Raw genomic sequence first — 125,587 nt, forward strand, 5'->3', positions numbered from 1 at the left:
AAGTTGGAAATGAAGACCAATGTTACATCGTAATATGCCAATTACAAATAGTACTTCAAATAGCAAATACTACAGTTTGTCCCAAACTTTAAAAACTATTCATGAACTCAACACTGAACTATTGATGGCTATGAGAATTGTTTCCTAGCCTTTTTGAAAATTTCAACCCATTTACGTTTAAGGTAATTATTGATAAGTACGATCCCGTAGCCATTTTCTTTATTGCTTTGGGTTCAAGTTTATACACTCTTTCTGTGTTTCCTGTCTAGAGAAGATCCTTTAGCATTTGTTGGAGAGCTGGTTTGGTGATGCTGAATTCCCTCAGCTTTTGCTTGTCTGTAAAGCTTTTGATTTCTCCTTCATATTTGAATGAGATCCTTGCTGGGTATAGTAATCTGGGCTGTAGGGTATTTTCTTTCATCACTTTAAGTATGTCTTGCCACTCCCTTCTGGCCTGAAGAGTTTCTGTTGAAAGATCAGCTGTTATCCTTATGGGAATCCCCTTGAGTGTTATTTGCTGCTTTTCCCTTGCTGCTTTTAAAATTTGTTCTTTGTGTTTGATCTTTGTTAATTTGATTAATATGTGTCTTGGAGTATTTCGCCTTGGGTTTATCCTGTTGGGGACTCTCTGGGTTTCTTGGACTTGGGTGATTATTTCTTTCCCCATTTTAGGGAAGTTTTCAACTATTATCTCCTCAAGTATTCTCTCATGGTCTTTCTTTTTGTCTTCTTCTTCTGGGATTCCTATGATTCAAATGTTGGAGCGTTTAACATTGTCCCAGAGGTCTCTAATATTGTCCTCATTTCTTTTAATTCGTTTTTCTTTTTTCCTCTCTGTTTCATTTATTTCTACAATTTTATCTTCTAGTTCGCTAATCCTGTCTTCTGCCTCTGTTATTCTATTGTTTGTTCCCTCCAGAGTGTTTCTGATCTCATCTATTGCATTATTCATTGTATATTGACTCTTTTTTATTTCTTCTAAGTCCTTATTAAATCTTTCTTCCATCTTCTCAATCCTTTTCTCCAGGTTATTTATCTGTAACTCCATTTTGCTTTCAAGATTTTGAATCATTTTCACCATCAAAATTTGAAATTCTTTATCAAGTAGATTCCCTATATCTTCTTCTTTTTTTTGTGTTGGTGGGCAATTATCTTGTTCCTTTACTTGCTGGGTATTTCTCTGCCTCTTCATCTTGCTTATATTGCTTTGCTTGGGGTGGCCTTTCCCTCTTCTTGCAGTTTGTGGAGTTCTCTTTATTATGTAGTTTCTTCGCTGTGTGTGGGGTTGGATGGGTGACTTGTCCGGGTTCCCTGGTTAGGGAGGCATGTGTCAGTGTTCTGGTGGGTGGAGCTTGATTTCTTCTCTTTCCTTTAGAAGACAATGGCTGCTTTTCTGGGAGCCTGATGTCCTCTGCCAGTATTCAGAAGTTGTTTTGTGGACTTTACTCCGCATTCAAATGTTCTTTTGATGAATTTGTGGGGAAGAAAGTGGTCTCGTCATCTTATCCCTCCGCCATCTTGTTCCTTCCTCCCCAGAACACTGGATTCTTATATTCCACTTGATCGTGGAGTACCTCTTCCCAGCTGCTCCAGCAAGGCGCAGCCGCTGTACCTTACCTTGGACGAGGGGTATCTCCTCAAGGCCGCCCCTCCTGCTTTGAATGTGGATCAGCTCCTCTCGGCCCTCCGGTGCCCAAGCAGCCACCACCTCCTGGACGTGGTACAGCTCCTCTCGGCCACCGCCCTAACCCTGGGTGCGGGGCAGCTCCTCTCAGCCACGATTCTGCACGTGGTCGGTTGCGCCGGGAGCCGGGCGTCTCTCGCGTCTGCGCCGCCGGGAGCCGGGCGTCTCTCGCGTCTGCGCCGCCGGGAGCCGGGCGTCTCTCGCGTCTGCGCCGCCGGGAGCCGGGCGTCTCTCGCGTCTGCGCCGCCGGGAGCCGGGCGTCTCTCGCGTCTGCGCCGCCGGGAGCCGGGCGTCTCTCGCGTCTGCGCCGCCGGGAGCCGGCCGTCTCTCGCGTCTGCGCCGCCGGGAGCCGGCCGTCTCTCGCGTCTGCGCCGCCGGGAGCCGGCCGTCTCTCGCGTCTGCGCCGCCGGGAGCCGGCCGTCTCTCGCGTCTGCGCCGCCGGGAGCCGGCCGTCTCTCGCGTCTGCGCCGCCGGGAGCCGGCCGTCTCTCGCTCCTTTAAGTTCTTAAAAATGCTTGTGACTGTTGAAAGTAAAAATCATGTGAAAAATCATAAGAAATCCACAAAAAAAAACTTATTAAGATTATTAAGGGAGCTTAGTAGTGTAACATAATTCAAGGCCAGTATAAGTCAAACATTCTATATACTATCAATGAACAACTTAAAATTGTAATTTAGACGGTGGTAAGTGAGATAAGACACAGAATGACAAGTACAGAAAGATATCACTTATATGTGGAATCTAAAAAAAATACAACAAACTAGTGAATATAACAAAAAAGAAGCAGAATCACAGGTATAGAGAACAAACCAGTGGTTACCAGTGAGGAGAGGAAATGGGGGAGGAGCAATATCAAGGTGGGGAAATAAGAAGTACAAACTATTATGTATAAAATAAACTATAAATATATACTGCAAAACACAGGGAATACAGCCAAAAAGTACAGTTTTATAATAACTATAAATGAAGTAAACTTTTTAAAATTAGAAATCACTATAATAACCTATAACATATAATGTTGTACATCAACTATACTTCAATTAAAAACAGAAAATTATAATTCTAAAAGAATTTACAATAGCATTAAGAAACATCAAATACTTAAGAAATACATTTAATAAAATATGTGCATGATCTGTATACTGAAAACTACGAAACACTGCTGAGAGAATCAATTATGCCTTTAATAAACAAAGATGCCATGTTCACAGATCAGAAGACTCAATATTTTTACAATATCACATCTTTCCCAATTGATCTATGGATTCGATACAATCCATATCAAAATATCAGCAGAATTTTTTATTTCACAAGTTGATTATAAAATTTTCATGAAACAGAAGACATACTCAATTTTTTGTTGTTGTTACAAAACAATTTTGAAACAGAAAGACAAAGTTGAAGGATGTACACAGCCTGATTGCAAAGTTTATAAAAAAAACTACAGTTATTTGGACACTGTGGATATTAGCGTAAGGACTGACAAACATATCAATGGAATAGAGTAGAAAGTCCAGGAATAGTATACACATATATTGTCAATTCATTTTCCACAGTAATTCAAAGGAGAGAAGACAGTTTTCAATAAGTGGTACTAGAGCAATTAGATATCCATATGCAAAGATATAAACCTCAAATCTTACCTCACATCAGAAACAAAAATCAAAACTCAAAATGGATCACAACCACAATGTTAAAAATAAAACTATAAAATATACAGAAGAAAAAAGAAAATGTGACCATTGGTTAGGCAAAGATGTCTTAAATAAGGCACAGAAAAAAAAAACATAAAATAAAAAAATTCATTAATTGTACTTCACCAAAATTAAGAAATTTTGCTCTTTGTAAAATACTGTTAAGGAAATTAAGAGGCAAGTAACAGACTAGGAGAAAAATATTTGCAAAACACCTGATAAACAACTTGTATCCAAAATATATAAAGAACTCTCAAAACTCAGTAATAGTGAAAGATCCAATGAAATCAGTGGGCCAAAGATTTGAAGAGACATTTCACCAAGGAAGACGCATGACTGGCGGAGAAGTACATGAAAAGTTTCTCGAACCATTATTCTATTTTGAAAACGCAAATTAAAACTACAATGAGATTCTTCCCTATACCCAGTGCCTTAAAACTAAGTAAATTAAAACAATACCATATAATTCTATTTCATGTTTTTGTGAGTCATGAATTCAGGCAAAGCTCAGACTATGCTACTGTACATAACGCTGACTGCAGTCAGTCACCGGTACTCAGTTGGCAACCTGGCTGGATTTGAGAAACCAAGATAGCTTCATTCACTTTACAAACTTTCAGAAAATACAAAAAGAGAATAGAAAAGAAGCTACACATCAAAGCAACATAAAAACATTTCAAAAGGGGAAAAACTACTCACCAATCTGCCATGAAAATACACAAAGTAACGATATAGATATAGATGTTTAAAAACAATACACAATAATCAGTCTATCCTAGGAATGCAAGGTTTAATTTTTGAAAGTAAAATATAACTTGAAAATTATAATATACCACATTATATACGAGAAAAATTATACGATCATCTTAATAGATGCATAAGTATTTGATAGAATTCATTGCTTATTAACAATTTTAAAATAACTCTTAGCAAACTAGAAATAGAAGAAATCATGTTTGAGCTGGTAAAAGTATCCACAAATGTTCCATAGCTAATAATTAACCACATAACATAACTGCCTTCTTGAAAAAATTAAGATGTTCACAGTCATCACTTATATTCAACCTGTACTGGAAATTCTAGCCTATACACTAAGATAAGAAAATAGATAAATGCTTTAAAGTTTGGAGATCAAAATAAAGAAATCTATAGTTAGCACATGACATTATTTATGTGTAGACACTCCAGAAGAATCTCAGATAAACTATTATAGTTAATTAATATATTTATCAAGATCACTGGAAAAAAAGTAAATATACAAAAATCAATTTTATTTCTATATACAAGAAACAAACATTGGAAAAATGATTTTTAAGAAAATACTCCTTAAAGTAGTGTTAAAAATCACAAATAGCCAAGACTAAATATAATGGAAGACACACAAGGACTCTACATAGAAAAGTATAAAGCATTATTAAGATATATTAAACAAAATTAAATTAACAAAGCAAGGAGTGGCAAATTACAAACAGCAAACTGCTTTTATACTGCACATAAACTAAGAAGAGCTTTTCCATTTTTAAAAAGGTTATAAACCTAAAAGGAAAGAATAAGAATATGTGACAGAGACTGCATGTTGTCTGGAAAGCCTAAAGTATTTCTTATCTGACGCTTCACAGGAAAAGGCTGCGAACCCCTGAATTAGAGAAACACATCATTTCCAATGATTAGAAGAATTAGAATTATAAAAATGTCAATTATCTTCAAATTAATCTGTATACTCATTAACTCCAAATTAAACTCTTACTAGGTATTTTCTTTTGGAAATTCACAAGCTGATTCAAAAATTTTATCAAAATGTAAAAAAGCCAATATAGCTAAAACTCTTTTTTAAAAAAATAGCAAACTTGGAGATTTTAAACTACTAGATATCCAGATTTCTTATAAAGCTATAGCAATAAAAACAAAATAGTATTGGCACAAAGTTAAAAAGAACAGACTAGAAAGCCTAGGAACTGACCCACACATACACAATCACTTTCTTTTCAATAAAATTGAGAAAGCGTGATCCTTTCAATAAATGGAGCCAGATCAATTATCCATATGGGGAAAAAATCATGCGAAATGCCAGGCAGGATGAAGCACAAGCTGAAATCAAGATTGCCAGGAGAAATATCAATAACTTCAGATATGCAGATGACACCACCCAATGGCAGAAAGCAAAAAGGAACTAAATAACCTCTTGATGAAAATGAAAGACGAGAGTGAAAAAGCTGGCTTAAAACTCAACATTCAAAAATCTAAGATCATGGCATCTGGTCCCATCTTTTCATAGCAGATAGACAGGGAGACAATGGAAACAGTGACAGACATTATTTTCTTGGGCTCCAAAACCACTGTGAATGGTGACTGCAGCCATGAAATTAAAAGATGCTTGCTCCTTGGAAGAAAAGCTATGACCACCCTAAACAGCATATTTAAAAACAGAGACATTACTTTGTCAACAAAGGTCCATAAAGTTAAAGTTAAGGTTTTTCCAGTAGTCATGTACGGATGTGAGAGCTGGACAATAAAAAAGGTGGAGCACTAAAGAACTGATGCCTTTGAACTGTGGTGCTAGAGAAGATTCTCGAGAGTCTCTTGGACAGCAAGGAGATCAAACCAGTCAATCCTAAAGGAAATCAGATTCAGCATCAGCTGATTAAAACTAAGAAATTATATTCAATCAAAACTAACTATTAACAGAAAAACACCACATCCTCAGAGATTTTTGAATACATGTATCTGACAAGAATTCATATCCTGACTATGTATCTAACACAGACACATATGTATGTGCATCCAAAGACATCCCCAAAAATATTCACAAAGCATTATTTGTAATTTTTTAAAACCATAAGTAATTAAAATATCTATGAGCAATAGCATGGGAAAATAGTTGTAGCATATCCATAGGACTGAATATTGTGCAGCAAAGAGAAAGAACAAACTATAATCATATACTGCAACATGGATGAAATTCCCAGGCATAACACTGGACCAAAAAGCCAGACACAAAAAAATACACACATACCAAGCTTGAAAACAAGGAAAACTCATCCATGCTGATGACAGAAGTCATAACAGAGGTCATTCTGGGGTAACAGTGACTGGGAAATGATGGAGGCTTCTGAGTTGCTGGTAATGCTCTATTTCTTGACCTAATGGTAGTAACATAGCTATATTTCATTCTGTAAAAATTTATTCACTTAAAATGTATGAACTCTGTGGGAGAGGGCAAGGGTGGGATGATTTGGGAGAATGGCACTGAAACATGTACATTATCATATGTGAAACGAATCACCTGTCCAAGTTCCATGCATGATACAGGATGCTCGGGATTGGTGCACTGGGATGACCCAGAGGGATGGGATGGGGAGGGAGGTGGGAGGGGGTTCAAGATGGGGAACACAAGTACACCCGGGGCAGATTCATGTCAATGTATGGCAAAACCAATATAATAATGTAAAGTAATTAGCCTCCAATTAAATAAATTTTTTTTAAATGTATGAACTTTGTTGCATATGCGTTAAATCTCAACAAAAACTTTACAGAAGAACACAAATACACTACATATTTGAAACATTTACCAAAAGAAAAATCTCAGACTAGAACTGATTATATTTGGTCATGAATATGCTCTGGGCCTAATAGCTCTGGGCATGTTAAATAGTGTCCCCCACAAAGGCATGCCTATCCAGAGCCTTAGAATGGACCCCTCTTTAAACAGGGTCTTTATAATGAAGTTAATAGGAGGTCCTACTGGATTGCGGTGGGCCCTCACCCAATGACTTTCATTTAATTTGGACAGAGATGCAAAGAAAAGAGGGCTTCTCCTGATGGTTCAGCAGTAAAGAATCTGCCTGCAATGCAGGAGATGCAGGTTTGATCCCTGGGTCAGGAAGATCCCCTGAAGGAGGAAATTGTAACCCACTCCAGTAACCTTGCCTGAAAAATCCCACTGACAGAGGGATTGTAACCCCCTTTGGGCTACAGTTCAATGGGCCTCAAAGAGTCAGACACAACTGAGTGACTGAGCACGCACATATAGAGAAAAGAATACCCTGTGAAAACAGAGACACACAGGGAGAACGTCAAGTGATAACAGGTAGAAGTGGGAGCGACACATCTACCGCACAAGGAACCCAAGGGTTTCAGAAAAACACACCAGAAGCCAGAAGCATCAAGAAAAGATTCTTCCCTAGGGCCTTGTCAAAGAGCACAGCTCTGATGACACCTTGATCTCAGACTTCTAACTTTCAGAACTGCGAGAAAATAAATTCCTGCTGCCCAATTTATAATAATTTGTTATAGCAGCTATAGGAGACTAACACAGCAGGTAAAGAAGTCAGCAGTGCAAGAAGAAAACTCATTTCAAAAACAAGCATCCAGAAGGTTGAAGAGAGGGAGCACAGACAGCCAGGTACTTGTCCGGAATCGGGAAAAAAGCTTGACCCCTCAACCTCAACCACTTGGATCGGGTTTGGTGCTCTAAAGAGGATCCACTGATTTTATAATACTGCCAAGTTCTATCTCAAGGCCTAGATATGAACGAATAAGCTCTTTAGGGGACAAACAGAAAATAGAAAACTGATTTCTTAAAAAAGAGAAAGAAACCAAGTTGGAGCATTTCTGAAGACAAAGAGCTTGGTCCGATACACCTGTAAATTAAAGATGAAGTGCTTTGCTTATACAATACCATTCTACCATGAAGAGACAAATGTTTTACATATTAAAAGTAACAGCTGTGTTATTTAACTCAATAGAAAAAAAACATGCAAAAACACCATCTCAGGTAACCCTAAGAAAGATGGTTATAAAAGGTAAACTTGTCATAGAAAGAGGTAACAATCTGGATGATTCGGAGTGCTCTTCTGTGGTACAGAAGAGAAATGAACTGTATCATACAGTACTTACCCAGAAATGCCCAATCCTGACACTGGTCATAAATGCTAAAAGGATGGATCAAGTCTACTTCTTCAGCATCTGACATTTACTATACCTACTAAAAGGAGGTAAAGGGAAGGTTGCAGGGAATGAAAGAGGTAAAGAACAGGATTTCTTACATTGATTGCTCACCTTCACACCGGTTGTACCCTTCTGCAAATTAACAACCACCTTAAATGTTCTAAAATAGCAAAGCCACTCAAAGCTTACACTCCCCAAGGTTTGAACCACAATCACCACATCATGCAATTTTTGTTATAAAGTCAAAGTTTATTATACATACAATGAGTTGATGACAAAATTTTATAATTCACTACATTCTTAATGGGCTTCCCTGGTGGCTCAGCTGATAAAGAATCCGACTGCAATGCAGGAGACCTGGGTTTGATCCCTGGGTTGGGAAAATCCTCTGGAGAAGGGAAAGGCTACCCACTCCAGTATTCTGGCCTGGAGAATTCTATGGACTGTATAAGCCGTGGGCTTGCAAAGAGTCAGACACGACTGACTGACTTTCACTGTATTCTTAACAGGCTTTGTTTTTTGTTTTTTAAACAATCTCTGAATCCATAAAGGGTGAATCTAAAAGGCAGAGCATAAACTTGGAGGTTTAAACACATTTATTTGGAAATTGTGATAATCTTCCTGAGGCCTGAGTTACATCTTCATTCACTTGGAAAAATGTTTATTTCCAGCACATCCTCGGAGTACATAAAAGTACAAAAAGAATGCTAACCCAACAACAGAAATCATTTCTAAGGGCTGCCAGATATTTTGAAAGTATTTCTGTGATTTGCATATGCTAATAATAAAGCATTCTGATTATTAATTCAAAGAGGTAATATGAGTCTCAGCCATGCAGCACTGTTGACTTGCTTACACTTAAATACAGTTTAAAAAATGATGTATCTTTAAAAAAAACTAAATCCAAGATTTTTCACTCAAACTGTTCTTCTTGTCCATCATTTATCTATAACATCTTACCATAAACATGTGTAACCAACTCAAAATGAATTCAGTGTGGAAACTTGTATTCATGATGCAAATAATTTTGTGGCATAATTGCTCATTTTACCAATGGGATCTTCATTCTAGAGAGACATTCACTTAGGGGGGAAAAAGTTATAGGAAGTTTCCATAATATACTTAAAAATAAAACTCAATTTACATACCACTCCTCAGAAATAGAGCTGAATAAAATGAGACATAAATCCAACTCCCCACTCTTCCAACAGACATGTACATGACGAGTCCTTCACTTCACTCAGGACTTTCAAATGCCCTCAATCAATGAGACAATGGCAACCCACTCCAGTACTCTTGTCTGGAAAATCCCATGGACAGAGAAGTCTGGTAGGCTGCAGTCCGTGGGGTCGCTAAGAGTCGGACACGACTGAGCGACTTCACTTTCACTTTTCACTTTCATGCATTGGAGAATGAAATGGCAACCCACTCCAGTGTTCTTGCCTGGAGAATCCCAGGGACAGGGGAGCCTGGTGGGCTGCCGTCTATGGGGTCGCACAGAGTCAGACACGACTGAAGCGACTTAGCAGCAGCAGCAATCAATGAGAACTGCCCTGATCATCCTGTATAAAATTACATCCTGTGCCCCTAATTTTCTATCTCCTCTTCTTCTTCTCTATTATTTTCAGAGTATTTATCTCCACCTGACATACTACGTAGTGCTTTGCTTTTGCTGTTGGTACTTAATTTCTGTCTTCTCCCACTAGAATGTAGCCACCTTGTGGACAGAGTGTTGCTGAGCTCCAGCTCCGAGAACAGTCCCAGCAAACAGTAGGCAATAAGTGAATGAATGAGTGAAAGGAAGTGAAGTCTATAATCTGTGATGAAAAGAAGTTGAACATCGTTTTAGATGTACTAGAAGGAAATGGCAACCCACTCCAGTGTTCTTGCCTGGAGAATCCCAGGGACGGGGGAGCCTGGTGGGCTTCCAGCTATGGGGTCACACAGAGTCGGACACGACTGAAGTGACTCAGCAGCAGCAGCAGCAGCAGCAGATTAGGAAGAAATTATTATTCCACCTGGGGTATTAGTAACTGTAGTGATATAGTTTCCTAGATCATTTTCCACAAAGTAAAAAGCTTCAGGGCAGATCTTTTATGAGCTGCCCATCAACTTTCCCCATTTTATGTCAATAAGGATTATCAGTACAGAATGCTTCTGAAACAAAAAGATTATTAAAAACTGAAACTGCTTAATGGGTGAAATAGTTAAGAATCTAGGGTATGGAATAAAACGAATCTCTCCAAAGACACAACAGCTCTTTGATTCGAACGTAGCCCCTTCTGACTCAAGTGCAAGGTTCTGCAGTGCTTCTCTTGTGGGAGTTCTGGCCGCTAGCCGTCAAATGTGAGGTAATGAAGTGTTTGTCCTTATTATATGCACTTTGTGTGGGTAATGGATGGCTTCTTTATTTTCTCGAAGGTAGTACTTTGTTTATGAGTCACCTCTGAAATCTGTTTTCTTTCATGGGTGGCCTTTCACTGTGCTCTATTGTGGTAACACCTATTCTTCATCCTTGTCACGCCTGGAGTACGGGAGCATTTTAGAAAATGAATCTATACTGTACTTTACACCACAAATGATATGCACCCCATAATCTTTCAATATGTTCATACCTAGTGTGTTAGGTGGCATGCGTTATGCTTCAGAGAGCTGTTCCTGACCTCAGACACACTTCACATCAGTAATTCTTTCCTGCACACACTAGTTGTGGGTCAGAGAGAAGAAACAGGCCCAGAGTGGCTCTCTTGCTGCAGAGGAAAAGGATTCTGGTTCAACAAAATGAACTCTCTAGCTCTTAATAGACTACCTACAGGGCTGAGGTCTTATTTCTGACTCCATGGGGAAATCCTGAAGGACCACACAGAATCAATAGGAAAATGTCTCTTCTAAATGTGCCAAGCCACAGAAAGCCCACTAAACTAGGGCTCTCCAGTGTGCCCTGTTGAATTCTGAATGTAATTCAGGCTGCCACTTGTTGGATCAGTCAGCTCAGGCTAAGTAATGCTACCAGCAGCAAAAATAAAAACCCAAATCTCAATGACTTAAAACAATATGGTCTATTTCTCCCCTCACGTAACATGTTCAAGAGTCAGCTTCAGCTCTGGCATCTTTACCCCCAGTCAGGCAGTATGCGCAGCCCCTCTCAAGGACATGTTAGTTTTGTGGCAGAGTTAAGAGAGTAATGATGGAACCACTCAATGGTTCTCAGAGTGGCATGTATCACTTCCACTCACATTTCATTGGCTAAAATAAGTCACAAGACCAATTCCAACTCAGTGTAGAGAGACCCTAAACCTCCTGTGGCCAATAGGGAGGTGCAGTGAAAAGATCTGAACAACAATACAAGCTACCATCCTCATGATCTAAAATCCTAAAAGGTTTAGGACATAGTTGGTTGACCAGCTTGGGAGTATTCACACTTCACTTCGAGAATCTGACAAAAAGTACAGAACCATTCCCAGAAATATGTACACAAATATAAACCTATCCCAAGAAATATACACACATACAAATACCTAAAAAGTTTGAATATAATTTCAAGGGTCAGAGAGCCCTAATTCCATACATGAACTCAAAACTCAGAATAGCAACTCTTGTTTTAGAGAACATTTCTCCATAGATTTTTAAACTGCCATGTGTCAACCTGAAATCAGTTTTCTTATTCCCCCTGAATTAGAGGGAAAGGACCTTATCCTGGAAGGACACCTAGATTCTCTGCAAACTGCCTTCCAGGCTGGCCCTGAGGGGCTGGGAACCTAGGTCACTGCCCTCCACATCATCTGGCAAAGTCCACTGAAAGGGGACTACATTTCCTTTAAATTGTTATTTTCTTCTTCCCATTTAAATTGTCCACTATTTTGTCATAGTGGTTTTTTTCTGTTTTATAAATTATCTATCTACACACACATATATATAAGTAATATTGAAATAGCGATTGAGTAATGTTAAGTATTAGTACTTACTAACCTCATGCGAAGAGTTGACTCATTGGAAAAGACCCTGATGCTTGGAAGGATTGGGGGCAGGAGGAGAAGGGGACGACAGAGGATGAGATGGCTGGATGGCATCACCGACTCGATGGACATGAGTTTGAGTGAACTCCGGGAGCTGGTGATGGACAGGGAGGCCTGGCGTGCTGCGATTCATGGGGTCACAAAGAGTCGAACACGACTGAGTGACTGAATTGAACTGAATATTGCATAAATCATATTGTCTTCTCCTAAGACAACCAAAAAAATAAAGTCGAGCAACTGAACTGAACTGAAGACAACCAAACACTGTCAGCTGGTACACACACACACACACCACACACCACACACCGCACACACACACACCCCCTATGTATCTGTGGCTCTCTCACCTCTATAGGATCACACATAAAAATCAGATTTTTTCCCACACACACACCCCCTATGTGTGGCTCTCTCACCTCTATAGAATCACACATAAAAATCAGGTTTTTTCCCTAAACTCTAGCAAAATCTTCAAATGTGACCACAATGAAGCTTGGGTAAGGAGCTCAGAGACATGGGGGGCAAGGCCATCTTCACCCTACCGGAAAGCAGCTCTACCAATGTGCCTGATATGAGGGCACCTGGCCTGACATAGGTGTGATGACATTTCACCAAATGCCAAATGAGGTGGAATCAGCCACCTACAAATGTTAACAAGCACCTGACAGGACTGTCAGCTGGCTCGCTGAGAGAGTCATTTTTGTTCACACTGTGGTTTGAGTTTTCTTTTTTTTAAACTGTTTTAAAGTAGATCTATTTATTTTTAGTTGTGATTTGGAGCAAGAAATCCACACAAAGTAAAAGTATTTTAAGGAAGTGCATGAAACCAAGAAAAGTGCCAATCGGAGGCCACGGCACAGGTTTTCCTGAGTGAAGCTGGACACAGTTTTGGCTTCTGACCTGCACATCTCTCCACAAGGTTGAGCAAAACATGGAGCAAACATCATTTTAATTTGAGAAAAGAAAACATCCTGAATATTTTATGGCCTCAGATCTGAACTCGGAGCAGCCACAGCTGGAACACTGCTCCTGGATGTAGAGGGAGAAGCCCAGCAGGTGTCACAGGCTCACATCCACACTGGGCTCTGCTCAGAGCCACAGCACAGGCCACACAGCCCTATGTATAAGAGCCACTGCCCAGGCCTAGAGAGCTAGAGGGGACAACATATGCTCATCTAAGTAGACCCTCAACTTCAGATTTCTTTACTGAAAGGTAAAGGTTATACAATATTATATAAACTTCTGGTGTGGAAAAAGCCACTCTGAATGTGCAATAAAATCTCACTGAGGATAAAAGTAAAATAACTTTACCTTGGAACTTATCCACAATCCATAACTGCTTTCTGTTGAATTCTAAAGCTCTATTTGAATTTTACATATAACTGTATCTATTGCTTTAAGCAAACCCAATACATAAACATCCTGATTAGGGGGTGAGAATTTGCTTTATAAAAACCTTCATTAAGGATTTCTTTAAACAGCAACCTTCCCTGGAGACATTTAAAAATAAATTATGGAAATATAATAATATACATTTTGGCACACAGCTAATATATTAGGAACTATACCATCACCCATTATTTACACGTGATATTGTTCCTCAAGACTTTGCTAAAACTCAGGTATCAAAACAACAGCAAAACCCTCCAAGTATAAAGAATAATCACACACTATAATCTGCAAAATGAATAGCTGTTTAATATGATCATAAAAGGAGTAATACTTGTGCAAAATATACAAAAGTATAAATGTTACTATTGGGGGGAGAAGTATTAATTAACTGTTGCCAATTTCATTTTAATGAATTTAAGTATCAAAATTACATACCACATTGCAATTTTTGTTTTCTAATAATAATTATTATGAACTAATTAAAAGTAAAAACACATATAACATTTTTCCCATGTGGTTCCACTCAATCTCATTTCATCCATCCTCTCTCTCCCCTATGTCTCTCAATGCCCTGGAAATACTCCATACCAGTTACAGGTGCTATGTCAGCCACAGACACAGCTCCATACCAACTAGGCTCTACCCTGCTCCCCTTTGTCCTGGTTCCAGGAATGGATGGCTATGGAATGGGCACGATAAGGTACCTTTCAAGCATTTATATACCAATGAGAAGATGGGTCTCCAGATAATGGACCATTTTAATACCCCAATGCCTCAGATTCAGACATTCCCATTACAGAGATGTCATGATTAGAAAATCCAAACACAGGAAAATCATTTACATGATTTACAACTATTCCCTAATATTTTAAAATACCGCATAACCCTCCCTAATGTTTTATTACTTATTACGTGTGGCTCCACGCTGAGAGCAGCTGAATATTGGGATAAAAATACAGAGAGTGGGAGGGGTGAGAAGACTTATTAGGGAGAGAGCAGAGCCCAGAAATCTTGATTAGCAATCACCTCCACCATGTAATGAGTTTCTGGACCAGCAAGGGTGAAATTGCATGCCAAAATTCACAATAAATTATTCTCCACTTGAACACAGACTAGCCATATCATCACCTAATTCCAAGTTTAGAAGACTGAATTTATCAAGTGTATTGCTGAACAAAAGCTGGCCCTCATTTCCTAATGCAGTTGACTGTGCCGGATGATTGATTGAGCGTGGATGAAGGCTTAGTAATATGGAACAATGATCAAAGACCCTGTATCAGCCACTGGGCATGCAGTGCTGTTATTATAGTGTCAACCAATAAACATAGTGTTCAAAGGGACTCTACTGGCAACACACTAATTCAAGAGTGGGGCCACGCTATAGAATAACTGCTCCACAGAGAAATTCACATAAAGGTACTACAATTGCTATGTCCCTTCCTTCAAGTAATATCACCTTGTAATAGAGTAAGCTATTTGTGCCTACCAGATGTTCAAAAAACTGGTTAAATATTTTATCAAAATTGTTTAAAACAGCTTTGAAAGCAGATTTTAAGAAGTCATTTAAATGTGCCCATCTACGTTTTCCAATATTCCTCTCTTAATCTCTATGTTTAAGTAGATCCCAGTAAAAGCATACAAGTATGTTTAACAGTCTCCAACCAGCACAATTTCAAAGAAAATCAGACCAGTGGAAAATGGAAAGGCATAGGAATGCAGACTTCTCTGAGGTTCTCTGCTTCAGAATCTTGATAAATACGAGCAAGGATGTGAATCTGTATTTATATATGGTTTAATAAAAGATTCTTTCTGAGATATTTTCTAACTCAATGTCATGCTTATCTTTGTACAAACAGTTGTTGAATTTCATTCATTCATTCAAACTTATTTTAATCAGTGTTGACTGAGTTAAAGTATGTGTTAAATCCCGCATGCAGCACAGGAGATACAAGGTGAAATTACTTATCCCTGCCCTTAAGCCCAGTAGAGGGGGAGAGATATTTAAACACTGATTATTTAGAAGACATAAAGGAGTTGGATAAATGCATAAGTACTGAGTATTTTGCCAACAAAGGTCCGTCTAGTCAAGGCTATGGTTTTTCCCGTGGTCATGTATGGATGTGAGAGTTGGACTGTGAAGAAAGCTGATCGCCGAAGAATTGATGCCTTTGAACTGTGGTGCTGGAGAAGACTCTTGAGAGTCCCTTGGACTGCAAGGAGATCCAACCAGTCCATTCTAAGGGAGATCAATCCTGGGTGTTCATTGGAAGGACTGATGCTAAAGCTGAAACTCCAATACTTTGGCCACCTCATGCAAAGAGTTGACTCACTGGAAAAGACTCTGATGCTGGGAAAGATTGGGAGTGGGAGGAGAGGGGGATAACAGAGAATGAGATGGCTGGATGGCATCACCGACTCTGTGGACATGAGTTTGAGTGTACTCCGGGGGTTGGTGATGGACAGGGAGGCCTGGCGTGCTGTGATTCATGGGGTCACGGAGAGTCAGACACGACTGAGCGACTGAACTGAACTGAACTGAATTGAGTATTTTGAACCTCTTATAAAGGCTACTTAAACAGAAAGCAAGATTTTCCCCAGACTGAGACACCTGAGCTGTCCTAGGAAAGAGCAAACATCACTTCATGCAATGAGGGGTATGGTCTGAGGGGACCATCTGAACAGAAGAACAAAGACCAGAAGAACAGAGGCCTGAGAACTACAGCACTGTGGAATGTGAAAAAAAAGTGCATGAGAAGGAGTAGAAAGAGACAGATGGAGAGGAAGGCAGGTGAGATTAGAGGGTCCTCTGAAACTACCCAAAGACTGGCCCTATCCCACAAGCAACAGGGAGCAACCAAAGGGGAGTGACTTAGTAAGATATAATGTGGGGGGCCAGTCCATGTGTAATTTACATAGTCTGTACTCCATATCCTCCATTTCTCTACATCCTCAAATTCAACCAACCACAGACCACATAGTACTGTAGTATATTTGCTATTGAAAAAATAACTGTGCATAAGTAAACCTATATGAGTCAAGTTCATGTTATTCAAAGGTCAATTATATATTTTTAAGAAATACTTCTAGGAACTGTATGAAAAATGACTCTGACCAGAATCAAAGTACTCAATTAAAAATAGTCCAGGTAAGAGAGGCTAAAGACCTGGGCTGCATCAGAGGAGAGGGAATAAGCAAAAGAGAAACTAAAACTGCCAGAAGTTGGTGTTTCACTGAATATAAGGCTGAAGAAAACAGGAGCAGCAATATGGCCTCTGGCTTGGGGCTCTTTTTGGCAACTGAATGAAAGGTGATGCTGCTGAGTCAGATGGAGAGTGAAGGAGGAGCTAATGTAAATGTAGGTGATGAATCCAACCGCCATCTGTGTTTGGGAACCTATGGGGCCCCAAGAAGGGGCTGTATTTTTTAGTCTAGGAGTCAGGGTAGAAGTTTGCTGGAATATAAAGACCCAGAGGAATTGTTTCCAATCATACAACAGTTAGTACCCAAAAGGAGCATGGTATGACTCACAGAGAGTATGTGAAGCAATAAAAACAATGGCTGAGGCCAGACCCTTGGGACCACCTGGTATTTAAGAAATGGCTTCCCTGGTGGCTCAGAGGTTAAAGCGTCTGCCTCCAATGCGGGAGACCCGGGTTCGAGCCCTGGGTCGGGAAGATCCCCTGGAGAAGGAAACGGTAACCCACTCCAGTATTCTTGCCTGGAGAATCCCATGGATGGAGAAGCCTGGTAGGCTACAGTCCACGGGGTCGCAAAGAGTCGGACACGACTGAGCGACAGAACGGAACGGAAAAGAACGGAAGAGGAAAAAGAAGGGGCTTCCTCGTGGCTCAGACTGTAAAGAATCTGCCTGCAAAGCAGGAGACCTGGGTTCGATCCCTGGGTCTGGAAGATCCCCTGGAGAAGGGAATGGCAAACCACTCCAGTATTCTTTCCTGGAAAATTCCAGGGACAGAGGAGCCTGGTAGGCTACAGTTCATGGGACCGTGAAGAGTCAGATACGACTAAGTGATTTTCACTTACCTACACCAACTTTGAAAAAAAAACTCTCAAAGAAAGAGGATCTTTGAGACCCCCAGAGAAAGACAGGAAGAAGTCATAACTGAAAGGAAGGAAGGGATGAGTGGTGCCAAATGCCCAAATCCAGCAGAGATGTTCCATAACAGAGGCTGGCAAAACACCCACTGGATCTGGCAACTAGATGACGTCACTGTTGACCCAAACAAGAGTCATATAAATGGTATGATAGTGGTGAACCTGTGTAACAGTGGACTGAGGAGTGAACTAGTGAAAGTAGCAAGAGTGGACTAATCCTTCAAGAAATCCGGGATATGAAGGAGGATAGGAGACTATAGATAAGAGTGCTAGTTCAAAAGGGGGCTGGAAAGGCTGAGAAGAGGCTGGTTTACATCTTTGTTTCATAACGAGGAGCTTGAATGTGTTTAATAATTTGGAGGGTAGACATTACAAAGGTGAGAAATGTTGAAGTGCACAGATTCAAGGGGATGAGAGACTGAGCATGGGATTAAGAAGGAGCGGGTCTGCTGAGAGAAAAGAAAAGTGAACAAAGCCTGGTGCCCGTTCCAGCTTCCTAGATGCCGTGCTTCCTACCAAACTTCCTTCAGATAATTTTCTTAAAAAATCATCTATCCCTTCCTAAGAAAGTTCCACAAGAAAAATAATGTCAGCCTCCAAGCTGACTTCAGAGTTCCTATTCACTAAATCTATGCAAAGAATAAAAATCCACAAAACAAGTAATGTGTATTGATAAACAATACATCTACACATAGAAACACATGCATATTCATTAAGCGTATGTTGTATCAACTTGTAAACAATGTCCTATGGTAAACAGCTGTTTGGATCCACAGAGAAATGACTTGAAGAATATAGGTGGTCTTCAATCTCAGACAGTATTTCTGTGACCTCCCCAGGAAGTCCTCAGCTTCTACTCAAAGGCCCAAGAAGTTTGAATGTCAAATAATATGCACTATCTAGCCTTATATGCACCTTGGTTTTAGTTCCAGCTTTGTCAAGGCCTTACCACATAGACATATGCATGTTCTGTACCTCCTCATCCTCACTCCTTTCTTCCAACAGGGAGAAAGGTAGGGGACCCTTGTAGGGATATCCAGGAATTATTATCAGCAAAAATCAAAAGCAGCATAGGTGGCAGAAAGAAGAAAGAGGAGGGAGAAATAGCTCAGGCAAAGGAAAGTGCGAGAATTCATGACTTGGATCCTCCAGGGTGCTTTCCACCTGCTCTCACTGCCATCAAACTCCTCATGCTATTCTTAAGCCGTTTTAAAAGGACTGTGGTGTGAGACCGAAATAAGAACACAGGGCCATTACCTCATACCTGCTGCTGCTGCTGCTGCTGCTGCTAAGTCGCTTCAGTCGTGTCCGACTCTGTGAGACCCCATAGATGGCAGTCCACCAGGCTCCCCGGTCCCTGGGATTCTCCAGGCAAGAACACTGGAATGGGTTGCCATTTGCTGCTCCAATGCATGAAAGTGAAAAGTGAAAGTGAAGTCACTCAGTCATGTCTGACTGTTAGCAACCCCATGGACTGCAGCCCACCAGGCTCCTCCATCTGTGGGATTTTCCAGGCAAGAGTACTGGAGTGGGGTGCCATCGCCTTCTCCTCATACCTTCTAATGAGATTAATTCTAAATGGATCAAAAGTGTAAATCTAAAATATCAAATCATAAAAGCATTAGAAGAAAACCCAGGAGAATGTTTTTACCTCAGAGTTGGTATGGTCTTTCTACGTATGATACAAAATCCAGAACAGTAAAAGGGAAAGAGCAATGAATCTGACTAATATTGAAAATTTAAGTTGTTAAAAAAAGTTTTAAAAATGACAAATTATAGAAAAACATTTGCAACCCATATTCCAGACAAATAATTGATTTATTTAACAAGGAGGTCCTACAAACAATTTAAAAGGTCAATAAACCAATAGAAAAAGCAGAAAATAGGAACCTCCCTAAAAAAGAAATATGAATTGATCTTAAACATGTGAAAAGATATTCAACCTCATTTGTTACAAAATAAATTATATTAAATTAAATATGCAAATTAAAGAGATGTTATTTAACTATTAGTTAGACAAAGATCAAAATATTTGGAAACACAGAGGGCTGAAAACAGTGTGGGAAGAGCTATTAGACTGTAAACTGACACAACGTATATGTAGGACAATTTGGCAATATCCATCAAATTTAAGGTATATGTACTCTTTGACTCGGTATCTCTTGGTTCAGTTCAGTTCAGTTGCTCAGTCGTGTCCGACTCTTTGCGACCCCATGAATCACAGCACGCCAGGCCTCCCTGTCCATCACCAACTCCCGGAGTTCACTCAAACTCATGTCCATCGAGTCGGTGATGCCATCCAGCCATCTCATCCTCTGTCATCCCCTTCTCCTCCTGCCCCCAATCCTTCCCAGCATCAGAGTCTTTTCCAGTGAGTCAACTCTTCGCATGAGGTGGTCAAAGTACTGGAGTTTCAGCTTTAGCTTCAGTCCTTCCAATGAACACCCAGGACTGATCTGCTTTAGGATGGACTGGTCCAAGGGACTCTCAAGAGTCTTCTCCAACACCACCATTCAAAAGCATCAATTCTTTGGCAATCAGCTTTCTTCACAGTCCAACTCTCACATCCATATATGACCAATGGAAAAACCATAGCCTTGACTAGACGGACCTTTGTTGGCAAAGTAATGTCTCTGCTTTTTAATATGCTATCTAGGATGGACAGGGAGGCCTGGTGTGCTGTGACTCATGGGGTTGCAAAGAGTCAGACATGACTGAGTGACTGAACTGAACTGAACTGAGGTTGGTCATAACTTTCCTTCCAAGGAGTAAGTGTCTTTTAACTTCATGGCTGCAATCACCATTGCAGTGATTTTGCAGCAACAGTAAATATTAATAAATTCTAGTTTATCCTTACAATGAAATATGATGAAACCATTGTTTTAAATGGGATAGCATTCCATTTCCAGCTAAGGAATGGTCTCCAAGATATATTAAACAAATAAACAAAAGAGTAAGGTACAGGACTTCCCTGGTGGTACAGCGGTTAAGAATCTACCTTGCATTGCAAAGGACTCTGGTTCAATCCCTGGTCTGGGAACATCCTACGTGCTGTGGAGCAACTAAGCCTGTGTGCCACAACTGCTGAATCCTCATGTCACAACTGCTGAAGCCCATGCGCCTAGAGCCCACACTCCACAACAAGAGAAGCCACCACAATGAGAAACCTGCACACCAAATGAAGAGTAGCTCTCACCACAACTAGAGAAAGCCTTTGTGCAGCAACGAAGACCCACCACAACCAAAAATAAAATAAGAATAAATAAATAAGTAAATCTTTTTTAAAAATGAGTAATATTAAAAAGCAGAGACATTACTTTGCCAACAAAGGTCCCTCTAGTCAAGGCTATGGTTTTTGCCATGGTCATGTATGGATGTAAGAGTTGGACTGTGAAGAAAGCTGATCACCGAAGAATTGATGCTTTTGAACTGTGGTGCTGGAGAAGACTCTTGAGAGTCCCTTGGACTGCAAGGAGATCCAACCAGTCCATTCTGAAGGAGCTCGATCCTGGGTGTTCATTGGAAGGACTGATGCTAAAGCTGAAACTCCAGTACTTTGACCACCTCATGTGAAGAGTTGACTCACTGGAAAAGACTCATGCTGGGAGGGATTGGGGCTGGGAGGAGAAGGGGACGACAGAGAATGAGATGGCTGGATGGCATCACCGACTCGATGGACATGAGTTTAAGTGAACTCCGGGAGTTGATGGACAGCGAGGCCTGGCATGCTGCGATTCATGGGGTCACAAAGAGTCGGTCACGACTGAGCAACTGAACTGAACTGAAGGTACAAAACATTATAGTAGCATACTATCATTTATGTACAAATTAATATATACACACAATCTCTATGTTTGCAAAATACATAAACTATCTCAGAAAGAACAGACCAAAAACGAGATCACCACTGGAGCAAGCAAAGTTAGATAACTGGGAAAGAGGGTGAAGAAACTCACTTTTTATTGTATGCCATTTTATATCAAGAATTGTATGGCATGGACTTACATTACCTATTCAAAAAGTAAACTTTAAAAGATATTTCAATTATAGACTCTTTATGCTTCAGTTCAGTTCAGTTCAGTTCAGTCGCTCAGTCGTGTCCGACTCTCCGCGACCCCATGAATCACAGCACGCCAGGCCTCCCTGTCCATCACCAACTCCCGGAGTTCACTCAAACTCATGTCCACAGAGTCGGTGATGCCATCCAGCCATCTCATTCTCCGTCGTCCCCTTCTCCTCCCGCCCCCAACCTTTCCCAGCATCAGAGTCTTTTCCAGTGAGTCAACTCGTCGCATGAGGTGGCCAAAGTATTGCAGTTTCAGCTTTAGCATCAGTCCCTCCAATGAACATCCAGGATTGATCTCCTCCAGAATGGACTGGTTGGATCTCCTTGCAGTATAAGGGACTCTCAAGAGTCTTCTCCAACACCACAGTTCAAAAGCATCGATTCTTCGGCGGTCAGCCTTCTTCACAGTCCAACTCTCACATCCATACATGACCACGGGAAAAACCATTGCCTTGACTAGACGGACCTTGGTTGGCAAAGTAATGTCTCTGCTTTTTAATATACTATCAAGGTTGGTCATAACTTTCCTTCCAAGGAGCAAGCGTCTTTTAATTTCATGGCTGCAATCAGCATCTGCAGTGATTTTGGAGCCCAAAAAAATAAAGTCTGACACTGTTTCCACTGTTTTTCCATCTATTTCCCATGAAGTGATGGGACCAGATGCCATGATCTTTGTTTTCTGAATGTTGAGCTTCAAGCCAACCTTTTCACTCTCCTCTTTCACTTTCATCAAGAGGCTTTTGAGTTCCTCTTCACTTTCTGCCATAAGGGTAGTGTCATCTGCATATCTGAGGTTATTGATATTTCTCCCGGCAATCTTGATTCCAGCTTGTGCTTCTTCCAGCCCAGCGTTCCTCATGATGTACTCTGCATATAAGTTAAATAAGCAAGGTGACAATATACAACCTTGACGTACACCTTTTCCTATTTGGAACCAGTCTGTTGTTCCATGTCCAGTTCTAACAGTTGCTTCCTGACCTGCATACAGGTTTCTCAAGAGGCAGGTCAGGTGGTCTGGGATTCCCATCTCTTTCAGAATGTTAGCCATATAATAATATCTGTTACTGGGAGATATAGTGTCAGGACAAAGACTTTTTTTCTTCTCCTAATTTTTAAGATCTTGTATCAGTTTTCATTATTCATCTCACTAGATGACAACAAAATACCTGGAAGTTTAGAACAGCAGTCTGCATTGCTTCTGATGAATGGGACTTAAATAATTCAAATACAATTCATACTGAAGCTAATTAAAATAATTTTTGATCCTCCTTAAATCTCTTTTGGAACACTGAATAAATTTAAGAAAATATTTTTTTAGCAAACTATACTTTTACAGCTTTTGTATTCAAATTAGACAAAAAGTCCTAAGAAGACAGACTTTTTGTAATCCCAGGATCTATAGTGTCTGGCATGAAGTATGGGCTTAACAAAATCTTGTTGAATAAATGGATGAATAAAAATATTAATCAGGCTACAAACTGCTATTCCAGTTGGAACAGTCATAAAAAGAGTATAAGACCTACATGGAATTCTTCCCAACATCAATGAATTTTCTCCACTGTGTTGTTGTTGTTTTACAAAACTCTAAATATCAAGCCTAATTGTAATTCTTACCCTTCTCCCTTCATTCGTATTCAACCACCCTGCCCTCTTCCTAGGATGTGCACCTTTACTCAAGAATTTAAAACAGTAGTTGTTAACATTGGCCCCAAGACACTATTTGACAATTAACGACCTCAATGTTTAGCTTTATTGCCACCGTGGTGGAAAGCCTTCCCTTTTTGCCTCCTCTGGTAAGGCAATTGGGATTAGCGAGCATCATCACTGAATAAAAGGTATTATTTACTCACTACTTGGATGCTGCATACTTTCCCCTATTCCTCTATCCTTCCTAAATAGAAATGAACCCTAAGGACAGCAATGCCCTTTCTACATAATCCCCAAATTTTCCCCAGAATCAGAAAGGAGCCCACCACTACATGATTCTGTGTTGGATGGGGATACATGTTAGCATCCCCTTCTCATTAATGAGAGCTGGTTGTTTCTGAGCAGCACTGATGATCACCGCAAGGGCTCAGAACAAGGATACCTGGGTAAGAAGACAACATCTTTATTCAGAAACACCACTGAGCATCATGGCAGGAGGAAAGCTAGAATCTAGCTACCACCATTTATGTTCACTTTGAGTCTTAGCCATGTTTTCAATCTTGTTATTTCCTAAGTTCTTCAGGATAAAATAGATAATCAAAAATAATTCAACTACACTGTTAATTGGGTTATCTTCAAAATTAAAGAAAAAGAGAAAATTAAGATTTTCAGTTATAGTAAAAAGATCCTATATGCATCTAGTTAATTTCTTTATTTATTTAAGGACATATAAAAATATGTAAGGGTTTCCTGGTGGTTCAGACAGTAAAGAATCTAACTGCAATGCAGGAGACCTGGGTTCGATCCCTGGGTTGACCTGGAGAAGGGCATGGCAACCCACTCCAGTATTCTTGCCTGGAGAATTCCATGGGAGGGCTCAGTCCATGGGATTACAAAGAGTTAGACACAACTGAGTAATTAACACATTCACTTTCATAAATATGTAAATCTGAGGGACAGTCTCCATTAAATCTTAAATGAGAAGATCAAGAATATTCCATTAAATAAGGGTTCTCCACTTAAAAACCTTGATTACTATATAAAATCTCATGACTTTTGGTTATATTTATGTCTGGAAAGACTGCCAATACAACTTCTTTTACTTGAACTGCCATAGATATATATCACAAAACAGCATTAAATCAAAACTGAATTGTGTACCATATATCCGATGAACCTGCATAAAGCTAAATTAAAGAAATACATAAACAGTAAATATACACTAACTTCCTTCCTTACTGTGTTTAGATGATGAATTTTGTTGTTTACAATTCATAGAGTGTCAACAAAAATTTATGATTTAAAAGCAGCATGGGCTACTATGCCCACAATGTCCAGCAGTAAAAAATACCTTTCCTGAACCAACTACAATTCAAAAAGTACAGGAATAAAAAGTAGTGAACAACATGCATTATACGAATTTCAAAGGTAATCAGTAAAAGACGGTGTTGGTGTCATATTCGGAGGGTGTGCCTATATGCACATATGAAAACTGTTTTAAAAAAGCATCTCATGCATCATTAAATTGCATTAGCCAATTGGATGGATAAAGTATTTTGGGATTTGTGTTTTAATTATCCCTTCTAGTATGCATGAGCACTTGAAGTGGAATAAAGTCAGCACAGAAACATAAATAGAAAAAGGTGATTTATTTACAAATAGTGCTGGCATAACTAGTTATGCACCTGGGGGAAAAAAGGTGGACTTCTACTTCACACAACTCTAAAAAAAATTCCAAATGAATTCAATATTTACATATTAAAATAATGGATTAATTTAAAATATAAAAAAATAATGTTTGAAAATATTTTTATGAACTGGGAGTAGAAGAAACCTTTCTAAGCTGGGCAGGAAATCTAAAAACCACAAAAGAAAATACCTGATGACAAAAATTAAACAATTTACTTTAGTAAAAGATACTATTAAAAAAGCAAATTAGATGCAGTGAAAAAGACTGCAACCCAAATGGCCAATAAAAGGTTATTATTCATAAAATCCATAAGGCTCCTACATGTCAATAAGAAGAAAAGCAATGGATCAAGAAATGGACAAAGGCTATGTATGACTAGGCAAGTGGCAAAAGAACAAAATAAATGGTCTCAGAAGAGATGCTCATTCTCACCACTTGTCCAAAAATACAAATTAAATAAAAGTGAGATCAGTGATCAGATTGCAGAAACAGAAAAGCAAACAGCCAGCAAGTGCAGCAAGTCTCAGAGGAACATACTTTCAGACTCTCCTGTGAGAACAGAAATAGTCACAATTCAACCCAATATGCTAGGATTTGACCCAGTAATCCCACTGCTGGCTATTTATACTTAAAACTAGTAAATGAAAGCTGTGGTATATATATAAGAATAAGCTAAATGCAGTTATGTTTGAAAAAGCAAAACAACCCATGTCCTTCCATAGGAAGTAGATCTAAGACGCATCAAATCCTTTTCTAAAATTAAGCAGGATGTGAATAAATTACAATTAAAATATTTAAAAGATATGCTCATATATGTGTGTGTTCAGTTCAGTTCAGTTCAGTCGCTCAGTCATCTCTGACTCTTTGCGACCCCATGAATCACAGCACGCCAGACCTCCCTGTCCATCACCAACTCCCGGAGTTCACTCAAACTCATGTCCATCGAGTCGGTGATGCCATCCAGCCATCTCATTCTCTGTCGTCCCCTTCTCCTCCTGCCCGCAATCCCTCCCAGCATCTGTTAAAAATGTGACAGAATCTTGCCTAAGTAAGAATAAGACTTCGATCTGTATTTTTAAAAATTGAGAGACCACACAAACATCTATGTTAACAGTGAGCTAAAAGCAGCTTTTCAGTTTTCAAAACTAAGTTAATGCTACTCACTTGCATCGAAATTCAGATATAAATTCTCAATATAAACCTCTCCCCTTTTAAACATTTCTGCTTGTTTGTTGATTGGTTTAAAATCCTAAATCAGACCTTCAGTGGGGTGGTCTTTCACAAAAGGGCCAGATTTCTCATACAAATTATAAGTCAAGGCTATGGTATTTCCCGTGGTCATGTATGGATGTGAGAGTTGGACTGTGAAGAAAGCTGATCGCTGAAGAATTGATGCTTTTGAACTGTGGTGCTGGAGAAGACTCTTGAGAGTCCGTTGGACTGCAAGGGGATCCAACCAGTCCATTCTAAAGGAGGTCAGTCCTGGGTGTTCATTGGAAGGACTGATGCTAAAGCTGAAACTCCAATACTTTGGCCACCTCATGCGATGAGTTGACTCACTGGAAAAGAGTCTGATGCTGGGAGGGATTGGGGGTGGGAGGAGACGGGGACAACAGAGAATGAGATGGCTGGATGGCAACACCAACTCAATGGACATGAGTTTGAGTGAACTCCAGGAGTTGGTGATGGACAGGGAGGCCTGGTGTGCTGTGATTCATGGGGTCGCAAAGAGTCGGACACGACTGAGCAACTCAACTGAACTGAACTGAACTGAAGGCATGTTTGTTTTATATAATCCTAAATGGTAAGTAAATTACTCCCTGCAGTAAATTAAGCATTTGATAATTTAACAGTTTCAGGCCTTTAGGGAAGCAATTAGAGTAGTGGAAAGGGATTTGACACATTTATGAAGAATGTAATTCTGTTGTCCAACTAGTTCAGTTTTATGAAGGAAGTAGCCTCCTCAGCTGGCAGAATTGGATTCAACATGTTGGTGTCTAGAGATCAAAGATCAAAATACTGTTACTGCTACAGGCTTTTATTTAATATACTACAAAAATAATGTTCATGACAGGAAATTTAGAAACTAGAGAAAAACAGAAAACAAGACAATAAAAATCACCCATAATGCTTCCATCCAGAGAGAACACTGCAAACCTTCTGGTGCATGTCTCTCCAGTGTCTATTCTAAGCATGCAGGCAACAATGACAGGAAAAGAAGTCATGGTCCATCCAAAATCACAGTGAAAAAACACTGAACCAGTCAAAAAGTGATACATTTAATAATGAAAATATTTTTTTAATTTTTACTATCTACAGCTGCTCTTACATAAACTTACATTTTACTCAATTTTGTAGCTGATCTCTCCTTATTTCAAACAAAGTCTGTGCAGCATCAGTTTATCAGTGAGAAAATTATCCTCTCATCTTTCTAGTGTCCAGAAAGATATTCCAGACAATAAAAGCCAGCATTAGACATGACTTTGTCTATATTCACTGACCACAGACATCACACTCCCATGAACCCTGCCCTCACCCCAGCCACCATCAAAAGCCCACCACAGTGTCACTCTCCCCCGACCAAGCCAGTGATGAGTATCATTAACCCTCAGTGCCTCAAACTTCAATTCACATCTCTGTCAAGACACCAATTAATGCTATTTTCATCAACTGTTCTCTACCAGAAAATTGGTTTACTATCATAGAGTGACTGGGCCAAAAGACAGAGGTCTTCTAAGAAGTACATACTTTCAATTATTTTAGAAAAGGTACTTTTAACTAGTACAGTTTTTTTATCACTAGTATTTCCATTACTATTAATTCAAAGCTCAATTAACTGCTAAAGCTGAAACTGCAATACTTTGGCCACCTCATGCGACGAGTTGACTCACTGGAAAAGACTCTGATGCTGGGAAAGGTTGGGGGCGGGAGGAGAAGGGGACGACCGAGAATGAGATGGTTGGATGGCATCACCGACTCTGTGGACATGAGTTTGAGTGAACTCAGGGAGTTGGTGATGGACAGGGAGGTCTGGCGTGCTGTGATTCATGGGGTCGCAGAGAGTCGGACACGACTGAGCGACTGAACTGAACTGAACTGAGATAAGGTTTTACTGTTTTATTTGCAAAAATAATGGCAGGGGGTGTGGGGAGGCAGGGAGGGGGAATGGGATCAAAGTGCTTTAACAAGCAGTATTTATAACATGTTTTATTCTTTTTTTTTTTTTTTGGCAGGAGGGGACAAAACTGGAATCACCCTGGTTTTGTATTTACTATTTTATAACCTGCTATATGGGCTTCCCAGGTGGTACTAGTGGTAAAGAACCTGCCTGCCAATTCAGGAGACGTTAAGAGACTCTGGTTCAATCCCTGGGTCGGGAAGATCCCCTAGAGAAGGAAATGGCAACCCACTCCAGTATTCTTGCCTGGAGAATCCTATGGACAGAAGACCCTGGTGGGCTACAGTCCATAGGGTCTGTATGATTAACCTATTATACTGGTTAATCAAAAAACAGAACTAACAGGAAAAGATAAGAAAGACAGTTTCTGAAAAAGATCTCTTTCACACATCAAGGTTGACCACTAGCAAAAACTTTGAAGGAACTTGAATTTATCTTTATCAAAGCTTATTTTACATACTTTTTCTTCATTTTAGAGTCCTAAAATAACAAGATGACACATGCTTCCCTAACACAGAGCAAAGACAATTAGGAGAAACTACTTTCTACTAAAGTTTATAGTTTTAAAAGAGGATTAGCCAAAGAAGACAATTCTTAACCCAAAATAGTAAATATCATAAAGTGGAATTTCAAGCACCCTGGAAACTGGAGAGACTTCTGGGTAGAACTTTCATAATGCTCCCAATCCAATATCTGCAAGGAACCATCCTCAATGTCAATACATAAATAAAGTCTGCCAAGCAGGACCCTTACTCAACTGGATGAAATTCTAAGTGAACATTAACCTCTCCGGTCACAACATAATGACAATCAATATTCAGACATTCTAAAAAACATATCTTCCTTCTAAACGATGCATGCTGCTGCTGCTGCTGCTAAGTCGCTTCAGTCGTGTCCGACTCTGGCACCCAAATTATGAAAAACCCCAGGTTGACATCAGAAAGCCACAACTGAATACAAGTTACGAAGCAAAATGAATGTTAAAGAATATTTACTAAATTTTCATTGTTTAGCACAATTTAGTAGACCACTGAAGTTTCAAACAGTGATTTATTGGTTATAGTCTTTATGAGGAAGGTAAGTATCTGAATCAAAAATTAAACTGTGGTGCATAAGAGTGTTTTACACTTAACAAATTTTCCGTGATGTATCTAATTTCAGAATTACAGTTAAAATCCTTAGATAGAGGCTGCTTAGGGGGAAGAAATGTTCAAGTTTATACAATGTTCCATTTGCTTTTTTCCACCTATTGCACTTGAAGCTTAAAATCCAAGCTAGGTAAAGTATGTGAATACCCAAGGGGTTATTGTAGAGATTCTGAAAGCACTAAGCTATGATTTCCTCAAGTGGAAAGTGTCATTTGAAGGCAGTAACTAAATGCTACAAGCAGAAAAGTGGAAGGTTTGAACAAGCAATTCACTCAGTCAATCTCCTAGACAGACCTCTAGCCTCCTTAAAGTAAGATTAGTTGTCAAACCAACAGGAAGTCACTAGCCATGCCTTTAAACTGTTCAATTTTTTGGTAGTAGTGGTCCAGATGTCCTTTAACTATTTAGACTTTTTTAACAGAAAATGTTCAGATATTTAGATATTTAAGATTTTTCTATTTAGCTGCAAAATATAATATACTCGAGGAGTTAATTGTACATATGCTTCACCACATACATCACCTGACATAATAGGGTAAGAGGAACAGTAACACCTGTAGCCATCATGTAAAGTCAGAATATAGATAACACAGCACTCGTAATCTCTCCCAATCTGCTCTGGTTAAGCTGTAGTACAACAATATCCTCATTCTCATTCTCAGTTATCTGATCTTAATTCTGAGAGGCTGACAAAGACAAGACTTATAACAAAAGATAAGTATATACACAATCACAACGATGTTTAATATCTGTTCATTCTGAATGCTGGAGTTATACTTACCAAGGCAGTCTCTGCTGATGCTCAGACACCTAATACCAGGTCTGCCTATACAATAATGACAGGCCTGTTTCCAGTTATTACTCTTAGGTTTGGTTTTGTTGGGGTTTTTTTTCCCTAATAACTGAGCCTTCAGTAAAGGTGGATTACTTATTTATTTTTCTTTTTTTTTTTTTTTGACCATGCTGCACAGCATGCAGCATCTTAGTTCCCTTCAGTTCAGTTCAGTTCAGTTGCTCAGTCATCTCTGACTCTTTGTGACCCCATGGACTGCAGCACGCCAGGCTGCCCAGTCCATCACCAACTCCTGGAGCTTACTCAAACTCATGTCCATCGAGTTGGTGATGCCATCCAACTAACTCATCTTCTGTCATCCCCGTCTCCTTCTGCCTTCAATCTTTCCCAGCATCAAGGTCTTTTCCAATGAGTCAGTTCATCACATCAAGTGGCCAAAGTACTGAAATTTCGGCTTCAGCATCAGTCCTTCCAATGAATATTCAGGACTGATTTCCTTTAGGACGGACTGGTTGGATCTCCTTGCAGTCCAAGGGACTCTCAAGAGTCTTCTCCAACACAACAGTTCAAAAGCATCAATTATTCGGTGCTCAGCTTTCTTTATAGTCCAACTAACACATCCATATATGACTACTGGAAAAACCATAGCCTTGAATAGACGGACTTCTGTTGGCAAAGTAATGTCTCTGCTTTTTAATATGCTGTCTATGTTGGTCATAGCTTTTCTTCCAAGGAGCAAGCATCTTTTAATTTCATGGCTGCAGTCACCATCTGCAGTGATTTTGGAGCCCAGAAAAATAAAGTCTGGCACTGTTTCCATTATTTCCCCATCTAATTGCCATGAAGTGATGGGACCAGATGCCATGAAGTTAGTTTTCTGAATGTTGAGTTTTAAGACAACTTTTTCACTCTCTCCTTTCACTTTCATCAAGAGGCTCTTTAGTTCTTCTTCACTTTCTGCCATAAGGGTGGTGTCATATCTGAGGTTATTGATATTTCTCCTAGCAATCTTGATTCCAGCTTGTGCTTCATCCAGCCTGGCATTTTGCATGATGTACTCTGCATATAAGTTAAATAAGCAGGGTGACAATATACAGCCTTAACGGGCTCCTTTTCCTATTTGGAACTAGTCTGTTGTTCCAGGTCCAGTTCCACCTGTTGCTTCCTGACCTGCATACAGATTTCTCAAGAGGCAGCTCAGGTGGTCTGGTATTCCCATCACTTTCAGAATTTTCCATAGTTTGTTGTGATCCACACAGTCAAAGGCTTTGGCGTAGTCAATAAAGCAGAAGTAGATGTTTTCCTGGAACTCTCTTGCTTTTTCGATGATCCAACAGATGTTGGCAATTTGAACTCTGGTTCCTCTGCCTTTTCCAAATCCAGCTTGAACATCTGGAAATTCACGGTTCACATACTGTTGAAGCCTGGCTTGGAGAATTTTGAGCATTACTTTGCTAGCACGTGAGATGAATGCAATTGTGTGGTAGTTTGAGCATTCTTTAGCATTATCTTTCTTCAGGATTGGAATGAAAATTCACCTTTTCCAGTCCTGTGGCCACTGCTAAGTTTTCCAAATATGCTGGCATATTGAGTGCAGCCCTTTCCCAGCATCATCTTTTAGGATTTGAAATAGCTCAGCTGGAATTCCATCACCTCCACTAGCTTTGTTCGTAGTGATGCTTTCTAAGGCCCACTTGACTGCTCATTCCAGGATATCTGGCTTTAGGTGAGTGATCACACCATCGTGGTTATCTGGGTGATGAAGACCTTTTTTGTATAGTTCTTCTGTGTATTCTTGCCACCTCTTCTTAATATCTTCTGCTTCTGTTAGGTCCGTACCATTTCTGCCCTTTATTGTGCCTATCTTTGCATGAAATGTTCCCTTGGTATCTTTCATTTCCTTGAGATCTCTAGTCTTTCTCATCCTAACACTGACATTTTTAGGAATCATTAGTTCCCTTACCAGGGATCAAACCCATGTTCCCTGCAGTGGAAGCAGGAAGTCTTAGCCACTAGAACACCAGGGAAGTCCTTTTTATTTTAATCATCAAATGTCTTAAACACAGTATCTCTCAGAAGACAAAGCTGTAATAATGACATGGAGAGAATATGGCTAAAAATCTAGAGTGCTCAGGTAAGATAAATACACTGCAAATACACTTAACTTCCACCAACCAAGAGCATATTTCAGTCTGTTAAATCAGACGGGAAGGGAAAAGAGAATCCACACAGATCGGAGTTCTGCTGTACCTCTGTAAGGCCATTTCAAATATAAAATGGAAGAAATCTGAGGAAGAAGAACCATTTTCTTTCACTATTAGAGAAGCACAGTCCCCTAAGCACTGTATCAGGATATTTCCCATAAAATCCTTGACGGTCCAAATCTCTAACATTTCAGTGTCTGAGAAAAGTCAGCTCTGTCTCCACGGATTTGAAAAGAAGAGTCTACTTGTAACGTCCCCTTTATCTTCCTGAGTTCATTCACAGTACCACTTTGCTGTATCTGTGCAGCACAGTCCTATTGCTGATAAACAGGACAGCACTGTCCTGGGGGGCAGGGCCTGATTATAAAGGAGCTAAAATTTGGGTGAAAGAATATTTTAATAATTCTGCTCCAGGGCTAGAATTCAGATAGCCCTGATGGAAAGATAAGCAAGCTTTTCCATGAAGATTATTCCTCTTGTAGGAAATATTCATTCAATTTAATCTTTTAATTACATGATTAAAGTAGAAAGCAGAAAGGATAACTTTCTGTGGTGACTAGGTAGGATGAATTCAAAATTCCTATTTATCACTTAGATTTATGCACATAAAAATTCAGTCAGTTCAGTTCAGTTCAGTTGCTCAGTCGTGTCCGACTCTTTGTGACCCCATGAATCACAGCACGCCAGGCCTCCCTGTCCATCACCAACTCCCGGAGTTCACTCAAACTCATGTCCATCGAGTCGGTGATGCCATCCAGCCATCTCATTCTCTGTCGTCCACTTCTCCTCCTGCCCCCAATCCCTCCCAGCATCAGACTCTTTTCCAGTGAGTCAACTCGTCGCATGAGGTGGCCAAAGTATTGGAGTTTCAGCTTTAGCATCAGTCCTTCCAATGAACACCCAGGATTGATCTCCCTTAGAATGGACTGGTTGGATCCCCTTGCAGTCCAAGGGACTCTCAAGAGTTCTCCAGCACCACAGTTCAAAAGCATCAATTCTTCGGTAATCAGCCTTCTTCACAGTCCAACTCTCACATCCATACATGACCACTGGAAAAACCATAGCCTTGACTAGACGGACCTTGGTTGGCAAAGTAATGTCTCTGCTTTTTAATATGCTATCTAGGCTGGTCATAACTTTCCTTCCAAGGAGTAAGCGTCTTTTAATTTCATGGCTGCAATCAGCATCTGCAGTGATTTTGGAGCCCAAAAAAATAAAGTCTGACAGTGTTTCTACTGTTTCCCCATCTATTTCCCATGAAGTGATGGGACCAGATGCCTTGATCTTTGTTTCCTGAATGTTGAGCTTCAAGCCAACCTTTTCACTCTCCTCTTTCACTTTCATCAAGAGGCTTTTGAGTTCCTCTTCACTTTCTGCCATAAGGGTGGTGTCATCTGCATATCTGAGGTTATTGATATTTCTCCCGGCAATCTTGATTCCAGCCTGTGCTTCTTCCAGCCCAGTGTTCCTCATGATGTACTCTGCATATAAGTTAAATAAGCAGGTGACAATATACAACCTTGACGCACTCCTTTTCCTATTTGGAACCAGTCTGTTGTTCCATGTCCAGTTTTAACTATTGCTTCCTGAACTGCATACAGGTTTCTCAAGAGGCAGGTCAGGTGGTCTGGTATTCCCATCTCTTTCAGAATTTTCCACAGTTTACATAAAAATTAATTGGAAGCAATATATCAAATTCTGAATTCATTCAAACTTTTTTTGCAATTTTCAAAGGAGATGGCACAATTCAATTACTTTGCCATGTGTGTGTGCCAAGTTGCTTCAGTCGTGTCTGACTCTTTGCAACCCTATGGACTGTAGCCCACCAGATTCCTCTGTCCATGGGATTCTCCAGGCAAGAACACTAGAGTGGGTTGCCACTTCCTCTTCCAGGGTATCTTCCTGACCCAGGGATCGAACCCTCATCTCTTATGTCTCCTGCATTAGCGTGTGGGTTCTTTACCACTAGAGCCACATGGAAAGCACTTATTTCAGCACCTTTGCTTATTAAGAGCCATTCTGGTTAGCGGAAAAGAATACATGCTTGTCAAATAAAAACAGTACACTTAGAACTAGCCTCTATGAGGATACAAAAGAAAATGAGGGCCTTCCCTCTTTCCTTAATGATTCCATAAGAAAGATGGAGAATAACACGTAACCAGATATTGCTGACTCCCAGACCTAAATCGGTTCAGCCCAATGGTCTGATCAATCAGTGTGTTTCACCTTCCCCATTACCAGTGATAGTTTTGAAGTCATGCACTGGAGTCCCTCTGGAACTTTGACTATGGGGACTTTACCTGGGGTTGCCAAGCTGGAGGGCTCATTCATGTGTGCCTTCAGCAAATTTTTGTTGGCTATCTACCCTGGCAAGCCACTCCAGTACTCTTGCCTAGAAAATCCCATGGATGGAGGAGTCTGGTAGGCTGCAGTCCATGGGGTCGCTAAGGGTTGGACACGACTGAGTGACTTCACTTTCACTTTTCACTTTCACACATTGGAGAAGGAAATGGCAACCCACTTCAGTGTTCTTGCCTGGGGAATCCCAGGGACGGGGGAGACTGGTGGGCTTCCGTCTATGGGGTCACAAAGAGTTGGACACGACTGAAGTGACTTAGCAACAGCAGCACCCTGTCAGACACCCTTCTAGATGGCAGGCACAAGCCATACAGATGAAAACAAAAGGAAAGGAAGGAAGGGGATGGTTGGAGCAACTGGACTGAACCACGCCTAAAGTCAGATTGAGTGCTGGGCTTTTTAGTTACATGAGTCAATAAATCTCTTTTTAGTTGAAGACAGTTTGAGTTGGTGTTTCTGTCTCTTGCAACCAAGAATCCTAAGTAACACCCAACTCTTTCCTGCAGAGTCTAGGAGTGGTAACTGGAGTAAAAGCCTCACCTTCTTCTACTGGTGACTTGCCTGCTCCCAGGTATGGTGCTAGCCCTAAGCCAGCTGGAGCAGCATTTTTGACCATTCTTCACCATCCCTAGTATTTCTATGCCCACTATTTTTTTTTTTTTTTAGAATTCTAAAAATTACTTTTATTATTTTTTTTATTTTAATTGGAGGCTAATTACATTATTGTATTGGTTTTGCCATACATTGACATGAATCTGCCCTGGTTGTACATGTGTTCCCCATCTTGAACCCCCCTCCCACTTCCCTCCCCATCCCATCCCTCTGGTTCATCCCAGTGCACCAGCCCCGACTCTCCAACTCTACTATAACCCACCAGGCTCCTCTCTCCATGGGATTCTCCAGACAAGAATACTGGAGAGGGTAGCCATTCCCTTCTTCAAGGGATCATTCCTGACCCAGGGATCCAAACCAGGCCTCCTACATTGCAGGCAGATTCTTTACCACCTGAGCCACCAGGGAAACCCCCTCTTTAGAATGATCCCAAACACATGGAGGTAACCTACTCTCTATCTCCACCTTAGACTGGTCTTTTTGCTTTGGGGAGAAAAGAAAACCTACACAGTATTCACAACTTCACATAAACACAGGCAAACACAGCACAGGAATCAGAGACACGAAGCTGGAGATACACCCTAGGGCATCGCTCTGCACTCTCATTCCGTTCAGGAATGCCATCTTACCGTCCCTGGCCAAGAATTACCCAGTCTCTGGTCAAATACTTGGAGGCAGGATGCCCAGCTACCTCAAGCACCATGTGTTCCACTGCAGGAGAGTTTCTATATCTGAGAAGTGTCATTCATCATTGTCATTCAGTTGCACAGTCATGTCCGACTCTGCAACCCCATGGACTGCAGCACACCAGACTTCCCAGTCCTTCACCATCTCCCAAAGCTTGCTCAAACTCATGTCCATCGAGTCTGTGATGCCATCCAATCATCTCATCCTCTGTCGTCCCCTTCTCTTCTTGCCTTCAATTTTTCGCGGCATCGGGTCTTTTCTAAGGAGTCAGTTCTTTGCATCAGGTGGCCAAAGTATTGGAGCTTCAGCTTCAGCATCAGTCCTTCCAATGAATATTCAGGGTTGATTTACTTTAGGATTGACTGGTTTGACCTCCTTACAGAGTCATTACTAAACCAAAATAAAAATAAAAGTTTCTCTCCCTGAAAGTTCCATTGCTTTATTCTATTTCTGCAAAGTAGAGCAACAAAAAGAATAAGCTTCCTTCCTTGTCTACTTGCCAGCACTTCAACTATTTGAAGACCATCATTAAATTAAATTTAAATCATTAAAAATTAAATGCATGACTGCTAGAACTTTTGGCACCCTGATTCCCCTTGTCTAGGTACACTCTAGTTTGCCAAAATATGTTATCCCTCCCTATCACCCCACCTCTGAATAGCCCCTGTGGTCATCTGAAAAGCCCAGAAAACTTTGCCGGTCACTTCCAAAGGGCTAAACATTGCATTTATGACAACAAATCCTAAGCTTTCATTAGTTCTTTTGCTATTAGCAAATACACTGCATGTTTGATTGACAATTTTGGTGCAGTTCCTAACACACCCAGAAGGTTCGCGGTATTGAAGCTGCTGTTATCAAAAACCTTCAGATTTGTTTCACAAGAACCTACAATATTGAGGATCTTTCTTTCCCTACTTAGGTAAGATGTGGTGGTGGTTTAGTCATCAAGTCATGTCCAACTCTTGTGACCCCATGGACTATAGCCCACCAGGTTCCTCTGTCCACGGGATTCTCCGGGCAAGAATACTGGAGTGGGTTGCCATTTCCTTCTCCTAGGTAAGAGGCAGTTTGGTCTTTGTCCTTTTTTTTAGCCCATACTTGCAAGCAGACCCTGGCAGGTTTGTTCCTCACTGTATGACCAGTACCTGAAATGTGTCTAGCACATGGCAGGAATTCAAAAAGGGCTAATGAACTAAACAAACTTAAATTCAGGAAACTCCATCCATTGCTGTTTACTTAATTTCTGAATCATCCTTGAGATTCAGTTAGTTGAGGTCGTTTGCAGTCTAAACTCAACAATAGTTATACTTCTCAATTCATGTTCCCTCTAAATCTAATAAGTCTGCTTTGTTCAGTGTCATCTTTACCTAAGATACTGATGAAAACGTTGAGCAGGCTGGAGCCAAGGTTGGAGCCCTTGGCTCCGGTCAAGGTGACACTGAGTCATTATCCATACTCTAGGGTTGAAGCATCTAATCTGGGTTCTATTTCATCATCTCACTCTTTGGAGGCTTCTAAAAATGCTTTGTTGAAATCAAAATACAGGGGACTTCACTGACTGTCAAGTGGTTAAGACTCTGTGGGTATGTGTGGGCAAGTGTTCCCTTCCTGGTTGGGGAACCAAGATTCCACATGCCACAGAGCGCAGCCGGAAAGTAAGTAAATACATAAATAATTTAAAAATCAAAACATATTATTTAATGGGTTGAATGTTATGAAATTGCCATTTTTTCCAGGTCAAAAATCTTCCAATATCAACAATTATATATGGTTCAACCTAACTGAAACCACCCCCAATAGCTAGCCAAATGTTTTGTTTATTTGGTTATCACAACTTTCTTTAGGAACTTATGCTGGTTCTACTCTGCTCAGAATCTACCGCCTTCCACCCCAGAAATCAAGATGTTTGCCCAAGTCTTCTCCAACCAACAGCTCACCTGTGTAGGTTTTTTCTTCACTAAGGATGCCATTTGCTTGAACCTAGAGACCAAGATGGGCTTCCTTGGTGGTTGAGTGGTAAAGGATCTGCCTGCCAGTGCAGGAGATGAGGCTTTGATCTCTGGATCAGGAAAATCCCCTGGAGAAGGAAATGGCAACCCACTCTAGTATTCTTGCCTGGAAAATCCTATGGCCAGAGGAGCCTGGTAGGCTAGGGTCCAAGGGGTTACAGAAGACTCAGACATGACTGAGTGACTGAGCAAATACACACAGAGACAAGTCCAACTCAACGTAGCTGAAAGGTGGTCTCATACAAAAATTTACATATATCTTTGGCTCTCCTTGCACTAACCTATGTTTTATCATTTATTGCCTGAAGACTATTCTCCTTATGGAGACCCTCACACATGCATCAGAGTTCCTAAAAATAAATCCTGATTTTTTCCTGGAGCTGGGTAAATGGCATTTTATGGTACTTTATAATTGTGAATACTATGGCACAGGTAAGCAGCAATGGGACAATTTATACTATAGTGAAATACCCCACCCCAAGAGTTTCAAATGGCCATACTACATATTACTAAGGCAAAAAGAAGAAATTCCTCAAGATAGAATTATATGTGACCTTAGAATAATAATGAACTTTGAGAGTCAGTGAAAAATATTGAGATAGGTTCAAAGTTGTTGAATATAGGAATCTGAAATGAATACACCAACATAAGGAATAACTGGAAAGTTATACCATACATTATGGGTAGAAATTATATAGACATTTAACTGGAACAGATTAAGAGAAAAATTAAATACAGAAAATTATCTTTGTATGTTTATCATTTTCAAAAGTAATAGAAGCTGATAACTAAAACTATATGTCATAATACTCTAAAGTGATCCTGGTTCCTAAAACTATAAACGTGCTTCTAATTGGCATGTCATAGAATTCATTTTCCTAGTTTTGTTTTTGGTTCATTTCTTCTTTTCCAGTTAGTAATCGTGGTCAGAGACCGACAGCAGAGGGAAAAAATGATAGCAATGCATCATCTATTTACTATTTTTAAATACCTGGAAGCAGTTTTAAAAAGCAAGCCAGATCTAAGCTTTAATCAGATAAAATATTTAATAAGTATTAACATTTACTATTAAATTAGAGAAAAGAACAGGAGAAACCTATGGTTCTGAAGTTATCTGAAAGTAGAAATGAGATTATCCTTGAAAGAGGCAGTGGGCAAATGAACCCTGGCAACAAAGATTTCAAATGAGCTATTTTAAATAAGTTATTCTCTCTAATGGGCAGCCCAGTATGAACTGCGAAAGCTTCTAGCACATAATTTCAGAGGTTGCTTTTGCTCCCAGCAAAGTAATGTAGCGCCCTCAGTCCTTGCTGAAGCACGCTTCTAAATGGCACTTATGTGGGCTGCTCACCTGTCAATTATTCATCAGATTTTCTAGTTCGCAGTTTCTCCAAAACTCTTTGCTTCTAGTCTGCTTTAAGCCACACCCCTGCTCATTAGCAGTAACAATGTATATTTAGAAAGAAAAGAATGACCCTCAAGCCATCTAGGTATAATCTGTAGAACTAGGAAAATAGGCAATGAGATGGACAGTTAAATCTACACTTTTTGACTGGGTTTAGGGATCAAGTGTGGATTTGAGTTCTTGTCTAACTTAGCAAAATTGTGGAGCATCTTGCTTACCTTAAATTGATGAACCTTTATGTTTTAAATGTGTAAGTCCACTACTGCTGTCTTTTCAGTCAGGAAGCACATGCTTGGTCTATTGCCTTAAGTTACTTTTCAAAGGTAACTCACTGAGAAGGATCTGCAGCTACAGCAAAGGTGACAAGTTGACCTTTGCTGGCTGCAAAGACCTTTGTCATAATAATCAGCTGCTTTCTGGACTCTGAGAGAATGATTCTCTTGGCTTTCGTTTATTGTTTCTAATATCAGCTCTGGGTCATTATAAATATTATTCCTCAAGTCTGCAAAGAGCCAGGGTTTGAGTGATGATGCCCTTGAAATGGCCCAGAACTTAATTTCAGCTGGAAAGTCAGGCAAGTGTTTTCTCCTGTACCATATCTTTTGGAGGAAATGTCCACCACATTATTTGATAAATTAACCAATAAAATTGACTTTCAGGTAAAGACATGTTAATCTTTGTGTATTTCCTAGCTATTTAAATTTGTAATGGAGTCTGCCTCAAAAGAAACCACAAGGACTTCCCTGGTGGTCCAGTGGCTAGGACTCCCCACTCCCAAAGAAAGGGTTTGGGGGCCCAGGTTCAATCCCTGGTCAGGGAACTAGATCCCATGTGCCACAACCAAAGATCCCACATGCTGCAACTAAGATCGAAGATCCCACTGCAGCCAAATAAATAAATACGTTTTTTTAAAAAAAGAAACCACACATTCACACTGCAACTATTCCTCTAAATCTTCCCCAAAGGATGTGGAGCTATTTTACTAGGTGTCTGTATAATGGGGGGGAAAGAAAAATAACTACCAAAATTTTTCAGAGATTACTAAACTCTGGCTTTGAACTGACCCTCATTTCTAGAAACCAAAATTATCATTGTGAATAAGTGGGGCTCACAAGGGTCACATGATAAATGGAATTTTACATGAATTCTAAATTACAGTAGGCCCAGTTGGGCTCTGGACCTACTTTTCAGTTATTCCCCAGATTCTGAATGTATAATTGGAATAGACACACTTGGCAATTAGAAGAATCTCGATGGGGTGAAAGTTACCAGGACGTCCTCTTCCTGCCAAGACAGTAAAACCGGGGGAAATTTTAGAGATGACTGCCACCATCAAAATCTTGAAAGAGGCAAGAATACTGATACCTATCATATGCTCCTTTAACTCACCAATTTGGCCTCTGAAGATGGGTTTTGGAAAACTGACTGTGGATTATCACAGTCTTAATCAAATGATGACTAGAGTTGCAGCGGTTGACCCAGATGTAATATCCTAACTAGAGCAAATAAACATGTCCTCCAGCATATAGCATAAAACTAATGCCTTTTTCTCACAGTAATTTGCAAGGGCCACCAGAAGTAGTTTGTTTCTACCTCACAGTGAATACACAATGCCCTCACAATCTTGCTTCAGGAGTATATAGTATATCAATTTTCTTATTCTCTGCTCTAACATAACTTGTAGAGAGCTTGATTGTTCTGAAGTGAAGTGAATTGAAAGTCACTCAGTCATGTCCGACTTTTTGTGACCCCATGGACTATACAGTCCACGGGACTCTCCAGGCCAGAATACTGCAGTGGGTATAGCCTTTCCCTTCTCCAGGAGATCTTCCCAACCCAGGGATCAAACCCAGGTCTCCCACATTGCAGGTGGATTCTTTACCAGATGAGCCATAACTACTAATTTCACACTGTCCTACTACACTGACAAGATTATGCTGATGCGAACTAATGAGCAGGAAGGAACAAGTACTTAACATTTTCATAAGACATATGAAAGATGACTTTCACAAAATTTCAGCCCCACTCTACCCCACCACAACCTCAGTGAAGTTTCTAGGGGTTTAATGGTCTGGAGCAAGTCAAGGTATTTCCTCTAACGTTAAAGATAAATTTCTGATAAGTTACTGTTTATATATATATATAGTGGACCATTACTCAGCTATTAAAAAAAAGGATGAAATTCTACCATTTTCATCAATGTATATGGACCTAGAGAATATTATGCTTGGTGAAATAAGTCCGAAAGAGGATGACAAATACTGTATTATATCACTTACACGAAGAATCTAAAAAATAATACAAATGAATGTATATAGCAAAACAGAAATAGACTCACAGATATAGAAAACAAACTAGTGCGGTTACCAAAGGGGAGAAGGAAGAGAGGACGGACAAATTAGGGGCACAGAATTAAGAGATAACAAAGTACTATGTATAAAATATAGGATATATCATATAGCTCAAGGAATTTAGCCATTATCTTATAACAACTTTTAATGGAGTATAAACTTTAAAAATATTGAATCACTATGTTGTATACCTGAAACTAACACTGTAAATCCACTACACTTCAACTGAAAAGAGGTAAGTTCCTACACTTCACATCCCCTACCACCAAGTGAAAGGCACGATGCTCAGGAGGCCTTTTGGTAGCAAAATATACCACACTTCAGTGTGCTATTTTAACACTTCCAGACAGTCCCCCGCAAGTCTCCCAATGTCAAGTGGGACCAGAGCAAGAGAAGGCTTTGCAGTAAGTTCAGGTTGAAGTACAAGCCTCTTTACCACTCCATCTTTGTTATCCAACAGATTTAATGACACCTAGAAATCTGTGTGGCAAATACGGACATTTTTTAGAGCCTATGGTTAAGTACAAACTGGGGACTCATTCTAGGATTATGGAAATGAATTATGTTCTCTTCTGTAAATAACTGTTTTCCTTCTGAGAAACAGCATCTGGTTTTGCCACTAGACCTAGATAGAGCTTGAACTCCTCACTATGGAATCATGGGTGACCATGAAGCCTGAGCTTCCCATCATGAATTGTCATATAGCCATCGGTTAGGTATGCTCAGTGTGGAGAAGGAAACGGCAACCCACTCCAGTATCCTCACCTAGAGGATCCCGTGGACAGAGAAGTCTGATGGGCTACTGTCTATAGGGTCACACAGAGTCGGACACGACTGAAGTGACTTAGCATGCATGCATGCATTGGAGCAGGAAATGGCAACCCACTCCAGTGTTCTTGCCTGTAGAATCCCAGGGATGGAGGAGCCTGGTGGGCTGCCATCTATGGGGTCACACAGAGTCGGACATGACTGAAGTGACCCAGCAGCAGCAGCAGGTATATTCAGTAGCAGTCTATCATAAAATGGGAATGAAAGACTAAATTCAAGCAGGTTTGGAAGGCAGGAGAAAGATGTGTTGAGAAAGGTAGTCTCAAACACACAGGCTTCTGACTCCTACAGAGCCAAGTAAGATGGACTGTGTGTCTAGAATGCATTCCTACCAAGATGGAAAGAGCCCATACAGCCTGTGCTGGGATAGCTGCCTCGTGTGGGAATATCTCTTCCTATTTCACGTTCAGTGTGTTACCCCTTTGTTCTGTTTAAGTGTGTGGATAAGTGACCCTCAGGCATGGCCCCAGCTTTCAGTATCTCAGACCTCTTGGAAACTGGGAGGAGAGAGGTCCCTCTGCTGCAGCATGAGAGGGGTGTGCGTAGGCCAACTGCCCTGTGTGCAACTAACTGCCAGGGCACACACTAGCCATGTGGGACCTGTGCACACTGCTGGGGTGGATCTTGCTTTCTCTCTTCTCCATGTAAAAAGAAATATTATTCCATCTAGTGCTTGACCGTGTTATACTTTACTCAGTGACTCTGACACCAGGATGCAATGGGCACAAGTGCTGGACTTCTCATTCTGGTGGATGGCATCATGATGACCTTTGCTATCATCCACATAGTTGGAGTTCTCCTCTGATGCTGGTTAATAGTGCAGTGTTCTCCACAAGTTGCATGAGTGTCATTCAGGTTTTTTCAACACAAGTCTAGCTATCAGTTCAGTTCAGTCACTCAGTCATGTCCGACTCTCTGCGACCCCATGAACCGCAGCACGCCAGACCTCCCTGTCCATCACCAGCTCCCGGAGTCTACCCAAACCCATGTCCATTGAGTCAGTGATGCTATCCAACTATCTCATCCTCTGCCATCCCCTTCTCTTCTTGCCCTCAAATTTCCCAGCATCAGGGTATTTTCAAATGAGTCAGCTCTTCGCATCCGGTGGCCAAAGTATTGGAGTTTCAGCTTCAATATCAGTCCCTCCAATGAACACCCAGGACTGATCTCCTTTAGGATGGACTGGTTGGATCTCCTTGCTGTCCAAGGGACTCTCAAGAGTCTTCTCCAACACCACAGTTCAAAAGCATCAACTCTTCGGTGCTCAGCTTTCTTTAGAGTCCAACTCTCACATTCATCCATGACCACTGGAAAAACCATAGCCTTGACTAGACGGACCTTGGTTGGCAAAGTAATGTCTCTGCTTTTTACTATGCTGTCTAGGTTGGTCATAAGTTTCCTTCCAAGGAGTAAGTGTCTTTTAATTTCATGGCTGCAATCACCATCTTCAGTGATTTTGGAGCCCAGAAAAATAAAGTCACCCACTGTTTCCACTGTTTCCCCATCTATTTGCCATGGGACTGGATTCCATGATCTTAGTTTTCTGAATGCTGAGCTTTAAGTCAGCTTTTTCACTCTCCTCTTTCACTGTCATCAAGAGGTTTAGTTCTTCTTCACTTTCTGCCATAAAGGTGGTGTCATCTGCATATATGAGGTTATTGATATTTCGCCATATGTGTAGAAGAGTGTATGTGGAAGCTGAGTTAGCCAAAGGGCTGGACTGTAGTCATTATCAATGTATTGCTCCTGGGTTCCAGATTCACACTTGAATGACTCCTCTGGTACTGAGATTCTAAGTATTTCTCCTTTGTCAGCTGGCATGATAGCCTTCATCCCTTGACAGTGCTGGAAGTATACTGGAAGAGGAGCAGTTCCATCTCTGGTTCTGACAAGCTCCTCTTGTGAGAATCCTCCAAACACATAGCCTCACAGCACCCGCTCCTGCAGCACAAGCAGCATCTCCAGCATCGGCTCTTGTAGCCCTCAGCATCCAGCAGTCTCCTGTGGCCAGCAGCTTCCCCAGCACCCCTTCAGGCAGCTTCATGGTGGAATACCACCAGCAAGGCATCTTCCCACAGATGACTTCCCCCAGCCTCCCCTTGGGCGGTCTTGAGGCAAGTTCCAAGGCAAGGCATCTTCCTGAGGATACTTCCCCTGCATCTGAGAGGGCAGATTTCAGGAAAGTTCTGCCAGCACAGCACCTCAGTGACTTCTCCAGCAAATACTCAGCCACGGCCATGCCCTCTCCAATGAGGTCTATATCTCAGCCCTGGGGTGAAGTGAGGCCTTCCTCATATCTAGGACTGAGTGTTCTATCTCAGTCCTAGATGTGGTGATTATTCCTTAGATCTGCTATTCCCATATTCTTCAGTTCTATTTACTTCTTACTAGCCAATTCCCCGTGACTCCAAACCTCTGTTACAGTTAATAATTATATTCAACTTGTCCAGCTCAAATTGAAAGTGAAAGAAAGTGTTAATCACTCAGTGGCATCTGACTCTTTGCGACTCCATGGACTGTATGCAGCCTGTCAGGATCCTCTGTCCATGAGATTCTCCAGGTAAGAACACTGGAGTAGGTTGCCATGCCCTTATCCAGGGGACCCTCCCAACCCAGGGATCGAACCCAGGTCTCCTGTGCTGCAGTCAGATTCTTTACCATTTGAACTACCCAGGAAGCCCCTGCTCAAATTACCATGTGGTTTCTAACTCCTGCTTGGACACTCACGGATCCACCGATATCTTTCAGAGGAAATGTTCATCGTACAGTTTAATATATTTAAGGATAAAACCTATTTTCAGATAAAAGTGTGCTAATTCTTATATATTTTGAAACAACTTATTCTGCCCAGAGGAATTCAGTATCTATCACATTTAATCCAAACTTTAAACTATCTTTTTAAAAATACCATACCTTTAAGTGATTAAGAAAGTTACAGATTGAGAGCTAAAGGGCTGATGCTGCTATTTTTCTTCTTGTCCATGGTTAAGTCTCTTTCTCATGGGTACAAACACCACACTTCTACAATCTCTAACTACTAAGACTTTTTTTTCCTTTTAAAAGGTTTTGTCTCTTGTCAGTACAGTAAATTTATGAAGCTTAATTAGGAAAAGAAAAAAGTGTTTCATTACTTAGGCCAGAGTAGATTGGAATCACCAGGAAAGAATATTTGCAATACTGTGCATTTTAATTATTCTTTATGCATTTTCAGTAGATTTGTAAGATTTTCTCAATTAATCCTCAAGTTATCAGTTAACAGGTTTATGACTTCTAACCTCCAAAATATCAAGTATTTATTATGAAAAAATGAGATCACTCAGATGAATGAGATCATTCATACTACTTTCTTTCTTTTGATTATATTACCATCAGTTTCATGATTTTGTAATATAGTTCACGAAAGTGTGCCTTGTCATAACAATGACCCAAACAGCCCAAAGAGAAGGATTCTGATGGTTCTTCACACAATTTTGTGTCTCATCATTTCCAGAGACTCAACCATCCACTGAAAGAAATCAATCACTATGTAGTAAATTGGTATGTTTACTAGTAAGTTTATTTTTCTAATTATTTAATTCTTTGACTTTTTTCCCAAATAACTAAATAATATATTATTTTGATCCCTACCTATTGTGGATTTTCATATTAGAATAAATTTTAAATAGTGTGAAACTGGTATCTCAAGCTATGTGTGACTCAGTAAGAACATTTGTTACATTCACCATCCAACTGATTTCATATCTTCTTTAGCTCTGAATACTCCTTGAAAAGGAAACAAGCATAAGAGATAGGCACTTAATCCTCACTGAAACCCTATTACTGACCATATTTTATGGATGAGGGCATTAGACAAGAGAGTTACATCAAGTAATTTATTAGTTACATCAAGTAGCTAAAAAGTCACAGAGCTAGAATTTGAATCGGTCTTCCTAGTTCTAAAGTCCAAGGAATTCCAGCACCACAAGAACGCAATCAGAAAAGAAAGAAGGAAAACCATCCAGAAATAATACGCTTTCTCTAAAAATGAGATCTGCTTCAATTCAACTGTTCCACATTTGTCTGTTTGTACCAGAGGAATGTAAAAGATGGCATCATACCTTGTTGTCCTTGAAAAAGAACTTCAAGGAATCCACCTAAGGGAAATCAATAAAGTTGCAGTCAAATGTCCTGTGCACCAAAGATGTGAGAAAATCCAAATGTCTGTATGTAGGCTGGATAAGTTATGGCACAAATACAAAATCAAACAGTATGCAGTCATTAAAAATAAACATTTGTACAAGCTTCAGTGAAATGAAAGTGAGAAAAATCATGATATGAAATACTGCAGAGTATAAATCTAATTATGTAAACACACAGACACACATTACACATTAATTTTAAAAAAGAATAAAGAAAGACAAGAAAATATTCAGAGACTAGTTCAACCTAATGAAAATGCAAAATATTTTCTCTTTTCTTCACTACTGTCTCTTTTTTCTAAAATATTTTTGATGAGCACTGTTACATCTACAATAATAATAGTGTAAACTATTTGTAACAAAATATTTTTCAGGCTTTCCAAATAGGCAAATATTTGATTTCCCAAAGATTTAGTCTGAGGAAAATTATTTCAGAGATGTACAGTCTTATTTAAAAGAAATGTTTACAAACCCAACATTCCAATGCTATTTTATTTCAACAAGAGGCAAACGTACCTTGTACACAAACTGTGTATAAATTGATTTATATCAATAGTCTTCCTAATCAGTTTATATATATGGATAATACCCTTGAAAATTTGATCATAAACAACAACACAGAATCCCTAAAGTTCTGAGAAAGAACTGCCAAGGAAAGCCCTAAGTTTCTCTTTCTTCAGTCATTTCCCTGAGTTGAATCTTTGTTATAAAAGACAAACCAACCAAGAAATTATTTGTCCTCCATGCCTGAATGCAGCCCTTCTCTGGGTTCCCCCTCAAATGGCATTCGGCTCAGGGCAATAGATTATAACAACTGAAACCACACTCTTATTTTAATTACTTTGCACATCCGCCATTTGCCATATTGTCAGAACAGTGTAGAATCACAGAGCACAATTAATGCGCTGAAAGAAAAGATTTGCAAGACTGAGTGAAAGCCTACTTCAGTTTGTTGTCAGGACAATGCTGTGATGACTCCAACAGTCCCATCCCCTTAAGACCAAGGCCGCCAGTGACACTGACCTACTCTTTATGCAGAGCTTAAAGGAGGTCTACTAAATTGATACCAAGACCTCCCGCTCACTATTTCCAGGTTCTGGAAGAGCCACAATGTAAAGTCTTGGGTGAAGAGAACTCTTTCAGACTAACCTGGCTTGACTCACCTTCCCAGCCCCACCTTGCCCAGCGCAGCTCTGATACAAAACTGGTTCTCAGAAATGCCAGGCAGATTAACCTACATGGCAAGCTCCTGTGGTGGGAGAAAAGCTGTTTCCAGCAGTCTGGGATTTCTTTCTTGTTCTCAGCGATAAAAGATAAATGTGTTTATTTCTAGCTGGAATATGCTGTTGCCAAATCAACTAGCAGTTCAGTTCTAAGAAAAGAAAAGGCTTTGCTCCTTATGTTTTCTCAACTGACACAACTTCTATTTCTGCAGAGCCACAGGCCCGTTGAGGTTTCCTCGTGGTTTTCTCTTATTTGGTTCAGGAACTATGGGGAGTAGGGCTTTTACTTTATTAATAGCTGGGACTCTAAATAAGACCTAAACATGGATAAACACCAACCCCAAAGTGCTATTTGAAGGACAATAGAACCCTCCCTCTTGAAACCTTCTCTTTTATAACACTTGTAGATTCTAGAAAATCACCCCACTGTTTATTGCTTTGGGTTCAGTCCCCGGGGGCTCCTGATAAAAAGTCAAGAATATAATCCAGGAGAAATAATATATTGGGGTGAAATATCTTTATGGTTTTGTCCAAATAACCTTCCACATTTCTTCTGAAACAATTTGGAAATCTAAACCCTGGTTACTAGGATTTGTTACTGGAAAGAAATACTACCCCTGCAAAAGAAAGTTGTTTGTATTCTGAAACAAGTTTATGAGTTTGAGCTTCAGTGAAGTGGTTAATGAGCACGTTTAACCAATGTACTTAAACTAGCTGCAAATTTCAAGGAGTACCCAGCAAGATGGAAGGGAGGAGATGTTCTCTTAGTCACGAATAGGAACTTTAAAAAGTATACAACTGATTGGCAAAGACAGGGACCAGGGAGCCACCACTGTATGTCGCCCTTTCTTCTGGCTTCTGTTGAAGAAGAAAGAAAACTCTAATGGGAACTAGATTAAAACTATGAGACAATGACTTCAGTAGCAGGCTATATAAAAATTCAGTGAATGAAATAATTCACTAAGATAGTCATAAGTACAACAACATGGAAGCTTAACAAAGAAATTTTGGAGCCACACTGGTATCCAAAAAAAAACAAAATGGCCACGAAGGACATCTACACCAAGAGTAGATTCAAGAAGTGGTTGTAACTTTGAGGCTAAGGTTTTTAGACCAGGGTTATATTAAACAGAGCTATGAATATCAAGCAAAAGAGAAGAAAATAAATTACCAACAGTTCTATATTGCATGTATGTGCTTGATTCTTTAAGTTCTGTGCTACTTGTCCAGTATACTGTTTACTAACAGAGCCAAATCATAGAAGGGTTGAAAAGCCCTTGGATGCCTCCCTCCACCCTTACCCGGCTAAAAGGCATCATGTGACTATCCCACCCAGACTGAGCCCATTGTGAGGCTAATCATCCAATCTGTGAATCTTCTATTATCGAAAATGTGGAAGTGTTAGTTGCTCAGTCATGTCTGACTCTATGCCTCCACATTAATCAGTCCATGCTTCTGAAGCAAACAGAAGCCCAAAACCATTTCCATGAGACAAATATTTGAAAACAGCTCTCATATACCCCCTGAGCCTGTTTTCCAGTCTAAACATCCCAAGTTCCTCCAATCATTTCACATATACAATGGTTCCTGGTCTTTTCATCCTTTCAGGTATTCACTCCTGAGTGAGTCCCACTCTGTCTAATTCTTTCAGAGTATTGGCACCAGAATGCTTGTTCCGGGTGTTCCATCTTCAATACACTGTAGGAAAAAAAAGAATCACCTTTCTCTTTCTGAGTATTATTCTCCTAAAAATGCAGGCCAAAGTTGAAGGCAAGCATGCTCACACTGTTTCCTGACTCATGCTGCGGGAAGGCCATCTCGCCCTCATTCTATGCCACACATCTGGTTTTCTAAACCCCAAAACTGACCTTCAGCTCAGCTCTATTAAACCCAGACCTTCCTTCTAGCCTCCCAAGATCTCCTGTGTTCATATTCTGTCATCCGGCAGATCTGCTGGGGCTCTAGACTTTCATTGCTGGCATTTAGGCCTTGATACCTCTCACCTAGTGAGGGGATAGGCCTGATACATGGCTTTCCACTAACCTGTTGCTAACACTGGGCTGGATGCTTTGCCAGGTTCCCTACTTTATGGGGAAAAGAAATGTGCTGTATTCTAAAATTCTGAATGCAGCACCACCACATCCCTCCCCACTCTTTTAGGTCATTATTCCAGATATCACCCTGGTCCCCTCACTTGATATCTGCCTACTAAATGAAGAAGGTGATGGCCACCTACTTTGCCACAGCAGTACTTCCTGCCCTTACCCTCACAGACTTTCTTTAGGTCCCTCCACTTGCTGCTACCCTGCTCTGTCTCACACAGTCCTGTGATGCTTCCTCATATCTCCGATCCAGACTCCCCCTCCACACACAAATCAGTCTGCATTCTTGCTGCAGGCCACCTGCCCAAGCCCCAGCCTTGCATTCTTGATTCAATCCTACTGCCTAAATCCAGGCAGAGCCCCAGAAGGAAGAATTTCAGCCTCAAGACTAAAGCCCTCACTCAACTCCTGCCACTGCCTTATCTCACCCCAGTCCCCTTTCTCCAGCTCTCTGCTTTGTACAGACACTCAGCTCAGACTCCAACTGACATCCCTTTGAGAGCTATGCAGAAATGTGTTGGAGCAAAGTTCAAGAGACAGACAGAACCTCAGTATAGGTCATTCCAGATCATCAGCCACATCTGAACAGGCCTACCTGATTCAAGGAACTTTAACAAGGGAAGAACTAATAAGAGAAATATTGTACATATGTATAGCACTTATCACCATGGCCTCAGTTCAGTTCAGTCGCTCAGTCATGTCCGACTCTTTGCGACCCCATGAATCACAGCACACCAGGCCCATCACCAACTCCCGGAGTTCACTCAAACTCACGTCCATCGAGTCTCATTCTCTCTTGTCCCCTTCTCCTCCTGCCCCCAATCCCTCCCAGCATCAGTCTTTTCCAGTGAGTCAACTCTTCACATGAGGTGGCCAAAGTACTGGAGTTTCAGCTTCAGCATCAGTCCTTCCAATGAACACCCAGGATTGATCTCCTCTATAATGGACTGGTTGGATCTCCTTGCAGTCCAAGGGATTTTCAAGAGTCTTCTCCAACACCACAGTTCAAAAGCATGACCTACATATTTTATATTTACATATATGATAGATACATATATTTAACTTAACCTTGCTTTTTATGTACCTCCCTCCATTAGAATGCAAATTTCATGAAAGCACAGATTTTTTATTTTATTCACTGCTGCTTCCCAAGTTGTTGAGAAGAGTGCCTAACATATAAATTAAGTACTCAAAAATTTTGGTGAATACCTGAATGAATATATATTCAGTCCCAATCAGAAATCCTCTGTTTCCTGTATGTTTACAGATGCCCAGTTTTAGTGTCATGCAAGACAAACCACTTCTGGTTTAGTCAAACAAAGGGGGATTTATTAGGATGCTATCATGGAGCTCCCAGAATTGTCAAAGACAGGAGAAACAGACTTGGAAAACAATTGTCACTCAGTTGTCACTATGATGGCCAGAAAATGGGAGTGACAGAACATTCTGATCATACTGGAAATAAAAAACCCCCGTTTTCCCAGTGTTCTTCCCTCTATTCCAGAGTCCAATTCCAGCGAGGAGCCTTGTCAGAGCAGGGGATGGCCCTTAGGACATTGAAGGATGGCATCAGACTATAGACAACACACCCTCCAAGGAATTTGTTAGGAAGGAGAAATTAATGTGAGGCAACCAAATATAAAACTCTTCAATCAAAGAGTCAGATGATGAGCTCGGGTTTAGCAGCTCCTACACCCTCACTAACTCTTAAACTGCCTTCCCACTAAGAAGAGAATTTTCATGTATTTTCTTCCACTACTGCATGCTTGAAAAAAGTGAAAGAGAAAATATTAGTCACTCAGTCATGTCTGACTCTTGCGACCCAGTCTCTGACACTCCTCTGTCCATGGGATTCTCCAGGCAAGAATACTGGAATGGGTTGCCATTTCCTTCTCCAGGGGATCTTCCCAAACCAGGACTCGGACCCTGGTCTCCCGCACTGCACTCTTCCCCAACTGAGCTATGAGGGAAGCCTCATAGCTTCCCTGCATGCTTAGATAGGCAAAACCAGGCTGTATTAGAACTTATTAAAAGCACTGTAAAATGATGTTTTGAATACAGTTTCAATGAAGTTGAGGAGTCAATATTATAAAGACCTAAAATATATTGATTCATTAAAAAAAAAAAAAAAAAACGCTCCCACTTAGAACCTCCTCTAGTGGCCAATCACAACTTTGAGCTGCTTTGATTTATGACGTTGGCCACTGTGGCCCAGCCATTTAATCTTATAATCAACATCAATCACCAATTTTTATTACAACATTTTGCAGGCTGAGCAAAAAATATTTCTCCTGAGGACAAATTAGGCACCCCAAAGTGACACTTGCAAATAAATACTGCTGGCCATAACTTGCTGTGTTACAGTTTGCTCACAGCATTTCATTCTACAAGTGCCACAGAAGCTAAAAACACCTGTATAATTTTTTTAAATAAAAGAAATATTCTAAAGAGATTCATATAATATAATGGCTATCTGGTGACTGAGTAAAGATTTTTAGTGGTTCAATGACAACATGTACTTTCATCTATGCCTCCAATGGTTGTCATCCAAAAGATATTAAGTGTGTCCAAATATCCTTCAAGACAGATCATAACTCACCATTAAGATGATGCAAGGCCCTATTAGGTTGACAGGCAGACTTCCCCATTGGTTCAAGGTGCTCATCGCTGAGCTTGCACTCAATAGTGAAAAAGTAATGGCCAAACAGAAGACACTATACAGAATGGCTAATTGCCAGACAGACCACCAATAAATCAGCTGGACCCCATTAATAAGTAATGGTGCACAATTTACTGTTAATTCAAATACTCCTGGCAAACCCAGGGAGCTCTTTAAAAGTAACTGCAGTAATAATTCCCCTTTATGTAAGTCAAATAAAATTAGCATTTAATCCTGGAGTTATATCTGATAGAAATAATCATTACGATAAATTATTTAAATATTTCTCTGCACAGTTCCAGGATTCTACAGTCCTGGGTTCACTACTCCAGCTCAGCTATCAGTATACCATTGTCTCAGTTCCCATGCTGCTGTTGGTAAAACAGGAAAGCTCAAAGTATTTCATAAACAACACATAAGTCCAGACTGAATCACTACTGACTATAACAATAAAATTGTTTGTTTCCTCTGACAACCTCTATACATACTTGATTCTCCAGATTTCACCATGAATGGCACAGAAAGGGTACAGAAAAGTGTTTTAAACGAGACTATATGTAAGTACTCAATGGGGAATCTGAGGGTTCAGTGCTAACTTCTATGAAGTAAAAGGTAGTTTACTCCCTTAATCTTGCAGTTTTTCCTCTAAGAGAGTACTCACACATTTTGCTCTTTTTTTTTCCCTCCTACCAGGTGGAAGAAATGACGAGATAGGATCTCTCCTTGGAGACTGAATGTCCAAAGTCAATCTGAACACTTGCCACCACACTGGTCAAAAACAGAATAAAAAGAATGCTTGTGTTTCTATAGCATCTTTTTCTTCCCAATATTACCAGGACTTTGTCTCAACCAAAGGACTTCAGTGTCAACACTTGATCCCATCCCACTTCCCTCCCAGGGTTGCTGTGAGAAACAAATGAAATAATGTATTTCAGTAAAATGTCATATACATGCTGGACATGTGTAGGATATTATTATTAATACAATTTAGAAATAACAATAATACACACTTAAACTCTCCATAAAATAACCCTCCATGGTCCATTAATCTAAGCCCTGTCTGCAGCCTGGTATTTATATGCGCAGCATATCCTCAGAGAGCTATTCTGAACTGAATGCATACACTTAAAAAAATATAATGAATTCCAAACTCCAAATTATTTTTAGAAGACCACAATGGCTACTATAATGGGTAACATATTTAAATAACAATGCAAGCTTTTCAAAAACTGTATTAAGAAATGTTTACAATGATTATTTTGTTGGTCTTCAAAGGGTCAAGCTAATATATACCACAATTTGAGCTATCTGAGTCTCATTCTCTCCAAGTAGCCCAGAGGGCATCTCCCAAGCTCTTATTTTCCTGGATCTGAATCTTGTAAAGTGGCCCCACCTTCCATTACCAATATGAACCACATGGATAATTCAATAAAGTCAGTGCTTCAGAAGACCATGAGCTCTATTGTGAATTCCCAAGCACATTAACTACAAGGATTATTAATGGTTTTAGTGTTGCTTTCAGTGTTCAGATATTTTTAAATAAATACATAAAATTTTTCTTTGTCTTCAGTACTTGAAATCTATTTTTAAAACATGATCAGGACCTTTTGTTCAAATTAATAAGTAGTTTACGATGTACATAAATTTACTTGAGTTCAAATGTTCAAAGTCTAAGTATACAAAATAAATGAATCAGTGCTATAAGTTAGTTTAAAATGAATTTAAACTCAATGATCAAGACATGAAGAATACGTTCCTACCATCTCTTAAACCAATCAAGTTTAACCTTCTGGATTAGAGAAATTAAATATTTGCATGACAATTCCTATTGTGAGCTCTTGGAGACGGAGGTTATCAGCTAGCCATGAACATAAAGGCAGATGAAAAAAGTAGTTCACCAGCCTTTGGGGCAGGCTCACCGTAAGGATGAGTCATTACATGTGTTTTGTAGCACATCCCATATCCACCAGCCCCATATCCACCAATGCACTAGCTTTGCCCATCACCATATGACATCCTAGGAAGACCCAGCAGATTGCAACAACTGCCCAGATGTGGCCAAGTCCCCCAGTAGTTTTGTTCTATGTCTGCAGTAATATATTATACATTTCCAACACTGAGCCTGGGAGGCTTGCTGGTGACACAAAGAGCTGCAATTTACTTTTGTTTTTTCATCAGAAGCAGGTTTCCCAAAAGGTGGCAAATGTGCCACAATTTTAACCAATTTATAGACAAACTTCAAAATAAAATTACTAATCAGATATTATTTTCATGGACATTTAAAAATACAACTAGCATATGAAACTCATTTTTACCATTGTTTAATATGTGACTACTGGATTCTTTAAAATTTTTCATTCAGATTTAAGTTGATATTTTTAATGTGTGTCAGTCTCAATGTAAATTTTTAAGAATATAATAATATCCTAACCTATATGAGAAAAGAATATAAAAAATAATGATTATTTATATAACTGAATCACTCTGCTGTAGACCCCAAACTAACACATTATAAATCAATTATACTCCAATAAAATTAAAATTTTAAAAAATTTAAAGAACAGTATACAGATACAGTAAAAAGGGTGCTGGTGGGCTTGCAAATTTCTAAATATTTAGAAGTGCCAAGACCTTTTTCTGTTACTAAAAATGTGTTTATTTTTAATATCTAATAGTTTAGGATACTGAAAGCTTAACTGAGGGATTTACAGGTGTAAGGAGTATTGGGGATTTTTCCTCCTCGAGTTCTCTTAATGGCCTATTGAATGATAGAATGAATGTGAGTAGCAACCCTGATGTTTTCTTGTGCTAAGCTGTGACTACAGACATTTACATCCTAGGGACAGGGGAGCCTGGTGGGCTGCCATCTACGGGGTTGCACAGAGTCAGACAAGACTGAAGCAACTTAGCAGCAGCAGCAGTAGCTGACTGTCCTGAGACAAAAACCAACTCTTTAAGAGAAAGTGGAAATTGTTTTTATGTGAATTCTCCCTCTTACTCAGTTCAGTCCGTTCAGTTCAGTCGCTCAGTCGTGTCCGACTCTTTGCAACCCCATGAACCACAGCACGCCAGGCCTCCCTGTCTATCACCAACTCCCGGAGTTCATTCAAACTCATGTCCATCGAGTTGGTGATGCCATCCAGCCATCTCATTCTCTGTCGTCCCTGTCTCCTCCCACCCCCAATTCCTCCCAGCATCAGAGTCTTTTCCAGTGAGTCAACTCGTCGCATGAGGTGGCCAAAGTATTGCAGTTTCAGCTTCAGCATCAGTCCTTCCAATGAACACCCAGGATTGATCTCCTCTAGAATGGACTGGTTGGATCTCCTTGCAGTCCAAGGGACTCTCAAGAGTCTTCTCCAGCACCACAGTTCAAAAGCATCAATTCTTCGGCGATCAGCTTTCTTCATAGTCCAACTCTCACATCCATACATGACCACGAGAAAAACCATAGCCTTGACTAGACGGACCTTGGTTGGCAAAGTAAGTAGGAACTAATCCCCCTCCCCCAGCGTTAAATCCTCTACAAGTCAAATAAAGTAAGTCTGTGAGCCACATGCCATCCTATAGCTGCCATTTCTCTTTGTACCTACCCAGAAGGTGGGTGGAGAAAAAGCTAAGCATGCTGAGAAGGCCATTCTTTTAGCCATTTCTCCTGTCCTACACACCCATATACACAAAAGACATTCAGCCTGTAAACCAGACCTAACAACTCCCAAGCAGAGGTGCTGAGAAGACTGACCAGAACACCAATTTTCCATGCTCTGAGAAAGCAACTGACCAGGGTTTGGCTCTGACCAACGTGGTACCACTGGCTTCCCTGGTGGTTCAGTGGTAAAAAATCTGCCTGCCAATGCCGGAGTATGTGGAGATCCAGGTTCGATCCCTGGGTCAGGAAGATCCCCCAGAGAAGGAAATGGTAACCCACTCCAGTATTCTTGCCTGGGAAATCCCATGCACAGGGGAGGCCGGTGGGCTACAGTCCATGAAGTCACAAAGAGTCAGACAGGACTTAGCCACTGAACAAAAACAACAACATGGTACCATTATCTCCTGCCTCCAGGTTTCTAGATTTTGAGGCAGGATGACAAACTGCTGACAGCTGCGTACACGAGCCTCAGTCGCCTGACTTCCTAACAAAGAACTATCAGCCTGTTTGCCATTTCCCAATCCCCTCAACCTTTGGGATTCAGGTCTCTTTAAAGAAGAGCACAGGCAGCACTATCGGGGACCTGCCTCGATATGGACCCAGGGTGTCCTCGGGATGAACGGCGTCGGCGTCAGCAAGAGAGTGAGAGACAGGGGCTGATGATTCCTTGGTTTACGCTGGAAACCAATAAAACCCCAGCACGGGGTTTGCTCTGTTTACGCAGGCTGCAGGCGCCCTCTCGAATCACTGGAGGCACCCCACCAGGGCACCCCCTCGAGTGGGTCTTAGAAGCCCAGGCAGATAAGTAAATGCAGAGGGCCCAGCACTCCAAGGATCTCAACCAGAAAAAGGAGAATAGAGAAAAGGATGGAAAAAGAGAAAGAACGACACGGGGAGACCAACCTTCAGTGAGCAAGGCCCAAAACTTTATTTTCCAGTGCTGCTTTTATACCCTAAGTTGTGCACATAAAAAATAGAGAAAGGGAGGTATAGAGTCACGCCAAAATCACACGGGGTCAGCAGTCTCGACCCTTATCAGGATCAGGGCTTATTTTGGTATGTCTCATGATATACAAAAGTTTTAGGTGGTTTACACCATCTTCTGGCCAGGAGGCCTGCTAACAGTTTATGGCCCTCTCTCCTATCAAAGGTTAGTTAGCTAGAAAAAGGCTTATATTCTTTCAAGGTGATTTTCCTAAAGTCAGGTGCTATTCTCCAAAGACACATGACAAGGTTACATTCCTATAAGGCAAGGGTGTAGTGAGCTACAAGAAAGGAATTTATTAACTTAAGATCTGATGTGGTTAAATCAAAGGCTACTACTTATTTTCTCTATATGTGATTAATATATTTCCAAGGATACAATAGATAGAGGAAACTTTGCAGCAAGCATTGATTCAACAATGAAATCTTTTTTAGTACTATTCTAATGATTTTAACTTCTTCAACAAATTCCTGTATTTTAGAATATTAGGCTTTCTGTCCGTGCATGGCGGGGAGGCTGTAAACAGTCACATTCATAGTTGTAAGAGCACGGACAAACTTGTCAGGCAAGTTAGAAAGCTATCAGAGGGGCTTGGATTGGAACACTCCTATTAAGCCGAGGAGAACTTTTAAACTACAGCTCTGTCCTATGGACACCTTATCTTCGACAAAGGAGGCAAGAATATAAAATGGAGAAAAGACAGTCTCTTTAACACGTGGTGCTGGGAAAACTGGTCAGCCACTTGTAAAAGAATGAAACTAGAACACTTCCTAACACCATACACCAAAATAAACTCAAAATGGATTAAAGATCTAAATGTAAGACCAGAAACTATAAAACTCCTAGAGGAGAACGTAGGCAAAACACTCTCCGACATAAATCACAGCAGGATCCTCCAAGACCCACCTCCCAGAATATTGGAAATAAAAGCAAAAATAAACAAATGGGACCTAATCAAAATCAAAAGCTTCTGCACAGCAAAGGAAACTCTAAGCAAGGTGAGAAGACAACCTTCAGAATGGGAGACAATAATAGCAAATGAAGCAACTGATAAAGGATTAATCTCCAAATTATACAAGCAGCTCCTGCAGCTTAATTCCAGAAAACTAAGTGACCCAATCAAAAAATGGGCCAAAGAACTAAACAGACATTTCTCCAAAGAAGACATAAAGATGGCTAATAAACACATGAAAAAATGCTCAACATCCCTCATCATCAGAGAAATGCAAATCAAAACCACAATGAGATACCATTTCACACCAGTCAGAATGGCTGCTATCCAAAAGTCTACATGCAATAAGTGCTGGAGAGGGTGTGGAGAGAAGGGAACCCTCTTACACTGTTGGTGGGAATGCAAACTAGTACAGCCACTATGGAGAACAGTGTGGAGATTCCTCAGAAAACTGGAAATAGAACTGCCATATGATCCAGCGATCGCACTCCTGGGCATACACACCGAGGAAACCAGAATTGAAAGAGACACATGTACTCCAATGTTCATCGCAGCACTGTTTATAATAGCCAGGACATGGAAGCAACCTAGATGTCCATCTGCAGATGAATGGATAAGAAAGCTTTGGTACATATACACAATGGAGTATTTCTCAGCCATCAAAAAGAATGCATTTGAATCAGTTTTAATGAGGTGGATGAAATTGGAGCCAATTATACAGAGTGAAGTAAGCCAGAAAGAAGAACATCAATACCGTATATTAACGCATATATATGGAATTTAGAAAAATGGTAACCTAAACCCTGTATAAGAGACTGCAAAAGAGACATAGGCATTTAGAACAGTCTTTGGGACTCTGTGGGAGAGGGTGAAGGTGGAATGATTGGAGAGAACGGAATTGTAGCATGTATATTATCATAAGTGACCAGTCCAGGTTCGACGCATAAATTTTCCTCTGTTCATTTCTTTGCATTTGTGCTTTTTTAATAAAATTCTTTTTTAGAAATAAAATTCTTTAAAAAAAATAAATAAATAAACTACAGCTCTGAATTAATGTTTTCAGAGAAAGGTGGTTGGGGGGAAGCCCTGTAAGTATTAGAGGACTTGGTAAGAGGCGTAAGATAGTAAGGCAGTCAAACTCCTGTTTTCCTTGGGGTAAATGCTCGGGTTAGTCCAGGGGGTTCCTCGAGTCCTGATTAGCCTTTGCCCATCAGGCCTCTTCCCCAATTGACCTTTGCCACGGGTAGGATTTCCCTCACTGGCTCCCGGCACAGCACAAATGAGGTCATCTCCAGTGGTTACACCTGTACAGGCAAAGCTAACCCAGGCGACTTGGAGTCTTGCTTTCCAAACTGCACTGCAATTTGGGGAGCTACGGCATCCAACAGAGAACAGTCCTCGGAATACCACATTCATTCCACGCCTGACCATAACACCACATCAGCTCGGAAGCACCCCACATCTCAGAACAGAAATTCAAGTCACCTGCCTTTCATCCTGAAGTATGTCATCCAGAGAAATGGGCACACAGGAGGTTCTAAGACCTTTAACTTCTTCCAAGGCAGCTACCTGTTGGCAGCAGATTTCTCCTTGACGGAGAGGGCACATCTCAACCTGAGCTCCCGGAAGCAGCCCCGGTTGCTCCCACAATGCATTGTGCGGCGTAGGTTTCCCCAAGGGTGCTAAGCCTCCAGGTACCAACCTCATGGGGAGGGGCTTTCACTCTGCAAGGAAAAATGGATCATTCCTTTCATCTATTTCAGTAAATAAAGAGGGGGGAGGGCTTCCCTGGTGACTCCATGGTAAAGAAACCGCCTGCCAGTGCAGGAAACAGGGATTCAATCCCTGGTCCGGGAAGATCCCACATGCCCTGGAGCAAGTAAGCCCCTGGGCCACAACTACTGAGCCTGTGCCCTAAAGCAGGGGAGCCTGACTACCGAAGCTCTGGAGCGAAGAGTCCGTGCTCTACAAGAGAAGCCACCCAGTTAGAACCGTGCACGCCACAAGGAGAGGAGCCAGTGATCACCACAACCAGAGATAAGCCCACGCAGCAACTGAAGACCCATAACAGCCAAAAATAAATAAAGAAAAGTATTTTTTTAAAAAAGAGAGAGGATTCTTTGTGAGTACTCTGTCCTGATGAAACAATAGAGCTGTTTGGAAAATCATGAAATTCCTCCTGTGCAAAGCAATGATATGTAAGCAATGAAACTCAAGAACATTTTCCTCAGTATTTGGAAGCCAGGTTTTCCTCCATCTGTAAATCCTACTTAATCCAGGTTTTTTAAAAAACCCAGAGAAAAACATAAGATACCTTTAGTTTATATATCAGCTACTAGGTGGTTCCTTACCCACTGTATGCTGCAAATTTCTTTAAAGATATTTTCTAGCTTAAAAATTACAGAAATACTTTCAATTCTCCTTTTCAACTGCTGCTGTACCTGCTAAGTCATTTCAGTCGTGTCCGACCCTTTGCGACCCCATAGACAGCAGCCCACCAGGCTCCCCCGTCCCTGGGATTCTCCAGGCAAGAACAGTGGAGTGGGTTGCCATTTCCTTCTCCAATGCATGAAAGTGAAAACTAAACACAAGTTATGCTGTTTTTCATATTGGAGGTCTGGGCTAGTTGTATTTAAAAATATGCATTAACTCAATAGAACAAAACTTTAAAAACCTTAGCACGGAAAGAAATGCTAGAGCTCAATTTCCCCAACCTCTTCACTTAAAAAAAAATAGTAATAAAAAGAAAGTATTCAACTAGGGAATTTTGCTCATTGGATATCATGGGTGGATGGGCTTAGATGAAGGGCCATATTGTAATCACCTATGGACAGGGAGGCCTGGCGTGCTGTGATTCATAGGGTCGCAAAGAGTCGGACATGACTGAACAACTGAACTGAACTGATTATCAGAAGAAAGTTTTTTAATAAGGAGGTAAGAATTTGCTCTGTTGGGGAAATAAGCTAAGATTAAAAGGGTCTCAATGAAATAGGCAATTACTATGAAATATGGCCCCAGCGTATGCTGGCCTCAGGGACATACCACTGTGGAACGTGGTACAGAAGCCAGGCAACATTGGTATGGCAGTACCAACAGGAGAAAGCTGGACAGACCACTTCACTTGGTTCTCTAAACAGAGACAAAGCCAAGAAAAAGGGAGGGACTGTGTAAATGATCCTCAACCAGTCATTCTTCTTCAGTGACTGAAAACCTCAAGTCTGACAGCACCAGTTTCTTTTGCTAAAGACCACCATCTGGAGTGAAATTGCCTCATCCCATCAGCATCAGGGCCCTCATTATTCTCGACAGGGCATTTTAATGTGTCTGAATCCCAAAGACAATGCAAGAAGTCTATGTACAAGCCCAACCCAGACACCAGAATAATGCTGGCTCGTGCCGTCCATGGTCAGATGCACAGACACCTGCGTGACTGTGTCCCCAGCCCCCACAGGCTGGAGGTGGGAAAGTGCCAGAAGGATGCCTGAGTACAGCTGAGCATGGCTGTATCTGAGACGCAGCCCCTTGCATCTATCATGTTGGCAGAAAATCCCATCTGAGCAGAAACACCTGGAAATCAAAGAGAAGAGCAACATTGTTGGTCCTACAATGCCGGTCCCATAGTTATCACAAAAGGAGGTGGGTAATCTTGCCAGCACAGCTTGCCAGCTCTCAGCCCCACACTCTGATCTGCTTGCCACCATGGCCCTGACCTCCAAACAGCAGAGGTTATAATGTTGGCAGAGCTAAAGCAGAGTTAAAGCTGTGTTGCTACTGAACACGAAGCACTAGCCATAGAAACAGAGGCATAGGGATGGGACACAATGACAAAGAAGCCGCCAGAAGGCAAAGGGGAAGGAATGTAGAAGAGCCACATTCCTCCTGCCAGCCGGCCCCCACCCCATTCCTCTTGAGCAGTAGCTACACAAGTAATTAGCCAGCCACTTTCCTTAACAATAGGGTTCCTGGAGTACTCCTCAGTCCCTGGTATTAGGACACTAAGAGGAGAGTTGTTTCTGATAAAATGGGGAGGCGGAAAGAATCTTGAGAGAGGTTTCAGAACAGAATCCAGATTTGAGCAGGTCAGTAATAACAATGAGAATAACAGCTAAATGTACTGTGTGTTTACATAGTTTAATTAACTGTGTTAACTGCTTATGTGGATTATATAATTTAATTATAAAATTAACTAGACGGGAAGGAAGGTACATAAAGAAAGCATTGCAGAAGGGAAAGGTAAGGACGAGAGAACGTGTCATGTTCAGGAAATGGTGAGATAGAAAAACTAAGGAGCAGGTGAGAGAAGAATCATGCTGGGATGGCATACTCTTCTCAGAAGCCTCTCTTGGCCTTCCCCATTCTGATTACTCACTGTATATTATCCCCTCCACACTTAAAATGCACACTTTGTTGAAAGTGTCTGTCGGGATTACAAGTAGCTGGAAGTATCAGACACCTAAAATAATAGACAGGTGGCAGTTTATTGATCTTTCACAGAGAAGCCCAGGGGTAGCTGCCCAGGGCCGTGGGGCGGTCCCGTAAATGCAGGGCCCCCAGTCGCCCTCAGACTCTGCTCCACCATTCCCAGGTGCGGCCCTCATCTGTGTGGTCCAGCATGGTCGCGGAAGCCCCAGCAATTACATTCACATCCAGTGAGTGAGAAGAAAACATGAAAAAGAAAGGCTGCTGCTGCTGCTAAGTCACCTCAGTCGTGTCCGACTCTGTGACCCCATAGACGGCAGCCCACCAGGCTCCGCCGTCCCTGGGATCCTCCAGGCAAGAACACTGGAGTGGGTTGCCATTTCCTTCTCCAATGCATGAAAGTGAAAAGTGAAAGTGAAGTCGCTCAGTCGTGTCCGACTCTCAGTGACACCATGGTCTGCAGTCCACCAGGCTCCTCCGTCCATGGGATTTTCCAGGCAAGAGTACTGGAGTGGAAGAAAGGCTGAAGGAGACATAACCAACATATAAGGGAGGTTCTAGAAACTTCCTCGTACCCAGGACAGTCCAGACTTGGCACTGGCCCTTGGCACTGACAAGAGAAGCTGAGAGATGCATCTTTACCCTGGGTGGCCAACTAAAAACTGGAATTCCGTTACTGAGGAAGGAGCGGATGTGGAGGGACACCTACTAGCCTCTGCCCATAAACGTTTATTTAATCTCTTGTTTCTAGGGCATTTTCTTTGACTCAACCAGATCACAACTTCCTTAAGAATAAGGGCTGTCTTCTACTCTTTAATGTGTTTCAAGGCATCTAATACATACCAAGCATCCAATAAATGATGTAGGAAAAGAACTGATGAGTGACAAATGAAACAAGCAAATTCTTATAAATCTCTGTGGTGTTTATGGAGATGATTTTCATGGCTGAGCTCCACACAAATAGTGTGACCATAAGATAATGAAACTGATTTCTTTTTCCAGTATGTATCATGGAAAGATACTTTCTGAAAGCCATGATCATAATACCATTAGAAACAGAATTTTGTTTAAACAAACAAACCAGACCCCACATAACAAAGATGAGTCTTCACATTCAGAGCAATCTTCAGAGCCCACTACATGTTCTCTTTTATAGTAACCAATGGTGCTGAATCCTCTGTCTTGTGAGGGTGTGTTTGGAATTTGGAAAAGTGATCCAGAACCAACTCTGATGAATAATAAGCTAGATAATTCAACTATATCACACCATTTTTTAAAATTATAATGATGAAGTAACTCGTCTAAATTCTTCATATGCTTTTTAAATGCATGTGAAAAGTAATTTCAGGAATATAATTCCTAAAATATTTTAAAGAATGCTGAATTAGCTAAATGTCACAATTAGTAGTTACTTATGTTACATTATTTTAGTAGAATAATAACACAGACATGTTAAGCATATTAGCATAAAAATGTTATATTTATATGTGTGTACTATGTATACATACATACGTGTGTATTATGTATACATACACACCTATAGCCTGTTATTTAATGAACAGGATTATACATTATGGATAATGCAAGTTACCATTTTATATTTCTTTGTATATATGTTTGTACATATGCTACATATATAGATACACATATACATATATGCACACACATGTATGTATAAATGTATCCTCCTTATTATTTGACAGGATTATCTAAAATGGATAAGCAAAATATTTACCAATTCAGACCTTCCACAGTATAAAGCACTTACTAGGTTCAACATTATCACCAATAGTTATTGAAAAAGCAAACCAAAACAAGCAAATAAAAAGAAAATACACTGATAGCAAATAAAAATACAGTACCAATATAATCAGTTTAAATCAAATAATAATGTCTTTTGAGAAAAAGCAAAGGCATTTTACAGACATCAGTTTTCCTAGGGGAAAACACAGGCCACATCTCTTCTGCCAGCAATTCTTGGCTGTTTATGCAATGCTGAGCCATTATCTGATATGTGGAGAATTTTATATTAACCACAAGGAAAAAATTGAATCAATAATGCTGCTTAGAATGGACACAGCACTTCTCATCTTCCTAGCACTTTACCAAGATTGATGAATTAAGCCTTTCGTGGTCCCAATGAGACTAAAACACAGTTATACTCTTTCACTCAGGAAGAGACAGAGATAGGAAGTCAAGTCAATTGTCCTCAGCTCCACGAGGGTTAGGGTCAGGGCAAGGACCAAGGCAAGAACCAGCGTGTGGAGTCACTAGGACCACACCCAGCACACTCAAGCCTCCCACCCCAGAGACCTGGACGCGTGCCCCCTGTCTGAGCGAGGGTGCAAAATGTGTTTTCAAGTCAAATATCTATCCATAAACACACATTGATTTTCTTTAATTATCTCCACAGAGCAGACTTGATTCTGAAGAACTTTTGTGATTTGAAAAATGTATCACCTATTTGTCACACATGCATAATTTATGAAGGCCCTTTCACTCTGGGTCCATAGTCCAAAACCGACAATCTGTGAGTTATTAACATGTTATTAGATATACCCTATTAAGATCTGCAGACTTCCAGCCCCTTACTCAAAGACACTACTTAAATTTTCACTTGCATTATTAAGCTCAGAGGATTCTGACTCAAACACCATCCGATGAATTCTTTCTAAGGGACTGCCTGATACAATGAAACTATCAAAAAAATTATCCTTACTTCCATAATTAAAGCCTTTAGTTTAAAACAAGCATGCTTTACATGGAATGTGTTTCAGTCACTTTCTTTCCATGCATCAGTTCGGTTCAGTCGCTCAGTCGTGTCCGACTCTTTGTGACCCCATGAATCACAGCACGCCAGGCCTCCCTGTCCATCACCAACTCCTGGAGTTCACTCAAGCTCATGTCCACAGAGTCAGTGATGCCATCCAGCCATCTCATTCTCTGTCATCCCCTTCTCCTCCTGCCCGCAATTCCTCCCAGCATCAGAGTCTTTTCCAGTGAGTCAACTCGTCGCATGAGGTGGCCAAAGTATTGCAGTTTCAGCTTTAGCATCAGTCCTTCCAATGAACACCCAGGATTGATCTCCTCTAGAATGGACTGGTTGGATCTCGTTGCAGTCCAAGGGACTCTCAAGAGTCTTCTCCAGCACCACAGTTCAAAAGCATCAATTCTTCGGCGATCAGCTTTCTTCACAGTCCAACTCTCACATCCATACATGACCACGGGAAAAACCATAGCCTTGACTAGGCGGACCTTGGTTGGTAAAGCAATGTCTCTGCTTTTTAATATGATATCTAGGTTGGTCATAACTTTCCTTCCACGGAGTAAGCGTCTTTTAATTTCATGACTGCAATCAGCATCTGCAGTGATTTTGGAGCCCCAAAAAATAACGTCTGACACTGTTTCCACTGTTTCCCCATCTATTTCCCATGAAGTGATGGGACCAGATGCCATGATCTGAGTTTTCTGAATGTTGAGCTTCAAGCCAAACTTTTCACTCTCCTCTTTCACTTTCATCAAGAGGTTTTTGAGTTCCTCTTCACTTTCTGCCATAAGGGTGGTGTCATCTGCATATCTGAGGTTATTGATATTTCTCCCAGCAATCTATATAATTTGGAGTCTTTTATGTTTTTAAACTTGAAGTGGTTTCATACTGTATGTATAATTGTGCCACTTGCTTTTTTTGACCCAACATGTTTTTGAGATATTTTCATATTGATACATGTTGTTCTAGTTCATTCATTTTAACTGCTGCATGAATACTGTATGATTGATTATAGCACAATACATTGATCAGTTCTCCTATTGGTGAATATTTAGGCATTCTTTTTTACCTGAACTCAAACAATAACTCCAGTGAACATCCGTGCATTTTTCTATCTCCTGATGTACATGTGTGAGAGCTTCTCTGAGGGACAATGTTTATGTAAAATGTTTTGACACATTACGGGAAGGTAGTCCACTAAATTGAACTTATATTTTAATTGTGACGACAATGACAGTGACATGTTTAGGTTACAGGGAATAGTTCAAAGTCACCATTTTCAGGACATATATTAAAAAATAAATGAAATCAATTTTGTAGAAATGAAGAATGGGCATTTAGAGGTCAACCAGAACTTGGTCAAGTTTTTAATTCAGTGGCTGAAGCTCTGCAGGGTCTGATCTAAACTGAAAATCTGGTTGAAAGAGCTAAGCATTTCTAATTTAAGATATATGCCAAGTAGACCTAAATAGCAAAGAAAAACAGGAATAGATGTACTAAGAGAAAAAAAATATACTGACATGTTCAGGTTAGCATCTCACTGAATAAGTTTCCCAAACCCCTGAGGTTCATCCAACATGAAGAATTACATAGAATTATCTATAGATCAATGAGATTTTTCAAGATCTTATTTTTCTTTCCTAATTTTTTTCTTTCTCAAAACTAACAGTCTTGGGCCAGACTGGAGTCAGGATTTCCATTCACTTCCTAGTGCTGCTATTTTCTTCATCACTCATCAAGAAAACTCAAACAGCCACCTTGTCAGAACTTGCCCTTTGGCTAAGTGAACTGAGAATGAAAAACCCTTCTAAACTGAACAGCAGTCCCATGTGGGCACATGGCAAGGCTTCAGTGGGAAGAAATTAAGTACAAAATTCATTCCCTCTAAGGCTGACTAAGGGTGAAAGCCTTTCATCTCCCCACCTGCCTACAAAATGCAGAGCAACGCTTTCTAACAGTCCAAAGAGACCCCAAAAATCACACCCTCAATACTACCAATACCAATCTGCCACCCAGATATACAACCTGGCATGTACCTGGAGTCAGTGGAACACGGATATTTTTTATTTACAATGGAATTGGAGATCCTCTCATTTAAACCCTATGTTTTGCAGAAATGGAAGTCCATTGATACTAAACGCCTTGTTGAGGCTTACTCAGTAACTATCGGTATACAGACTCCAAATTCTCTACATCCTGGGCTTTGTCTTGCATTATGTGGCTTTTCATATACTGTTATTACATGATGACAATTAAAAATACTCATTCTTTATTAAATTTTTATTACTAGAAGTTTGCCAAAAATTTTCAGGAACAGTACTTTCTGATCATTAGAAACTTCCAGTGGAAGATTATATTAACATTCTCAATCATGTGCTGTGCCTTCTGGCCCATTGTTGCCAGGCTTGACTACGTGATGTGCTTTGGCCAATGACATGCAAGCAGAATTGAAGCATTTAACTTTCCAAGCAGAAGCTTTAAAGGGCATTGCATATTTCCTCTCTTTCTTTTCTTCCCTCTGCTATAAGACAAACATGTCCCAGACAGGGGCCATTCCCTCAGCCTAGATCCCAAGATGAGGAGGAGACATGAAGAAGAGCTGGCCCTCACTCATACTGGCACATGGAGAATGAGAAACAAATCTTTGCTGTTTTAAGTCATTAGTAGTTCAGGGTTCTTTGTTATTGCAACATCACCTAATGAAAGCTGACTGATACAGTTACCAAACAACTGAAAATCACAAAAATGGTCAGTCATCACAAAACAAACTCATATAAAATTGTGAGTAGCAAGACCAACCTCGTGTTTTTGGAGATGAAGACAAGTCATAATGCATTTTTTTTTAATGTATTCACTTTCACATTGTTCAGAATTTCCAAGAGCAGTGTGGAAAGTTGGCTATGGGATCATTAATAGGTGCTTTTCATGATGTTCTATATCATCACCCATGGCTTCTAGAAAGGAGGCTATAGAGTAAGAGCCATTGAGAAATTCAACACACGAAGAGCCAAGACTTTGGGGGCTGAAGGCTCAAGCTACTTTTCTCTGTGTCCATCCATGATGGTGGTTCCCCAGCAACCACTGTCTCAGAGGCTAGCCTGTTATCATCTGTATGAACCCAGCAATGAAATCCACCCTGCTGGGGTAAGAGAGGCAGTATGGCCCTCAGCAAAGCAAGTCGCTTGTCTCCCTCCCTTCAGGGACAGTACACAGCCCACTCCATCATTCAGCTAAGATCTGTTGAGTGCCAACTATGTACAAAGTGCTGTTAAGCCTGAGGATATAAAAAAGAACAAGACTTCCCTGGTGGTACAGTGGAAAGGAATCTGCCTGCCAACGCAAGGGAAACAGGTTTGATCTCTAGTCTGGAAAAACTCTATATGTCTTGGAGCAACTAAGCTCATGTGCCACAATTACTGAAGTCTGTGTGCCCAGAGCCTGTGCTTTGCCACAAGAGGAGCCACTGCAGTGAGAGGCCCATGCAACTAGAGAGAAGGCCCCATTTATTGCAACCAGAGAAGCCCGCACAGAAACAAACACCCAGCACAGCCAAAAATAAGTAAATAATTTAAAACAAAAAAAAGAACAAGACAGACAAGGTCCCTGACCTCAATTAACTTATATTTTAGTGGCATACAGACAAAAACCAAGTAAAGTAATAAAGATTTTGTAAAAAAAAAAAATATATGGAAAATAAATTAGGTGCTGTAGGAAGGAATTACAGCCCAAATTGTTTTAGATAGTAAAAAGCCTTCTTAGAACATGATATTTTAGCTAAGATCTGAAGGATGAGATGAATTTGGTCATACAGAGAAAAAAACTGGGAAAGTGTGCTCCAAGCAGTTGGGGCAGGAATTGTCAACACTCTGGGGCATGGACAAGCGTGAGGTGTGCAGGGGACAGACAAGCCTTCAGGGAAGTGAGCTTGTGCCTTGGGTCCCGGAACCAAATGCAGCATGAGGATAATCCAAAGTGAATGAGAGTCAAGGAACAAACCATGGGTAAACAGGCTATCCAGATGCTTTAAAGCAAGAAGCAGACACTTTTCGGGCTTAACTGAACATTGACTCCGTCAACGTGATGCTGTGGCTTTGCTGATGCTGAATTTGGTTCAGACCTGGAAAACCAAAGGGCACAGTACACAGAAGGTTAGGTTAAGTCTTGAAGTGAGTCCTATGTGTAAAAGACTTGAGGTACAGCCAAAATCTGGCTGCTTACTTAGACACAGCAGGCACCTGTCCTGTTCTGGGCGGACACGCCATGGTGGGGACTAGCAGAGAGGGAAAAGTCCTACCATAATAGACTGCATCTGCTCCTGGCCTCCGTGGCCACCCCTCTTCTGAAAAGTTCCTAGGCTTTGATGACACCAATCAGGGTGTGGTGTGGTGTGTGTATGTGTGTGTGTGAGAGAGAGTTTTCTCCTGTTGCACACCCATAGCCCAAGGACACATTGCAAGTGTGGCTACAGCCCCGTAACTAGGGGGTAGAGAGGATGAGATGAGATTGAAGTGTAGAGAAGGGACAAGACCACACAGGACCTTACAGTCTCTGGGAAGACATCTGGGGTTATTCTGAGGACAGTAGGAAGGCAACAGGATACCTTCAGAAGGGCACAGAGTCTGATTTCTGCTTCATACAGATCATTCTGACTGCTGTGCATGGAGCAGGTAAAAGGAGGCAAGAAGGCATGTGATGGGTACAGTCGAAGTGGACAAAAGGTCGCAGTGCAAACACCAGGGCGGCGGCAGTGAGGAGGCAACGGTGGATGGTGTGGCAGATACTTGGTAAGACTTGGTGATGGACTGATGAGGGAAAAGAGAAGAGTGATTTCTGGGATTTTGCTTGAATGACTAGATATATAACAGTGCCATTTACAGAGTCTTCAGCAGAGAAGCAGACTTGGTAGGAGAAAAATGCGGAAATTAGAAGTTCACTCTTAACCACAGTAGATTAGTAAAATCTACCTAAAATACCCAGGTAGTGCCAAGTGGACAACTGGATATACAAGTGTGGAGCTCAGGGCACGGAACAGAGCTGTGGGTATGGAGAAGGAGTTACCAAGACATGGATGGTGAGAAGAAAACAAGCTTCATATATTGTTTAGAAATTATTCTTGTAGAATCACAAATATATTTTCCTCAGATAAACTCCACGACAAGAAAGCCAAGACAAAGGGCTTTAATGGTTCCTGACTAGAAGCTGGGTTTATGAATTTATGTAGAAACAGTGTCATGGGACAAAGTGAGTGAAGTCATTAACAGGGCTGGTGGGCACATGACTGCTTAGGCACATAAACTCTATCTGCTACCCAAACATATTCTAATATATACAATTTCTTATAACAGTATATAGTGAATAAATGGAATTCCCCACAACAAATATGTAAAACAAGCTTTGCAGTTACCATAGCCTCGAGGTTAAAGATGATTACAATAAACCTGTATAATAAGGAAGGGAAATATCCCAGGCGAATTCTTTACCTTCTCAGCAAGCAACCCCGCCAGAAATTTAGTTTCACAGGGAGAAAAGCAAGTATTTATAGATCTAACTTTAACAAGACTTTTAACCCACCTGGCTAATACACTTGATGTTTTGTGCCTTTATTGTGCATGGTGCGTGCAAAGTCGCTTCAGTCACATTTCTTTGCAACCCTATAGACTGCATCCTGCCAGGCTCCTCTATCCATGGGATTCTCCAGGCAAGAATATTGGCATGGGTTGCCGTGCCCTCCTCCAGGGGATCTTCCAGACCCGGGGATCAAACTTGCTTTTCTAATGTCTCCTGCATTGTCAAGAGGGCTCTTTACCACTAGCACCACCTGGGAAGCCCCATGCCTTTATGGTAACTACTTCTAAATATTCTCATACCTTATCCCTTATGTTCAAAGCAAAGGATAAGGAGTAACTCGATGCTTTGCCTTCTCAGATACACTTGTGTCAACAATCTTCCTTCCTCTCAAAATTTCCCATTAAGTACTATTTCTCATTATATTTCCTGGCCTACCATTTCAATACCATGTGTGAGCCAAGGTTTTCTCAAAGTGCTTTGGGCTATGCCCAACTTCTCCTTTCACAATGGACTGGATGTAATTGCCGTGAAAACAGTACAGTCATACGGGGGGAAGTTCTGGAGCTTGGCCACAGGGATATTCAACATTAGAGATCCGGTTGAGCAGAGTGACACAGTGAGTGAGGCTGAAAAGAGTGAAGGAGGAGGCGTATTAGGAAAGTGTGGTATCAGAAAAACTGCTCTGGCTGTTTGCTGTTTTTGCTGACCCAGAGTCAGTCTTGTGGTAATAGGACCTCAAATATGCTTTAGGGGAACCACCCTTTCCTCTCTCTAATACACGGGATTGGGGTGAACCCAGCTCTCTCTTAGGTGCAGCATTTAACCCCAGCCCGAGCCAATCAATGCCTTCCATCCCCTGACCATAGAGGTTGGTTCAGCAATGGACACTGAGCTTAGGATAAGACAACAGGACCAATCACTGCTAATCCCAGGACTTCCTGGGTGAGGCATAATTTTTCTCGCCAGAGTTGCACATAATTAAATGAGAGAGTGGAGTTTATGGCAGCCATCTTGTCACTGTGAGGGGAGAGTATGTTTGAGAATGGAGCCAATTTGGAGAAAGTGGAGCCAAGAAATACATATAAAGAAAGCAGTCTTAGTAACTCTATCTGAGCTCCTGAATCAGACCATGTCTAAATCCAGCATCACCAGGACAGTGATTATATGAGCCAATAAATTATCATTTAGCTTTGTCACCATTCTCACCAGCAGTGAAGTCTTAACTAATGGAGAAAGCAAGAGACGAGACACTTCAAGGAGTATTGAACTGCAATACGATTAGAGGTTTAAATCAAGTCAGAGAACTTGCCAAGTCCAGAGAATTTGGAAACTTGGCGGCTATCAAATGCCTTGACAAGATAAGTTTTGGTGCAGTGGCACATTGGAAACTAGATCCGGGTGGCTCTGTGGAATATCCTCCAAGAATGTGTATTATCAGTAATGGCTTCTAGTGGATAAAATGGGGCAGAAGGAGCCCTGGTTGGAGAACCAGAAGATCTGGACCTCAGATATGGCAGCCACTAACCAGCTGTGTCTCCCTGGGCAACCTGTTTAATCTCCTGGGGTGTAAAAGCTGCCTCATCTATCAAGTGATTACCCCTGCCTTACAGCCAGGATCCCTCTAGCTCTAAAACTCTCAGTATTTCTAAAGTTCTCAGTGTTTTGTTAAAATTCAGCACACTTGTTCTGTTCTGAAACTTAGTGGAAGAATAAGTCATCCAAATGTACCCAGGTTCCATTAGCATTCTCTCCAATGTTGCTAACTTAAATTCTTCTTGGTTGCTGTCTATTTCATAATAGCATTTCACTGAAGGTCAAATCACGAATGTGGTTGGCTTGGGCAGGGCATTGGGGTGTGATCCCTGCCTCTGGCATACTAGACTCTCTTCTCTGTGACCATCCACGGCTGACACTGTACCCATGTGTCCTGTTTGGGGTTGTCCACTCTGCTTCTATTCTCATCATTGGTCTCATACAGAAGACACAATTTATGGCTCCATAATATCTGGCCAGGGGAGTTTCACAGGCCTTTTGAACCTCTAAAAGGAAAAGATATTGGCAGAGTCTTCCACTCTTCAGGCTTCCCTAGTAGCTCAGTTGGTAAAGAATCTGCCTGCAATGCAGGAGACTCTGGTTCAATTCCTGGGTCAGGAAGATCTGGTGGAGAAGAGATAGGCTACCCACTCTAATATTCTTGGGCTTCCCTTGTGGCTCAGCTGGTAAAGAATCCGCCTGCAATGTGGGAGACCTGGGTTCGATCCCTGGGTTGGGAAGATCCCCTGGAGAAGGGAAAGGCTATCCCCTCCAGTATTCTGGCCTAGAGAATTCCATGGACTTTATAGTCCATAGGGTTGCAAAGAGTTGGACTCCTTTTCTGCTCTTGACTTCACACCATGGGCCTGCCCCATTGCAAACTGAACATTGTCCAGGAAACAAAACATGCAACAAAGGTCAGTGGCTATTAAAAGGCATTTTTATTTAGCTCAATCAGGAACAGGATAGGAGAGGTTAATTTTTCAACAGAATAACATACCGTATATATCAGCACTAACAATGAGGTTTTATTTCCCTGAGTCAGCTTTAAAAATAATGTTGACTTTTATGGTCGATACATTATAGATCACCATATTTATGTCAGAACATATTGGCATGAAAATAAATCAATGAAAATATTAATACGTGAGCCTTGTGTTTAAATGAAACCCCTTGCAACTCCACACCTTCCCCTCGTATTTCACTATGGCACTTTCTGAGTCCTCACCTCTGACATGTTTTACTGAACATGACATCGAGGTCTGATTTTTCTCTCTGCAACTCCTGTTTTTCATATGTCTTGCATATAATGAGGTTCAAAAAATATCCAGTTGGTTCTTTTACCATAAACATACATATCTGGATTCCATCATTAATAGGTCTGTCGATTCAAACATATAGTTTATGCATGAACAAAATATCTCAGAGTCAAATCTCTGACTAGTATACTATTAATAAATGAAACTCTCTGGGTTGGAGACCACCTTCAAATATTATGTTTGCTATCAACAATCACTTTTAAGAATCATGATAAGTTTCTGTTATAAATATGCATTTTAGAAAGCAAGTTCACAATATAGACATTATTAAAGAAAACTGGGTTTAGTGAAGAAGAAAACCCATTCTCTTAAGCGCATCTTCTCTAACACTCTTCTGTACTCACAGAACATGCCAAGTGCCAGCTGCTCACAGCCCTCTTCTGAGGGGGAATCATCTTTCTCAAAGCCTCCCCAGAAACAGCAACCATTGGTGTGCCTCCATCAAGTGTGGCCTGCTCCTACCTCCATGATCCCACCCCAGTGGCCCCTGGGCACCATGAAGGAGCCACCCAGGTAGCCAGCAGGTGTGCAGACCCACAGCGTGCCAGAGGCCTGCTGTGGCAGTCCTATCCAAACAGGAATAATGGTGACCACCTGGACCAATCAGAGTCTCTTGGGGAAAATTCCCATGTTTCCGTGGGCAGAGTCAGCCATCAGGAGCGGTGATGGAAGGCGAAGGAAGCTCAGAGGGAAAGCTGAGTCAGAGGAAGCAAGGAGGAAGCAGGAACTGAACAGAAAAGCAACAAAATAGAGGAAAAAAAGAAACGGGTGAAGGTGTCGGTTAGAGCAGCAGAAAAAGAGGTCACTAGGGGTAGTCCTCAGGTCCTCCCCCCTATTTAATTCACCAGCTCCTCCCCAATATTTAATTCACCAAAAACTCACATTCATTTCCCTCCTAAATATCCACTGAATACACCCAGAGCTCTCTGGGCGAGGGTGTAGGCCCACACCACTCGGGTCAATGCTCCCATGATGTCCCTCTTGGACTAGAGCAAAACCCTCCACCTGTCTCCAGTGCTCCCTGCTCTCCACTCTCTGCTGCTGCTGCTGCTAAGGCACTTCAGTCGTGTCCGACTCTGTGCGACCCCACAGACGGCAGCCCACCAGGCTCCCCCGTCCCTAGGATTCTCCAGGCAAGAACACTGGAGTGGGTTGCCATTTCCTTCTCCAACGCATGCATGCATGCTAAGTCGTTTCAGTCGTGTCTGACTCTGTGTGACCCTATGGACAGCAGCCCACCAGGCTCCTCTGACCATGGGATTCTCTAGGCAAGAACACTGGAGTGGGTTGCCATTTCCTTCTCCAATTCTCCACTCTCTTTACATCATCTAATCCAGTCATGCCATTCTGTGTTTCTTAGACACACACACACACACACACACACACACACACACACACACACACACACATTAAAGCCTTCAGTAGGAAAAATCAATAAGATCTAAATGGGGAAGGCTTTCATATGCTAATTGGAGAAGGAAATGGCAACCCACTCCAGTATTCTTGCCTGGAAAATCCTATGGACAGGGGAGCCTGGTGGGCTACAGTCCATGTGGTCGCAGAGTCGGACATAGCTGAGGAACTCCACTTCACATGCTAATACAGAAGAATATCTTTATGACCTCAGGGTAAAGAAGGAGTCTTAAACCAGAGACAAAAGGCACAAACCATAAAAGCAATATTGATCATTTCAACTATGCTAAAATGAAGAACTTTGTTTCATATATACATGTATATATATATGCCCTAAAGTCCGGGACAGCTGGAGTAGGAAAACAAAGACTTGAAACATGAGTAACAGAAAACATTTTTATCCAAAATATGTAAAGAACTCCTAAAACTCAATAACAAAAGGACAGACAACAGAAAAAAAAAAAAATGACCAAGAAGAAACTGCAAGAATCACTTCACACAAAGAAGCAGGTCCAGATGCAGCAGGAGCCCCTCTCCCACATAGAAGCAGCACAGAGCATGTGGGGAAGGAGGAGAATACCTCATAGGGCAAAAAAAAAAAGCCAAAAAGAGGGTTCAGTGAGACAGTCTGATGCCAGAGGGTAAGAGTGGACGAAGGCAGTCCTTCTTTCACCAGGTCACTCCCCTTGTCCCTCACCCCTGCTACCTGGAGTTGCCCTCCCAAACACGATGGTACCACATCTTCCTCCTTCTCCCTTCACGTGCTGAGAGTCCAGAGCCACTGTAGATTCCTCCCTCCACACCCCCCATCCCGCCTTAGCAACACCCTAGCAACAGGAAAGGCTCTGACAGTGGACCGCACATCCATCAGCATGTTAGTGCTGTAAACGGCCCTTTAGGGAAGCTGTAAGAGGAGCCTGATGCCGGAGGGTAAGAGTGAACGAAGGCAGGGTCCCGAGATACAAGCTCTCTACTCTGCTGATGCCTTGGGCAACTTTACCACTAGTTCTTGAGCCCCAGGCTCTGCCACTGATCTCCTCTCTTGCCCCAAACCAAAGCAGCTTTCTACATTTCTGCACACAGTATACAGGCAAAGACTCAGTCATGATGCATTTAAAGATCTTTGATGCCAGATGAAACGAAAAGGAAAAAGTTTCCTAAAGATCTCCTTTCAGGGTCATGACTCCAGAGGAAATGATGGACTTCCAGAGCCATAGGACTTTATAGCTATTTTTACTGCATCATTAATGTAAAAACAAAAAAATCTGATTTCAAAGTCATTGAGGGGGTGGCATTACACTTTCGTATAGGTGAAGTAAAAAGACTACTTCTTCTGTAGTGATTATTTTTCCAGACAGTAACATTAGTTTCAGAGCAGCCACCTTCTCTGTTGTGACAATACAGTGTCAGAGCAATGCTTCCCAATCACTCCGTGTTTACACTAATTTGAAGCTGCCAATTTTGTCAGATCCTTGTCAACAGAAAACAAAAATGTGCAAGCTGCTATATAAATTAATTATTGAAATTAAGTACTCAGAGTCTCTAGATATTCTAAATTATTTAAAGGATCCAATTTGCTTTTCCCTGTGAAAAAATAAAAGCCCTTGTATTCTTATGTTTGGAGACAATTCACACATGGAAAACAGATCTAGGTACACAGCAGGCATAAGCCCACACTGCAAAAATATAATACAAAATTATTAAAAGGCTAATCAGCACCTTTTATCTTAAGGCTCAAGGTATAGTGTAAAACTGGGTTGCTATGTAGGTCTCATTCTTGAGTTTTTTTTCAAGATTTTTTTCTTTTTTGATGACCATTTTTTTAAGTCTTTACTGAATTTGTCACAATATTATTTCCGTTTAATGTTTTGATTTTTTGGCCATGAGGCATGTAGTATCATAGCTCCCTGACCAGGGATCGAACCTGCACCCCCTGCATTGGAAGGTGAAGTCTTAACCACTGGACTACAAGCCCCTCGACAGTTTTTTAAAACTCAGATCTGTCCTCTCTCTCTTTACCATTATCTCCAGATCATGTTTTTTGAGCTAGGGTTCTGCAATGCAGGAGACCTGGGTTCAATCCCTGAGTCAGAAAGATACCCTAGAGAAGGAAATGGCAACCCATTCCAGTATTCTTGCCTGGAGAATTCCATGGACAGAGGAGCCTGGTGGGTTACAGTCCATGGAGTCGCACAGAGTCAGACATGACGGAGTGAGTAACACTTATACTCTGTCATCTATAAAACGCATTACCTCTAGTGACTTCAGGGATGACTTGATTTTCTATTTCCCTTCTTTCTTTGTTATGTGATTAGGTGAGTGAGATGGGGGAAGGTAGCTTAAAAAAAAGAAATCCTCTGGAAATCTGGGAATTTGCTGTCTCCGCTTTGTAAAGGAAGCCAAGGCTTTCCCCCAAAACATCACAGATAGGACTTCCACTGCACCTCGGTTTGCTCAGCTGTAAAATGGTGAAAACTCAACGTTCAAAAAGCTAAGCTCATGGCATCCGGTCTCATCACTTCATGGCAAATAGATGGGGAAACAATGGAAACAGTGACAGACTTTATTTTCTTGGGCTCCAAAATCACTGCAGATGGTGAAGAACTGACTCATTGGAAAAGACCCTAATGCTGGGAAAGACTGAAGACAGGAGGAGGAGGGGACAACAGAGGATGAGATGGCTGGATGGCATCACCGACTTGATGGACATGAGTTTGAGCAAGCTCCGGAAGTTGGTGATGAACAGGGAAGCCTGGCGTGTTGCAGTCCATGGGGTTGCAAAGAGTCGGAAATGACTGAGTGACTGAACTGAACCAAACTGAAAATGGGGGAAATAATTCCGGCCATGCCTATCTCACAAGATCTTTTTATAACTCAATCTCAGCAAGGCTGCTTTCAGCTGATTGCAACACCATTTTATTGTGGGAAACTAACATAGTAACTTTAGATAAAAGACCGGTAGTAGGTGGTTTAGCTGGTGGGATTTTCTGTTATGTCCTCAATGAATTATATCCATTCACAACTACTAGGCCTAGACCTAAAACCAATCCCAATTCCTGCTTTCATTTGGAGGAAAAAAATTATAAACTGTCAGTCTTCATCGCCACCTAGTGGTTCATTAGCCAAATAACACCAACCTATCTAGTGGATTTGAAACAGGAAAAGTAATTCAAACTACTAACTCCTGTAAAACCACCACCTAATTAAATGTACCTGGGGGTCCCATTTTAAAAACTTACTGAAAGACAAATTATGTTGTGAATATGGAAAATAACTTTCTAATTCATCTTTATAAATTAAGTAATGCATACATCAGCTTTTTTTGGTTGCACCATGCAGCATGTGGCATCTTCGTTCCCCAACTGGGGATCAAACCACCGCCCCCTTCAGTGGAAGCACAGAGTCCTAACCACTGGACCACCAGGGAAGTTCCCTACAGCAGCTTTTTGAGAAACCTCCATACTGTTTTGCACAGCACTGTGGGAGGGGCATCATAGGGGCGGAGAGCGGGAGGGACAAACTACTGGGTGTAAGATAGGCTCAAGGATGTGCTCTACAACACGGGGAACACAGTCAGTATTTTGTAACAACTCTTAATGGAGTGTAACCTTTTAAAATTGTATCAAAAATAAAAACCCTAAAGAAATGTATCTATTTATCAACAGTTCTTCAGAGTAACTTGTAAAAACAAATTTACTGTCTGAAAGCATTTATAAGACTCCATTAAATAGCTCCATTTCTCCAAGAAAGGTCTCTAGATATAGGTAAAATATTAAAATCAATTCATAGATTAAACACATGTAGAAGGCAAGAGTGGTATTCAAAAATGGAAATAAGAAATGTTTACTTCTTTGGCCCAAAAGCCTTTTTAAGGGAGATCTTATTTTCTTACTTCAACAACCACTCTTCCACAACTGAAAGCAGTAATATTTCGTTGTTACCCAAATTTATTCATAACGTTTCCCTTTTCTGCACTCTTGAAGTCCGTATCTGACAGATACTTGTTAAAGGATAAAGAAGAGCCCGTTCTTCTTCTTGGCTGAGTGATTTCCCTGGGTAGTGGTAACTATTTCAAACCATGAACATGATAAAGACTTCCCTGTTCCCATGGAAGAAGAACTAAAGAGCCTCCTGATGAAAGTGAAAGAGGAGAGTGAAAAAGTTGGCTTAAAGCTCAACATTCAGAAAACTAAGATCATGGCATCTGGTCCCATCACTTGTGGCAAACAGATGGGGAAACAATGGAAACAATGACAGACTTTATTATTTTGGCTCCAAAATCACTGAAGATGGTGACTGCATATGTGAAACAAACCGCCAGTCCAGGTTCGATGCATGATACAGGATGCTCGGGGCTGGTGCACTGGGACAACCCAGAGGGATGATATGGGGAGGGAGGTGGGAGGGGGGTTCAAGATGGGGAACTCACGTACACCCGGGGCGGATTCATGTCAATGTATGGCAAAACCCATACAGTATTGTAAAGTAAAAATAATAATAATTTTTTAAAAAGACGCTTGCTCCTTGGAAGAAAAGCTATGAGCAACCTAGACAGCATATTAAAAAGCAGAGACATTACTTTGCCAACAAAGGTCCGTCTAGTCAAAGTTACAGTTTTTCCAGTAGTCATGTACAGATGTGAGAGTTGGACCACAAAGAAAGCTGATCGCTGAAGAATTGATGTTTTTGAACTGTGGTGTTGGAGAGGCCATTGGACTACAAGGAGATCCAACCAGTCCATTCTAAAGGAGATCAGTCCTGAATATTCATTGAAATGACTGATGCTGAAGCTGAAACTCCAATACTTTGGCCACCTGATGCAAAGAACTGACTCTGATGCTGGGAGGGATTGGGGGCAGGAGGAGAAGGGGACAACAGAGGATGAGATGGTTGAATGGCATCACTTATCGGGGTCCAGCCCCGATATGACCCAGGGTATCCTCGGGATGAACGGTGTCGGCGTCAGAGAGAGAGAGAGAAAGAGAGAGAGAGACAGGGGCTGATGATTCCTTGGTTTACGCTGGAAACCAATAAAACCCCAGCACGGGGCTTGCTCTGTTTACGTAGGCCGCAGGCGCCCTCTCGAATCACTTGAGGCACCCCACCAGGGCACCCCCTCGAGTGGGTCTTAGAAGCCCAGGCAGATAAGTAAACTCAGAGGGCCCAGTGCTCCAAGGATCTCAACCAGAAAAAGGAGAATAGAGAAAAGGATGGAAAAAGAGAAAGAATGACACGGGGAGACCAAGCTTCAGTGAGCAAGGCCCAAAACTTTAATTTCCAGTGCTGCTTTTATACCCTAAGTTATGCACATAAGAAACAGAGAAAGGGAGGTATAGATTCACACCAAAATCACGTGGGGTCAGCAGTCTTGACCCTTATCAGGATCAGGGCTTATTTTTGTGTGATAAAAGTTTTAGGTGATTTACATCATCTTCTGGCCAGGGGGCCTGCTAACAGTTTTATGGCCCTCTCTCCTGACAATAGGTTAGTTAGCAAGTAAAAGACTTTTCTTTTAAGGTGACTTTCCTAAAGTTAGGTGGTAGACACATAACAAAGTTACATTCCTATAAGGCACCGGTGTAGTGAGCTGCAAGAAAGGAATTTATTAACTTAAGATCTGATGTGGTTAAATCAAAGGATTAATATATTTCCAAGAATACAATAGATAGAGGAAACTGCAGCAAGCATTGATTCAACAATGAAATCTTTTCTAGTACTATTCTAATGATTTTAACTTCTTCAACACATTCCTGTATTTTAGAATATTAGGCTTTCTGTCCTTGCATGGCTGGGAGGCTATAAACAGTCACACTCATAGTTGTAAGAGCCCGGACAAACTTGTCATGCAAGTTAGAAAGCTATCAGAGGGGCTTGGATTGGAACACTCCTATTAAGCCGAGGAGAACTTTTAAACTACAGCTCTGAATTAATGTTTTCAGAGAAAGGTGGTTGGGGGGAAGCCCCTGTAAGTATTAGAGGACTTGGTAAGAGGCGTAAGATAGTAAAGCAGTCAGACTCCAGTTTTCTTTGGGGTAGATGCTCAGGTAAGTCCAGGGGGTTCCTCGAGCCCTGATTAGCCTTTGCCCGTCAGGCCTCTTCCCCAGTTGACCTTTGCCACAGGTAGGATTTCCCTCGCTGGCTCCCGGCAATCACTGACTTGATGAACATAAGTTTGAGCAAGCTCCAGGATTTAGTGATGAACAGGGAAGCCTGGAGTGCTGCAGTCCATGGGGTCACAAAAAAGTCAGACACGACTGAGCAACTGAATTGATTGACTGATTCCCATGGAAAGATATCCATCAGAGATCCGTGGATGATTACCCAAGGCTCCTGTTTAGCAGGGAGTCAGAAACAGGCCCAGGCTCTTGGAGACTCACAATGGGAAGAACTCTGGGCTGAAGCCCTGGGACCCATCTAACCCATTCAGGATTATCACTTCATTATTTCCTCAAGGCCCTTATCCCCACTGAGTCCAACAGTGAAACAAATTCCAACCCTAATCATATCAGTCTTTTTGAAAGGTCTTGAAGAAATGGCAATAAAGGGGAGAAAACGCATGACACACTCACTTTTTAGAAGTGAGGATGTCTCTTCTCCTGAGAATTTCATTCATCGTGAAAACTGTCCCCCAAATTCTCTTCTCCTATAAAACCCCAGCCTACTTCTCTTCCATTTCAGGTCTTCCCACTTTTGCTGTGAACAGCTACATAGCCCTTCAATGCTGCTTCCCAATGAATGGAGGAAGCTAGTTCTAGAGAGACAGGAGAAAAGTCAGGGGATTGCAGAGGCTAGAAAAGCGGCTTCAAGAAGGAGGTGCTCAACATCGTCCCAGATTTTGGCTAGTGAATTAACCCATTATAGTCTGCATTTTGCTCCTTCCTTTCTCCATGATAGCAGCCTCAATGAAGCACTGGTCCAAACATTGTGTAGTTCTCTAACCTGATGCCTTGACTAAGGATGGTCAACCTCTCACTTAAACAGCTGTCCCTCCAGACTGAGTAAGGGCTTCCCAGGTGGGGCTGGTGGTAAAGACCCCACCTGCCAATGCAGGAAGACAGAGACATGGGTTCAATCCCCGGGTTGGGAAGATCCTCTGGAGGAGGGCATGCAACCCACTCCAGTATTCTTGCCTGGAGAATCCCCATGGACAGAGGAGCCTGGTGGGATACAGTCCATGGGGTCACAAAGAGTCAAAAAGACTGAAGCAACTGAGCACACACATATGAATTTGTAGGTGACACATTTCAGACCACAGCAGAAGGCCATAGCCAGGAAGAAAAGTGACCTTGTCTGTTATGAAGCAGTAATGCCAGACTCACCCGCTCACCCTCGCACATAAGCCAAAGAGCTTAGTCAGAGCACCATGGTCTCTAGGAGGAGGAAAAGGAAAGGTGGGAACAGAAGCAGAACCTGTTGGGTCACCCCCTTATGTGCCTTTCTTCCAGCTGCTTCTCCCAACAACCTCACCAGGTTACAGCTGTGGAGACCGTGGCTCGGAGAGAGAAGATGACTTGCTCCTTCACACTGTACTCACAGTCCCTGCTGAGCTGGGATTGGAGGGCTTCTTACCACAGTCGTGAGGGGGCAGAAACCCACAGCCCACTTGAGGAGCAAGCCCTCCACACTGGAGGGCCTAGCCAGCCCTGCAGGGGTGCCTCCTCTGATTGAGGCTTCCTCACAGTAAAATAGAGCTAGTGCTTCATCCGCAAGGTTGCTCAGAAGACTAAACGAAATCACAGTGTGAACTGGCAGGCCCAAGCCAGCATTGAACCAGGCCGGTGCCACTCCTCAGCATCCCCCTGAGAGCCCACACTGAGCTGGGAAGACAGCTTTGCTGAAAATAACTAAGCATTGGCCAGCCCTCCTTGTGGAAGATGATAGGGTACAAAAGAATGAAAATGTCATTCTTTCTACAAATACTCACCCAGCCAAAAAGCTTTGCTCTCCCAGTCAGGCAGACCTTAAAGTCAGTCAACAAGCCCCTTGCCTCAGAACATCGGTCCCAGCCTTCAAGCTTCAGGCTTCAGCTCAGGCACGGGCCTCACCCGCCTCCTACCCCCAGCCTCAGGCATACCCTCAACTCCTCCTCTGGCTCACGCCCCAGGTTCAATTGGTCCCATTGTTCCTGCCTCAGAAGTGCCTCTGGGATCAGGTCCTCTCTCCTCATCAACCCACATGGCCTCACTGGGGTCCCGAACATCTCTCACCGGCAGGCACTGCCCGAGCCCTCTTACAGTCTGACTGCTCCAGGCTCGCTTCTGGGCTGCTGCCAGGCCTTCCTCCCACACTGCCTTACCCGTCACTGTCCTGCTTAAGCACATCCATTCTCCTTAATGCATCCTTGGAGTTCAGCCCCCACACAGGTCATCCCGCCATCCCAGGACTCTTCAGCTGTGTCTCCTTGCATGTGCTGTGCCTCCAACCCCACCCCTCAAACGCCCTTCACCCTTCTTTCCCAGCAAGCTCCTCTCGGTTCTCCCAAGAAGTTCCCGTGGCACCCAACCAAGTCTTCACTCGACTCCCTCAGCACCCGGCTGGTTTTTGCAGCACTTGGTGACCATTTCCCACACTGCAATGCAATCAACTGTGTCTGCTTGTCTTCCCCGCCAGATTATGAAAGCCTGGAGAGCAAGTGCTGTACCCATCTTTTCTCCATAGCGCCTGACCAACAGATGCTCCATAAGCGCTTGTTGACTGAAGTCTCTGTTCCTTCTGCTGTGAGTATCTATGTGTTACAGTTTACCCCCAAATTACCCAATGTACACTTTTCCCTCTTTCCCTGTATTAACTCATCTTTCTGAAGATGAACCCCTAGAAATCAACTTCTTGGAAAGTTCAGGCTTCATCTCAGGCACCCGTGTAGGTCTTGTGCTGGCTGATTTCCCAATGCATCAGGCTCCACACACAGCTGCCTCAGCTCTGTGGCTCTGCCTGTTGGATCTGCTTTGTCAGTGGGGATGAGGGTAAGAAAGAAGCTGCACCTGACTTCACAGCTCAGATGTGTTTTCTTGGATGTCCGGGATGCTGAGGTGTTTAACAAGCAAATCAGCCTCGGGATTCAAATAGCAGTTAGTAAATCCTGAAAGAGATACAAATCAAAACCCTCTCGCAGAGCCTGTAGGCAAAACCCATGCTTTCCCTAATCCTCCCTAACCCCCAAGGATCACTTTCCACTCCCACCAAGGCATGTATGCGGGGTTAGGACCAGGTTGCAGGAAATACTGCCCTCTACGGATACACCATCATCTTCGGCTGTAAGAGGTCCTCTTGGAGGTTTCCTAACTCTATGCAAAGTAGTCTAGTCAAAGAACAAATCACAGCGCTGGAGGTGGTATGCCCTGCTTAAATGACAGCAGCACCTTTTCCTGCCACCATGTGTATCCGCGCTTCCTATCAACCCAGCCTGGAGCCAAGAACACACAAGTCAGGGTAAGGGAGGCCCTGTGGACCTGGTAAGTTGAAAAGTCCTCCTTTAAAATCTGCTTTGCCCTTGGTGTTAGCTTTTTTTTTTCTTTTCCACTAGCACTGGTCTCTCTAAAACAAGGACTCTGACCAGACTTCAGGAGTTAATGCCAAGTCAAGGCAGAAACTAACACTCAGCTCAGGCCGTGATGCTCTGCTATCCACTCTGTTTCCTCCCAGGGGAAGGAGAAGCAGGAAGAGCTGTGCTCCCCCGGGGAGATGGAGAAGCTGGACACCAACATCTCAGAGGAAGGAAGATCCTGCCATCTCTCGGAGGACTACAAGCAAATCTACCTGTCCCTGACCTACAGCATCATCTTTGTGTTGGGGCTGCCCCTGAATGGCGCCGTCTTGTGGCTCTCCTGGCGCCAAACCAAGCGCTGGAGCTGTGCCACCATCTACCTGGTGAACCTGATGGTGGCGGATCTGCTGTACATATCGACGCTGCCCTTCCTCATCGTCACCTACTCCCTGGATGACACCTGGCCATTCGGGGAGCTGCTCTGCAAGTTGGTGCGCTTCCTGTTCTACACCAACCTCTACAGCAGCGTCCTGCTGCTGACCTGCATCTCCGTGCACCGCTTCCTGGGTGTGTGCCACCCACTGCGCTCACTGCCCTACCGGACCCGCCGGCACGCCCTGCTGGGCGCCACCGCCACGTGGGCTCTGGTGGTCATCCAGCTGCTGCCCACCCTGATCTTCTCCCACACAGACGACATCGATGGCCAGATGATCTGCTACGACACGACCAGTGCGGATCACTTTGACGAGTTTTTCGTCTACGGCATGGTCCTGATGTTGTCCAGCTTTCTCCTGCCCTCCCTGGTCATCCTGGTGTGCTACTCACTGATGGTCAGGAGCCTGGCCACACCAGTGGAGACCCTCGCGAGAGTGGGCGGTGCAGCCCGGGCCAAGTCCATCCGGACCATCCTGCTGGTGTGTGGCCTCTTCGCCCTCTGCTTCGTGCCCTTCCACGTCTCACGCTGCCTCTACTTCACGCTCCGCTTCCTGTCCTCAAACAACTGCCAGCTCCTGACAGTGGTCCGCCTGGCCTACAAGATATGGAGGCCTCTGGTGAGCCTGAGCAGCTGCCTCAACCCAGTCCTCTACTTTCTGTCAGGTGGGAACAGACTCAGGCTCTTCCAGGAACTGGGGCACAAGGTGGGTGAGCACCCAGCTGGAGCCAAGGGCCAGAGACCCGGGGCTGGGCAGGTCTGGGTCCTGCCGGGATGAGGTTCGGGGGAATGCTCCAAGATGTTGACGATGACCTGTCTGAGCAGAGTCAGGAGTTAGTGGGAGAGAGACTCCCACTAGGTCTCCTAGTGGTGTCCTGAAAGGATTTTAATTTTGATGCTAAGTGATTTTAAAATAAGAATATGGAATGAGCTACCAACACAAAGGAAAACTTTCTTAATGAAGCTGACATTTATCTCTCGTCATTCAGATTTCAGCTCACACGTCACCTTCTCCAAAGCCACTCCTGCCACACTAGCCAATGTTGACCTCTCTCCCCCTAAACCAATCAATCTCTATTTCCTGATTTGTTGTCATTATTGTAACACTTATTAGGACCTGGACTTGTTCGTTTACTTATTCATGGTCTCTTCCCCCTAGAATGCAGGCTCCAATAGGACAGGGACCTCATCTGAGTGCTGTCCCCGAACAACAGCCTCCACAGCAGGGCCCAGCACACAGTGAGAGTACAATAGGGGCTGAATGAAGAAGTGGGTGACTGGCGGGATAGATGGAGCCCTTCATATGTAAGAGCACTTGATAAGAAATAACTCATTTAATCTTCCCAACAGTCCCTGGAGGCAGGAGCTATTGTTAGTCCCTCTGACAGATAAGGAAACTGAAGCACAGAGCTTAAAGTAGCTTATCCAAGGTCACCCAGCTGGAGAACGCCTAAATCATAGTGCTGGACGGGAGCTTTGAACCCAGGCACTGGCTCTGAGGAACACAGCCCTAAGATTGAAGCAGATGGCCCAATCCCAATACTCATCAAGAGCTGGCTGAGATTTCGTTGACAGGACCAGCTCACCTGTTTACATAACTGCTGTGACCTGAAGACAACTGTAGTGGTCCCCAGCCTTTTTGGCACCAGGGATTGGTTTCATGGAAGTCAATTTTTCCATGGATCAGGGGTAGGAAGGGATGGTTTCAGGGTGATTCAAGTGCATTTATCATGCACTTTATTTCTATGATTATTACATCAGCTCTACCTCAGATCATCAGGCATTAGATCCTAGAGGTTGGGGACCCCCGTACACAGTACGGGCTCTTTCACTACGCTTCTTAACAAGTGTTCGGTCAGAACCAGTGTTCCGGTTTAGGTCAGAAAAGGCTCTGCAGGGTAAAGTGGCAGCAGAAATGATGGTCCACCTTATTCATATATGAACATAATGTCTCAGTCTATGGCAGAAAAGGTCTTAAATCACAAGATGATGCTCATCTTCTTTAAAAAAAAAAAAAAAGTAATATAAAAACAGAAAAGACCTTTTAAAAAAACCTCTTATATTTAAACAATAATGATCTCTAACGAGCTCTCAGGTCTAAACATGCACGATTTAGTAATTCATTATCATCTCTCTATGAAGAGGTGGATAAGCCTTTTTCATAAAAGCTAAAGTGTAACCCCTCATTACTACCCCGACTCTATTTACAGGGAATGATCTGAGTAAACCACACACATGTCTAAATTATAAAATTTTATTCTAAAAGTGCCGTTTACTGCTTTCAAGGGCACACAATAATTAGAACTAGACTAAGTGTTGCCTAGCAGAATTCCTTCAGATAATTACTTTAATGAATAGGCAAGGATGTTTTCTAATTAGCAGGTCAGCTGTTTCTATATAAATAAGTGCTTCAATAGTAGCTGAGAGAGCTTAACACTGTTTGTTCTTTTGAATATTCTCTCAGTTGTCTTGCTTATATTATTACTTTTTGTCCCTTTCTTCTCACAAACACAAAGGAAACACTCAGCTGACCTACAGTCCCAACTATCACCTCTCACAAATGAGCAAGGTTTAACATTCCTGGAGAGTTGGTTCCCCATTAAATGCTTAAAGTCATCCTACATCCCACTTAGACATTATTTCTAATGCCCACCAGCCTGCCAACCCTGGAAATGGAAAGAAAACTAATCTAGAATTTTCAGGATGCATCACTTTTATCTAAAAAGCAAGTAATTTGTAAATAATAAGTGTTAGTCACTCAATCGTGTCGGACTCTTTGCAACTCCATGGATTATAGCTAGCCAGGCTCCTTTGTCCATGAAATTTTCAAGGCAAGAATACTGGAGTAGCCATTCCCTTCTCCAGGGGATCTTCCTGATCCAAGGATCGAACCTGGGTCTCCTGCATTGCAGGCAGATTCTTTACCATCTGAGTCACCAGGGAAGCCCAAGTGCTTCGTACCCCTGGCCAAAGTTTTCCAGTCTTAAGTCCTTGCTAACTTACGTGCTTACAATCATTTCTCTGATCCATATAATGCTAATTTTGCTTCTGCAGAATCTTTTGACCTATCTAACAGTGAAGAATAAGCATCCACTTTTAACTTACTTCTCTATCACTGGGATCAAGAAAGTTTCACCTAGTTGTCATCATATCCTAGTTTTAAAAGGGTACTTATCTCAAGATATGAGAATCAAAGTAGATTATTCCCTTTTAGAGAAAGGGCTCCATTGAAAGGGGAGCTGGGAACCCACTGCCCAACAAAAGTCAAGGGGATATTCCTGACTCCCCTTTGGTTAGCAAACACCCATCAACACAAGGGGACGAGGAGACTAAAAGCAACCAAAGTTCTTCCTCAATCTCCCCATTCAATGCCCACCACCCCGGTGAAAGGTTGGGTCCTCAAATGTGTTATCACCCTGGGCTCTGATCGACCTGGCTGCTCAGACATGTTAAAACAAAATCAAAGGTCAGCAAATATCATCATGTCTGAAATACCAGCACTGGGACAGTACTGGATGTAAATGTAATGGCTGTAGCCACCTCCAAGGGGCAAGCACGGTGCCAGCTCTTGAAGAGGTTACAGACTGTTGGAAAAACAAACCCAGACAAACAATATGAGCACTAATTAACAACTTCAGCAGCTACAGAAAAAAGTAATGTCAGTTGGTGATTAATTAAAAGCAAACAACACAGTATGAGGGAAGCTTTGTCAGGGGGCAGGGGCTTCGGGGGCCATGAAAGGTGTCATGTGTATGCTGAAAGCTGGGTGAAACTGCAGTTAGACTTTCTCAAGCATTGGAGAGAATGGAAAATTTGTGTGGGGGCCAATGGTTGGTTACTGAAGGGTAGGAGGTGGAGACAATGCTGGGAGGGTAGGCTGAAGTGTGATTACAAAGGCTACCCCAAAGCCAGCAAAAGAACTTCTCCTCAAGGCATGGAACCCACCAAGGGCATCTAAGCAGGAGGGTCACAGGGTCAAAACTTCTATTGAGAAACTTAATTTGGCAGTGTTGTGTTTAGAAATAAGAAACAAAATGTTACAGAAGACTTCTGTGATATCTCCTAACTGGCTTCAAAGTCAGCCTACACACCACCTCCAGGTACTTCTTAAAGTATTCTTTTCATAGATCACACTCTCCCTAATTCTGTTCATCCCCTCCCTACAAACTTACTTCTATAGGATAAAGACCAGCTATCTCATCCTGGTCTACTAGATCATCACAGTCCAGGCCTAGCTGAACTTTTCCACTCTCAGGTCTTATACCACACCACATGGGCGTCCACCTTTCACATGTTCACCAGAGGGCCACCACCCACCACTCAACACCCTGCCCCAAACCTTCTCCACATGCCCAGATACTCATCTCCCCAGATCTTGGGGTCCACTTCCTCCTCTCTCATGCACTGCTGACTCAGCCTCTGGGCCTATCGCCTTGGAGCTGGTGATGGACTTCTTTATCATTCAGGTCTGTTTTGTCTCTCCTTCTCCATTTTTCAACGTATAGACACTGGTACCCTAGCAACATTCCTAGGAGGAGAAGGGGATGACAGAGGATGAGATGGTTGGATGGCATCACTGACTCAATGGACATGAGTTTGAGCAAGCTCCGGGAGTTGGTGATGGACAGGGAAGCCTGGAGTGCTGTAGTCCATGGGGTCGCAAAGAGTCAGACACGACTGAGCGACTGAACTGAACTGAGCAACATTCCAAACATGATGGACACTCAGTAAGCCATGGTGATGCTGACAATGAAGAGGAGGTGGAGGAAGGTGATCACCATTCACAAGGCCACTGCAGTGATCCAAGCATACAGATAATGGGCATGAAGAACTAAAATCTTTTAGTAGAACCAAAAAGATTTCCAAACACACTGGAAAGAATGAAGAAGAGTGAATATTGAGACATAGGTGGTAAGGGGGACAGAAAAAACTGACTCTGAGATTCCAAGCCTGAAGAATCATCAGCTAGCACTGAGCACACAGGGACACTCAATAGTCGCTCAGTAGGAAAGCAAAAGGGAGGAACTAAAGGAGGGAAGGCACCGGCTGTGTATCGTGAGGGAGAGTTCAGACAACTGAAATGGGAGCTGCTAGTGAGGCCCCAGTTGGCAATGTAGGATGGAGGGTCAGAGAAAGTTCAGGCTCAAGCTCTGGGTTGAGAGTTATCTATTCAGGCAACTCTTCCAAGCTGCAGATGGAAATTATATCCCTGAGGAAGAAGGGAAGAGAAAAAACAAAGGACCTAGGAGATACAGGAACCATAAAAGGGGTTGACAGGGAACACAGAGGCAGTAGGTGGTGCTGGATAATAGTGTGGGAAAATCAAACCAGGGCAGTTTCAAGAAAGAGAGTAGTTAAGGGTATCACATGAAACAGACACGCCAAAGAGAATGAATGAACAGTTGTCTCTCAGCATACAGTTCCAAGGCCACCTCTTCCAAGAAGCTTCCCCTGATCACCCATCAAAAGGCCCTTTCTCAGGACTTCCCTTGTGGTCCAGTGGCTAAGACTCTGCACTCCCAAGTCAGGGGGCCTTGGTTCGATCCCCGGTTAGGGAACTAGATCCACATGCTGCAACTAAGACCTGGTGCACTCAAATAAATAAATAGTAAAAATATGGTGATGGACAAGGAGGCCTGGCATGCTGTGATTCATGGGGTCGCGGAGAGTCGGACACGACTGAGCGACTGAACTGAACTGAACTGAAAAATAAATATTTTTTAAAAAGAAGACTTTCTCTCTTTTCTGACCCCTCATCCACACCTCCCTTCAACCAAGTATGAGCAACATTATTTAAGTCCCCTTATTTCCTCTCCTATAGGATCTAGCAGAGATTTCAACATATGGGTACTCGCTAAATCTTTGTGGAATAAATGAACATACAGCAAATAATTCTCCTATGTATGCTTTCCGGAATTACTACCTGAATCCAGTTTATGAGTGTGTGCCTATAAAACTAAATCACAAATTGTTTGGGATTTATTTGTTCTCACACTCACCAACTGCAATTCAAAGCAATTCCAGGACACACAATACCTGCAAGCATTCTCACTTTTTAGCCGGTATTTCAAGGGCAATAAAGAAGGGAAATTCTTCATCAAGTTGTTTGCAATTAAGCATAACCTAAGCTTATAAAGTTGCATATTCTCATTGTCTTTTACTTTTTTGTAAACAAACTCAATCTCCTTAGTATTTCAATTTCTCAACTTTTTGTTTTGTTAATGTTTTCTGTTTGTTTGTTAATGTACCGAACAACTTCAAAGGTAACGGCCTCAAGAATTTCATGATAAGATGGAACTCATTCCTGCAGCAAACTCTAGCTGGGCATTTTTATAGTGTTAAATCACGAACAAAAAGCAAAAAGTGCCACTTCAAGCAAATTAAAGAATCGTTGAGTCTGAGAAAGTTCCACTCCACAGGTAGAAAAACACATTAGCCATGAGACCTTTAGAAAGCATTAACCCAACAATCAAAGACACAGTCGCTGAACACTCCTTATGGTCTCTCCTTTTATAGCCTAGTTTTTTGCAAGAGTAGGCTATGCTTTTTATTGCAATTTCTACCTTGAATTCATACAGCCAAATCATCACAAGTTGGCTACTGCCCATCTCACCATCCCATTGCATTGTAACTGCTCTTCACAACACACCACTGGTTTCCAGTTACAAACCAAATGGTCATGCCCTATCCTGCTTGGGCTTCCACGGCATTTGTCACTGTCACCAACTTCCTCATTAAACTGATTGCACACTGCACCCTCTCCTGCTCCCACCCTGTAAGTGTGGGTGGGTGGCCCCAGGGTTCTGCCCCTGAGCTCTTCTATTCTACCCTACTTTCCTCCTGGGCAACCTCACTGACTCCCTGAAGGCCCCAATGATGACCCGCAAACCCCTCTCCAGGGAAAGCCTCTTGCATTCCAAACCCATGCTCTTGTCCATACAACAGTTCCTCAGGCATGGCAAGTTCCATAAAGTCAAAACTGAAATCGTTTTCCTCCCAAACCTGCTTTCAGCTCAGTGGCACCACCATCCAGCCAAGCCAGAGATCTGGAAGTCCTGCTTAACTCCAGCCTCTTCCCACACTTCAAACTGTCATGCTCACATGGTCAGATCAGCCTCCCTAGCTTCACAGGAACATGTTTTCTCCTTTTCATCTGCTCCACCACTGCCTTGGTTCAAATTCCATCATTTCTCGTGGGCTTCACTGCTTCAACCGATTTATCATTCTCTGACCCCAGATTTGTTCCCCTCAACCTCTAATTCATTCCCTTCCTTCTGCTTCTACAGTCATCTTTGTAAAATGTAAATCTTAATTCCCAACATATGTATCTTCCAAAAGTGCCCAGCTGCCTTCAGGCTTAAGATCAAAATGCTGAACATGCAACAATAGATCTTCATCAATCTTGTCTCCTATCAAAGCTTCCAACCTTGGATTTCCCTGGTGATTCAGTGGTTGGGACTTCACCTTCCAGTGCAGGGGTGTGAATTCAATCCCTGCTTGGGGAGGTAAGATCTCACATGCCTTTGGGCCAAAAAGCCAAAATACATAAAACAGATGCAATGTTGTAACAAATTCAATAAAGACTTTAAAAGTGGTCCACATTAAAAAAAATCTTAAAAAAAAAGCTTCCAACCTGAACTCTACACTTGCCTCCTTCACTCCATCTATCAGCAAGTTCCAAGATTAGCTCTAGAAACTCTTGCCCTCCCCATTCATACCTCGCTCCTCTGCTGCCTAGGTAGTCATCTTATTCATCCTTTGTTATGCAGCTCAAAGACCATCTTCTTCTGGGAATCCCAGAAGTATTCTAGGGTCCTAATCCCCATTAGTCATTACTCTATGACAGTGCTCTTTGCACCATATCACTATCTCAGAATCACTGATCTTTTGTCTGTTTCCCTCACTCATCAATGTGTGGAAGATAGCCCACAATTTCCACATTTCTGAGTCACCAACTCTAGTAAAGAGCCTTAGGTTCAGTGCTCCCAGAAATGAATGATAATACAGAAGTCTGTGCATATCATCAAGCATCATCTATTGTTATAGTATTATGCTTGGTTTTCCTCACTACTATATTTCTTTGAATCATAAGATGCTGTCAAAGACACATCCCAATTTCAGATGTTAAGAGGTGATATACTACAGTCTACAGCATATTAATTTAAGTAACATAATTATAAAAACTTTATAGTCATCAAACTAAAAAGACATTAAAAAAAAATCCAAGTGCTGGAAAATAACCCAAAACTTTCTAAAATAACTCTTAAGTGAAGAGAACACACGTATATTATCTTAAAATGTTACAACATTTTTCCTTTGAAATGATCATTAAAGAACTGTTTGTTCTGTATTCTGATTGTGGTAGCCAAACACAAATCTGCATCCATTAAAATTCATAGAACCATTAAATTCATGTAATCCACTACAATTCAGAGAAAATAAAATTAAAGTCATGGGAAACATTTTAAAATCTCCATTAAATATGGCCCATTCCTTGCCTCTCCTCTCCCCCAAGCCTGGACTGTGCCTCCACAGCCCCATCAGAACCCAGAGGACACTTACTTCTCTGACACTCTCACTCCATCCCCTGAGCAATGACTCTGAAATTGGAGATGCCCCGTGTCTGGGCCACCTCCCCACACCTCCACATCTCAGGCCAGGCTTCCAGCCATTCACATAAGCCCTGCTCCCCTTGCAGCCAATTCCCCTTGCAGCTGATTCCCTCATCCCGGCTCTCGCAGCCCTGTTGCTGCCAGTTCAACAACCTTGAACTGGTACCTTGGGTATCTTTTCTCCTCTCTCTCTCACCCTCCTCCCACTTCACTCTCTCAACTCTTGACCACTGTACCCTACAAAGTCTGGGCTCCACTGGGGTGCAGAAGGGGGAGAGGAATTCTCCTTTTGTCCTGATTATTTACTATTTAAATATTTATTAATATTTACTCAGAAGAGATAGGGTCTGCTTTGAATGGTTAAAAACTTCCTGAACATGGTAAGACACAGAACCTGGAAATAATCGGATTTTCCCTGGGCAACTGAACCAGACTCTGCAAAGAGGGCAAGTCTGCTGCTGTGCAGGGCGCGTGTGGTCTGGCACCCGCCTTACACTTCCTCCGTGCCTCGGCTGCAGTGAGCAACTGACGTTTTTAATTGGTCATGTTCCATCCCTTCTCAGGGGCTCCGTCCATGCTGCTCCCTTTTCTTAAGACTATTTTATCCAAGATTCTCTACAACCTGGTTTCACAGAATTTACAACAGAAACTTGAGCCCCAGTGCAGCTTTTCTCAACTGGTAAGGCCAACTTTCAGTAGCCATGGACTAGAACGGTCACGTGGCAATCAGAGCCCAAAGAAATAACAACTGAGCAATGATACAATAAACCAGAAAAACAGATATACTGAATAAATAAACTTACCCTAAGTAATACACTTTCAAGCTGTTCTAGGAATTTTAAACTTACAATGTTATGCCATGTACATCAAACAATATAATCAGCTAAATATGTTAAATGTTGTCTAAAATATCTGCATGTCCAGAGAATGCAATACACAAAAATTCCTTGACTTTAATATATAATATGACAAGACCAGTGTTAATTGCTCAGTTGTGTCTGACTCTTTGCAATTCCTATGGACTATGTAGCCCACCAGGCTCCTCTGTCCATGGGATTGTCCAGGTAAGAATACTGAAGTAGACTGCCATTTCCTTCTCCAGGGATTCTTCCTGACCCAGTGATGGAACCTGTGTCTCTTGCACTGCAGACAGATTCTTAACTATCTGACTGCCAGGTAAGCTAAAGAGTCAGAAAAATTTCATATCCATATTTTATTTAATGCAAAAGACATAAATGTTACTTAAGGTCATACTCTGGAGGAAAAACTACTCCCATAATCTTTCAATGACAGTAACTAGGCAAATTTTCCATATTCCAACTTGGATTTTCTTTTTATAGAAATAATTTCCCCCATAATTTAAGAGTTAAAATCAGTGTTTTAATGTTAAGTCAAAAGTTAAAGACATCAAATGTTTCTTTTGCAGCGCTTTTATTTATCTGTGTAGATATACAATGATCATAATTTACAGTTACATAACTTTTAGTAATTAACTGGACTATAGGAAAAATCATACAGAAAGTTTGTACCACAAAATCATGTCCCTAAGAAATTAGGGTTCTCAGTAACAGAGAAATAAAGAAGCTCAAAAGGGTCAGCAACCTCTCATAACTAAAGAGAGGAGAACACAATCTGCTATATGTGGAAATGAGACTTCATAAAAGTATCTTTCAAATATCCCCTATTACAAAAGGGAATGCCTATTAAAATGCCATTATTTATTCTATATAAAACTTCCTATCACTTGAAAAGCTTTTTGCTTTAAGATTTAAAAAAAGGCCAAGTCCTTAAGATAGATTTTGTGAAAATTATGTCAATACAATATCCAAAGATTTCCATTATTTACTGTCCTTATTCAAAAATCACCTGCATGGACCAGGTGCAATTTTGTAAACTTCACCACTGATAAGCCTATTCCAAAGCAGAATTTTTCAGCAATAAAGAAGACACAATCCTCACAGTTATGCTTTAAAATAGGTATATTCAAGATATAAATATAAAATCTCTCCAGACTATTATTTTTCCTAATGACTAAACTCTAAATTAAAAAAAAAAAATGGAGGTTTTCAAACCAATGATGTATGCAGCCCATTCTCAGGACAGAGTCATTTAAACTTCTCATCTGTAAAACACAATATAATACATTATCAAAAAAGGGAGGGGGAAAAACCCACAAAACCCCATCATTACAAAATGAAAACCATAACCACTACACAAAACATGCAGTGTCAAGTATTAAGTTACAAATTTTGCTAGATAATCTTTTCACTCCTTTTGACCATAAGAGTGACACAGGATCAATGTAGAAAATTCAGAAAATATAGAAAAGTCAAGAAAAAAAATAAACTCTTCTAACCCTAACATTGAAATGGAATTGGTAATATTTGGGGATTTTTCTTTCAGCCTTTTTTCCATTATATACAAGTAATGAATTTAAGAAATACATATGCCTGTATCAAAATACTTTTTCTTGAATAAAATTAGGATATATTTGCATTTTTACCTTTTGTTTACTTAACATATGGCAATGTTGAGTATCTCTGACTTTAGAAATCCTTCTAAAACATGATTTTAACAACAACTATTTACAGAAGCAGAAGTACTATGTTAAAAGGGAATCTGAGGGAGTTCCCTGGCAGTCCACTGGTTAAGACTCCACACTTTCACTGTTCAATCCCTGGTTGGGGAACTAAGATCCCATAAGCCTCAAGGTGTGGCCAGATAAAAAAGGAATTTGAGACAACCAAGAATCAATCTCCAGAAAACACAGCCTTGTTCTATCCTATTTCAGCCTACTCAAAATTCATAAAACTTACATGGTATATATTCACAAGTAAATTTTTTAAATCATAAAAAAATTCAGTATCTAAAAAACTAGAAATAGCAAGAAAAAGAATCATCAGGAGAAAGTATTTGCAAATGATGTGGCTGATAAGGGATTAGTCTCCAAAATTTACAAACAGCTTATGATGCTTAACAGCATCAAAACAAACAACCCAATCAAAAAATGGGCAGAAGACCTAAACAGACATTTCTCCAAAGACATACAGATTGCCATGAGGTACATGAAAAGATATTCAACATCGATAATTATGAGAGAAATGCAAATCAAAACTACAATGAGACATCACCTCACACCCACCAGAATGGCTATCATCAAAAAATCCACAAACAATAAATAGGGGAGGGTGTGGAGAGAAGGGAACCCTCCTATACTATTGGTGGGAATGTAAATTGGTATAGCCACTATGGAAATCAACCTTTTAAAAAACTAAAAACAGAGCTACCACATGACCCTGCAATCCCACTCCTGGGCATATATCCATAGAAAAATATGATCCAAAAGGATACATGCACCCCGATGATCACTGCAGCATTGTTTACAAAAGCCAAGACATGGAAGCAACCTAAATGTCCACTGACAGAGAAATGGATAAAGCAGATGTGGTACATATACACAATGGACTATTACTCAGTCATTAAAAGGAATGAAATAATGCCATTTGCAGCAACAAGGATGGAACCAGAATGTGTCATGCTGAGTGAAGTAGGTCAGAGAGAGAAAGAGAAGCACTGTATGACATCCCTTATATGTGGAATCTAAAAAGAAGTTATGCAGATGAACTTACAGGACACAGAGAAACTCAGAAAACAAACATGGCTGCTGGGTGAGTAGGGACAGTTAGGGAGTCTGGGATGAACAGGTACACACGGCTGTGTTTAAGATGGATAACCAACAAGGAACTACTGTATAGCACATCAAACTCTGCTCAATGTTATGTGGCAGCCTGGATGGGAGGGGGGTTTAAAAGAGAACGGATGCCTGTATATTTATGGCTGGGTCCCTTCACTGTTCACCTGAAACTATCACAGCATTGTTAATTGGCTATATGCCAGTATAAAATAAAAAGTTAAAAAAAAAATAGAATCACTACTATGGTTCAGCATACACTCATGGAAAAAATTGATTTAACTTACATTCCACACTATATACTTTAATCTGTTCCAAGTAAGAGAATACAGAATAGCGTGTTAGTACCAGGAGAAAATAAAAGATTATCTTAACTGTTAATACCAACTAGCTTATCTCAACTAGATAATAAAAGATTATCTCAACCTCATAAAGAGTCAACATGACTGAGTAACTGAACAACAACAATTAGTTAAGAAAAAGAAAATACGAGAAAGAAGGAAAGGGTAAGCCTAGCACAGGAAGTGAAGACAAACCCCTTTCCTCCAATAAATTACAAATACTGCAGGCCTCTCTCTCTTCTCTCAGAAGGAAAGTTAAAGCCCAATTTGCTTTTTATTCCCTTCATTTTAACCTTTGATATCCACCCTTCAAAACTTTTCTAATACAAACAAGAATTATGTTACAGTAGTCCCAAAGATAATTGTTAGCTTTCAAAATTCAAGAGACTAAACAGTCTTTGGGACTCTGTGGGAGAGGGTGAAGGTGGGATGATTGGGGAGAACGGCATTGTAGCATGTATATTATCATAAGTGACCAGTCCAGGTTCGACGCATGATACAGGATGCTTGGGGCTGGTGCACGGGGATGACCTGGAGGGAGGATATGGGGAAGAGGGAGGTGGGAGGGGGGCTCAAGAAAGGGAACACATGTACACCCGGGGCGGATTCATGTCAATGTATGGCAAAACCAACCAATATATTAATGTAAGGTAATTTGCCTCCAATAAAATAAATTAAAAAAACAAATTCAAGAGACTAATTTCTTAAAAGTCTAAACCCAATCTTGAAATAAACTACTAAAGCTTCAAGATTTTCAAAATAAAGACTTTTCTCTTTCAATACTTACTCTTCATGAGAAAGTTTCGTTTCTTCCCTTTTTTTTGCAGAATAATTTAGGTTCCCACCTAAAATACACACAAGTGCAGAATTTTTTCAATGTAACTATCAGAAGTAAAATTCAAACACGCATGTGCCAATGTGCACGCACACACATACATCTTAAAGTAACAAAAAAAGCTATGGAAGGTGAGAAATATTTTATCTCCTGAAAACTCCCCAAGGGGGAAAAAACGTTTTTTAAGAACACTTATATGATACAAATAATCACTCCTTAATGTTAGCATTTTTTAAGAAATTTGGACTTATGTATTGCTCAAGGTTTGAGGACACTGTACTACTAATAAGTAGTGAAAATTAAGAGACATTAAAAGAAATGACCTAAAATTATTTAAACATCACATATAGTCATCTTTCTAAATACATGACAACCCTTAGGGGGCAAGCCAGTTTAGAATAAAGGCAATATAAAAATTTTATTAAGGACAAAAAATATAAAAACAAATATAAGCAAATGAAAAAAATATGTAATTTCTCATTCTGTTATCAAACACTTTCAACCTTAAAATGCAAACTTCAGCCTTAAATGTGTTTACTTCTCATTTTTTAAAAATATAAGACACAGGCTAAAACAGTCCTCACAATTAGACTTTAAAGTAAGTATATAGGAAGGACTTCAGGTTACTTTTTTTAAAAGTCATACTTCTTTATGATAATATAAAAATAACATCTAACGCAAAACTTAAACTGAACTGACCAACAAGAACAGAACAATTTTAATAAATAAATATGAAGTCCCAGAATACATAATTATATGCTATGAAGGAAAATGTGTTTCAACACTATAAACAGAATGTTATTACATGAACTAAAGCACTGGCCTCTACAGGTGCATGGAGACAATCCAAGGGGCAAAACAATTGTCCACTGTAGTTGATATGTGGCAGAAAACAACAAAATTCTGTAAAGCAATTATCCTTCAATTAAAAAATAAATTAATTTTTTAAAATACCTCAATTTCTCTTACCTTGGGCACGATTCACCATGTAGAGTAAGACGACAGATAAAAGTGATACTGGAAGTGAAAAAAACATAGGGTCCTTAAAAACATGTACTTTTCCCTAATGGTTCCTATGTAATCATAATTGCAACCCATGGACTGTATGTAGCCCGCCTAGCTCATCTGTCCATGGGATTTCCCAGGCAAGAATGCTGGAGTGGGTTGCCATTTCCTTCTCCATGAGATCTTCCCGACCCAGGGATCTGGAAGATGGAGGGGTTCTTTATCATCTGAGCCACCAGACCAGGGAAGTCCATTAATTCATATACAGCCCACTATTTAAGAAGAAATAAAATATTTTTAAAATGTGATGTGCTAATTTCTGCTAATTTTGAGATAATAAAATGTATTCAGGCTAGTCATAGCAATCATCTGCAAATACCACACTTTAAGTAGTCTTTATTCCTGTAAATGAAGTCAGATAAAATTATCACTGGAGTATACCATTTTAAATACAACTTACTGAAGTATAAAAGACATCTTGGTATGTTATGTGACATTTTCTTCAGATGAACACAGTTTATGTGTAAGATGAACACAGTTTATGTGTAAGATGAACACATTAATGGAAAAATACTGATTCATGTTTGCAGTTTTCAGCAGTTTCCTAATGCTTCCTATTTTCAACCAATGAATCATTAAATAAATGATTTATTGGTAAAATTAAATAACAGGACTAACAATAAAAACAATTCAAAACAGACTAATGAATAAACCATGAGTGCTCTGCCCTAAGCCACACTACTGACCACATCTTCACACTAGGGACATACTCAGGACCCATCAAATGGTTCCACTCTAAAGGGGAAAGTGTTTTGTTTTTTGTAAAAAAAAAAAAAAAAACATTAAGTATTTATGAAACAGACAAGATGAGTATTGGATCTGGGTGGCTTTTTCTGTGTAACTTTTTTCACTGAGAATGTTTTGAATGTTTATTCACGCTGTAACAGGTATCTGTACTACACTCTTCTTTGCACTGTAATTAAAAATATATAACATAACATTTACCAGTAAAAAAAAAAAACAACAAATATTTAGAACAGAATAGAAAGTAGATTCTATTGCTACCTTTATGGCTAGGAATCTTCTGAAAAGTGCCAATGAACCTTCACAAAACTAAAAAGTCACTAGCTGGAGTAGGAAGTTGCTGTATAACACAGGGAGCTCAGCCCCGTGCTCTGTGGGTTTGGGGGAAGGAGGTTCAAGAGGGAGGGGGACATATGCATACTTATAGCTGATTCACACAGCTATACGGCAGAAACCAACAAAACATTGTAAAACAATTATCTCCAATTAAAAATAATTTTAAAAACTGAGAGATCGAAAAATAATAATAATACCAAAAAAATAAAAATTACTAGCTGGGAAACAGATGCGCAGGCTAAGAATTAGGCAAATCTGAGTGCAACACTTTAGGGATTTGGTTTTTAAAAGAGGGGAAAAGAACAATAACAAAAACCTAGAAGTATAAATGATGACGTGTGCATGCTAAGTCACTTCAGTCTTGTCTGATTCTGCAACTGCATGGACTGTAGCCCACCAGGGCCCCTTCAGGTTCTTCTGTCCAGGGGATTCTCCAGGCAAGAATACTGGAGCAGGTTGCCATCTCCTTCTCCAAGAAACAAGGACATTCTGCCACATGTTAGAAGAAACTAAACGTTGCCAGGTGGCGCACTTACAGGAAACACAGGCAATGAAGAAAACTTCTAAAAACAAGTATCCCCGAGTATCCAGGATCATTCCAGCAATAATGGAAATGACTGCCAACCCAAGATTCTGGATGGACTGCATGCTACAATTTAAGAAATTAAAAATTATATATATCAATTCTAAAGTCATCATACACAAAAAGCAAGTCACTATAAATAATCCTATCTATAAACCACCTATTATTAATGCTAAGAGATGTTTTCAACCAGGAATGATCTGATTAGATTTTTTTTTTCCCCATGACTGTTTCCACTACTTAACTTCAGGCTCACAGGTAAGGGAATCTGCCTCAGCCAGGGCAGGATGAACATGACACCTTCCTGCTGAACGAGACAAAGCGCTAAGTGAATGCCAACCATAGATGTGGTTCTCCTTTGGCCTTGCTACGTTCAGGAACATAGCATCTCACTGAGAAGTCTACAGATAAGCAGTAGGATGGTCAGCAAGCAATGCCTTCTTACAGGGTGGCTTATTGCTAGTTCTCCTATTAAGGGGCTTGGTGCATTTTTCTGCCACAATAATAACACAAATAGATTAACGGACTTTTCTGGTTAGTTTGAGGTTCAGAGCTGTCCCAAAAGCCTGAAGATGACTAGATTCAAGAGGTCTGGATTTTTATAAGATAATTAAATCGACACAGCAGGGAGAGACATTATAAGATCCATGTGCAAACACTTACAAGCCATATGCAGTTCCCAGTTGATGTTCAGGAACTACAAACGCCACCATTGGCCACAAGGCACAGGCAAGTAATGAGTAGGAGAGTCCCAGGAGACACTACAGAAAGCAACACAGAAAAGAGTATGTTTACCAAAAGGCGATCTTCCTTTGATGCAGATTAGCAACAGTGACATAATAACTAACACATGCATATCTACACAAATTGCGTTACAAAATAATTAGGCTAAAAATTCACATTCAATACAGAAAGGTCCTGGCCTCTCACTAACAGTATTCCTCCAGTGACAAAACACACCAAGTAAGAAAATAAAGCTAATTTGCAAAAAGTCATTACCAATGTCTCAGGCAAGCTAATTTTCCAGTCTTCATGAGGAATTACAAGTTAAGCAATCATGGTAACATTATGCCAGTAGTCTATTACCTTACCTCTGGGTCATCACCACCCATCTAGAGAGACAAGCACAGAGCCAGTAACAACCACTGCTCATTAAACATCACCTACTGCTAACTTTTTCTCCAATTAAAGAAAAGACTTTATGATTTAAGTTAAAATAAGAGCACTCATCATTTATCTCTATCAAATTGGCAACAATTAAAACAATGCCAGTGTCCAACATAGCAAGGACACTATTAATTTAAAAAGAAACACACATTCATATACTATTGGTAAAGTTCTAAATGGGTAGAACGCTATTACAGGAGAGGTTTCACAGAATCCATCAAGATGTTCAGTGTGCAAAACCTCTGCTCTAGCATTTCTACTTCTAGGAATTCATCCCACAGATTTCTCACCAAGGGCACAAATATATATATTCACAATATTCTTTTATTAACAGTTCAGAAATACAGCACTTCAGCCTGTGGTCTTAAAAAATGACATTTTTGATGAATAATAACAAAAACTTGATGAATTCATCATTACTCTTTAACCTACTTAGAGTCAGAGACAAAAAAATGTAAAATCCCAGATACTGGGCTAAATGATGGAATGACTTCTCTTAATGAAAAATAAATGGAACTAAAAGGCATTTTGGCTTTTATATGACTATTTTATTTCAAATTCTCCATTAGCATTGAGAGTATTATATAGCCAAATGAAATCAAAAAGACTATTTATTAATGACTATTATTTATATACTTCAAAAATAGTTATCCTGTGGAAACTGAAATCAAGTCATTGCTTTCCCCACTATCATGAGCACTGTGCTCAGAAGAGCTGAGCACAGCTTCTGCTACATGCTGTACCGTCCTCCCTGAGCCCCTCAGTGTCAAAGCCACATTACCATAGCAATCCAGGGGTTCCACAGTGTGAAGGCCAGCATGATGTGGGAAGCAAGTGTGGTCACCACTGCACACAAAACCCAGATGATGTTCTTTCCTGTTTTATCCACCAGAAGCCCAAATATTGGGGACATGGGAGCTGATATTACATATACGATACTGCCCAGAAAATACAAAAGATACTTAATAAAAGACATCACAGCAAAAAAAAAAAAAAAATCCCAAAGTCCTTAATTCTAAAATTCCTAGCTCATTTAACATTCTTCTAAAACGGTCATCAGTAAATAGAAATATAAAGATATAAAAGTGATCCAAGACTTCGCTGGTTTTCCATTAATGCAAAGATGGCCATTTTCAGGATCAAGACCCAAGAGAGACTTGGTTTCACACTACAGACGTTAGCTCACATAAGTCTTTTCTGGCTCTAACATAGGGTTATAATTAAAGACCCACACTAAGCACATAGTAAGCATTTACAGAATTAATGGAATACCTGTTAATAGCACTGGCTGCTTGGGAGGAAAATCCAAATTTCTCTGTAAAGAAAACTCTAAAATAGAAAGGGGGGAAAAAAGCAAATCCATTAGAGAGAATTATTCTGTTTTTGTAAAAATAAAAGCAAAATAATACAGAATAAAATAGTTAACTTCCCCTTCTTTCTAAACTGTTTTCCCATCTTATTTGATATTCATCTTCGAGCAACTGGCTAAAGCTTTAGTATTTATGTAAGTACTTCACCAACTAAATAAAATACACTGATGCCTAATTTTTCCTCTTTTACATATACAGAAAATAAAACACACAAATTTTCAGAAACCCAAATGTATTACTATACGAAACCAAGATGGCTTCTTTTCCTTAAAAGCAATACTGGATGCGTCCTTTGCTAAATAATGTATAAGGTTCCTCTCTCAAACTGTAAAGTGAAAGACTGAATTTAAGGATTATGATTACAAAGATGTTTCTCCACAAACACACACACACACTGCTCTGTTTAAGTGACAGTGAAAATCACTCAGTCGTGTCTGACTCCCTGCAACCCCATGGACTATACATACAGTCCATGGAATTCTCCAGGCCAGAATACTGGAGTGGGTAGCCTTTCCCTTCTCCAGGGGATCTTCCCAACCCAGGGATTGAACCCAGGTCTCCCGCATTCCAGGCAGATTCTTTACCAACTGAGCCACAAGGGAAGCCCACTCTGTTTAAGTAGGTGCCTACAAAAACATAGAGGAGGTAGGAGATAAACCAAAAAATTTGGTTTAAACCCTGAATCTGAGTCTGGTAGAACTGCAGTCCTAACAAATGGAAATGTGCCTTGTCACTATGAGCTAATGCACTGTCTTCATTCTCAGTAAGAGACTTCCTAACAAAAGAATAAAGAGGAAACGAATACAAATCCAAAATCAAGCATTAAAATAAATCAGTATCATGAATCAAAAACTGTACTGAGGTATTTCCTCAAAAACCTAATACAAGTATTAAACCAATACTAAACCTTAAGCTACGGCTTCCTGGGTGGCTCAGTAGTAAAGAATCTGCCTGTCAATGCAGGCAATGCAAGAGAAGTGGGTTTTATCCCTAAGTCAGGACGATCCCCTGGAGGAAGGCACAGCAACCCACTACAGTATTCTTGCCTGGAGAATCCCATGGACAGAGGAGCTTGGCAGATTATAGTCCATGGAGTTGCAAAAGACGGACACAACTGAGTGACTGAGCAAACAAACCTCAAGCTAAGAAAAACAGTTGTATCGCAGGATGTAAAACAATTTCTATGAACATACTAACAACCAAAGAAACAAAATTTACACTTATATGATTAAATTCTCATTATAATTTAGCCAACAAAAATGGAAGGCTAGAAATTACTCACTTTCCAAGTCCAATGAAAGGGAAGACTGCGACATAATAGCAGACACAGATGATAAATATAAGCCACAGGGGTAAGGAGAAGTCCTTCACGTCAGTTAACTTAATCACTTCACCTGAGAGGAGAAGGGAAAGATGCTGTCAGTGCAATTCTGCATTTCTAAGTCAAGATTCTTTTTATCACCTGATTAACTTTTGTAATTCAGTTAAACTTTTCTCAGTAAATTACTAGAACACAACTTTGGGGATAATTTTAAAAGACAATAGAAAAATATAAAATCTAAGATTAGTATCTACCTTCTTCCTCTCCTCCAGGAACACTTATCACTTTGCAAATACACAAAGTACAATCAAGAAGGTAAATTCTGCCAAAACCACTTGCAGGGAAAAAAAATGTATCCAAAACTTTAGACAAGTGAAAACAGATTTGGAAATAAAAGATTTAAATTGAATATACATCGATATAAAATTTTTTAAAAATTTAAGTGGAAGTAAAAGATTTAATAAGCATGTATTAATAAGCTTCGCTGGGTTTACAACATTACTATAAGAAATTACCTCACTGTAAATTATCTCAAAAAGGCCATAATCCCCAAAAGCCTAAGTTTTCCTGCTTCAGACTAACCTGTTTTTCCTTGTTCTTTATGAAGGATTCGTTCTGCTCTCTGATCCAAGTAAGCAAGAGCCAAGGCACAGACAAGTGAAAGAATGCATGTTATACCCCCTATAATATAAAAGAGAGAGAGAGATTTTTTAGAGAACCAAACTGAAGGTTCCTAAAAGGCAGAGCGTTATATTAACAGCAGAAAACTTAGCCACGGGAAGGGATATGGCATCTGGATGCATATATGAAAAAACTACAATTACTAAATCAGGACAGAAGGAAAGGAAGTGCATATGGGAAAAACTCAACACCTAACAGTTGCTATTACTATATATTAATTATTTCCCAGGAGAAGGTTGGAGATTAGAAGGAAACAGCTAGAACCAACTAGTCTAGTCTTATAATCAGAATACAGATTAAAGAAAGCTGATGACCAGCTAGCAAATTAGTCTGAATTTCTTAATTCAGTCTAAGCACACATTATTGATGGATACCGGAGCAGGGGAAGAGGACAGAATTGCAAAAGCAAAGTCTGATCCTATGATCGGCTCACGTTCCTTCTGACCCCTTCCCAAGTCTAACCCCTGCTCCCGCCCTGTGGCGACCCCAAGGGCACCAGCTCAAGTTCCATCTGACCCCTTCCCAAGTCTAACCCCTGCCCTGTGGCAGCCCCAAGGGCACCAGTTCATGTTCCTTCTGACCCCTTCCCTGCCCCCACCCCATGGTGGCCCCGAGGGCACCAGTCCTCCCACAGCACAGCCCACTCACTCTCTCCTCCGTGCAGTCAGCATTACTCACCTACGCTGACTCATATCATTAAAGTGAATCAGGATAGAGAGTGAAGAAAGTTTACACTTCTCAAGATTTTAATAAAAGTTTAGTAAAGCTAATGAATCTTTAATTGGCTGATGCAATATGACATAATATGAAAGACTGCAGAGTCAGGAGACGTGGGTTCTGCTTCTGGCACTAACAAGCTGACTGATCTTGGGCAAGGAATTTAACCTCTCTGAGCTTCAATTTTCCCATCTGTAAAATAAGCAGCTTTGACTTGATGGCACAGATCCTTCCTGGCTCTAAAATTCTTTAAAATTTATTCTCAAATTCTCCATCGTGGAGGGAACTAGAAAGACTACTGAAGAGCATTTGGAAGTAAGAAAAAGCTTTTGAGAGGCAAAGAATTTGAGAGGGAGAGGAATTACCCTCTCCCTAGCATTACCTCGCACTACACCCCAGTTCGATTCCTGGGTTGGGAAGATCCCCTGGAGAAGGGATAGGCTACCCACTCCAGTATTCTTGGGCTTCCCTGGTGGCTCAGATTGCAAAGAATCTGCCTGCAGTGAGGGAGACCTGGGTTCAATCCCTGGATCAGGAAGATCCCCTGGAGGAGGATATAGCAACCCATTCCAGCATTCTTGCCTGGCGAATCCCCATGGACAGAGGAGCCTGGCGGGGGCTACACTCCATGGGGTCACAAAGAGTCAGAAATAACTAAGCATAGCACAGTCCTCCCTTTACCAGCCTGTACCAAGGAATTAAAAGGAATAAAAGATGGTACAGAGCCTGCAGCTCACCACCCACAAGTCTCCCTAGGGCTCTGCAAGCAGTTCTCCACCCGCCATGGGGCTCAGTTAGACAAATTTACCACACAGAGAAGCACAGCCGGTGAGTCCAGAGAGCCTCATCCGCGTCTCACTGACCCAGCTGGCAGCCAGCACAACCCAGCCTTAGCCAACAGAACTTGGGGTCAAAAGTGATCTATATGGCTTAGTCAAACACCCACACTTTTACAGAAAACTAAGACATAGAGGTTAACTTCCTTGTCAAAGATGAGTCAGGACCAGAATCCAGACTCTGGGCTCCCAACCTGGTAGGTTTCTAATCACTTCCTATCACCTCTGACATCTACGCAATCTAAGTTCCATAAGCAAACTGAATTTGATCAAAGGGAACAATTCTCCCTTTAGACTCTCAGACTATTAATGAACACCTTACAGGGAGGTACACACTCCCTGACTGTTTTCAGAGTTCTCACATAGACTCTCATTTGCTTATCACAACAACACTGAAGCACACATGGGACAAGATCCTCATTTTAAGAAAGTGGAAATAAACACAACAGGATGAATGATGTTACTATGTTTACTGTGTCTAATTAGGTCCAAGAACCAGTGAATTGTGCAGGCACAATTACAACCAAGTGGTCTAACCCGGATTCCCCTCTCTGTCATGCCACCTTGTGTAACAAGCTTTCAAGAGACAAAACGTGGGACTTCAGGATTCACTAACCGATCATAAGTGTGACCCCAAGGGTTGTGTGACCAGCAGAACCCAATGAAGCTTCAACCTTAGAATACAGCCATCCCATGAGGTTCATGTTTACTGTGCTTCCCTGGAGGGAAAAGAAAAAAATCATCATAATTTTCATTTGTATCTGTCCTGCTTGGAAAAAAAAGATGTGAGTAGCTTAGAGAAATAGGTATAATAGGGATCATTAAACAACAGGTATTAAAAAAAAAAAACACTACAAGGAAAAATAACAACCCAAGATAAAGCCACAGCTAAGATTACTACACAAAAATGGTAATTTATAGAAAATGCTAGTATTCAAAACGGCACAGTACATCTAGAACCTCCTAGTAGCCCAAACAAAAATAAGACACAAGTCACAAAATTTACAGGGTACCCGAAACAATAATAAACTCTGGCTCAGAAAAAGCACAGCTTTTCCTGATGGTGACATCTGGAGAAAAAATTCATCCTCTGATTGTCCTTGGCACGGTGTGATCAGTCGTGTCTGACTTTCTGCGGCCCGATGGACTGCAGCCTGCCAGGCTCCTCTGTCCATGGGATTTCCCAGGCAAGGTTACTGGAGTGGGTCGCCATTTCCTTTTCCAGGGGATCTGCCCAACCCAGCGATTGAACTCAAGTCTCCTACAAGTCTCTTGCATTGCAGACTGATTCTTTACCACTGAGCTACCTGGGAAGCCCATATCAAATAGCAATACATGTTTCCTTAAAAAATAAGGAAAAACTAAAGCATGGAAGGAGAATAGAAAGGGCTGGACACCTTGCTGAAAATGTGACTGTGGATTAAGAACCTGAAGGAAGCTGTGAGACTGCCCCAGGGAAAAGCACAGCACTCCAGATAGGAGAACAGCCAGTGACCTGGCCCCGAGAGGCAGGCCACCCAGCGTGCTCAAGGCAAGGAGTGCAGAGTCTAGAGCAGTGTCTGCGAAGGAAAGACAGGAAGAGAGGAGGTCCTCAGGGAGGAACTGGGGGGAAGGCAGGCTACTGGTAACAAAAGAACTTCTGGCTTTTACTGTATGAGATGGGAAGCCACTGGGATTCTAAGTAGAGAACTGGTACAACCCCTGACATTTTAACAGACTCACTCTGGCTGCTATACTCAAAACATCCTCAAGTGAGGATGACACAGAAGCCAGGACATTGGCTGGGGGCTGCTGCCATGATGAAGAAGAGAGATGACGGTCTTGGACTAGGTAGACTGGCAAAGGACACAATGAGAAGCGATCAGATTACAGATACATTCTAATGGTAAAGCTGATAGGATCTGCTACTGGAAAATATGTGGAGAGTTGAGCGAGTGGTAAGGAGTGGTTCACAGTGACATCAGTCTTTGCCTGAGAAACTGGAAGAAAAGAGCTGCTCATAACTGAAGATGAGACACCTTTAGCATGAGCTGGTTTGGGTGATGGTAGGTGGAATAGCAAGAGCTGGGCTTTGACTGAGTTGAGTCTGATACGCCTACAAGACATCCACATGAAAATGTCAGCGAGAAAGCTACACATAACGGATGGAATTCAAAGGAAAGGCCTGGACAATACAACTTCAGGAGCAAAGATATGCTATTTAAAACTTCAAAACCAGATAAGATTACCAAGGAAGTAAGTGTCAAAAGAAATGAGAAGGTGTCCAATGACCCAGCCCACATTACAGGCTGAGAAGACTGAGATGGATGCAGCAAAAGAGGTAGAGGAAGCAAGAAGAAAACGATGAGACTGTGGGGTCCTTGAAGCCAAGAGAAGAAATCAAGGAAGTGTTCTAAACACTACTGCCAAGGTCAGACACTGGAGACTGAGAAACGAACGGATCCTCAACCAGATTCTCACAGCAAATCGCACAAATGGCTATTTCTCACAAAACAGTAGCCAGTGGCACTACTCAGATGAGTATTAAGGTATAAATGAAGACTTACCGGAAACTTTCCTCAATATCATCGAAAATACAAGTCTCTCAAAGACATGTTGTCTTAATAACTCTTCAAATCTAGAATGCCTAATGTGACCTGGCTTAGCAAGTACTCAATAAATATTTCTCAAAATAAGGAAATTTTAAAAGTAACAAATAAGAACCAAAAGGCTGCTGGACTTCCAACCCCCAGGTAAGGCATGAAAAATAATAGAATTGAGAAGTCCACTGCCTAAAGGGTAATGGTAACAGCCCAAGTGTATAAAATCAGACAAACTTCCAACTCAGCCAACAAAAAATCATGACGAGGTAAAGCCGGAACCTCCACGATCTTTCTGAGTAAGCGCAGGAACATGAGAAACAAAAAAAGACCGAACCTCCATCTACCCCAGCAGCTCTGTGATGGACTCCTCTGGTCTCAAGCATCTCACAAGGACCCTAAATACACCATCCGAACCAGAGCCGAGCCACCCTGGCTGCTGCGGAGGTGGCTGCCTGAGCTCTACTTCACTCCACATCCAGCTCAGGTCCCTTACCATCCGATAAGCCCTGCATCACAGAAGCCCCTGAGACACCTTTTGAGAAACTTAGGGTTCCTCAAAACAAAGGTGAATGGATTTTTGCTAGTTTGTGACCACAAAGAAAAGAACCTGAAGATCACTAGAAATCACAACAGCATCACTGAGAATGAGTCTTGCTCAACTGCTCCTATTTCCTTCTTTTGGGAGTTACTGGATGATGAGATCCACCAACTGCTATAGACATGTCTTGATTTGCACAAGATACATTATGAAGCACCCAGAATGTCTCTGTGGATAAAATTTAGAAAACGTGGAAAACCACACTAGTTATCAAAGGTAAAATATTAAAATAATACTTGGGTGTTTCCTATCCAACTGACAAAATGACTTTTTAAAAATAATAGCCTGCACTATCAAAGCTACAGTAAGAAGGATCCTCTCATATCCCAAAGACACATAGAAACATCTCTGAAAAGATAAGGTGGAAATATGTCTCAACAGTCCTAAGAAACCCAAACAAACCCTCTGACTCAGTAATAATTCCATTCCGAGCAATCTAGCCTCAGGAAACAATCAGAGATACAGACAAATTTTGGAATGTTGTTGCACAACAGCTCTATTTATAACACTAGAAAACTAGAAAAAACCTACGTGTACAAAAATTAGAAATGTTCTATATATATACAACACACATATGTGTAATATATTTCATAAGATGAAGCATTACATTAAAAATATTTCATTTGTACTGCATTGTTTTGTACTGGATTTCTTCCCTAAGACTATGTTCCAAGGATTTTCATGCCATTTACAGTCTTTAAAATCTTGACTTTTAACGACAAGAATCTTTTTAAAAACCTCTATTCACAGGAGTTCATGAGGAAAAAACCCTAACAGGGTTTGGGATGGCCAAAGCACCTTCCAGGTTGAGTTTATAACAACATAATGTCGCTCCCCTGAGTACCCTCTATCAGACCACCTATCATGAAACACCGTGATCATTTCCAGGTTCCAAATGCTGGAAGGAAGGAGCATGACCACCCATAGTGAAGTCCAGAGAGGCGGGAGCACCACAGTCAGGGAACTGAAACCCTGGCCACACGGTTTAGACAAGCACAGGAAATGTGTATGTCTGACAAGGACCTTCAGATCTGTCTTCGTAAGCAAAATGTGAGTGCCTGGCAGAGAAAATAAACACTCACTAGAAGGCAAAAGCCCAACAACCAGTAAAAGCTACTTGTGCAGGCAGATCTCATCTCTATGGGAGACTGAGCTTCACCAAGTTAATTGTAGTTGGGACTTCCCTGGTAGGTCAGTGGCTAAGACTTGATGCTCCTAATGCAGGGGACCCAGGTTCAATCCCTGGCTGGAGAACTAAGATCCATATGCTGCAACTCAGAGTTCACGTGCTGCAAGTAAAGAACCCATGTGCCACAACTAAGACCAGGGCAGCCAAATAAACAAATGATAATAAAAATAATGCATTTGGATGCTTTTTATAAAGTGACACGACTTTGAGAATTTGTTTAAAAAACAAAGAGATAACTGCAGTAGATGAGTGAGAGCTTCTTATCACTAGAAATGTGCAAGCAGAGCCTGGATGACCACACATAACGACTTTCACTGCAGTAATGCCAAAAATGGGTAAAGAAGTGAGAGAATAAAACCTTTGTGATCCGTCTGTCCCAATGCTCAGACTCTCTGAAGTAACAAAAGCTCAGCTGGCATTTGAAACTGCTTCCTCTTAGATGAAATAAGATTAGAAATGCCTTCACTAAAGGTAAACAGTACATTATGGTCTAGAAAAATATACAAAAAATCAACACAACTTATACACAAATATATTTCATCCTGTAATCTTTAAGACACGGTTACAAGAGTCAATCTTTCGCTTCCTATTAGGCTTTGTTATCTGTCATACTTACAATTCTTGCCATGCTAAGCTGGAGTCCAAACACCAAGTTTAACTCTTTGCCTTTAAACCAGCTCACAGCGTATGTATTCTGGGCAACTGCTAAGGACTCCCCACCAATCCTAAAATAAGGAAAGAAAAGTCACAGCTTTTAAAAGAAATGCCACAGTTAGCAATGCAGCAGGTGTAAAACTTTGAAACTCCTCCCATCAAGAGGTAGTGTCTACGCCCCTCCACTGAATCTAGATGGACTTGTGATTGCTTCAGTGAGTAGGTGGTAGAGGGGGGGCTGGGATATAAAAGGGGGTATCTGCCTTTTCACTCAAACGTTCACACTTAGAACCCTGAGCCACTGTGTAAGAAGTCCAACTGCCCTGAGTCCACCACACTCAGAAAGCCAAGCCACACAGAGAGGCCGCATGTAGGGGCTCTAGTCAGCAGTGCCAGTCCTCAAGTCATCCCAGTCCAGGCTCCAGATATGAGGTACACAGACACGCTGTCCACACTGTACCCAATCCAAGTTCCTGACCCACAAAGTCCACAATGTAAGGGTTGTTTTGTAACAAGCAGGATCTATGGGGCCTTCCTGGGACAGGCCTTTGCTCACACCCTCTGCTGCAGCTCCTCTCTGAAGTACACAGATAATAGTATTTGGAACGAACTTCCTGAGTTGTGTTGCAGATGTGAAAACTGTCCCCACCAAAAGGAAGAACTACTTGATGACCATGAGGACACAGCCCAGGCCTCTGGGAGCCTAAGGACTGATACAGCTAACCCCTGTGACACCAGCCTACTGCCTCCCATCATCACCACCCATCGTCAGCCAATAACAGAATTGTACACGAGCTGATCAGGTATCCTGAGACATTCCTGCTTCGTCTGTGTTTTAAAATGCTTTGCCAAAACCCTTCCAGGAGCATGAAGCTTTTAAGGGCATGAGTCACCTCGTCTCCTTGCACAGCCCTACAATATACCTTTCTCTGCTCTAAACTCCTACATTTCACTGTACCTCACTGTGCATCAGGCACACAAACCTGCGTTTATAGTTTTATACTGCTGCTGCTGCTGCTGCTGCTAAGTCACTTCAGTCGTGTCCGACTCTGTGCGACCCCACAGACGGAAGCCCACCAGGCTCCCCCGTCCCTGGGATTCTCCAGGCAAGAACAGTGGAGTGGGTTGCCATAAGTACAGGTAATTTAATATACTGCAATGACAACCCTGCCTGCAATAAAAGGAGTTAGAGCTACCACATCATCATCTATGCTGTATAAAATGTTCATCTGTGAAGAGTGGTCCATAATTTGTGAAAACACACAGATGCACACTTTTTGGGCCAGTATCTTCCATATTTGACATTCTCCTACTTTCCAGATTTTAATTTGCCTTCTGCAGGTTCTAAATATTGACCTTTAGATAAGAGATTCCTCTTCTCTGTATCCAAACACTGAGTCCTCCTCACCACTGTCCTCGTCTAAAAATATTTCCCCTCTTCCACGAATCCAAATCCTATATGGATGGCCATTTCTGATCACACATCTATCTCTGAGTCCCTTTCACATTTTAATAAACCATTTTTCCCTTCTCCCTCACTTAGAGCACTTCTGGGGATCTGTCACCTATGGCTACATGTCCCTGGTACCTGTAAAAAGTGTAAGTTAGGTTGTCTGCATCCATCCAGGCAGGAAGCCCAAGATTGAATTGAGAATGAGCTTATAGAACAGACACTGAAATTCATTGAGAGCTATTGATCTTTTAGTAATCTGCTCAGTAAAGTCTTTTCAACATGATTCAAAAGGACCTACACATTACCCACTAAGTCACCAAGCTAGAAACTGACGGTCTATACTTTTCTACATGAGGTTTAAATCAGTCTTTGATACAACAGAAAAGCAAAACACCTAAGAAAAATATCACCTCTGGAAAACTATTCAATATTCAAACCCTATTATTCAAAACTATTCAATATTAACCCAAACAGAGTTAACTATTACCACTCAAAATTGTTGCTTACTGTAAAGGAAAATTAAGACAACAATTGAACAGTTGTGTGTGTATATACACACACAGACACACACATATATAGAGAGAGAGAGAAAGAGAGAGAGAGAGGTAGATTTCAAGGATTTGAAGTAATTCTCCAGAAGATACAATAATATATTTTGACAAATCTTTAATAAATTGATAAATGAACACTAAAACAGCAATGTGTACATGTGTTCAGTCGCTCAGTCGTGTCCAAAGCTTTGCTCCATGGACTAGAGCCCACCAGGCTCCTCTGCCCATGCAATTTTCCAGGCAAGAATACTGGAGTGGGTTGCCATTTCCTCCTCCAGAGGATCATCCCCACCCAGGGACCGAACCCATATCTCCTGCAATTCTCCTACACTGCAGGCGGATTCTTTACCACTGAGCTACCTGGGAAGCCCCCAAAACAGTAATATGTTAAGACAAATGAAATTATGCATTACTTACCCAAACACAAACCTTCCCAATTCCATCAGCCAAAAAGCATTAAATATTCCACCCAGGGCAAAAACAACCTATAATATGGAATATAATATAGGATCAATGAAAAAGAAAATTCAAGGAATCCAAAATAAGTAACATATAATGAAACACAACTTCTACAATGATTTTAGTGTTTCTTCTTAGTAAATCTGTGAAATTTAAGTATCAATGTTCATCTGTCTCGAGGCTTAAAACGGATGGTGCGTTATGTCACATGTGCATTTGTGAACTCTGCTTAATTAAATTAGGCTTTCACCAAACACATCCACGCTGGTGGAAGTAGACAATTCAAGAGACAGCATTCACAGTGAATCAGTGAACAATTTGTCTTACCTGCCCAATGCAAACAAAGCAACTAAAAATGATGGTGCCCCATCTGTTAGAAAAAGAGAAAGAAAGTGAATTAAGAGTTTATCACCAAATCCTTCAGTAATAATTCACTTAGGATTTCTTGGACTCCTCTGCATTCCCTCCAAAGGAAGAAAAATGAGGTTCTGGTTGGCGTCTGAAATCAGCAGCTTTCCGAGGCTAAATGCTAATCCATAGAGGTCTCTAATCCCAAAGGGATTCCAGAGGCTTTGGTAAGGGCATGTTTGTTTAAGCCATTATCATCTCTTAAACAAAACTGGTTAAATAATCTTCAAGAAGTTCCCAGGGTTCCCATTTAAAAATGGACATTCTTCAGAATTTTTTTATTGAGTTTAGGGTTGATTCCAAGGAATTCGATATTAAATAATTTTAAGTGGTTTTAATTCTGTCTACTGCTGCTGCTAAGTTGCTCTGTGCAACCCCATAGATGGCAGCCCACCAGGTTCCATTGTCATGGGATTCTCCAGGCAAGAAAGAGTACTGGAGAGGGTTGCCATTGCCTTCTCCGTTAATTCTGTATAACTAAAAGCTATTTATAAAAGGAAAAACAGGGACCATGAGAAATGATATAAATCTGCTTACTCTAACATTCCATACTCTGACTAGCTCATTAATGTTTCCCCAGAGTAATAAAATACCAGTATTAGGAGAGTCATCAAAGATTATATGAGTAAATCATCCTTCTGAAATCCAAGTCCCTCCAAAAATCCTTGTGAAATGGTCATACCACAGTCTACTGAAAGTTTTCCCAAAACAACTCATGAACTCTCCTGTTACCCTGATCAAGCAAAATCTTCATCACACATAAATGGCATCTGTTTCCTTAAAGTTCAAGCGAATTCTACCCACTTTAGACTAAGCAAATTAAAGTCCTCCTTTATACACTCACCAAAGTGTTTAAAAGTTAGTCCCCAAGCTTAAACACATATAGTTTCTTCAATTCTTTTTCACCACACACGGCTGGAAAGCCCATCATCATTTTGCCCTCTGCCTTCTGAAAATATTCCAGACTATATCCCTCCTAAAGTCTCCACAAACAGCACACAAGCATCAGGATGAAAACTGACAAAGCTAATAATGTGATGCCTTCCTCAGCATCTAACTGGAGTGGTCACAAAAGTTTAATGCCTAAAGAAAGGCAGAAGAGAAAATCTCACTGGGGCTGGGAGAGGTAAACAGTAAATACATGCCAAATACTGTGCATCCATCTCCCTCAATCCTTTATAACCACCTTGCAAGGCAGGAATACTATCCATATTTTACCAATGAGGAAACCGAGGCTCAGGAAGCTAGGAACAGATCAGAAGAACTAAGAAGCTGAGCAAGTGGCAGCAACAGAAATCAGAACCTGGCTTGCTGAATCCAAGTGAGGGCATAATTTACCTTTAGATAACTGAGTTACTATATGCCATGAGCAGCATTTAACTGAAATACCAACCAAGTTTCAAAAACCAAAATCACACACACACACACAAATGCAGATTAACACACTCAATACACAAGTTTATTCTGTTCTTTCTAGAAATACTTAACCTAGTTTTCTGTTTTCTTAACAATTATATTTACCCATAAGTGAGATTTTTTTCCCAAGCTTACCGTATTCCAAATACTCGGTCTATCAAAAAGCCACCAAAGAAACACAAAACTACATTGGGCCAAGAATACCAGGCATACAGCAGCATGAATTTCGTGGTATTCACCTGCATATCCTATATGGAAAGAAAACAAAACAATTTTTTTTCAAAGCAGTTGAGTGTAGCAACTAACAATCAAAACATTGTTTCTGGTAGTGGAGGCATTTCTTAATCATTTACTGTTACTAACAGCTTTGGCCTCTACCTCCAGAAAAATGGTCACACCTGGGAACTTCTTGAGTCGGCAGTCATTTCAGAGGCTTCACGGGGTTCAGCATCCATCAGCTCTTGCACTATGGGGATCACTTCTGCCTACATCTGCCTGTATCTTCTACATTTCTATTCCCTGTGTACTGTCTGATGTGGGGCTTCACCCACATGAAAAAGGACAATCTTTAGCATGTCCTTTCCCTACCTCACTAATTCTTGGTCTTTCTCATTCATTCTAGAATGTGAAGGGCCAATCTGTGTATTTCTCCCTATCCAAAGGTAAAAAAAAACTTACAAAGGAAAAAAATACATAGGAAACTGTAAATATCAAAAATACTGACATGGATAATCCTCTGGAATCAGTATCCACATTTTAAAAATGAAATAACAATAACATATTTAAGAAAGCAAAATGCTCTCCTACCGAATCATCTGTCATTCTGATGATTACACAGTGGGAGAGAGACATGCCAACAAAAATTCACAATACTTTTTGGGCTGCACTGTGGAAATAGTAGTTATTTGTCTAAGGTATGAAACAATATCAAGTCATACGTGCCATAAATGAATTCTTTGTGGCCACTCATTCCAAGTCAAGAACACTCGCTGCCCACACAGATCTGGTGACAACAGATGCTCAGGTGGATTCATTAGACAGTGTTTTGGACCATACAATCTGAGAGTTGATGCTTTAGCAGTATATCTACAAAGGTGAAAAGTCAACTTACCCGTTTAACTTGAGTCTGAAGGGCAGCAGGATTATCATAGCAAAAGTAGCTGCCTAGAAGAAGGAAAAGCAAATTTCTTTTTAGTAATACTTTTCATATAAAACTTTCAACTTGCAATTACTACTCCAATGGTGATTTTAAATGTTTCTACTAGGGACTCAAAGAAACTAGAAACTTTCTGGACCGCTTCCTTGTCCACTAATACTTTCTAAGTAGCAGCCAAATAACCCAGAGAAAACATACCAAGTTATTTACAAATTATTAGCCTGCATACACAGCAAATACTGGGAACCTGGATTAAGAAGTTAATCAACAACTGTTTTTCCACCTTGAAAGTGAAAGTCGCTCAGCTGTGTCTGACTCTTTGCCACCCCATGGACTACACAGTCCATGGAGTTCTCCAGGCCAGAATGCTGGAGTGGGTTGCCATCCCCTTCTACAGGGGATCTTCCCAACCCAGGGATCAAATCCAGGTCTCCCACATTGCAGGCAGATTCTTTACCACAGGGAAGCCATTTTCCACCTTACTTTCATCCTGCTTCCTATGTCTATTGTTTTATTAGCATCTTCATGAAACAGCTATATTCTCCTTAAGGCTACAACACACACACACACACACAAAATGTCAAAAACATCCTCAGCAGTTTTCTAGTAATGTTACCTAAAGCCACCACTTGAGCACACAGGAATGGAGTTTAACTACTCTGAGTAGATCTGTTTTCAAACTAAGAATTCTAATTCCACAAACAGTATATCCAAGAGCAAGTAACTCAGCAAATACACAGCCAGGAATGAAGAAAAATAAAATGGAGTTCTAAAAGGTTAAATTAAAACACAGTAACATCTTCTGGAGGGTCAGAAAGAAAGAAGTGGAGAGAGGTCGGACTTTTTACAGTAATAAAATTGACAGAGTTTTGATAGGCCACGAGATAATGCTGCCTCTGTTTCTCCACTAACTCCGTCTGGAAGTATACATGAGAAACCACCAGTTCAAAAGAAATAAAACTTTCATTACAAAAGTTATGACTCTGGCTTCTGAAACCCACTGAAGGTAAACATAAAAATCACTAAAAATAAACTGTTAAAGTAGGGGCAATTCTAAGTGTCTTGTGTTGTTCTTGATTTTTTGTTCTAAACTCGGAACTTTATGAATCCTGCTTTAATGACTGTAAGGAATATCAATGTCAGGCTTCAAAGTTAATGAATGGGCACCATCTTTCTAAAAAGTGAGAAGAGGGGGAACGAAAAGAGATGCAAAGACACTAAAGCCCAAAGTAGCCTCCATGCCTACTTATATATTCCAGCAGTAGCATAAAGATATCCACCATAAACCTGTTGATTACACCAAATCCAGCGAGTCCGCGAAAAATACATTATTATTTTCACACCAAGCTGATACTGACATAGAATGTTACTGGAAAAATTAGTTGCTGGGACATAATAAGCAGATATTTTTAAAATTATCTCCAGAAACTGCTTTCACAGTCACCAAATGTCGTAACTGAAACCAAACAGCACAAGTCCAGTCCAGTATGATTGCTTCACATTAGCAGAGCGGAGGAGTACAAGAATACATCTACCCACTGAAGCAATCAACAAGACACACTCATACATTTTACCAAAGAGGAAGAGAAACATAAACGACTGCCAACAAATTCTCCAATCAAAAAATTTAAAGTATTCTTTAAAGTATTTTTGGAGGCTTCTTTGGGGGAGGGGATTACATCTTTCTGAATTCCCTCTAAACAAAGTGTCATGAGAGGAACCTTGACATGTAGGGATTCTCTCATATCTATTGCCCCAGAAGGCAAATTGCTAGCTTTTGGAACTTCTTGCGAGAGCAAATGACTGGGACAAAAGTCGCTCAGCTCAGTCCCCTGACCCCCCACCTTCGGGACACTGAATAGCCAGCAACAGGCTTGAATGGGGTCGCGAAGGCGGGGGAAAAGGGGCGGGAGAACCTAGGAATTCAACGCAACTCCGAGACAGTCTGGAATTCCTTGATTACCAGTCCCACCCCAACAGGCCGGCCGGCTCACCGAAGCCAAGGAAGCACATCAGCAATAGAACCACAAGCCGGTGCGCTAGGCGACTGGGGTCGCAGAGGGCCTGCAGCGCCCCGGAGGCAGCGGGGGGAGCCCGGGTGTCTCTGCCCGCCTCGTCCGAGCCGCCTGGCAGCAGCGCCCTCGCTTCCTCCTCCTCGTCCTCCATCGAGCCCGCGGGAGACCGAGAGATGACAGCGAGTGCAACTCCAGGAGAAAGCCGCTGCCAGAGCCCAGGGCAAACTATGCTCACGTGACCGCAGCCGCTCACGTGACGCCGCGGCAGCTCACGCAGGGCTACGCTCACGTGAGTGGGCGTGGTCACTCGGTGGGCGGGGCCGGCGGGGCGCGAAGGCTAACGGCCGCGTGAGTTTTCCACCGGGAACTTTCTAGGCTGGGGGGCCTCTACCCTTCCTCCGCAGACCGCGCTGTCCTCTCGTTTCCTGCCTTGCTCCCGCTGCCGACTCCGCGCCGCTCCTCCGGAGAAAGTGCGGGCCTCCGCTCCGGCCCGACGCCAGGCTCCTCCTGCGCGGTCCCACCTGCGCGAAGGAGGCGAGAACGCGCGCAGCGCTCCTCTCACCCTTGCTCTCCGCAGCCCCTCTCGCTGCTCTTAATAACACACAGTTGATTGAGCACCTTATTCAGTGTCAAGTCACGTTTCAGGTGCTGGGAAAACTAAGTGGAATGTGACAGGCTCTCGGACCTCAAAGAGTTCACGGTTTAGTTGGAGAGAGCTACAGAAGCTGATACCTTAGACAACAGTATGGTGAATGGGTGTAGCGAGAACTGCGGCCGAAATGAGCACTGAATTCTAGCGGAACGTCAGGGAAGGGCGTTTGGGAAACGGAGAGTAAGTGTACCGTTTAACCAGCTGTAGGGGAAAGTGACGGGGAAGGGGTGAGGAGAACTAAAGATCCTTGAAGTTCATACCTAACTAGAGTTAATAAGAATGAGTCAGTCTTGGTTCTTTATGAAGGGGTGGGTTATAGAGGTGAGGGGAGCGTTACGGATAATGAAGATGCAAGCATGAAACAAATGTCTGTGTGTGTGTCGATCTGGGAATGAGAGAGGGAACTCCAGAGTAGGAACAACGGAGCTTGTTTCATGAGGAGCCATGCAAGGTAGAAATTTCTAGCAGAGCAGCAAGGACGCGGACCTGTGTTGGTGCAAAGCTTCATGACAGAACTCTTGAGGGTGACAAAGCTAGAGGTTGAATAACAATGAGGATTACTAGATATTAGGAAGATTAGAGGTGACAAGGGCCTATCCTGGGGACATAGAAATGGAGCAAGGGAAACGGACTTCCCAGGTGGCGCTAGTGGTAAAGCACCTGCCTGCCAATGCGGGAGACGGCAGAGACGTGAGATCGATCCCTGGGTTGTGAAGATCCCCTGAAGGAGTGCATGGCAAACCACTCCATTAAGTATTCTTGCCTGGAGAGATTCCATGGATAGAGGCGGCTGGTGGGCTGCAGTCCAGAGAGTCGAAAAGCGTCAGACAAGACTGAAGCAACTTGTCTGCAGGCAAGGGAAACAGATGAAGTGTTTCACAGGTGAAATGGATGACTTTGTGAATAATAGCTTATGAGGTCTAAGAGAAAGGCTGGACTTGAGAACCTCTCCCAGGTTTCTAGTGTGGGCTCCCCAGTAGAGATCAGAATACAGGGAGAGGAGAGTTGGGGAGGTGCCAGAGAAGAGAGATCAGTTTGGAGCATGTTGCCTTTGAGATGTCTGCACAAGTCCACCTGCCATTCTCCAGCTCCAAAGGAGGAGACCCCAGTCTAATAAAGCTGTCTTGCCAAGATTATTGACAATGTCATCTTCCCAATCTCAGTGGTCACTTCGCTCCCTATCTTACTCCACTTCTCTAAATCAGTTGATGCAGTTGACAGCCCCTTCTTCATGGCTCCCTTGACATTCTCTTGCCTTGTTTTCCTGCTGATTTAGTGGGCTCTCATTTGCTATCTCATTTGTCATCTCCTCCTCTTCTAACTGAACTCTAAATGTTCAAGTGCTCCCGAATCCAGTCCTGGACTCTCCTCCACTCTTCCAGTTCCATAGCTTTAAATATCATCACTGTTCTGTACTGTCCAATAGGTAGTCATAATCACATGTGACAAGTTGACACTTGAAATGTGGCTAGTCCTATTTGAAGTGTGCTACAAGTGTAAAATACACACCAGATTTCAAAACAGTATGAAAAAAACATATATCTCTCTGGGAATTCCCAGGCTGTCCAGTGGTTAGGACTCCACACTTCCACTGCTGGGAACACAGGTTCGATCCCTGGTTGGGGAACTAAGATCCCACATGCCTCAAGATGCAACCAAAAAGAAAATCTCATTTTTATACTGATTACATGTTTAATTAATAATATTTATGCATATTGGGTCAAATAGAATGTTAGAGTTAATTTCACCTGCTTTGACTTTGTAATCTGACAGCTAGAAAATTTTAAATTATGTGTGTGGCTTACATATTTCTATTTATTGGTGCTGATTTATATGCTGATGCCTTCTAAATAACCTCCATTCCAGACTCCTTTCTTAAACAATGACTCCTATTTCAACTGCCTATATAACATCTCTGCATGGATGACTAATAGGCATTTCAAATCTTTGATATCCAAAGCAGAATCCTTGAGTTCTCTCTCATGTTCTACCTGTTCCTCCCTAGCTGCTCCCCAGCAAAGTAAATGGCACATCTCTCCACCTGTTGCCAGCCACAAGCATAACATCCTAATGGCTTACTTACCTCAGCACCAATATCTACTCCCCACCTTTGGAGTTGTCAGATTTCCTCCAAAACAGATCCTGAATCCATGTATGAGCTCCCCCACTACTGTTCTTAAAAGACTGATGCTTGCAATGATGTACTGAAACAGATGTTTAAATTCTTTTTTAAATTTTGCTTATTTTTCATGAGAAACACACCTAGTATGACATTCAGACAGTACCGAAGAGAATTGAGCTCAAGGCAAGACTTTTCTGCCTCCCTCTCCCCAGTTCTCCCGGGAAGCAATCACCTTTTCTAGATTCCTTTGTGTCTTTCCAGAGATATCCTACAGTTTTTTTTTTCCTTTCAACAGAACAATATAACAAAGAGAATGGCTTCATTTTGTGTAACAGATGCAAAGGATTCTGTCCTATAAATATGTTATACTTAGCAAGTCCTCTATTGATGGACACTTAAGTTGTTTCCAAACTACTGTACACAGTCCTGCTGTGAATTGCCTGGACATTGTTTATTTCACATTTACCTTAAGGATAAATTCTTGAAAGTAGATTGCTGGGTCAAAGGGGTATACTTTTAAAATACTGCTCAGTTCAGTTCAGTCACTCAGTCATGTCCAACTCTTTGCAACCCCATGAACCACAGCACACCAGGCCTCCTTGTCCATCACCAACTCCCGGAGTTTATCCAGATTCATGTCCATTGAGTCAGTGATGCCATCCAATCATCTCATCCTCTGTTGTCCCCTTCTCCTCGTGCCTTCAGTCTTTCCCAGCATCAGGGTCTTTTCAAATGAGTCAGCTCTTCGCATCAGGTGGCCAAAGTATTGCAGTTTCAGCTTCAACATCAGTCCTTCCAATGAACGCCCAGGACTGATCTCCTTTAGGATGGACTCAAGGGACTCTCAAGAGTCTTCACCAACACCACAGTCCAAAAGCACCAATTCTTCAGTACTCAGCTTTCTTTATCAGAGAAGGCAATGGCAACCCGCTCCAGTACTCTTGCCTGGAAAATCCCATGGACAGAGGAGCCTGGTAGGCCGCAGTCCATGGGGTCGCTAGGAGATTGAGTGACTTCACTTTCAATTTTCACTTTCACACATTGGAGAAGGAAATGGCAACCCACTCCAGTGTTCTTGCCTGGAGGATCCTAGGGATGGGGGAGCCTGGTGGGCTGCCGTCTATGGGGTCGCACAGCGTAGGACACGACTGAAGCGATGCAGCAGCAGCAGCTTTCTTTATATGAGATGTGAGAGTCCAACTCTCATATCCATATATGACTACTGGAAAAACCATAGCCTTAACTACACAGACCTTTGTTGGCAAAGTAATGTCTCTGCTTTTTAATATGCTGTCTAGGTGGGTCATAACTTTCCTTCCAAGGAGTAAGTGTCTTTTAATTTCATGGCTGCAGTCACCATCTGCAGTGATTTTGGAGCCTCCCAAAATAAAGTCACCCACTGTTTCCCCATCTATTTGCCATGAAGTGATGGGGCCGGATGCCATGATCTTAGTTTGAATGTTGAGCTTTAAGCCAACTTTTTCACTCTCCTCTTTCACTTTCATCAAGAAGCTCTTTAGTTCTTCTTCTGCTCCGTAGTGTCAAATTGTTCTGATTAAAGTCATACCAGTTTACACTCCACCAGCACTATCCCTAATCAACCTTGTGATCAGAATTTTGGTGTTTGCAAATCTAATAAGTGAAAAACAGTTCTCATAGTGTCTCAGATTGCATTTCTGTTCAAGTTGCAGGTTCAACCTCTTTATATGATTAATAGTCACTTACATTTTCTGACTTCCCTGGTGGCTGACGGTAAAGTGTCTTGCTTACAATGCAGGAGACCTGGGTTCGATCCCTGGGTTGGGAAGATACTCGGGGGAAGGAAATGGCAACCCACTCCAGTACTTTTGCCTGGAAAATCCCATGGATGGAGGAGCCTGGTAGGCTACAGTCCATGGGGTCACAAAGAGTCAGACACGACTGAGCGCCTTCACTTTACTTTTACTTTTTACTTTACATTTTCTAGGAATTCTCTTCATATCCTTTGTTTGTATTTTCAGATGAGTCCTTTGCTTTCTATCACTGATGAAATTGGCTGTTTCTGAGATCATTTCCTTTGACCTTGATTATGGTGTATTTTTTCATATAGCTTTTTAGTGTAATTTTTTTTTCTTTCATGACTCTGGGGATTTGCTTCTCACACAAGATTTCCACAGCCTTAACTGGGTTTCCTACTTCCACTGTTACATTTCTATGATGTGTTGACCACACAGCAAGTCAGAATGATCTTTTTGGTTAGTTTTGGGCTTTGGTCTGTCAAAAGATAATGAGACAACCATCCAATATGTGAACTAAAAAAGACAAAACTGGAGTTGTTGTGTACTCTTTGTAAGGGAAAGCTGTGTGGGTGGGTAGGTAGGTAGGCACACATCACCTTAACCAAGTGATCAAATTTAATATTACCAGTGCTGAGATAAACTGCCATCATGTGCCTGCTGATATCATGCACTGAAATGGACACAGCCCTGTAGTAGCCCTACCAAAGCTCATGCCTAGATCTAAGCATGAGGAAATGCCAGACAAACCCAAA

The 125,587-nt window shown here is 41.4% G+C and overlaps 2 protein-coding genes across 5 annotated transcripts; one reads left to right on the plus strand and one right to left on the minus strand.

The window, feature by feature from the left end:
- Window positions 1-80,806: 80,806 nt before the first annotated feature.
- MFSD1 (major facilitator superfamily domain containing 1) lies at window positions 80,807-120,530 on the minus strand. Of its 4 annotated transcripts, XR_008683829.2 has the most exons (17): window positions 120,263-120,530; window positions 118,224-118,276; window positions 117,248-117,360; window positions 115,616-115,658; window positions 115,247-115,314; window positions 112,788-112,896; window positions 108,419-108,521; window positions 106,151-106,249; window positions 105,530-105,641; window positions 104,150-104,206; window positions 103,659-103,815; window positions 102,374-102,471; window positions 101,664-101,776; window positions 99,952-99,999; window positions 98,935-98,992; window positions 85,896-90,031; window positions 80,807-84,665 (listed from the first exon to the last, which is right to left on the minus strand). XR_008683829.2 is itself a non-coding variant. In XM_088839460.1 (16 exons), the coding sequence occupies exons 1-16, from the start codon at window positions 120,432-120,434 to the stop codon at window positions 89,998-90,000; spliced, it is 1,437 nt and encodes a 478-aa protein (XP_088695586.1). In that variant the 5' UTR covers window positions 120,435-120,530; the 3' UTR covers window positions 85,483-89,997. The 4 variants fall into 4 exon arrangements, 3 of the variants coding, with proteins under 3 accessions (XP_088695586.1, XP_055266795.2, XP_088695590.1); XM_088839460.1 differs by lacking the exon at window positions 80,807-84,665 and having other exon boundaries at window positions 85,483-90,031; XM_055410820.2 differs by lacking the exons at window positions 80,807-84,665; window positions 85,896-90,031 and adding an exon at window positions 95,530-96,237.
- LOC129551879 (P2Y purinoceptor 3-like) lies at window positions 83,093-86,281 on the plus strand. The gene is made up of 3 exons (XM_055420151.2): window positions 83,093-83,162; window positions 84,197-84,303; window positions 85,229-86,281. The coding sequence occupies exons 1-3, from the start codon at window positions 83,093-83,095 to the stop codon at window positions 86,279-86,281; spliced, it is 1,230 nt and encodes a 409-aa protein (XP_055276126.2).
- Window positions 120,531-125,587: the final 5,057 nt, after the last annotated feature.

Source organism: Moschus berezovskii, chromosome 1 (genome assembly GCF_049115385.1).
Source record: "Moschus berezovskii isolate FMDL1 chromosome 1, NW_MosBer_1.0, whole genome shotgun sequence".
Lineage (NCBI taxonomy): Eukaryota > Metazoa > Chordata > Mammalia > Artiodactyla > Moschidae > Moschus > Moschus berezovskii.

Coding starts and splice junctions, on each gene's coding strand:
- MFSD1 (XM_088839460.1), bottom strand. CDS start 120,434: ATGGAGGACGAGGAGGAGGAAGCGAGGGCGCTGCTGCCAGGCGGCTCG. Junction 112,897..115,246: donor TTGGGAAGGTTTGTGTTTGG/GTAAGTAATGCA, acceptor TCCTTATTTTAG/GATTGGTGGGGAGTCCTTAG. Junction 105,642..106,150: donor TAAAGAACAAGGAAAAACAG/GTTAGTCTGAAG, acceptor TTCTCCTCTCAG/GTGAAGTGATTAAGTTAACT.
- LOC129551879 (XM_055420151.2), top strand. CDS start 83,093: ATGACTTGCTCCTTCACACTGTACTCACAGTCCCTGCTGAGCTGGGAT. Junction 83,163..84,196: donor GAGGGCTTCTTACCACAGTC/GTGAGGGGGCAG, acceptor CTTCCCCGCCAG/ATTATGAAAGCCTGGAGAGC. Junction 84,304..85,228: donor AAGTCTCTGTTCCTTCTGCT/GTGAGTATCTAT, acceptor GTTTCCTCCCAG/GGGAAGGAGAAGCAGGAAGA.